The 111,629-nt window shown below is 40.4% G+C and overlaps 3 protein-coding genes and 1 long non-coding RNA gene across 5 annotated transcripts; 2 read left to right on the plus strand and 2 right to left on the minus strand.

Annotated features, from left to right (window-relative positions):
* Window positions 1–19,695: 19,695 nt before the first annotated feature.
* Window positions 19,696–62,867, plus strand: cdk18 (cyclin dependent kinase 18). Its single transcript, XM_034586580.1, has 16 exons — window positions 19,696–19,840; window positions 42,198–42,333; window positions 49,967–50,103; window positions 52,343–52,474; window positions 52,856–52,912; window positions 53,992–54,106; window positions 54,903–54,997; window positions 55,086–55,148; window positions 56,556–56,679; window positions 57,119–57,239; window positions 58,793–58,890; window positions 59,009–59,114; window positions 60,648–60,690; window positions 60,795–60,885; window positions 61,358–61,435; window positions 62,143–62,867. The coding sequence occupies exons 2-16, from the start codon at window positions 42,216–42,218 to the stop codon at window positions 62,175–62,177; spliced, it is 1,413 nt and encodes a 470-aa protein (XP_034442471.1). The 5' UTR covers window positions 19,696–19,840; window positions 42,198–42,215; the 3' UTR covers window positions 62,178–62,867.
* On the minus strand, window positions 61,453–71,055 carry LOC117762117. Its single transcript, XR_004613939.1, has 3 exons — window positions 71,045–71,055; window positions 70,191–70,203; window positions 61,453–61,725 (listed from the first exon to the last, which is right to left on the minus strand). It is a non-coding gene; the product is annotated as an uncharacterized LOC117762117 (long non-coding RNA).
* Window positions 68,612–85,889, plus strand: mfsd4aa (major facilitator superfamily domain containing 4Aa). Its single transcript, XM_034586577.1, has 10 exons — window positions 68,612–68,861; window positions 70,807–71,005; window positions 71,580–71,834; window positions 72,701–72,830; window positions 72,919–73,034; window positions 75,135–75,308; window positions 82,475–82,622; window positions 83,233–83,303; window positions 83,727–83,847; window positions 85,227–85,889. The coding sequence occupies exons 1-10, from the start codon at window positions 68,629–68,631 to the stop codon at window positions 85,277–85,279; spliced, it is 1,500 nt and encodes a 499-aa protein (XP_034442468.1). The 5' UTR covers window positions 68,612–68,628; the 3' UTR covers window positions 85,280–85,889.
* Window positions 85,890–88,455: 2,566 nt separating this feature from the next.
* elk4 (ETS transcription factor ELK4) lies at window positions 88,456–104,860 on the minus strand. Of its 2 annotated transcripts, none has more exons than XM_034586579.1 (5): window positions 104,650–104,860; window positions 98,927–99,141; window positions 95,141–95,899; window positions 93,071–93,310; window positions 88,456–89,753 (listed from the first exon to the last, which is right to left on the minus strand). In XM_034586579.1, the coding sequence occupies exons 2-5, from the start codon at window positions 99,131–99,133 to the stop codon at window positions 89,535–89,537; spliced, it is 1,425 nt and encodes a 474-aa protein (XP_034442470.1). In that variant the 5' UTR covers window positions 99,134–99,141; window positions 104,650–104,860; the 3' UTR covers window positions 88,456–89,534. The 2 variants fall into 2 exon arrangements, with proteins under 2 accessions (XP_034442470.1, XP_034442469.1); XM_034586578.1 differs by having other exon boundaries at window positions 93,071–93,313.
* Window positions 104,861–111,629: the final 6,769 nt, after the last annotated feature.

The raw sequence follows: 111,629 nt of genomic DNA on the forward strand, positions 1-111,629 counted from the left end.
TGTTTTTGTCTATTATTATTTCTGTATAGGGGGTTTAAAGACCAGCATTTACCACAAGGCTCTATACAGTGGTGATGGATTAAACCATACATTTCTTTTATCAATTTGTATTGGAAATCACAGAACAAAGAGAGCGAGGCGCACACCACACAGTGTAGTCTGGCCCTGAGGCCAGTGGAGTTTGAACCAGTGACTATGGAAAGGAAGGGATGAATGGTGATGAAATCAAGAACAGATTTTAATAGCAAGTGCTGTGTGTGGTGATGAAAGAAATAATAGCAGCAGTAGATCAGTGGATAACTCTGATGTGACGTTGGGACAACAGCTTGTGTATGATGACCCTTTATGCAACCATCTGGAAGTATAGGCTTCAGTCATTACTCAGTTGTACATGATTTCTTTTATTCTTCGTATTACCCCTATGTTTAGCAGCCATCTAAAGAGGGTCTTGTTGGCTAGGTAGTATTACACCTTACCCCTTATGATTTTCCCTTTTGCTTTCTTTTCCCATCACCACCTTCCTTCCTGTATGACACGAGAGAATTATGGCACATTTCCATCTACTAGCATTATGCAAATATTCAGAGTTTATTCACTGAAATAAACAGTTGTAGGTTGTTATTTTCCAGAAATTTCCAACCAGACATTACCTACTTCAACATTGGACCTGAAACAAAACAAAATAAAGAGATATTCTTTTGCATGACAGAGAGGTTATAAGAGAAGCACAGGGCAGATACAAGAAAGAAGCACAGAACATTTCTTTATTGTTTGTCTTAGATAAAGTTGAAGAGGGTGTGAGGGGGGATACAGGGGTTAGAGAAGGACTTGAGGGATTTTAAAGGGATTGATTCCCTCATGTACACTGTAGGAAAGAGTCAGTATTTGATGTTCTTCATGGAATATTTAATGAGGTATTTACCTGCTCTTTTTGTTATGTTGTTTTTCTATTTTTTATAGTGTATTAATACAACCACAATTGGAATGAATGGCAATGTTTGTTGATCATGCAATAAGCAGAGTAACTTTCTGCAGTTGAGTGAGCCGTCAGTTGTGAAAACCAGGACAAGTCAGTCACCGCTTGAAATAAGAAGCTTGTCTGTTTGTGGTGTTACGGTACAGGTGCGTCCTCCCTTTTTGGGATGCTCCATGCACCTGTACAGCAACACCTCAAAGAAACAAGCATCAAATTTTGATCGGCGACTGGCTTGACTGATCTTATCAAATGACAGCTCACTTAATTCATACACTCATGACTTTATAGCAGTATGTAACTGCTTGTTACGTTGTCAACATCTGTTGTCTCTCACACTTTGTGGATGTGTTTCCGTTGTGGGCTTTTTCCCTTTGTGTTGTGGCTTTTGCATTTGTGTTTTCCGTTAATGCGCTTGTGGGAGACTTCCCGGCCACTGTGTAGGTATGTATCTGAAACGGCTAACTCCATCATGGCTGTGTGCAGACTTTGATAGCCAGCGTACTCAATGTTACAAGATGTGAACAGATATCTACAATTTGATAATAAGAACAAGGATATGTAACAATTATTGCTATTTATAGGCCAAAATCAAATTTTTCACTTTTTTAGCAAAATACCTTTTGGAAAAGATTGTTTATTCTCATCTTAATAACTATTTGAAATCAATTAGTCTAATATCTATATATCTATATATCATATATACATCACAATAGCACAGAAAAAGTACACAGACTCTAATTAACGATCTGCTCACATGCTCCTGGATCTCAGTGCCAATTTCAACATCAATGAAAATAATATTTAATGGAAAGGTTTAAAACTGTGCCCGGTTTTATAATGGTACCAGATCCTATAGCTGCAGGATAGGCAGTTCTTTGAGTGCATTCGAGTCCCCTCTCTCCATCGGATAGAGAGGGGTATTATGTTTGGAGTACCCCAAGGTTCAATTCTGGGACCACTCTACATGCTCCCACTCACACGTGATATATAGAAACACAAAGTAAATTTCACAGCAGTGCATATCCTATTTTCCCGAAGACCTAGATCTCATGCATTTTCTAACTCCTGGTATTGATGATATATAGAACATTTTACAACTGAACAAAGACAAAACCGAAATGCTTATCTTTAGCGCAGAGACAGAAAATTGCAGCACATTTCTGTTTTCTCTCTAGGGGGCAAAAGTGAAGTCGTGAATCTGGGTGTAGTCATGGTCAGCAAAGTAAATTTTAAGAACAATATCAATCATCACACAAGATCAGCCTCATTTCAAAACAAAGGGACTTTAGAGTCAGTGAAACAATACATTAATAACATGTAGATCACTACACTACTCTAATGGTCTTTTCGCCGCCAAAACCAGCTGCAAAGCAATTACTGTTCATTCAAAAAGCAGCTGAACAGGTTCCCACTGGAACTAAAAAGTCTGAGCACATTACACCTGTTCCCGGATCTCCACATTGGCTCCCTGTTAAAACTAGAATAGATTTTAAATTTCTGCCACTTGTATACAAAATGTATAGAAATGGCCTTGCACCTCAGTATACAAAAAACATGTTAAGTAGATAAAAACCAGGCAAGAGCTCTTTGATCCACAGGCCGGGGTCTTTTAACCAATCCTTGTGTTAACCCTGAAGAAGGGGAAGCTGCCTTTTGTTTTTATTCCTCCAGCAAATCGAACACTGCTAAAGCAGGTTAAAAACAATACTTTTAAAAAACAATACTTTTCACTTGTATGTGCGTACTTGTGTGTGTGTGTGTGTGTGTGTGTGTGTGTGTGTGTGTGTGTGTGTGTGTGTGTGTGAGTGTGCGTGTGCGTGTGTGTGTGTGTGCGTGTGTGTGTGTGTGTGTGTGTGTGTGTGTGTGTATTACAGTAAATCTGATACAGTCACATAATGGGGACTGGTCTTTGCACTATGTAATATTGTGTTGTGTGTATATGTTCTATTTTTGTATTTTCTGCATTTTTCTGTCTTTTTTAAAAAAACGTACGAACACCTGTTGTCAGAGATTAATTTCCAGGACTTGCCCTTCTATGATTGAGTTACAGTTCTATTGCCGCTTTATGTAAAGCACATCATGTTGCCTTGTGTATGAAATGTGCCACAGGAAAAAACTTGAATTGATTTTAGTGCCTGGGGATCCTCTCAAAAAGTGAGAAACTGTTTTTCATTAACAATCTGATCCTGTGCTGCATAGAAAAGATAGAAAATATAAACACTCTAGAGTGTTTGTTAAATCAAAACGGCTGCTGACATTTGGTTTGTATTGGTCCCATCACCTTTAACTGTGTCTCAGAGCTGGCCTAAGGAGTGTGTTGGTGGAATTCTGGAGAGGGGTGGAATGCTACTTTGTACAATTACTAAGTACTGTACTTAAGACTAAATTAGAGGCACTTGTACTATACTCGTATTTCCAATATTTATGGCATTTATGTTACTCTATATAGATAAAAAACCTAATACTTCAAATGTTAGGGGGAAATATTGTACTTTTTAGATCTGACAGCTTTACATAATTACTAGTTACTTGTTACTGTTAATACTTTTGTGACATTGAAACATTGGTCAAACAATGAAATACAATGTTCAATGCTAATCACATGTGTGTATACAAACAAGACAGACACACAGGTATGCAAGCATCAGTAATTGTTCCCTCTGTCCTTACAGTTTCTGAGAATATACGATAAATACTCAGTTTACATTAAGTTATCTGCCCAGAGGGAGGCTTTCTCCCATTCTTGAACCAGGTATAATAACATTTTTCATGTTTTTTTCTCTGGTGCCCACTGTAATGCCATGCTGTCATAGGACTGAGGTGTATTTTTCAAACACAGTGGGAAAATTCGGTGTGAAAACAGTTTCTTTCAAACAGTTCTACTGCATCTGCTGCCTTGTTGGATCAGTGCCTCATGTTCCAGCATGTGCATGCAGGAGCTGTGCAGCCGACAGCACTCTGCTGCTGCTCTTCACTTCTTATTCAGCCTGTTACGTCTGCTAGAGAAGCACCGACTGGATTTGGGAGGACACAGAACGCAGAGAAATCATCAAACCTTCCCTTCTCAGCAAACAGGCTGCGAGGTGCCAGCAGCCTTTTCATGATCTGTTTTCTTCCCACACTTCTGTGTTCAAAGTAAACGTCTTCACAGTGGCTCCAGAGCTGCCTGCAGACGTGCTGCAGGCCCATTTAAAATCGGTGGAGTAAAGACTGCGACTCGTCTCAGTCTGAGAACGCACTCTCACAGGTGAACCCTGACTACCACCCAGTGGCTTAACTACAACATCACATTCCTTGGTGAAGTTCCATCATCACGTTCCTACAATAGACTGCATGCTGCGTTATTGCATCAGTCAGACCTTGAAAACAAGTCTGAAATGGTTTTAGAAATTTAGTTGTTTAGTCTGAGTTTAAAAAAAAAAAAAAAAAGGCCTTACTGTTGTTTACTTCCTTTTGTTATATGCAGGAATATGTTATTTCAATAATCTTCACAAAATATTCTCATCCTTCTTTAAATATTGTGAGTATTAATAATATTCGAAATTTAAGGGGAATATCGGACATTTGGGAAAATAAGTTTATTGGTCTCTTACCTGAATGACTTCTTGGCTTGCACCACTTACTGTATAGCCCAGCACATAAGCCCGGCTGGCTACAGCTGATGATACAGATGTCAGAAATCTTCTCATCTAACTCTCAGAAAGCAGTTAAGTATAGTTCCTGTAGTGTTGTACTTTATTGTTCTTATGAGAAGTTTAAATGTTCTGCTGATGAGGGTTTGTTTTTCTCGACACATAAGAGATCATATAAATTCTATTGAAGCTATCATTTATGTTTATTCTAGAACAAAATCCCTGATGTTAATAACTATGCATATACAATTTATCACAGGGGCTGATTATGTAGATGTGACACAGTCTTACATTAGATGACAAAGCCTTTTGAACTGACCTCATGTGGAGGCTGAAAATACAAAAGTAACTTTTATATAAGAGTTGTTGTTTTAATAAAACACTGTGTTGTGACCACCAAACCCACGTTGCTTATCGTTATCATTTTTTATATCACATTAATCCCACACAACGCCTGGAGCTGAACACCATTGAATACATTTGATGCAACCATGTGGGAGATTCAGAAACAAAGCACCCAACATGTTCAGCAGCTCATGGTCAATTCACAGACTCGTCTCTTTACTTATCCTCAGTCGTTGCTTGAAGTGGCTCGGTCAACTCCTCTTCCTAGAAAAGCATTGAGTGTGTAATTTGTGCTGCTAATAGAGTCACTGGCTGCCTGTTGACCTCCATCAAGGACCTGACCGACACTGGAGCAGTGGAGCACATCACTGCTGACCCTGCATCCACAGATAAACACTCCATTTAAATGGTCCCTTGGCTCCGCAGATCAGAACTCTGCCAATCATTACTGACTTTGTTTACATCTCGATTTTTATTCAGATTCAACGGGCTTTCCGAACTTGTTTCCGGTAGGTAAAAATGAATTAGTAAATTTGAGTTTTAAATGTATCTCAATGCTGATAAAGGTTCCATTTAAAATTGCTTTTAAAGCAACAATCCTCCTTTTAAAAACAGGTCAGGCTCCCCAGCTATTTATATGAAAATTAGACATGGCACATTTGTCTGAGGAAAGTTTGTGTAGTCCTTTAGCAGTGTTGCCTCTAGGATTTCTTTTCGGTGAACACACATTACTCACCGCCTTTCTACGCCTGCTCCTCTGCTCTTTTCTAATCATCACACTTAGAACCGATCTTTATAAAAACCTGCTGAATTAATTTTTATGTTCCTGGATGAACGGGGCGTCGCTTCTTCTGCAACGATGAAGTTAAAACACTGCCTTGCTTCATAATCTGCAGGAAGAACTTCCCTCCTGTCTGCAGTGTGTGCGTGTCTCCTTGTTACTCTTCACACAAACAAAAACGATCACATTATTTAGTTATTAATCAATGGTGTTGGATCATGAATCAGGATGGTTCCGGTCCCTTTAACCCTGATGTCCTGGCTGTGGCGTCACGTGTCTCATAAACTCCAGCACGAATCAAACAGTTTGTGTCCTAATAACTTGTGATTGGTGTTAGTGTTTATTGTTAACGTGTAAAGTGGTCAGCGGGGGTGTGTGGAGGGAGGACATGCTTCAGGGTACTACTGCACAGTACAATCATACCGGGCGGCCATTGCAAAATAAACGACTATTCTCATAAACTGGTTAACATCGGAATGTTGGTATCTGTAAATGTGTCTAATGTTACATGCACTGGTAATGTATGTTGAAATGACATTCCTCACTTGGAGTGATAACAGGATTCCTCACAAATTACATTCGAGTGCATGTATTCTGTAATCTGTACTGAAATACATTTTAAAAGTGACCCTCTAAAAACTGACTTTAGTACAGGCATTAGTTCAGCTACCTGGGGACTCCAACACTTGACTTTATTATTTAGCAGTGGAAGCATTAGTAGATGTGCTTTTTAAAATTATTCGAATAATATTATCACTTTCCACAGCTCAGTAAACAAGACAAACAAAAAAAAAACATGAGAATTTAAAGTTGAAAGAACAGTTTGTGTTCACTCGCTACCACTTGCAATAAGATCCATCATAAACGATGGCTTAAGGCAAACCTGAACTGTGATCACTTCTGATTGGATACATTGCAGGCTGTATTTTGTCCTCTTTTACTCGTGTGTTGTTTACATTTGGTTCTGTATATTGTTGTTTGTGTTGTTTTTGTTTGTTACCTGTGCAGGGACTACAGATTAGCATTCTTGCTAGAATCTGGTACGTTTACATGTTGTTTTCTACACTGATGTTCATTAAAATGCTCTGTCCCTATCAAATAATTAAAACAAATTTAAGATTCTGAATTTTAAATAATTAAACATACTCCTATTACCACATATTTGAATTGTAACTGTTACTAAATACAGTTACAAGTATTTTGTATTTTAAATCTCTAAATTCATCACATGTATTTTAAGGGGAGAAATTATAGGCAAGTGGTATTGACTTTATAACTTGGTGATTAAGGCAACTGTAGTAATTAATTCTCTATTGCACCTATATCTAATGCCCCTCTTACAACATATGCTAATTCCATAAGATTCAGCATCAAAGCAAAAATACATCCACCTAAAGATTAATTCCTCAAGAAATAAAGAACATTGTTGAGTGACGGCCCATTAAGTATTCAACACTCTTTTTTAGGTGCAATCACTTGCATCACACTTGTTTTTTCAGCGACACCTGTTTGTGATTCCCCCCTCCTCACTTTTCCTCTACACTGCACTCACCAGCAAGGGGACAAGTGCAGACAAGTGTGGATGAGTGGAGAGCTGGCAGGAGCTGAGAGCGGAAGCTGAGTGAAAAAACACCCTTAAAAGAGGTGCTGTGGGCGGAGGTTAACTACTATATAGATGCAGGGATGCTGGAGCTTTAAACACATGCAAAAATAGACTTGGCAACACACACATCATGCACTAACACACACACACACTCCAGTGAGTATACGAGATGAAAGATGTAATGGGAAATGGAATTAGCGGTGACTCAGAAGGTGATTAGAAAAGCAAACATTTAATTTGTTGAAAGCTGCAGACGTTTGTCTCCATTTCCCACGACTTGTGTTGTAATTGCCTTCTATTCCATAAAGCCTGTGTGGCACCATAGATAGAATGCATTAATGCATACTGTTGTCAAACTGGTGCTACATCATTGTATTGATTAATCTGGCATAGATGTGAACTGAAAGATTGATTTTGAGGAACAGTAGAATAAAAATAGCCCTGACTGTCCTCACTGAGGACCTGACAAAGAGGTTCAACCTGCACCCTGACAGAGGACTGCCTGAGAGAAGTCTTCACAAGGAATATTCATGATCCATTCTACAAAGAAAAAAGATTTCTAGAAAATCCTTGAAATGTATGAAAGGAACCTTTTATCTTCTAAAACCTTAAATTAATCAATGAATTTTGGAATTTGAGTGTGATGACTCTTTTTTTCAGCGTTCTTGAAAGCAAGATGAAAATGGTTAAAATCCCATGGTACCTTCTCTTATACCAACGGGCGTATTTGATGCCACCTTCATCTTGTATAATTCGTTCTGTAAGTTCAAATAGGAAAACAATTGGTTTTTGTTTAACTTCGGTACAGGAGCGTTTGTTTTATGTCCACATCACTGAGAATTTTGATGACATTTGTATGCACTTGCTCTGTAACTTTTTCACTTCCAGATGTAAAAGAATAGGCTGACTCTGCAGTTCACTGAAGGAGCAGGTCACAAACTCTCGAGTTTTTAAAGCAACACTATGCAACTGTTTCTTAACTTAAAACGGCAGCTTTGAAATGAGTGTGACGGTTCACTGACTTGGAAAATGGAGAATGTTTCCTCTTTCATTCCCACTCTTCACCCTGAATGTCTAATCTTTCTTGGTGGAACTTTGGTGAGCGGGTATGATCTCCTGTGAGAAGTGTGGAACTGACTGATAGTCGCAGCTTCTACTGTCAGAATCAGCTCCAGCAAGTTCAAGAGTGATGCTGAACTGTAGATAATTAAATATCTGAATTTATCTCCATTATTCAGCCAGGAAACTTCTAAACAGATTGTGGTATAGTTGTACAGCGGCAGTTCCTCTGGTTCAGGAAGCCGGGGATCATGGGTAATATCCATGATTTTGTTGTGTTCCAGGTCAATCATCATAGCTCCACTCAAGGAATGTTTTTTTTTCTCCACATGAAAATCCCGGGATTGACGCGGAGCCCCACAGAATGAATCATCACATGTTTCTCCGTAAAAGTTACATAGTGTTCCTTTAAAGCATGTTCACATTGTAACAACAAGAAATATTGTGTCCTCTAGCACAAAATCACAGGTTTTTTTAAATATAAAACATGGAGAAGCTAGATATCTTACACAGGGCAACAAATAACAGCTTTTCACTTTTAATTAAACTGCTGACTATTTTCTACATTACATATCTGGTCTTTAAAAAGTCCCACATGTTTGCTTTTGGCATATTTATTTGTCAGGAAGACAATTGATGGTTACCTGTGTTGTTTTTGACACGACACACATTCCTTTCAATGGTTTAACACACTGTTTCCCCCACAGGTGCCAGTAACACGCAGCACTGCGCCAACAGAAGGGAAGATGAAGACTGCCAGCCAGCACACATGGATGTAAACAAAATGGGTTTTGTTGCTCAGATAGCTCAGATCCATTCAAAGACAGTAGGTTTTGTTTTGATCATTTCTTTTTATTATTTAATGGGCATTCTCGTCATGACAACGGGGCTTCATTTATTTTCTCTGCCTCCCTCACAACACTCTGACTTCATCCCCCTCTATAACTCCCTCACCCTCAAGGTAAATCTGCCTCCTGCCCAGTGTTTATTTCAATCAGTGCTCCCTCCCACCATCAAGCTGCAGCAGACACCTGTCCATGAAGGCCCCGAGTCAAAAGCAGCCCGCCAGAGAACTCCTGCTCCCACCAGTGGATGCTTGGTAATTAGTGCCAGCTCGTCTAATTAATGTCAGATTTCCTGGACGGGTTAAAGCCCTGAAGAAAGCACACAGTCTGTTACTGCTGCACACAAACACTCCAGCCTTCTGTCTGAAGCTGCTCTGCATAAATGCTCTGCAGTGACAAAAGAAAATGAAAAGGAGGGTGCAAATTATTTTCATCCCCATTCTTGTGAACTGAACTTGTAAAGTAGTTACATAACAGCAATACATAAAAATCTTGTGTTTGCAGTGAGTAATCGTCTTTAAGGAGAATCAGCCTTTTGACACTAAAGTGCTCAGCCTGTAAGTTACCTGTTAGTTTAGATGGTCACAAACATGTTCGGGCAGCGCAGTGCTGCGGTGGTTAGCACTGTTGCCTCATAGCAAAGTGGTCACTGGTTTGGCCAGGGTCCTTCTGTGTGGAGTTTGCACCTTCTCCCAGTGTCTGCAGATTGGGGTCAGGTTAATTGGAGACTCTCAATCGACCATAGGTGTGAATGGTGTTTTGTCTCTGTATGTTGGCCCTGCGATTGACTGGCAACCTGTTCAGGGTGTACCCCACCTCCCATCAGCTGGGATTGGTTCCAGCTCCCCCTGCGACTCTCAAAAGATTAACGGTATAGATAATGGATGGATGGATGGATGGATGGAAAAATAAGTTTGTTTCTCATAATGACATAAGTACAAGGCATATGTCACAGTAGCCCAGCTGGAAGAAATTTTGCAATTCCTTGGTGAGGCAAAAGTGCCGTGAAGTTGAAGTGAGAGTTTTCATTGCTTGGTGTATATGAGTGTAGGCGTCTAGATGTATAGTGTTGTGCACCTTTCAGGCCACAAGAGGGCAGGCCTCATTTACATGATACTACTGTATATATGGTTGAGTAGAATTATAGCAACATGCTTCATTATCCTCACCCACATTAAACGCATACCTAGATCGTTCATAGTGACCCACACTTAACACAGGGATCATTACCTAGTTCCTAAATGTATATGTTAGTATTAGCAGGTTTCCAAAGACCTTATTATATTAAGTGCCTTGAGATAATGGATATTAGGGTTTGGCGCTATACAAATACAATTGAATTGAATTGAATTGAAATTGTTTCTGAAACACACAAATGATTGGTCGATGAACTTGCCTGTCACTAACTGCCTGTCTGCACACACCTTGCCCTGGCTGTCACTGCGCATGACCAATAGCCAGAAGCAAGTCATGGAAAAGTCCGCTTCTAGCAGTTGTAAGGCAGTGCATGTTTATGTGCGTAGCTTTGGTGAGAATGCTGTTGAGAGGGGGTGGGATGTATCAGTTGCATATTTTCAAAGTGTATCCTGCTCTTGTTAGCTATTCCAGGATTACCAACCCTAGCCCTAATGCCAGTAATCTCTTAAATACCAAATCTGTGTGTTGTTTTTGGTATTGTTGGATGTCATGACTGTAGCCGTTTCTAGGTCCTACTAACAGAACATAGCTGCCCTTCAACATCATGTATTGTCATTTTTAACAGATGCAAAGAGTAGTGTGTCTTTAATAACTGATAATTATGTGCACGGCTTGTGCTTTCTGACTATGAGAGGGGAGACGTTCTTTATTTAACTCACTTCACTCTAATAACAGAAGTTGTACTTAGGGTGAAAACTCATCTCACCTCATTGTCACTCTGTGTCTCTGGTTGACTGCTGTACCAGCATCCACCTGCTCGTCCGTCTGCTCCCTCCCAACAAGATGTCTGCTCTTTTTGACCTTGTTACGTCTGTGGGTGCTGTTGGGCCTTCAATGTTCAATGTTTGGAGGATTTTGCTCAGAGGTGTGGTTCAAGCCTTCTGACTTCAGATCTGTTTTGAGCAGCCTCCAGTTCTGCTCTCAATCAAGATGATACAATCAAGACTCAGACGTTAAGAGCTGGATCATCCCTTTATTCTGGGCAGCTAACGTCTTTGCCAGCCTGTCAGCTGCTTTGTTTGTGTGACTTCTTGTTAAGAACTATATTCTTTGAGACTATTGTTGTAATTGAATGGCATTTGGAAAACCTTACCTGTGAACTAGACAGCTATTTTCGTTTAATGACTGATTTCGCAAATCTTAGAAGGAAAACTGCCTATAAACACAATATGAGCAGGGGTGCTTTTTTGTTGTTGTTTGGTTTTTGGGGAGATCTCTGAGGGCAGCAGGGAGAAGAGCAGGTTTCCAGGGTGGTTGGGCTGTCTGAGGATCTTCTCAGCCCTTGGCCTGCATCGTCTGTTATGAATGTCTTGCAGGTCGGAGAGGGTCGTTCTGAAAGCGCGCTCGGCTGAACGGATGACTACCCTCTTCAGGGCCAAGAAGTCCTGCTTAGTGCAGCTGCCCGTCCAGGTGGTGCTGCCTCCCTTGGGGTCAGAATATAATTTCTATTAACTACGCAGATTAAAGATTGCCGTTTCGCGTATCCTGCGTCAGTTTGGTGCATTGGTTGTGCACGTCCTCAGAAATTAACATGCAAGATGCAATACCCACTATAAGGGTCGGGGCAGTAGCGAGTCCTTGACAGGGTAGAAATGGCAGAGAGGTTTGAAGACAAGCTGTCTGAATTACCTACATTTTTTCATACAGAATCCATTTAAGTGTTATCTCCTGTTTAGTCATACTCCAAGAACTTATTATATTGCTTAGAAACCTTGTCAGTATGGTCTTCAGCAATAACAACAAAAAAAACTGTTTGCTGCCTGCGTGGCTGTGAGATGCGCTTGCCTCTTTCCATCTGTCTTTCTCTTTTTGCTCAAATCTCAGTCTGTCTGGATTTCACAGGGGCCGACACCACTGCCGTCAAACAGCTTGTTCAGTGTCATCTGCTGACAAACTCAGTGTAATGCAAGTGTTAACACATAATATAACCGTGTACTGCAGTGAATCCAAATCACAGCAGCTTCCTAACTATATATTCACCACTCTTTGTTCTTTCTTTCTTTGCAGCCATCTGTCTGAACCTAGATGCTCAACACTTGTTCTCCTTTCATCCCCGGGTCTCTAAAGCCAGGACTGCATTATTCATTATGAAAATGGACTTGGTACACACACACGCACACACATGCACACACACACAAACACACACACAAATTGGTTTACTGCTCCTTTCAAGTTGAAGGAACAAGAACAAAATTTGACATAAATGGACATTGCGTATCAATAGAACCTTTATCACAGCAGGTAATTTGACTGTGATGCAACTAATAACATTAAGAACCACTACAGGGAATCTACTTCCACGGTGCTGGAATTGTGCAAATGAGCCTTCCTTAATGAAAGTTGTCTCACCTGCACTTTTCCTGCCATGAAAAGTCCAATGGTCTGCTGTGATAAAAAGTCTGTTGGCTCAACTCAACTCAACAAAACAATTCCCCATTTGCATGTTGTTAGTGTTACAGCCCTGACATATCCACGGTGCAGGAGTCAGTGTAATCCCACAAGCCAGCAGCTCACTATGTCAGAGTTAAGAGTAATGTTAGTGGTCGTATGTAGCTATCAGATGCATATTTAAGACCCTTCTTATTTTTTTATACGAATCAGACAGTAACGCTATAAACTCAGCCACACAATGCCTTCTCAATGAATGAATGAATGAATGAATGAATTAATGTTTGTTAGTGACAGTTGTTATTTCAGCTTGAAAATTAGATTAAAACATCGACCTCTATCTGATATCATGGAGCCCCTCATTCACAATAATATGCATTTTGTGTGTTAAAGCTGCCCCCGTCATAGTTAACAGAATACATGTCATACTAGCTAGGAAGGCTTGACATGTGGAGCAGCTGGACTTTGCGAGGCTTTCACCGGAAAAATGCCAGTAGTAGCTGCCTTGTTCAACACTGAGGCTTTCTGTGGGTCAGTAAGTTGTCTCAAAAATATACTGAATCTCCTCTTCACGTGCCTCTCTCGATGCAGGTATGTTTGAGGGAATACTCTGTTGCTGCTGGACAGATGGGCCTGCCTTTTCGTTTTCCTGTGATTCTGGTGTTCACACAGTTTCCAGTCTTTAGAAATGAATTTCCTCTGCACAGAAGCACAAGTGGCAAACAAGAGCAAAGAGAAAACTCCTGTGGGGTAACCTGGCCTACTGGATATTTCCAGGGCTGATGTTGATTGTGGCACACGCACACTGTAGCAAAACAAAGCAGAAACTTGCTATCTCAGCAACATTAAAATGTAGCTATATAGTCTCATACACCAGGCTTGCATGGTAGCCAGTAACTGCTTAGTTTCTATTCTGGTGGTAACTGTTAGTTCACACCATAAACTGTTTATAAAGGTGGAAGACATGACAGCTTCCTAAAATGGTGGGAAGAAGTGGAGAAACATCATCCATCATCACTCAGTTTGATAATGTTTTTACTGTTGGTATCAAGTGAAAAACACACAAACACTTTTAAAATCAGTATTTAAAACAAGGGTTGTTTCTGACAGTTCATTGTAACTCCTAGATAACAGTTTCAATAATCACATCGCGTACAAATACATGACATGTGTTTAGTATCATGTTTAATGAAAATAGTATTTTCTGACATTAAGAGAAATGCTCTTTATCTCACATGAGGCTCTAAAGATAAGGATCTACTAAATAAAAAATCTGTCCTTTTGATCAGATTATTTTAATGTGAGTTCAGCTACGCAGGGTGTTTTGTTTCATGGCAGTAATAAATACAGAGGATGAATGTACAGCTGCTCAAGAAGTAGCCTGGACCTTTACAGCTTTAATCTCACCACAGAAAAGAGCCCCTATTACTGAAGATGTCTGTGCTCCGTGTGTTGGAGTGGTGCAGCTGTTGAGAGAGAGAATGGAGGTCTCGGCAGGGCTGGAAGCCAGGAGGAGGTGTATTTATGCCCCTGCTGAGAGCAGAGCTATTCTGCAGCACTCCATCTCTCAGTCTGAAGGGGGAACTCCTCCATCTGTTTCACTGCAGGCGAAATCTTGTTTGGCTGAATGAGACCGACCCCAGTGATCCTGGCAGCATGAGAGCTTCATGTGATGGAGGGTAGCGTGTGCGTCGGCCCCTGTGTGTGCTGTCTCTGTAGTCTCATAGAGACGGTTGTGTAATAGGTTCCACTGGAAACAACCACATGTACACAAAAGACACGTACTGTGCCTATACAGCAGCAAGGACGTGGGAATACCCTGTTCTTTGCTGTTAATTATTGAAAAGGCTTTTTCATTTATATTTTTCATCCTTTTGTGTATGTGTTTTATCGTGTTAGCAGTGGACAGAGTTTAAAGAAAATGGCTGGTGATAATATATATTCTTCAAATCCTACGAAAAGACAAAAAACATCAATAAATTGATTCTGCTAAGTGCCGTTGTTTAGCTAAAGCCTAAAATATGTTATGCCTGTTTTTCAGATCTCAACTGTTGTTTAGACACAAAACAACAGACTTATGTTGTAGGTAATCTGTCCTGGGCGCCCAGGATTGTGGCCCAAATATTTTATCTTTAGCCCGGAATAATTCTCCACTTAAAAAAATTCATGATTATGTGTTGTGACTAAACCTGAATCCTTTTGACTAAGGGGGGAAAAAATCTACAATCATCAAGAAGTATAAATAGCTAAATTCTCCATCACCCATAAGCTTTGCTGCTGCCTGTGTTGTGGATGAGGAGAGACTGAGGGCCAGAGGAATGGTGAACGGTAAATGGTCTGTATTTAGCGCCTTTCTATTCTTGATGACCACTCAAAGCACTTTACAGCACCGTAAGATGAAGGAGACTCTGGGTTTTCCTTTTCACAAACTGAGATCACGTTAATCCATGTCAGTTACCGTGGTAACTTACCCTGATAATCTAACAACCCTTTCTCCTCCTGCCGAGCAGAGGACGCTGCCTGACATGACCCTTCATTTCATCAGTCGGTCTGTCACTGATCATATCAGAGTAGTTTTAATTTGCACACATTTTTAGAACAGAGTCCCTGTTGTATATTAGTTTGTGACCCATTAGCCATCATTACTAAACATTTAGTTCACAACGTGGCTTCATCCTTAGCTCAAAATAAATCTATACATTATCTTTACATGACAGAGACTTTGGACGTAAAGATAACTGTACGGTTGTCAATCAGTTCCCCTGCATTCAAACATCTACCGAACATTTATCACTGTAATGCACTGCACACTGTACCTGACTCTATGTCGTCTGTCTCATTAGTGACAGCAGACAAAACCAGCACGATATCTAGCACAGAAAATTACAGACCAATACTTTCCAAAGTTTCAGAAGGAATCCTCCGATAGGCTTCAAGCTAACAATCACTCTCCAATCACTTTTGATTTTAAAAATAATCCTAACCCACAGGAAAGATTTATACACCATGTGAAGTTTAGAAGGTAAAACATTGCTCACCCCATGCAACTCTAACCTCAATCTAAAAGTCAATCCTTAAACCTCAAAAAGTCCTCTGAAGTTGTGAGGAACGGCCGTTTATATCAAGTTTAGTTCATTTGTCTTTGAACACAGGTGATGTGACGTTTATCACCTCCATTCCTGCCATTGTGAGGGAGAGAGAGAGAGAGGGAGAGCGAGAGAGAGAGCTCCATGTTTACTCAACAAATAAGAAAACAGTCCCTTGGTGCCGACAGCTCCCAGGTATTTTTTCTGTAATGCTGCATGCTACACTACATCCCTCTGTGTGTGTTAGTGTGTGTGTGTGTGTGTGTGTGTGTGTGTGTGTGTGTTAGTGTGTGTGTGTGTGTGTGTGTGTGTGTGTGTGTGTGTGTGTGTGTGTGTGTGTGTGTGTGAAAGAGAGCGAGAGACTTGCAGTGTACTGAAAGGACATGGACAATGTAATCACACTAAAGAATGTTTTTAGGCTGCTTGATTATGCCCTGTTCACTGTTGTGTATTAACAACGTCTCTGTATGTCTTTGTGTGTGCAGCTGTAGATGCATGTTCTGATGAGAGTTCAAATGATCTAAAACTAGAGTTAAATTAATAATCATCAGTATTAATCATACCCAATGCAAAATGTCACAGCTGTCATGGTGATATCACTCAACCAAGACCACCTGAAAAACACCACTTGTATTGTTGGTGCAGAGCTGAGTAAAGACTGTGATAATATCAGACTTCAGTGTGAGGTTTCCTTATTTACAACTGATTAGTGCTAATATTTAACTATTTGTAAATTTCATGAGATTATCATTATTATCATTATCAAATATGCATTTGTGTGCACCCAAGATATTTTTTGATAAATAGATATTTTTATTTTATGGTATTGGTATTCTCTAAACATTTCCTTCTAATTATATCACATAACATCCCTGAAAAGTCACACACACCCTTTTTTACCAGTGTTATTGGTTTCCTCATCACACAGCTCTCTGCTGCACATTAATGCTGGAGGATAATCTGTACACAGCGTAGATAGAGCACAGCTTAACTCTGCGTTTTTGAGTCTGTAGAAAATCAATCCCTTTGTCAAATGTTTCAAATGGAAATGCAAGTATTTTTACAGATTTCATTCCATTGGAGAAACAGAGGTAGAGTTTGCTCTGCAACATAGTTGGTTGATACCTGTTAAAGTCAGAAGCCGTCCCTCAATCTGGTTCTTTCCAGCTCCGGCTCACTTTCCAGTTGTGACTTGTGATAACATTACCAGAGCATTCTATTTAAAGTTGGGCAATGAGAGCTACGTGAATCGTATGGCAGTCAACTGTCACAGGTTATATTAAACAAAACATTTGAATCCATTTGAATTATCCAGATCAAGATGAAGAGTAAAATCTAGAGAGAGACACAGCTCTGTACTGAACGTTGATAGTGGAACAGGTAACTTAGGTCAGATTTATAGTGATTAGCTATTTGTGCAGCTGTATGTATTATTGCCTCCTGGTCTGTCTGTGTAGTCAGTGTGTGTAGGTGTCTTTAAAGGTTGTATGTACTTATGCTCATCGTGGGGATTCCTGAAAGCTGAACAGATAGAAAAAAAAGGTGACTACAGCTTAGTCTGAGCTTTTACTGGTAACAGAGCAGACACTGCACTCATCTGAACTCATGCTGCATCATGTGTATTGTGTTTGGAAATGCAGCTGTTACCATGTTGGCAGGTCCCTTCCATCAATGTCTGTCTTGATTATTATCTACAGTATGTTCTTGATATTGTTTGGTATTGTTGATGATGTATTCATTAAAATGTTTCGTTGAAGAAGAAGTGTAGAAGAGAGTGAATAGTATAATTTTCAATAACCACAACTGCACAAAAAACTAAATAAAAATACACATGTTTACATATATTTACCCTGTTGTACTGAATATTACTGAGCTACAAGAACTGATTGAGTGAAGTAAAAAAATAAATTAAACCATAGTATTTGGGTAAATATGTTTAACTGCAGAAAATTGCATTATTATTTTCTTTTTTCACTCTGATTGAGCAGCCCCCAGAACTCTGGCTTGCAACCCCTGGGTTGGGGATTAGATTCCTCCTGAGCGTATAGCAGGTTTTTATTTGAATCAGTGCAGCCATATTCAGAAGAACAAAGATGTTTCTAGATCTATTAAAATACTAAATAATACATGGTTTACCAGGATCAGGCGATGATGAGTAATATTCATAATACCAAATACAAAACCTATGGGACTGAGCTAAATGTTCTCTTCAGCATTTTAATACAGCTGAGGCAGATGGCAATGTCATTAGTTTGCAGATATCAGGTCATAAACCAAACTTTGAAATGTCAGGGATCAAAGTTACTACAATTCATCCTCTGGAGACCATGAATTTGTGCGACACAGCTGTGGAGTTATTTTCACTGAACTACAAATGTTAACCACATGGTGCCACTAGAGGAAAAGTCAGAGGAACTCTTAAGTCTGTAGAATTTTTTTTTCTTTGTGAACCATTAATTTTGCAGCTGGAAATGTGAATACTAAAGCAACTAAAGCACAAAAACCCCACAGCAGGTTATCTACAGCCTCACAGCTGAGTAATGGCTTATGACTGATCTATAGAGCATCAATAAAACAACCACTTACATTTAACAGGACCATTAGTTAAAACATCAGAGTTAGAAAGTCCTTTATTTGGACAGAATAAAACTAAACCTTTAGACGGTGTTCACCTGATGTATAGATATATAAATATAACTGATGCTGTTACTTTATGTAACACACCTTTCTATTTGTTTACCGTGATTATACATTACCTCTCTGTTGTCACATTTCTGCCACAACACTCCGACTGTAAGAGCCTCGTCTGTTGTATTAAAATTATTTTCCCAACTCAGTGCGAAAAACCCTGCCTTCAGTTGAGATCACATGTTGTCTGGTCTCAGAACTGTAAGGTTGACCTCACACAGTGTGTTGTACCTGGTGGAGGTGAGAGTTACACAGACAGGCCTAATATATTATATTAAGATATGTTATCATTACAATTTACAGTACATGCTATGAAACACATTTTAAGTGCACTTAAATTCCAGGATATTTAGAGCATACTTTTTTCGAAGACACACAACTCCTTGTGTATTTCACACTGTCAGTAGCCCATCTGTTTATTAATGGTCAAATTGTTGTACTTAATTAGTGTTGATGGAATAACAAACAGGAACACTCATATCGCACCAGGTATAAATACACAGCTAGTGGAGAAATGCTGCACAGCTAATTAAAGGAAACACACACACACACACACACACACACACACACACACACACACACACACACACACACACACACACACACACACACACACAAGTACGCACATACAAGTGAAAAGTATTGTTTTCACCACAAAAAACAGTGGCACTTGAACAGGGCACATGCCCCTTACACATGCAAGAAAAAAAGCACAAACCCACATTAACACACATGCAGGCTTCACACATGCATGCACTCACATGGTTACATCTGCACATGCAGAGTCACAAGGGCTTAAGATGCACAAATGCACACACACAAACAAATGATTTTAGACTCATACACACAAAAACAGTACATAAATTCTTTCACATACACAAATGTACACACATGCCTCCATAGCTCATGCTGGTGTGTGACTGTCAACACCAGAGGCTGACTGAGGAGGAGGAGGTGGAGGAGGACGCAGAGGAGGAGGCTCGCGTTATGCTGCGTGGTGATTGGCTGTTGCCATACCAACGAGGGAGGGCCAAAGTCGGAGACTGGTGGGGGTGGAGCTGCAGGCTGATTATAAAAGCCTTCAGAGCAGCACTCTCTCCTCTCCTGAGCTGTCTCCACAGTGCCTCTGACTCTCTATCTAGTCTTTCCAGTTATCTGGCCAGTGAGGTGGCTCGCAGTGCTCGGCGTGGTGGACGGAGGGAGCGTGGAAGCGTGAGCTGTCAGAAGGACTTGTGGACAGGTTGGTCCATTTCCCACATCTCCCTGCTGAGCCGTCTTTCCATCACTGTGATAGAGCTGCCTGCATCTTGTGGATTAATGTGTGTGTGTGAGTGACACCTGGGAAGGCAAGGTAGCACAGAGGCAGGAGTCTGCTCCCCGGCCGCATCTCCTCCTCATCCAGCCCTCCTGTGTGTGTGTGTGTGTGTGTGGATGACCTCTGCTCCTCTGTAAGTAGCTCTGCTGCAGCCACGTCCATTCACATTTTTCATTAAGTCATATCAACCTCACAGCATGGGTCAGGGGTCAGGGGGGGAAGAGAGAGGGAGAAGTCTGTGTTGCTGTACAGTGGAAGAGATTTGTTCATCATTTCTGTCTCAGGATTCCTCATTAGCTCACTGGCCATCTCTCGGAGTCGTCCTGTGCTCCACTGGGGTCTGCTAATTGGCCACATTATTTGTTACTCCCTTCTGAGGTTCAACTAATGGTGATCTTTATGTGATAGAGAGTATATGACGATTCAAATGATCATATTGCTGTAAACTGCAGAATGAAATTGAGAAAGGACGTGTAATAGTATTTCCCCACTGTGACAAGACCGGCCATTACATAATGTACCGTAAGTACAACAGGTACTGATGTGAGGAAAGATGAGACGACATGATATGAAAAGTTCAAAATGTCCAGAACGGTTGCTTCTGTTTTCTGATCACCAATTCAATAAGAACACGGGGACATGTGAAACCCCCGCTCGCACTCACTCGCTCACTCACCCACCTCTCTGCTCTCTGGTCCGGCTCATGTATTAGTACTCACATGTAAACTGACACTGGAATAGTAGTAATGCAGGAAGGGCCACTCAAATACACACAAGTCCATCCAAAGCACACACAGTACTGTTTACCTATAAGGGCCTCCCGGTGTAATTGGATGTCTGGTCTGATGCGCGTGTGTGTGTGCGTGTGTGTGTGCGTGTGTGTGTGTGTGTGTGTGTGTGTGTGTGTGTGTGTGTGTGTGTGCGTACACAAACCTGGTTCCCTTTTCCATATCACTGTCATGTGTTGATGAATAATGCAGAGATTAGGCTGCTGTAGTGGTAGCACAAATATATGTGAGTGTGAAGTTGGACTTTTGTTAAAAGGTTTGCCTTTACAAAATCAAAACACTGGAATGAAGATTGAATGGTATTGAATGGATTGAATGAACAGTGTTGTTCGTTTGTGTTGCAGACAATGTTAGCATGCTTTGCTAACTAGTTGACGGTCTAAATTAGTATGCTATCTGCTATCATGCCCAAAGCCATGAGTACCAAATCATTTGGTAAAGGTCCAGTGTGTAAAGGCTTTACGGTCATCTGTCGGCAGAATACAATTTTTTAATTTATTATTTTGGAATGAGACGTTTATACGTACATCTGGAGTGATTCTCTTCCATGGAGTCCATCATGTTTCTACAGAAGCCCAGAGCAGACAAAACAAACACTGGCTTAAAATGATTTTACACTCTTGTAAGTGAGGGTAAGGTGAAGGACATTCATGTAGTTGTTATCTGCAACCTCACCACCAGATGCAACTAAATTAAAGAGTTGCTAATCTTAGCAGTTTGACCTCAGACTCAAAACATGACTTGTACTCTAGATTGTATTTTTCTACAGTCAACACCCAAACAGGGCTATATTAGGAAAATGACTTTCTACTACAAATGTTATCGCTCTAGTGTGTAATACAAAAACAATGCTGCTCCTTTGTTTCTGTGTCTTGTATATGGATCATCAGCTGGTGAGGTGCTTTACATGTTTTCCTGGGCCATGTAGCTTTGGGTTTAGTATTTTAGCATGTAGCATTTAGCATTAACCCATTTAAGTGCTTATTCTAACGATTCTTGTTTGTTTTAAAGTCAGCTGGTTATTTTCAACTACTTAGTTAACCTTTTTTTTAGCTAGATAGCTAAATCATCTGCTGGGGTCAAATACAGCTGGAAAAAGAAATGGCAAATAACACAATATGGCAAAGCTGCTTTTAAATACCTCTGTCCGACACATTGTGTCCAAAAAGAAGGAAATTCTTTTGGACATTCCTTCTGCCGCCATTCATATCTAATAACCAAATACACGCTGTGCGCAAATGAAGGTAGCGCACAATGTTGACAATGTAAAAAATTAGGAGATAAATCAAGTAAAATGAAGACAAGATAATAAAATTAGTGCATTTAAGATAGTTCAGTCAGGAACACTTTGTCATGATTTAACCATTTATTGCACAAATGGGAATACAGTTACTCCAGGCGCAGATGGCTCCATTCTTTGGATGTTCCCTGGATTAGCCACGCAACATGCTAAGATTAAACAGGGAACATGTGAAAAAAAAAAAAACTGGTGGGCGTAAGCAGGCAAGATACGTTCTTTCAAGATGAATATCGTTTTACCGAGACCATGTTGGCCTTGGTGCTAAAAGGTGGAGGCTGGGGTGGTGGAGTAGCCCTTATGACGCTGAGCACACGACTCTGTGTCCTGAATGAAATAACGCGATGCTTCATTAGTTACTGGGACAGGCAGCTTGATAAATACAAGTGTGATGACTTTATGTAATAACCTACGTTCATTCAAAACAAGATGATGGAATATACAAAAATGTCACTAATTGTTTCTTTCGTACGGTCCTTTTTCACATTCTGTCCATCTTTGATAGCTTTGCCTCTTTTTGTCAAATCAGTCATAACAAGTAACGCTAGCACAGTCAGCAGAGTCTCTGTATACCTGCCTGTCATGATAATAGTACCATTTTGAACAGTTTCCTCTTTGCCTCTGAAAATGTTACAGTAATTCAGTGTCCATACTAGCAACATGTTTTGCCTTAGCATGCTGCAGCTGAGGCACAATAGTAATGTTTACATAAGCAGCTTATTACAGAGTCCCTGATTTATCACACAGCCCCGGGCCCACTCAGCCATGGCAATGTGAAGATAGAGCCAAGCATATTCAACAATAGCCCTGTCACCGGCGCTAAACACCACTCACAGATGAACAAACACGTTCAACCATTTGGTCAAACACACTAATTGGAAGGCGTTTCACGTTTCAGCAGCCGATCAACTGGCCACTGACATGAAACATTGAGAGGTTAAATTCTTCAACAGGCAAGCATCTTTTGTAAAAAAGAACCCGTCATGTCCATAAAGTGTTCTAGTGCTGGAGCCTGTTACCGAAACAGCACAAAGATCACTTCCATTAGATACGTAGGCTCTGCCATTGCTTTAGTGTCAAAGACATTATAGAGCGGCTACGTGAGCCAATGTAGTTATTTGGATATGGCAGAATTTCTAGATGAAGTCGTCCTCCTCTTGCAATTTTGAGAAAACAACGTACAAAATTGTCAGTTGTATAAGGTTCGGTGTGTTTTCATTGTGATGTTGTTGCCTTCAGCTCTTTACTAACAGCAGAAAAATATTTGAATGTTCATTGGTTAGTATTTTGCCATCAGTCCGTACAGAGTTGAATAAACTGTGATGCCCCAGTACAGTACACACTGATAAATTAGTAACCACAGCAGCTGCTTGTTAACATGCACACAACACACCCAAAATAACACACTAGCACACATCCTGATAGGTAACAGTAAATAAAATTGTGGATGATCGCTCCTTCGCATGACTGTAATTAATAAGATCAATAATTTCATTCGGTCTGAATGAAATGATTGGCAGCCATACCTGTCAGTCACTAACTGATCTGCCTGCCTGGGTGCACCACGCCTTAGCTCGCACCACACACGACTGGAAACTTCACAAAGGCGGACAGACATACAGCACTGAAGCAGAGATGATAGCCAGGAGTCAGCGAGCGAGTCACAGAAAAGTCGGCTTCTATCAGTTAGATGTGCACATTCATGTGTTTTGGAGGTGTAGCATTGACAAGAGAGCTGATGGGTTGGATTTATCAGATACATGTTAAATGTGAAGGATACGTGATTAGTGTAACCTGCTCTTGCTAGCTTTATCACGACTACCAACCCTAGCTTTAAAGATTGTTTTCTTGTTTATATTCAGTGTTCCTCACCAAACCGACCTTCTGAACAAACTTCCTTTCTCTTAAAAATAGGCAAAACCCCTCTTTAATAGTGCATTATTAACACGGATGTTTGCTGGCTCTCAGCCTGCTGATTCTTTGCACCTGACAGTAGACTGTAACACTTCTTTGCACTTTACCAAGGATAGCCATTGATCAGTGAAACAGTGGCAGGAAAATGCACCACGTTATAAACACGAGGATGCTTGGAATAGACTAAAAATGGGCTCGTACTAATATGGTCTTAGCATGGTGCTTGAGGTGGTATCTTCGTAGTCCTTTGAGAAAGCATAATTTAAATATATAACAACATTGCCAAATATCAAATGTCCACTTACTTGGTTTCAGAGCCTTCAACCTTATCTCACATACTACATTTAGAGATTGGAACATCTTTCTCCATGCAGAACTCATAGAGACATAGTATAGCAGAAGAAGTCACAACTGATGCATTCACTATATGACATAGTCAGGTTTCAGCTACAGCACCAGAAAATGGTCAAATTATGTCTTTGTGTGGAAGAGCATCAGCAGCACGCTCCTTCCTGTGCCACTGCTGCTGCCAGGGTCACATTTTTGAACGGAAATAAAATGTTTTTCCTCACTCTCATCCTATACGCTTCGAAAGATTCTCATATGTGGGTGGGTGGTACATTCATAGCCAAGCTATCAAGCTTTTTTAAAATTATCCACACTATCTTAGGCAGCCAATGCTTCATATACTGTAGCATTTTGCAGCCGGCAGGGAACACTGGACCCAAATGTTGTGACAAGCCCTGCCTGGCAGAGCGAAGCTGTATGATGACACCCTGAAGCCCAGGATTTGTTTGTCTGGGCAGGAGGGTGGCCAGCATGCTCACATTTAACTGCCACGCTCAGTGGTGTTTAGGCGCTTTGAATAATTGCTGGCTTCGTTCTCCCCAGTTGTTAGTCAAGTGCTGTAGCTGTGATGGGTTATTATAGACGCCGGCTCGCACACTAACACAGGCAGTACCCACCTTGGGACTTGTATGTGTTTGCTGTGTGTGAGCTGTGTGACGTAAGCTCTGAGTCGGTGCATCTCCTGTCAGGAGTGCGGCCATGAGCCAAAACCTGAGGGAAAAGTCCCAACACATCAGAATAATCCAACATAATGTGATGTGACGAGATCTGACCGATGTAAAGGTATAAAACACAAATGCATTGTTATGCCATTAAACTTAAAAATAAATCATGTGCAACTAATTTAATGGTCATGGTTTGTTTTGTTTAGTGGAAAAGGACATGGTTAACTAGACATACATGTGCAGAGTCAGCCAGTTAGTCTACATCACTGGACTCTTTTCTTTCTTAAAAGAACATTGAGTTGCTGTTAATCTTTGTTTTGATGATCAACTCCTAACCCAATGCCAGTAAAGTATCTGTTTTCTTTTCCCCGGTGTGTCATGTATGACTTCACAAACGCTGTGGCTTAAAGCGTGAGCGGGTCGTCCTCTAACCAGGAGCTCAGCAGTTCGATCCCAGTCTTCCCACACAAGTGTCCCTGTGCAAGATACTGAACCCCAAATTGCCCCTGATGGGTTTGCTGTTCTCATGGAAAAAGTGATGTCCATAGATGCACTGTAGGAATGGGTGTGTGAATGGGTGAATGGCAAAGAAAAATGCTCTGTAATGCACTTTGAGTGTTCATCAAAACTAGAAAAGCGCTATATAAATATAGGCCATATACAAATGTACCAAAGACAGGCGCTCTCTCACCTTGCTGTCTTGCCAAATTAACACGTTCACCTGGGTGTCATGTTTTCATCACTGCCGATCAAAGCCAGAGCTGATAAAGACCTGTTATTTGATGCAGAAGTATATGCTGATTATATCCATTCACATGACAGATGTCAGTGGATGTTAATGAATGTTTGTCCCCTTTTAGTGATTTCAATCACTGATTTATTACAATTGAAAATACCGTTGAAGACTGACGGATTGTACACAGCCATATTCATATGCTATTCTATAATTATCATCCAGATGTGTCTCCTCCACAGCGTGGGAGACAGCCTGAGGTTAACACATTGCATGGAGGCCACTAAAGCACCAACATGGCTGCTGCAATAGGTGGCAGGGTGTTAGCAGGTGGTGTTATCATCAAGAGTAGCACACACACGGTCTGCCTGGTAAGCCCAATACATGCCCTTGGTAAGTCTACTAACATTGACACTAATAGCATTCAGAGTTTGCAGGGAGGGAAGTGAAAATGACACCTCATTAAGATGTGGTTTCTTGCAGCTTTTTGTAAGCTGCAGTATAGAAAGCTCTGGCTCCCTGTCAGCAGGTAGTCTCTCAGTCCAATTCTACACTGTGCCCTTTTGGTCTTGCGCCAGTAATTTCATGTTTTCCGTCACAACAAACAGACGTCCATTAGACTGAGCCTGTCTGAGGATGATAAATGTGTGTGTCATTGCTATCTCCTCCACAGAAAAAAAATATCCCTCCTCTTTCTCTTGTCAGTTCCTGACTCTTCCTCTTTTGTTTCTCTGTTTCTTTCTTCCCTCACTTTACACAAGAACCTTTTTCCTCCACTCCAACCCTTCTTTTCCATGTTCCTAGAGTTAATTTCAAAAATAGTCAGCAGAGACCTAGTCGGGCCTCACATTAACACATCTTAACATCAGCTCCATGGTGACCCTCAGACATCATCATTTAGTTCATGCATGTCACATGTACACAGGCGGTTGGTGCAGTGTCAGGAGTTATGCGGACATTGTACTGGACTGTTGGGCCATTTTGTGGAAAAGAAGTAGCTGAGGCACAAGGCAAATCTTCTGATTTACTGGTGAGTCTACAGTGCAACCCCTCACCTATCGTCACAACCTTGGGTTAGTGACCGAAAGAACAAGGTCGTGAATACAAGAGGTCAAAATTAGGACTCTCCATGGTTGGCTGGGCTCAGCCTCAGATATAGGGTGAGGAGTTCAGATATCCGGAGGTCCTTCATGCTGAAAGGGGACAGTTACTGTGGTTGTTGTAGTTATTTATTTACTTGGTGATTTCTTTAAGCTTTTTTTTTGCTTGGGTGGTTGATAACACATTGTGCTGAGGTGTGACAAACTCAGAAAAGATATTATAAATTGCTTGACACTTTCTTTAATTACATAAAAGCCTTGTTCCTGCAGTTTACCTCAAGATTATTGGGAAAAAAGATACAACAATCAACATTGTGATAATCGTCCAGAGCAATAAAATTATCTTCATAGCATTATAAGCTAATTTGCATCCTTTTTATATCTGATTTACACGAATAAATCAAGTACATGACAATTTCTTAAAAATGGAAGTAAAAAAACTTTAAAATAAATTCCATAAATATTCAAATAATAATTATGTTTGTGGGCTGGCAGTTTTTTTAATGGGCTCCTTAGTGTCCCTAAACACTAATTTCAGTTAAACTAAAACAAATAATATAAAAGGTGATACGTTATCAAAACCGTGATTTTTGTTGTTTTTTGTCATTTAGAACTAGAAAGCGCATCATAAGTGTTACCAGTTAGACTAACTGTGGTTTTTTTTGTGTTATATTCTTAGTTATTATAAATTAAAACGGTATAAATGCCCAAACAAAACAGCCCTAATGACATGAGTGGCCTGTTGCACAAGCCGTGATAACCTGTGATACAACAGGCCAGTTGATGTTGACCCCAGTGGTGTTGTTATTCACTCACGGCCCCTGGATACACTAGGCCCTCTGTTCACACAGGGGCAGAGGGTGACATGTAGACGGCAACAGAAGGGAAGACAGAGGGCTTTATTGTTGCTGTCAATGCTACTGTCAGTTTTGCTTCTAGTGACGTCTTCTTTATGAGAGAAAACATCTATGAAGATGCGAGCTGGATGAGGCCCCAAGGACAATGTGGGATAAACAAAATAAAGAAAAAGACAAGTAAGTCAGTCAGAGAGATGGCAGGCGTGATATATAAACCATATAACAGAGCAAATAAGGGAGCGATTGTTGTCTAGTGAGACCCGAGTCCAAGAAAAGATGGGATGGGAGAAAACAAAAGGTCATTTTAGTGCAGCTTTAGCCCAGTGATAAAGACGACATGAGAATGTGACAATATATTTGTAACCACTCGCCTTGTGTAACATGTCATGAAGATGTCAAGCAACAGAACGCTAGATTTCTCCTACTGAATCACAGGCTCAAGGTTGCTTCACTATCTGTCCAGACCAAATTTTCTCTGAACTTTTCTTCTGCACGGAGAGATGTGTGGCAGAATTGATTACCCCTTTGGGGGTAGGACCACCGTTGGGTTGCTTCTATCTCCTAAAACAAGACTTAAGCCAAGTCTCCTACTCAGTAAAGAAGAAGAGTTTGCAGTTCGTCGATCCCAACTTCCCATCAAGTGAGACAGTGTTGTTTAAGGCAACAAGACTGTTGTTAGAGTGTCTCTCTTCAGGCTCTGTTTAAAGTTCATGTGGATACAATCTGACTGTGAGCTGGATGTGGAATCAACACAGATATGATCAGACTCAGCTAATTCTCTGGTTTCTTGGTTCTTCAGTTTGTACGAATAGTCCTCAAATAAAATACAGTAGAATAAACAAATGACTACTTTCAGAAGACTGATCAATATTTTTCTAAACCAATAACTGATGAAAATCACTTATGTATTAAGTGGAAGGTGTTGCTTGCAGTGACAGACAGAAGGATTATCACTACACTACCTGCCCAACATTAAACAGCTGACTTGGCTGCTAGCATGTGAACACACTGGAGCTTAAAGCAGCTATAAAAGCGATGGAGGAGACCAACATTTTGCTTAAAGTAAATTGACCACAGGACATTTATCAGGTGGCCAGACACAGGACTTCATGTGGCCAAACTAGCAGTTAATAGTTAACAGTTATTAGATATACATTTCATGTTCATCTAATCCTGTAAATACTGCTTTAAAGTTGTGAAACTTTATATCTGAAAACAGAGAAAATGATAATTTCACATCTGTAATAAAGGTGGTATAATTCAGAATTAGTCCAGATCGTAGACTGTTTGGTCAAGATACATGAGGTTTGCATTTTGCATTGGATTTCCCACTACACTGTTGTGTCTCCATTATACAGTGTGTGTCTTATTGTTGTAAGAACTTGGCTGGATAATGGCAGCTAAAATTAGATTAGCTGCATTACAGAATATACACAGCAGCTGTTTAACTAATTCTGTTTAAGCCACTGCGGTTTCTGTGAAGCAGCACTATCACCACCATTCATCTCTTTAGGGGAACATGTGTGTGTGTGTTGTCTGTGTGTACAAGCTTAGCTGTTTTTCAGTCCATATGAACTACTGGAGCAGACAGTGATGTAGCCCCAGGCCCAAGGTCAGTTTTGGAGCATATGACCAATCACACACACATACACAGATAACACAGGTCCGTGAAATGTTTATCAGCTCAATTTTCCATTAAAAAAAATTCTAAAAGTGTATTTTTTCTTGTTTCTGTTTGTAGACTGCCTGTGAAGGTGGGATGAAATCACATCTGATTGGCTAGCAGAGGCTGCTTCATCCAATCATAGCAGTGCACAGATCTCACTGTTGTTTTGAAGGGTCAGTCTTCACTTGACATGCACCATTAGTAGAGACACAAACTCTGAAGGAAGACTGGAAATATACAGCAATTTTCCTTTATTACTCAGGATAAAAAAGTTAAATATCAATCCTATGAAGGCAATGGTGGTATTGTTTGACAGTGTATCCTGCAGATGCAGCTGATTTGCAGATTGAAATAGATAACAAAGTCCGGTTGGTGGCAGTGAGACAATCACTGTAAAGTTGATTAGCTGAGAAGTCCCTGGCCTCCTGACTCACTACTGTGTGTACTTCGTGAAGTCACACAATACACTTTGCAATGGTGAACTATCCTTTTAGATTAGTATAATTATGTATATTATATATACATGGGAATACTTCTTAAGAACAACTAGTCAGAGCTGAAACCTGATGCTGTTCCTGGTCTCTCCCCCTCTCCTCTCCCTCCCCCTATGTCTCTCTCTCTTCTCTCTCCTCTTTTCCGAACATTATTTGTGTTGCATTTATTTCTAATGTTGATGCACTCCTGCTCTGTTCTGAAACTTGAACTCACTGATGCAGCCCCTCTTCTCTGGGTGTGCTTGCATAGTTAAAGTCAGACCATATCTGACATGTCTCATATGTTGCTGAAATGCTGAAAGTAATGGGAGCAGTGTTGCTGCTGTGCAGGACTTTAGTTTGATAAAAAGGTTATGTCAGGAAATCTTTTCTTATCACCAACACTGATGACTTAAGGTGATTATTATTAATTGGACTTCAGTTTCATACTGAAAGATAAGAGCCCAAATTAGAATTATACAAATAAAGTTTAAGTGTGTTTTCTTTCTTGTCCTCCCTGTGTATCTCTCGTCACAGATGATGTTTCTCCAAATGGCAGACAGTTCACCTTTCTCTCATTTATTTTTTGTGTTTATGCCCCCTCCATCCTGACCCTCTCAGAGATCACAGCTTGTGTTGGCAGACTGTGCGGAACAGGAAGCCGCCATACCAGAGTTCACTGGACAAACACGGCATACGGACGAAGCTGTGGTCCCCACTTTAGCTTGCTAATGGTCTGCCATTGACACTGTGCCAGAGCTACTTTTCCGTGGCCTCTCACTTCACGGTCATTCATTCATTCATTCATTCATTCCATTTCTACAAACTGGGTGAGAGCAAAAAATGAAAGAGAGCGTCAGAAATTATTTGCCTGAGGTTTTGAATCTGAGCGTGCGCATGTGTGCACTCATCCCCCAGCGTGAGTCACACTTGTGTATCTCCATGCCTTTTGCTGTATGCCTCATAGGTGGATGTTGCAATGTGTGTCATATTCTCTGAGGGCTGTGTCCACTGACCTGTAGAAAATCTTGAAGCCCATCTATACAAGCCCTGCATCCTTCCCATCAGCTGGCCGACTCTACATGAGTATGCATCAGGGGAGTTGTGCATTTTAATTTAGGGACATGAGACCAATGACATATGGCTTTTTGCTGAATCCAACTAAATCCTTGTCAACCCCACTGATGCAACTATCACTGAGCTGCTCCAGCGGATTGTCACTGGCCAAAAGGACAATATTTTGTTTGCACTGGGCAGGTCATGTTTTTACAGTGATGACCTTTGAGGGGATGGCGACTCAGGAAAAATGGAGGAAGCCAGCTTATTAGCAATTGCTCCATCCACCTTTGTTTGAAGGTATGCGATGCAGAATTTACCTAAAAACATGGACTCATACTCAAGTAACTTCATTATTATGTTGATTTTCTGTGTTCAGGATGTTTCTTGCATCCTTTCGATGGAGGCTGTGTAGCCCCCCAGTCAGAACGTGACTGCATTCACACAGGCGGTGTACCAAAATAAAAAAAATATCCATCCAACCTGGGCAGGAGCCAATCAAAATATACATCAATCCAAAATATACATGTACCAAAAATTAAGCAAACATATATAAAGGTGTATTCGAATAAATGAAAATGCTTTTATTTGTATTTAGTTGTTTATGTACTCAAAGTGTAAAGTAACAGTAAAGACAGACATGATGTCTGGGGCAGCTGCGACTCAGGAGGCAGAGAGGATCGTCCATTAACCAAAAGGTTGGTGGTTCAATCCTGGGCTCCTCCAGTCTGCATTCTGAAGTGTCCTTTGGCAAGATAGTTGTGCTGTATGACTGATGTGTGAACGCTATGTGAATGGGTGAATGTGATTCATACTGTAAAGCACTTTGAGTGGTCAATAAGACTAGAAAACCACTCAAATAAAATACAGTCCATTTAAACAGAATCAAACTCTTTGACTGAGCTTCTCTTGCTTAGTTATTTTCTTGAACAATGTAATTTTCAGTGACTGGACTGAATTTTCTCTCTGAATTTTGTTAATTACACTTTTACACATTTCACTTCAGCCTCTAATGATGCTCAAGTTCAAAATCTCATTCAGGCCTTATTTATCCAGTATATTCATCTGTGGATGTATCACAACCGTACTACATGTACTGCTGTCTATGTGTAATGCTTTTGTGCTCCAACAAACTCTTCTCTCTTGTATCAAAGAGGCTTCCAACAATACACATGCCAAGTGTGAAGCCAATAAGATAGACAGACAGACATATTTTGAGCATGCTAGCGTCGAAAAGAGGAAGAAGTTTGGGGAGCTCTTGTAACAGACTAGTGCAAACATGTTCCATACTTACTTGTGTCAGATCTCCAGTATTTCACCAGCTTGTCCTCTGACTGGTCCTTCGGTCACTACAATTTACAGTGACTTGTGTTCACTGTTACCACAAATGTCAGATTTTCTGTATAAATTGTTTTCTCATAGCCTGCTTTTTGAGTCCATGAAAATGTACATGATGTGGTGAGATTGTGTTCACTTCGATAACAACATCTCATATCTGACTAGGTTTTACGGGCTCTCTGGCCTAATTGAAATTAATGTCATTATTTTTACAGTGACTGATGCATGGGACACAACATTGGAAATGCAGCCATTGTGATTTGTTGGGGCCGTCCAAAGCTGTTACAAATGTTACTAAAATGATTCATTTCAATGTTTTCTAATCTAATCCCTACTTGGGTACATTTTTGTCAAGTTTAGGTACAAAAACTACTTTGCTGATGTTCAGAGACAATCAGTGTCATGATTTAAAACAACAAGTGTCAGTTAAAGGATTTTGCTTCACCAATACCATTGTGATGTCGTGTAATCACTTTAGGGGTTTGAACGAACAACAAATGATCATTTTTGTTGTGAGGACAATCTTTCTAAAAGCCTCAGATCTCCCTAATTACACAGTGGACATGATCTCAGTGTTCTGGCTTGTGGTGCCTGCGGTCAGGTCCACAGCTGCTTCTTTGGCCTTTTACCAGGTCTAAATACCTTCATCTTAGATTTTTTGCTGACAAGGAAGCAATCCTTGCCATAGCACTAATATTCAAAGTAAAGTTATCCACAATACATTATTCAGTGTTGCTGTTTAATTTCAGTAAACACATCAAATGACTTTGTGATCCCATCTGTAATATTGCTCACATGATGCATCACAGTCAACTGACTGTCTCGTTGATTTGTCAGCTAAAATGTATTAGAAATAATTGTTACATCAGAATAAACCTTCATGAAGATGCATGAGATGGAGGAGGGGCAGAGAAAGATGATCAGACATCAAAGAGGAGCAGGAAAAAAAGTGGAGAGGAGAGTGGGCGCCGTGGCAACATGAAGTGTGTTTGTGTCGAGGGAGGATCACAGCTACGGGCAAACTGAGATTTGCTGGCACCTCATCCGAAGCAGTGTGTGTCTGTGTGTGTTTGTGTGTGTCAGACAGTGTCACCCAACTTCCTCCCTTTAACAGAGCCACTCAGTGAGTGATGCCAGAAACTCTGCAAAGATCCAGACCCTAAAAACTGTACCCTTCCCCAAACAGACGTCTGTTGTTTAGAAGATAAATGAAGCACACTGCCAGTCCTGCACACACACACACACACACACACACACACACACACACACACACACACACACACACACACACACACACACACACACACACACACACACACACACACACTGTCCATTTGTCCGTTGCAATAAGGAACTTTGTCACTGACGACACATGCGATTAAGTTGTTAAAGAAGGCAAATGAGGGAGCTCAGTGAATAAAAAGAGACTCCCTGTCAGAGTGGGGCCGTTGTATTTTTCCATGTCCTGTTAAGAAAATATATGGTTCATATTCTATCTCAGTCAAGGCGAGGAGAGAAGAGGGAACAAGTGCAAACGACAGGAAGAGAATATCATGCTGAGGACGCTGTAAATAAGAAGTATTAAACAAGAGATGAGGTGTGGACCCGTGGAGACTCTCTCCTGGGCGAGACACCAGACCTCTCACATCCTCACACTCGGCTGCCTGATCACAAACACTATGCTGTTTTGGCAGAGGGGATCATTTCATTGAAAGCATTTTGAAGAGAAATTATGAAATTAATCTGATATTTAAGATTGCAGAGGCTGATTCTTGAGGAGAATTAGATTTGAGTGGGCAAATCCCGATCATGTGCTCACACTCTGTTGAGGCTGAAGTCTCAATTTTATCAAGCTGTTTGACATCTCAAGAAATTGCTTGGCAGATGTTTTGTCTTAACAAAGTGGAACAAGAGGCACACGCATTCGGACTATAGGGTTTTATCTTTTTCAAAGTAAGTAGACACAAGTTAGTCCACACAACCTGGAAAAAGCTTTTCAAAATCATAAAAAAAATTCTAAATACTATTCCTATTCAAGATATACTTGGCAACCACCTGTGACTATTTAAGATGTATTCTTAGCATTCACATAAAAAAATATTATATAATGATTCATAAAAAGAATAATCATTGATTATTATGTATTATATTCAGTTTTTTAAATCCCACAAGAATCTCACAGACAACCTAACCACAGCATATCATATATTGGCTCAAAAACGAGATTATTTGCAACAGAGTTAAGTTAAGTGGCAACTCATTTAGATAATTTAAGATAAAATAGCTAATGCTGTTATTCGTCTCCATCTGTGGATTATAAAACCCTCCAGGGTTTAATTGTGAAAGTCTTGACAACGGGTCAGGTCAGGATGACCCTTCACTTCCAGGTCAAAGTGAGCATGTGATGCTCTGCTCTCAGTTTGCACAGATTGGGATGGAGATTGCAGGGACTGTGAACTTGTGTTATTGCTGTTGCAAATAAGCAACAAATCAAATCATCTGCTTGACTCATGACTCCCTAACCCTCAGCTCAAACTCTGCTTTTACATCGTGGTGCTTCCACAATGTTCAGCCATGATTTACAGGTTTGGTTACACAACAAAGTGAACAGAGCCAAAGTAGAAGAAAGATTCTGTATCTCTATGGACTAAGCTCAGAGTTATAGGGTTGGTCTGAAGTGTAAACAGGGAGCAATGGGTGGAAATGAAGTTATTTTAGACGTGCGTATGGGCCCTGGACTCTTCCAAGGTTGAGGAAAACACTTTCATGTTAGTATTTGAAACATTTCACTGAATCTTTCATTCAGAGAAACTTTAACCGTGTCACTCAAAGATAAGTAACCTTGAAACTCAACATGAAGTTTATTTGTCAATCTTCTTAACCATCTTTTTGTTTATTGTTCATTGTTTCAGTACCTTTTTTTTGTAAAGAGGAATTATAAGAAACAGTTTTGTCTTTACATTGTCCCATTTGTCATTGATTCATTGTTGGTGAAATTATTCTTTATATGATTAGCACCGACCCTTGGTTTTCAGTCATGGTTGGCTTTATTTGCAACTATTATGTTCTTACTCTGTTTAATCTCAATCTCAAGGCAAAAACAGGTTATACTGGACTGTGCTGTATTCATATGCAGGTCCCTTGCAAATGCAGGATTGTTTAGAGCTAACACTGCGTGTGGTGATCTATATATCGGTCCACTTCAATACAGATCAACAAGCACGGAGCTTTGATAATGGAAATGATGCTTAGTCAGAGGTTCAGTCTGTCACTTTGCTCCAGAGTAAATGTGGTGTAGAAAGTCATGGCCCTTGTATCCTTCTAACCTTGATCCCCTGACTTTTCATCATCTGACAATAATAATAAAAATAAAACTTATCTGAACATGTGCTTTACAAAATTATAGTCTGACGTTCGCAAACAATCCAATTTTTTTCAAACAGCTCTTTGATATGACTGAAGGAGCCTTTCTTTTTATCAGTGTGTCCAAATTGTATCCACTGCTCCCCTTTAACTGAACAGTGAGAACATACCCCTCTTCGAGAAGTACAAGGGGGAGGGGGGATGTCTCACCCTTGACGCACTACATTGATATCAGAGTAAGCTCTTGCCCAATAATGATGTCCCCTTGTTTCTCTCAGGATTGTTTAATGTATATGTGAAGCCATTAAACATTCTAAGCAAGTGGTTGTGATCCCTTTTAAACTCAAGACAGTTTTTTTTTTTGTGAGCTGATTTTGAGAAATCCAACTTTCCTTCAGGCCATGTGCCAGTAGAATGCCAGGTGTAGTGTTGACCACTGGTCAACCACTGAAATGAATGAAATGATCTCTGCCTTGTTGCGGTGCATTCACGGCTTTATTATATGGACTTCCCCTTGCTTTCTCTATGACCTTTGGAATAAAAGACCAGTTATTCTATATACCAGCGCACATACTTTTTATTTTAGATATATATTATAATAGCACATATAATAGTAGTATAATAATAGAGTAACCACCCGTACGGGACGCTCTGAAGTAAAGTGAATGCGCCCGCAACGAGGCAGGGTTGTTGCACAAAAAAATCCAAGAGCAGAGAAGAAATCTGAGAGCAGATGATTCACGAGCGCACAGAAAGCAGCCCGAGTGCGGAGAAGGGCTGAAGCTTGGAGCACAGGAAATCCGTGAGAGCAACAATATATCTGAGTGCAACCACACAGTTTGAGCAGAAGCAGAGCAAATTTAAGTGTAATGCAACTATTTGAATGCAACATGAATGAACATAAATTCAACAAGTCATGCTCTCAAACTGGAAGACCGTGCATTTGAATAAAGATAGGAAAAAAGCTCCATACATCAGCATGATTTTTAGGCTGAGCTTAACGTAGTTTACTTAACTCTAAGTATCTTTATCAATAGAAAAAGTGGATGGAGTGATACATTTGGATATAGTGTTGACTGTGAGTGAAAATTATCCCCAGATACATTTCTATTCCTTTATAAAATGTTTTCCAGAATGGAAATGATCAAGTCACAAGATAGATTTAATGGCACGGCACAGCAATTATTACAGCACTACTCTAAACAAAATCATAAACCCTGACATCATTATCTGAGTGACCCCCATTGACTATAAATAAAGATGGACGACACGTCTTCTCTCCTCCCATTGTACAAAAGTTAAGCCAAAATATCCCAGATATGAGTGCTGCCATCTTGTACATCTTGGTGAAGTCACTTAGAGATAGGGTCTGTGCAGAAGTGATCGAGAAGTGGAGCTGCATTAACAACATCCTGCTGTTACACCTGACCGGCCAATCACAAGGCAGCCCCAGCTGTCAATCATGTCGTTTCACCCTATTTTGCATCAAAGAACTGATACAAATTGTTGATAATGATACATTGATGAAAAATACCTAAAATGGCAGAAACCATCTTTGGGAACAATGTATTGCAAATGCACTCTTTTATTTTGGTCCATTTCCCATCTGCTAAAACGGATGAGGCAGGTTCATGACCTATACTGCAGCCAGCCACAAGGGGGGCAATCAAGAGGATTCAGCCTCAATTAGGGAAGCTGTGTTATCCAGGGGTGGATCCATGCAAGGGAAATGTGATTGTCCCCTGAAGGGCTTCTTTCCTGTCAGTAGTCTTTTTTTTAATAGTAGTCACTCACTAACAATAGAAACAATAGAAATGATAATGTGTTAAGAATTTTTATTTTCTAAGCTTTTTTTTAAGAACACAATGTATTCAATAAAAATGAAAAATATATTCAATAATGTGTTGCTTTGCTCAAAGCTATAGAGCTAGTGATTCCTAGTGAACTAGAATTTAGGAATTGTGCATGTATGTTGGACATACAATTGACCACCACTGGTGTTGTCCATCTTTATATACAGTCATTGATGGAAACACTTAAGAAAAGCTCCTGTACAGCATCAGTTAAAAGCTGCAGGGAAAGAGGTGTGAAGTTAACTTCTCATCACAGAAATAAACACGTCCTCCTCACTGAAAAGATAACAACAGAGCAAACGAGCAAAGGAACACAGCACTGTTATTCAGCTCCTGAGACAAAGAGCTCTTTGTACTGTTTCTTTAAACGCCAACGCCAGTTTGCCTGAGTGGATTATACCTCTTGTTTAGAGCAATTTGTTCTATCGAACTCCTGTATGAAGACGATTGGAGGCGCTTCCTGTTTCACAGTATAGACCTGCAGTACAGTATAGCGTAACCCTGCTGAGACACAGGGGAAGTCAGCCTCCAAAAATAGCACCTCACACATTCTTTCAGGAAAAAAGCATAAGCCACAACCATAAACACATCAGCCCTGCAGCCACCTGCTTCTCTCTCTGCAAAGGAAGACGTCTTTCTCCTCCATCTGTATCTGCTTTGTATCTGATAGCTGATGTTTTTTTTTATTTTTCCTGTGTAATTAATCTGACAGTTAACAATACATGCACTTTGATTGACTTCTATTGCCTTTTGTTTTAATGGTTATTTGGCCACATTATATCATCCAGAATCACTGTGAGAACAACCACAGTGAGCTGGAAGAAAACTCCTGCCTCCCTGCAGTGAATTATTGTGCTAAGATATCATGTGTTTGAAGAAGTAACAGCAGAAAAACTCTGCCTTTACTGTTACTGATGATGAAAATGATAAAGTTGCGACTGAGCCAAAGGTCTTTTTTAGCTCTAGAAATATAAAACGGAGTTGCTGCTTTAGATGCTCACTGGACATGGCTTTGATATTGACAGGTTTGACGATCCTGATTCTAGCAGTGGCTCCTTTGAGCTACCAAGACTTTGATTGATTTCTAAAGGCTCCCCCTGGTTTATAATGAGAAATCCTCCTTTTTTCCCAGCTCTGATCTGGGGATTACTTACTTACTGTCACTTTTTGAGTTGCCTCCTCTCCTCCAGTCATTGTTCAATTTATGGCTGCCACCCACACCTCTCTTCTTCTGAGAAAGCCTCTGTTTTTTCTCTCTTAATTCTGGACTAACTTACACGTTTATACTGTTCAGACTTTAAGTATATGGACAGTGACTCATTTGCTTTGTTTTTCTGGCTCTAAGCTTCAGCACATTCACTTTGATAAAAAATAATTGATCGAGTGCCAAGTATCAGCTTTAATTTGAGCAGGTTTGCATCAGTGTAGGAAGAACTGCCAGCATTCATATCCAGCTTGTTTTAGCTTAATTTCTGAATGGTGGGAGGAAGTGGAGACAAGTCATCCATTTTCATATACCGTCTATTGACTGTAGGAACGTAAACATGAATCATGCTTGGCGTGTCTTTCAGTGGCAGCTTCACACAGGTTCAACATGCTGCAGCACAAGTGAGATAACTGGTGATAGTTGTGCTTAATGAACTCAACTGGCGTCGCTCACTCCACCCTCACAGCCAAATGTTTAGATTGGATTTCCTGTGAGTTTTGACGCATTTGCCTGAATCTGAGCACAGAATGCTCCTGTTTACCTCTTAATTCACACTGCCAGCCTCCGTCAGAAGTATAAATGTCAAGGATAAGAATAAATGACAAGGAACCAACTCCACCTACATCTTAGAGAGCGTTCTTTGCAGTAATAACAAGGTTTTCTTCATCATGCAGATCTTCCACAAGACATGTGTTCCTCAGTCTACCATTTCCTAGATTCTCTGTGTGCACCTGCTTTCTCTCTGATAGATTTTACTTATTTTAGCCTCTTTACCATTTTCTTTACTTCACGTCACCTCTTCACTCCTCATATTGACGGACGAATCCACCTCAATCAAAATGGCGACTTTCAATCTACTCTGCAGCACAGACGCACAAAGAGACATTTGGTAGACAGGTATCTAATTAGTTTTGAGCCTATGCAGCTTGGGTACTGTGTTAAAGGGGCTGTGTCTTATTATTATTGGAAATTGAATGACTGTATTTGTGCCTTATCGTGATTTCACAATCATTGAACCCTCATGAGTGCTGATGTATGGACATTTTCACTATGTAGACATAAAGAATCAGAAATGGAAAACAGCTAAATATCTGGTTCCAGGTGAACGTCTATGCAGCACTTATTCACACATTTCCAGAAGGTCTTTTCCGCTTGCTACAGTTTGATAGACCGTTTTCATCTGCTGTAGTTATGACAAGTTAGCTGTCTAGTATTGAAAGTAGCAAGAAATGAACTGTGACTGCTGTGAGCATGTCAATAGCATGGTACAGCATGAGCACAACAACTCCCTCATTTTGGGTACTTCATAAGTTAGGCTTGTATGAAATTCCTACTGTTTACCATTAAAATACATCAGATATACGGTATATTTCAGCTTTCTTACATCACAACAAAACCACATATCAGAGGAAGGGGGTGCTTACAGGAAACAGGCTGAGCTCCATCTGTGTCATTGTAGTATTCAAGCCACACAGGATTATAAGGCACAACTTATTATTATCCTCTGAACTCTTACAAGGAAAACAAATTGGTGCATTTTTCACTGTGTCCCAAGTTTGCCGCCTACATCAGCGTCCCCTGAGTCCCACACACAAACTCTGATTACCAAAGTGTTAATATTGCAAATGTTTGTCTTACCTCAGAACAGACATTTCTCTCTAAACCAATCTCTGTGTAAAAATACCCAGCAGCATGTAAATAGCAGGTTTTCCACTCTGAGCTAACAGCCAGTTTCCTCTTTGGGGTACTGAACATTTTCCGCCCACCACTTGTGACTGAGCAGCGTAAAGCACAAAAATAACTCCTCATGTTTTTTTCAGTCATTCTGTTTTGTTCTACCCTCCACAATGATGTTTCATGGATTCACTCTGTTTACAACAAGCAGCCTTAGCTGTATATTCAAACATCATTAATGTGCAGACTCTGAATGTGCTTCATGTAGTGGAGAAAATTGGAGTGGATTATTAGATTATAATTAGATTATAGATCTGGTTGCACTCAGTGGGGTTGTAGTCTATTGGTCGACTGGTTGGTTTAAATTTGCTCTTGCCAAATTTTCATTGGTTGAACAACGTTGGACTCTGCCAACCTAATGGAGACTGCTAAATTTCTCAGATTTACCATTTATTGAACCTGTATTCCAAACTAAAGCCGTTTTCAGACATGGACTCCGGAGAGTGTCCTTGCAATTTAGTCTGGACTTTCTCCAGAGTTTTGAAGCATTATCAACACACTGGTTCATGGTGAATCCTACGGAGGATCTCCTGCTGTGTTCTCGCATGAGTTTATTAGGATATTACATAGTGTTCTTACTAGACCGCTTGCCAGAGAAACTCCAGAGAATCTCCAGAGAAAGTCAGAAGCCTCTCTCTCAGACATTTGCATCCTCACATGTAGCCCCTCTGGATAATGTCAGGAGATTATCTGGAGTTCAGTGCAAGTCTGGGAGCAGCTTATTGACACAATGTGTAAAAAGTAATTGCTCTTGCTGCACTTGCTCGGTTTGATGCTTTGTCAACTTTGTGTTTAATACCTCAGGGCTTTAGTGTGAACAGAGCAGAATTGGAGTATTTCACTGTTTTGTTCGGTAATGATTAATTGTGCTTTGTTTATTTATAATTCATTTGGGCTAATGAGGTGACCAGGTAGAGTGCACCCACTGCTCTGTGACCATTGAGATAATCCAGTGATTACACACAGATTTTTTACCCTGCTACCGGTTACATGGTTGACAAGTAGCTATGATTTTAATCAAGCAAGATTTTCTTTAGTTGCCTACAGTTCTAACACTTAGATACTGTGTGTATTTTGAGTAAATTTGTGTGCATTTGTTTGCATGAATTCATGCATGCATGTACATTGCATGTTCCTGATTGTGCTCAGGCAGCCATCTCACCTACAGCAGGCAGTGTGCTCTAACAATACACTGAGAATCCTCTGTGACAGTAATATCTTACTAATATGGCTGTTGAGGCCTAAAAATAAAAGGAGGGAGTCTTGCTGTAATTGAGCCCATGACAGACATCTCTTCTTTCACAATAATGAGCAGAAACACACACACACACACACACACATGCACATGTCCATGCCACTAAAGGAATCGTGGAGACCCCATGACACCAGCCTCTGCACCACACAGAGCAAGGAAAGGGAAGAGAATGAAAAGATGAGTGAAAAATGGAAAATCAGGAAAGTGAAAACGAACTAATAGGGCTGGCTGTGGTTGTGTAACCTACCAAGCAGGGACTATGTTGATCAGCTGCATTCCTGCTGCTTTCTGCCTCATTATCAGATGACTGTCTTTGGTGAAGTTCACAAAAAGATCCCACACACGCTGCACACACCCTGCAAGCAAGGAATGTTTACATAGTTTCTTTGATTGAGGCTGTACTTTATGTTCTGTACACAATAAGATCTATTTCTGGATTGGTTTGCATTGAAAACATCTTCATATCTCTCTATAGTTTTAATGGCACTGCCTTATTGTTCAAATATCGGACCATTAAACTTTTCTTCAAGAGAATCATCCAAGAGTCAGCTGATGTATTGTATGTATTGACGTAGTGGAGGATTGATTGGATATTGTTGGTAAAAGTCATTCTCTATGTTTCTTTCACCCCCCAGGGTCTGCTCCTCAGCACCATGAACAAGATGAAGAACTTTAAGAGACGTTTCTCTCTATCTGTTCCTCGCACCGAGACCATTGAGGAGAATGAATTCACTGAGCAGATCAACCAGCTCAACATTCAGCACACTCAGGGTAAGAACCCCTATATCTACCCTCACTTGAAGTGTCATTCAGCCATATGTGTCAACTTTTTATAACTGCAAAGATCCATCCATCCATCCATCCATACAGGCCTCAGATACGGTACACAGGTCTGCTCACCATCCCCTGCACTACTTTGACAACTTATAGTGACAGAGAATTCAGCATGGCAGCCCCCATCCTCTGGAACTATCTTCTGGAATTCTCCTCTATCACAATACTGATATACACAGGCAAACAACTGTACCCTCTCTAATTTTGTTTGGGTCCCAATAAAAAAGAGTTTTTTTAAATGTAACACCATGTTCAGACAATTCTTCAAAACCCTAAATTGTGGTGAATTACATTTTTGCACAAACAAATGCAAATATTTACTCTTCCCCTAATCCAGGCATTGCTACTACACTAGTTAAGGTTAATGCAACTTAATATTTGTATATCAACATTTGAGCAACTACATATGTGGAATGTGAATGAATCTGCAGCTCCTCTCAACTGTATGAAGCATCTTAGCTCCTTTCAGTAATTGTTTTAGTTTAATGTCTAACAACTCTATTGTATTAAAATACTCTCCCCCTGCTATCTTCAATGTGATTCCAACTGCAGCTAAGTTATTGACTAGCTGCTTGACTTAGTGAAGCATTTAACAGCTACATTGCCAGAGATGGTGGAGACAACAATTTAACTAAAAGGAAATCATCTATGTAATTGTGGCTGGAACTAGAATCTATGCGTGCCTCTTGAATTTATGGCCACATATAATTTATATATATGTGGCCATGCTAACTGTGCACAGCTACTGTTTGATGACTAGCTCTATTCGTTTTGAAAATCTCAACCCATAAGCAATTATTTTCCACCTCCTTCCAAACATAGAATAATCAGATAACCAATACATTTGTCAAGACCAGGAGCAAGTAGAACCCAGCACACGTCAGTGAAAGCTTTAGCATAGAATAGCAGGTTGTATCAACTGCACAATCCTGGTTAACAATAAAGGAAAACATTTTGCCCTTAAAACCAAAATTACTTGTAAGTTTATGATACATCAAAAAATATATGTCCCCAGAATATTATTCTAATATTCTAATATGCTGTACTTGTCAATCCACAAGCCCAACCTCCAAACCCCTATCCAGCTAAATTAGCAGCATATTCCCCCTTACACAGGAATTGGATTCTGTGTTGTCCAAATATAATACGAAGAGATACGGGGCTGTACAAACAAAGTACTAAAACAATTAGCTATAACTGCTATTGTCATAATGTTTTCAAAAGACAAAACATACCGTGACTGTTCAAGTTTCAGCTCATTGTTTAGCTCTTTATCTGGAAACACCACATCAATGTTAAATGAACAACAAAACTGTTGCAAGAAATCCATTATACTGTATCAACCTAAAACGTGATACATCAATGTATTTCACAACTTTCCACTTCCCCCAAATGGAAATAATCAGCGATTGAAGTTTCTGACCGGGTGGCCACATTGGCTGAAGAAAACCTTTTAATAACCTATAAAGCACTGGTTAATTAAACACATTGAAAGTCCTGCACCCTGAGCTCGTCCATTTCCTGGTGTCTTTTGGTCTCAGTGTTAAATGAATAGGTCATGTCTAATAATAGAGCACATACTGAAATCCCATTCTGGGTTTTAATACCAACTACAAAAGCCCTCCTTTCTTCCGTGTCTGTAGCAGACCCCCACAGATTAGCCAGGGTTTTCCCTGCTATGCCTGGTACCGCTGCTGGCGCTCAGTCACAGAGGATCAGCAGGCTTCCAGGGGAAATGAGGGTTATTGTGGGATAAGTGGGGATAGATAAGGAAAAGTAGAGAAATACATTCAGAATGAGCATTTCAAGTGTGTCTGCTTTATTGTGCAGAGTTTGAGTGTAGAGAAGCAATAACAATGATGTAAGCACATTGTGTACACCTTCATGAACATCACTGTGTATTGCTGCCTTTAAATGTAGGTCGTTTGCTGTAAGGTGGGCAATTTTGATACCACTAAAATATGCAAACATGGGTTACCATGCTACTTGAGATGATCAGAGGTTAATGCCAAATCAAGTGCACAAGCACCACAAAGTAACCATGATGTCCTGTAAACAGGTGGCGTTATCCTTACGATAACACTTGAGTTAAGTCATCAGCTTCTAACTAAAGCTCGTGCCTGCTGTGTGAACACAGAGTGCACATCAGTGAGTCTGTAATTCAGCTGCCGGAGAGAGAAGCAGCTGGCTCTGTGGTTTAAAGCCCCCTGAGTACATCTGCCTGCATCACTGTCTGCTCCTGAAGGTCAGGACAGAGGGAACCTTACAGACACAATCACACAATCAGACAGAAAGACGGAGGAAGAGGACAAACAAAGATAAACAACTGAACGAAGACGAAAGAAGACACAGCGACATACAGAGGTTGAACCATCCCTGCAGACATTTCATGTTTATAAAAGGGTTTTCCTTTCACCTCCCTTTACTATCTCCCTCCCTCCATCCTCTCCTGAGGCTGAGGGATTATGTCATGCTCCCTCAGAGTGACACACAACATACAGCTGTGTTTAAATGTAGAGAATGTATTTTTAGTGTAGGTTCCAGAGGATATCATATATGTTAAAAGGAATGGTCACACTGAATGAATAAATAAAGCACTATATTTAACATCAGCGGAATGGTGAATGGAGGAAATACAAGGCACATGGTTGTGGTCTTGGTTATTTGATCAGTAGGATCTGGTAACATTTAGTGGACAGGTTTGTCACACAGCTACAGCATACATCAATATATTTGAACTATTGTGTTTTTTTTTTCAGAAGGACATCAATCTTCCTGAATTTTATCATTAGAAATAAAGACATCAACCAATACACTGTAGTTTAGGCTATACAACAACTTACCTCACTAAGACACCAGGGCTTTGGTAGAGCTGCAGCTCCTGTTTGAGTCAATGGAATTATCTTTTTTGTTTTTGGTTGTCCAGCAGTCCATCCGTTCGTCCATCCCATTCTCATGAACGCGATTTTTCCAGAAAGCTTTGGGAGAATCTCTTCAAGCATACAAACATTCACTTGGACTCAAGGATGACCTGATTAGAATTTGGTGGTCAAAGGTTAAATGTCAAGGTCACTGTGACCTCCCAAAACACTTGATTTGGCACAAAAAACAGATTTGGCACAAATCATCCCTACGATGTCGACTCACAAATTAACTGATTCGATTTTGGTGGTCAAAGGCCTAAGGTCAAGTTGGCTTCATATGAATCTGGAAAACAAATTCATGTAGACAGGAACTGCACTTGTTGGCGGACGTGACAACTGTGGTGCTGTAATTGTAGTTTGATGAGTAAGAAGGAAGAGATAATAATTTTTCGGTGATTCTGAATAATGAGCTGTAATCAATCTATTCATATGTTTAAGTGACATTTGAGTGTTTCCTTATACAATTGTTTTGATGCTGAATATGAGTAGATGTAGTTTATTCATTGTGCCCATGTTGTATAAATGCCTTCAAGCGGTTGGTCAGTGGTCAGTGCATGATAACCATGAATAGATGAGGTTATGTCCATAACTGTGCTTACAAATCTTATTAAATATACAGGTCAGGATCATGAGTTTAAGTTCTTCAGTCTTATCAGATTATTGGAATCTCTGATATTGTTCAAAATAATAGCAGCTGGATCAAGCTGACGAACACAAAGTTCCAATCAGTCCCAGCTCATTTGAGAACAGTGAAACCATTAGCATCCCCTCAGGATGCTTGTACGCACAAAATGCACATATACAATTTCATTGTACTGTTAGTCTCGTCAGATATATTGCATTTCTCTCGAGTCATATAATACTCCAAAAGTAACTGTATGTGTGTGTGTGTGTGTGTGTGTGTGTGTGTGTGTGTGTGTGTGTGTGTGTGTGTGTGTGTGTGTGTGTGTGTGTGTGTCCTGAGGGGTAGCCACAACTCACTGCATGACTAACCTCTAATATTTCACATTGGACAAAATCCCACTGTTCACTTTCTGTATATTTAGTCCATTTAGAGCTGTTGTGTTGAACGTGCTAATGTAGTGTTGAGAGTGATCACTGAGCCACTGTGACACACCACCGCTCTGATGAGAGCTTTGTCTGGATCAGAGTCGAAAACCAATCTGCTGCAAGAAATTAATCATAGGAATAACAAATAAGGGATGGATGGATGGATGAATAGACAGATAGATAGATTTAAATCTGTTCTATGTAATAGTGGTTGCTTTTTACCTGATTACTCACGTCATCAGATGTCTTTAAATTAAACTCTCTCACACACACACACACACACACACACACACACACACACACGCACGCACGCACGCACGCACGCACGCACGCACGCACACACACACACACACACGGTCACAAAGCCTTTATTAGCAAGATGTTGTGATTTACTTATTGTGGTTATGTTGATTGGCTGTTGTCCAAAGTGAACTGCCAAACAAATTGCTTCTATAGGAATAGAAGTTAAATTTAGTCCGGCTTTCCAATGGTGAAGAGTTCATGGCCACACTGGCAAAGAAATCCAGTCCGGCATTTATCTACTGGGACCGATCTGCATCCCAGATGTCAAGCACACAAAGAGAGCCAGTAAAAAGACTGGCAGGGCTGCTAGAAACTTTCATAACCCTATTGCTTTTTTTTTTATGAACCCCTGACCTACCATCATGATGGTGCACTGGTAGGCCTATTTGTCCTGGTTGTCCCAGGGCCTTTGTCCCTTTTGCGAATATTTGTAATAGCTAATTAGTTAACATTCAGTTACCATTGTCTCATTTGTGTGCCTGGTACTGGTAATGATTTGTCCATAAACATTTGTCTTACTTTCTAAATTACCAAGATATGCGGTAGGTGTAGTAGCAGGAGAGTTGCAAATATTGCTTTCTCTAGCTGGTGGTCCGACTCTGGGAAACAGTTGCATCCTCTTTAGGTGTTTGAAGCCTTTAAATCTACCTTTCTCATCATTCTATTTCTTTTCCCTTCATCTTCCTCACCTCAGCCTTGTGTCACTACCTGACTCCACTTCCTGTTGCTTTAATCTCAAATTAAAAGCCCTCTGCAGAGACCGGTTATTGCAATTTAATGACATTTCAGCGCTGGTGATACGTGTGTGTTTGCAGTAAAAACACTGCATAGCATACAGTGAGTTTATCAGCGCTGCCTAATGCTGTGGAAACAACACTGATGAGAGCTTGAGTGAACTAAAATAGTTTTGTCAATCACAAGCATACATGACATCATTACTTACATTACGTGACTAACTTCACCCATTGATGATTTCAAAATATTGATGGATGTGATATTTACGACAACCCCCATTTATCACTTTTACTCACATTTTTTTCAAAAAGAGTGCAAAACCATGAACAGAAATCTCTATAGCACCACTATATAAAAACCCATCAGTATCTTTAAACATAAAGGTTATCCTAGATTTAACCAAACCTGAGAACTACACCTATAGATGAAAACAAAAATTGTATAACCATCATTTGTCACACTAGCAACTAAAATGGCTCCAAGGATGCTAATATCATTCAACCTGTTGGAAAATCTGATCGCCACTTTGGTACAGACTGAAACAACTCAAAACCCATTGGTTATGTTTTCATTAAATTTGGCACAGACATGGTCCCCATGAATCCGACTAGTTTTGGTGATCCTTCATCGAGCGCATCATACGGTTAACATTTGTGATTTTGAGTGAAATGTCTCTGCAACTATCTGATTGATTGTTGTTAAATCTGGTTCAGACATTCACGTTCACTCAACAATGACATGTGATAACGTCGGACATCTTAACTCTTGCTCAAGTACCAGTTTCAAGTCAAATTTTGAAATGGTCTGATACTGTTTTTTATGACCAAATTATGCCGATCAGTACTTTTTATACTTCGTGTGGAGTGCTAAGTAGAAAATATTAGCATGCGGACATGAACGTAAATGTGAGTATCCCTGTGAATATAAAAAGGATCTTAAACTCAGTGTGGATGTTAATTCTAAAGCTTACTCCCCAACAGATTTTCTTGGTTATTTAATTAATGCAGCCATTCTCTTTCTCTCTCTCTCTCGCTCACTGTAATCACAATTTCAGATGGAAACGCTACAAAAACATCATGTGGCGCACCATATTGGATTGTCCTTTTCCTAACAAGATCTGTAGCAGGCATCCATCCATATCTCACAGCAATCAGGAACAGTGTCACAGTGTGCGGCGTGCATGTGTGTGTGTTCTCACATCAGTGTCGCCTTCACTGACCCTAATTAGCATCGGGAGATCAAAGAAGCGCTGTAGCTGTGATATTCAAATGACTAGCAAACAGGTTGTCATTTCATCCCTCCAGCCCATTTAGACTATCAATCTGACACAAAGTGGCCTGTCAGGAGCCGTTCTGCCTTGTTAAACTCATCCAAGAGTTTTCAAATTGTCAAGCTCTGCAGAGAACAACCTGTGCCCCCATATGTCTGTCTACTACTGTATTTCATTCACCTGTCTTTATATGAATGTATTGTGTGTTTGTTTAAGTGATGCAACACGACTGAATTTCCAAAGAGAGAGGCCATAGGCCAAGGAGAAAAATTGATTTATCTGTGTATTCATTTGTGTGTGTGTGTGTGTGTGTGTGTGTGTGTGTGTGTGTGTGTCGAGGGGGAGGCTTTAAAGAGATATACAGTGTGTGACTCAGGGTCTGCATCCCTTGTCAGCCCTTGTCCCCATGGAAACAAGGAGTTAAAGTGCTTAATGCTTCAACCCAGGAGGGACTGGTTATAACACACACACATCGGGAAGCTGCCAATAAAATAGAGACACATGTCCACTTAACACCCCACGCCTGCCGTACCGATGAGGCGGCCAACACTCGCCACTGAAACTGGAGATCAAACTGTGGCTAAAATCTCACAGCAGGGTAGCTCTCAAAAGACACCGAGCGGGCATCAAACACGCTGTATGACGAGGATCAAAGTCCATTCTTCGTGTAAATTTTGTGGTTGTGATGAGGGGATAAGTCAGTAACAGCATTTGTTGTCTAATAAGTTTTGGAAAGACACTTATCTGCTTTCTTATCAAGAGCAATGTGAGAACATTGATACCACTCTTATGTCTGCAAAGCTGGAATCTGCAGCTCCTTAACTTAAAAGGAAAATGAAAATGTACACATTGTCTACTCACCACTATGCCGATGGAGGGGTTGGGGTTAGGGGTAAACAGAGTTGCAGCCAAATCCAAATGGTGACTGATTCTTCAAACTGAAAAAGAAAACATAAAATGCCTCTATTGTGCTCCTGTGGTTTCATCCAAGCAACCGTAAACCCCGACATTTAAATTTGACTCAGGACGCTTTCATTTACACCGTGTTTTTAGCCTTAAGGTTCACTGTGATCCATGCGGCTCCAGAGGAGGATTTTAGAGGACATTCAGGGTAAAAACATGGTGTAAATCATGCCGTTTTGAATGAATCATATGCGATGGTGAATGGTGTTCCAACCCCACCAGAATATACTCGGATGAGCACTGCAGGTGTTCTGTGTCGTTCCCACACCATTGACTTTTCCTTCACCACCCATCTGTTCATCTACTGATTTGTTTTCTTGGTCAGGTCTGACTCCAGACAGACTGGGTCCTCCTTCTCATGATGCCAGTCCCATGAGCCCTGAACCCACCACACCAGGAGCTCAGTCTCCCTCCGAACTCCACTACAACAGCAAGGCCCAGCACAGACGTTTCTCCATGGAGGTGAGTAGCATGGTCTCTCAGAGCAGCTGTGGGAGAGCACAGGTTAATATAAAGGCAAGTGTTCACTTTGGTGTGTTGTCACGTTGTAGTCACACACTGCCAAGCTTTTCTTACACAGACATTTCTGTGCTGCCGATTAAGCACTTGCAGGAAAGCGTACAGTCCATGTGCACATTAAAAGTATTTCATATTAGTCTGACATTGTGTGAACAGGGACACAGGTAGTTTGTTCTCCTGTTTAAACTCTTCCCCAGGAGCCATTTCTCTATTTCCACCAGCTTGATGAGATGAGTCACCTCAGAGGCTTTTTACTTTCTCCCCAGCACTATCATTTTTTGTAGGAAATGTGAGAGTTCACAGTTCCACCTTTTCAGAAAATGTCCCTGTGGAGCTTGTGTGATTCACTCTCAATCTTTCTCATACCCCGCACAACTCGTACCAGACATGCAGAGGCTATGCCAGGGAGAGAGGAGCACTCAGACAAAAATAATGGTGTGACAGTGAGAGGGCTGCGAGCTGAACAGTGTGGATTGACGTGTGTAGGTATTTGTGAAAAAAGGGTTTATAACAAATGGCAAATTGTGGTTGATTAATGCTTCATAGATCACTCAGCCAATGATAATGACAACATGGTTAACAGGGTGTGAAAATTCCTCTTAGCTACCTGTTAGCTAATTCAACAGGGCAAACATTACGGAGCATTCAGACCAAAAGCTATTGACACTTATTATTTACAATTACAAGCCTCGATTTGTCCTGTTATTGAAACGGGAGATCACCTTGTTAACTGATGACTTCTTAACATTTAAAGGGCCTGCACACACCCACATTCTGTAGGTTATGACTGGCTGTGACATGTAATTCTCAGCACACCTCCACTCACCTTCAACAACAGCGGAGATCCAAACAGTTGAAACAACTAAAAACAAAAGGGAATGTTTGCTGGACCTACAGCACTGCAGGACTTAGTTTATCGATTGACTCACTCTCTAATAAGCCGTCACTATGATGGCAGACATGATGGCACAGTTAAGCAAGTTTTTCAGGAAAATGTAATCAATTTACTTACTGGCTGAATTTAAAAGTAAACAGTGACTAACTTATGCCGTGTGGAGAATGATAGGTATAATAGAGTGTTTTAAAATTAGTATATTGATGTCGATAAGAAGATATTAGGTTAAAATTGAAGGTTAAAAATGTAAATAGGATTTGTTGGAATTCATTTTTTCTTCCTTAAGTAAAATCAAGCTCATTCTCTGTTGTTTGTGTCAAGCCAATGTCAGGAATAAACATATCACGGACCTCTCTCAAGAGTGTGTGTGAGTAATATGATGTTTATTGGCAGTAATGTCATTACTGATATGGAGATGAGAATCACAACCTGATTGTGAAAAAATGAATAACATTACTGTAACATCAGGCCCAAAGAAGGGGTTCCTGATGACGAGAATCAGGTCTGCAGTGGTTTATGTTAGTAAGTGGCGAATGCATGGATCCTGGTCTGGAGCAGCAGCTCTTTTTCAGAAGGCTGTTTGTTAGACTGTCTGTATCTGATGATTCAGAAAAAGCCTTGATGAGTGATTCATTCATGCTATATGGAGAGTAGCTGCCTCTCCAGACCCCTTAGTCCTCTTTGTGCAGCTTCAGTGTTGATGATTATGAACCATGAAGAATACTATGTTTACAACACATACACCTTTCATTAAAAGTGCCCAACTAACATGCACAGAAATAATCAGTTACACTGGTCTATATTGTTAGCTAACATAACATTAGGCCATAGCAGTTTAACATGGTGCAAAATGAGCAGATGACCTGGTTGTAGTCTGTTGTTTTCTAGTTTCTTAAAACCACAATAATGCCTCAAAGAGTGAGCTAATTTCTGCACATAGATTATTTATGTACAAGTCACCTAAGTAAGCAAGGAATTCAAGATAATTTAAGGTTAGCTTACTGTAACTAGCTCACTGTAGCTTAGGCCATATGAAATGAGGTTAGAATAGTAGATTGGCTAAATCAATGATGTTACTAACGTCCATCCATCCATTATCTACACCACTCGTCCTTTGAGGATCACAGGTGGGCTGGAGCCAATCCCATCTGAGATTGGGTGAGACTAAAAAGGACCTTGGACAGATGAAAAGTCCATGTTCATAATGGTTGAAATAAAATGTATCTCTGTGTCCAGAACAGACAGACAGGAGTAATATATGTTGTGAACTCTGCTGTCTTCCTCCAGGATGTCAGTAAGCGCATGTCCCTGCCCATGGACATCCGCCTGCCTCCAGAGTTTCTGCAGAAACTGCAGCTGGAGAGTGAAAACTCACCGCTCTGCAAACCTCTCAGTCGCACGTCTCGACGCGCTTCACTGGTTAGTGCTTTACATTACTACACATTATCTCTCTATCTGTCCATCCACGATATCAGCCTATGAACTGTTGAACCTTGACAAGGGTCACGGACCACTGTAATATATGTTTTATTGATTGCTCTCATAAATCTCATTCAGTAACCCTGTTGGCTTGTTTCTATTTGAGAGATTCCTCTTCAGCCAGTGAATGTCTCAGTTCAGAGTATATTTCTTCTTTGTGAGTTTTCCTATCTTGTCAAAGGTCCCTTATTTTCTTTGATATTTTCTCCAGTTCACCATTCAAAAGCAATGTACTTGAATTAAGTCTGCAAATGTATTCTAAGGTGCAGTCAAAGGACTAAATAGTGAAAGACTAATTTGGCTCTTTCTTTTTTCCTCTAGTCTGATATAGGCTTTGGGAAACTGGAGACATACGTGAAGCTCGGCAAATTGGGTGAGGTACGTCTCTCCCAATTACTCACACATTCACCTTTTAACAACTTCCAGGCTCTACGTCCAGTGAGGAATTAAAGCGTCACCATAACACCCACCGCTGCTGACACTCAGCAGTTACTCTAGTTGAGGTGAACTTTATCCAACAGAAATAAACCATCTCTCAGATGTATTACGTCGACCGCACTGACCACAAGTTGTGTGTGAGTTTTCATTATACTCATCAGACAGGCTGTGAGTCAAATCTCTCGGGGCATGCAGGAGCCTTTCAAAACCGGGAACAACACAGTAGCTTTGTTTATATGCCTGAACAAGTCAAACTACAGTACCCACATGTCCAGCTTTCTGCTGTAGCTCCTGCAACCCAACAAAGAGGACAGTATTAAATCTGCATTTACACCATGTGCTTGGATGTGTTGCTCCCTGCAGGGTCGCAATGTTTGGAGCCCCACTGGATGAACAGGGCATTTAAGTTGTGTGACATACATGATTTGCTTTCATACAAAACCCTTCATGTGAGAATTATTGTTGCCTTGAGGAGTCTAGAATGATTAGTGACGGAATCTGCTTGAACCCAGTCACGAGGCTCAGCAGCTGATAACAGAAGAAATAACCCATTTCAGCCAGTAATTCATCCACAATTATTAGAATATCCACAATCATTTATCATGTGTAAATGAAGCATAATCATGAGAAAGAACATCTGATCCTGATGAAATTCATATGTATTTAAACATTAGTTTAAATCAACGGCCGTTTAAAATGCTTGCATGACATTTAAGTCATGCAAGCTAATTAAAGTAGTGTGATGCTGCTTGTGGGTGATATCGTTGGTTAAAACTTCTAACCTGATTCAGTCAGCTGCAATTAATTATGTGGTAAGCTTTTGTTTATGTGCTACTTTAAAGATGATGATGAGAAAGTAAACAGGCAGCGACGATAAACAGATTCCAGTCACATTAACTTCATTATTCTGTTGCTATTAATAGCAAAAGGCTTATCTGCAAGAGTTCTTTCATATATAGTGTTATCAGAATGTCACCTAGAGATGTATTGTGTGTGTGTGTGTGTGTGTGTGTGTTTAGGGGACGTACGCCACAGTGTTCAAAGGGCGAAGCAAATTAACAGAGAACTTGGTGGCGTTGAAGGAGATTCGACTGGAGCACGAGGAGGGAGCACCATGCACGGCTATCAGAGAGGGTACACACATGTCAACTCACTCACTCTCGCACACACACACACACACACACACACACACACACACACACACACACACACACACACACACACAAACACTCAAATTTTCCGTCAAGGTTGAGGGCCACGTGTCCTGCCCTCCAGTAGATAATAATTCTGTTTTACGACCAACCAATACAAGAAGGAACTGACTTGACTACAATTCTCAGAACTTGTCTTTCACGAAACTCAATTTTAATACATTTCATTTAAAAGAACATACATGGTGGTTTGAGATTTTGAGCAAGATCATCAAACTACTGGATAGGTTATCACAAAACTTGGTGGAAGGATGCAGTCTGGGAAGAACCCATCATGGTGTGGATTGGAATAAATGTACAAATTACAGATTTCTTTTGAAAAATTTTCTTTTTTATCCACATTGTGAGATTGATGTTTTTTGACATTTTGACATTGACATTTTCACTGATTTCACAGGGATTAATTCATGGATTTGAATAAAAAATCTGGAATATTTCTGAGTGTTTGCAATTTGTGCAGCTTGATTTAATTTTAGAGGACCATTGGGCCTTGGTGGAGATATATGCACTACAGAGTTTAAACTACATTTCCTGTTCTGAGGACCTCACACTTTTGTTCCTGACAACTGACACTGAAACAAATGTTGAACCTTAAATCATGGCTAAGCTATTGTTCAAGCAGCTTTGAGGTGTTGAGAGATTGTTTTGTTGTAGTTTTGTTGTAGTTTTGTTTTGTTGTTTTACTGGTTTTACATTGTCTCCTTTCTTTGTCCGTACAGTGTCTCTACTGAAGAACCTGAAGCACGCCAACATCGTCACGCTGCATGACATCATCCACACGGACCGCTGCCTCACGCTGGTGTTTGAGTATCTTGTAAGTGCCGAAAGTGTTGACCTCAAATACGAAAGTGGAATATAGATATGAATATGAAGGTGAATACTGTAAGTACTTTGTCTTCCAGGACAGTGACCTTAAACAGTACTTGGACAACTGCGGGAATCTCATGAGCATGAACAACGTCAAGGTGAGCTGCACGCCAGGAAGTGACTCGTCCGCAGCTGCATCAGATGTCAGCCACACCACCAACCACACACCTAAGACAGACAGGGACATGTACCGGGTTACATCTGTGCTGACACATGCACCACATGATTCATTAGTAACTGAGTGTGAAAAATAAATAATTGGCGAGCTTGGAAAAAGCCAGAGGGTCTTCGACCAAGCTCTGAAGGTATTTTCAGACTGTTCAGACTCTCTTCTAACCATCATGGATTAAAGGAATACTCAGTCTACTGCAAAATAAAGAACATTTTCATCAGTTTAATCACTTAAAAATGTTATAATAAAAAAAAATATATATACTTATTTTATGTTAACAACATCTGCCAATACAACAGTTTGAGCAAAAGAGTTCGTTATTTCGGGCCAGCATCTTTGTTTGGGTTTAAAAAAAAGTGCATCTTTGGAAATAGGTTGAAAATCTTTTTTGTAGCACAAAAGGAGGATTTTTTTTTCACATTGATGGTTAGAGGAGTCTTTTAGGATTCTGAAAAGACTTTTTACAAAAGCAGAAAGTCTCAGGTATGTGAGGCAGAGCCAGTATTACCTTTTTATTCTAAGATTTTGTTGAATTTCTGCACTTATCCCCTAAAAAAGACAAGATAATCTTTTCCTTTGTCCCACAATGGGGAAATTTGCCAAACATCAAGGCTGTGTATCCTCAGAGGACGGCTCAGCTGCTGAAGTATAAAAGTACCTTGTCTATTATGAGAATGTGAATATGTTTAGTTAGGGTCAGGCCCTCAGGGAACAGGATGGTTTATAGGGATGTGGGCAGACATTCTGTTGATTTCTCTAAAGGGTGATAAAGGTCATATGTCACATTTTTACTCCCAACTAACGTGGCCACATTAGTTTAAAAATAATCCATTAATGGCAGATTTAGATATGGGCAACATGGGCAGAGGTTGACCGCACGTCTCTCTGCTGGAAGCCTGAGGAAACAAATAAATGATATAAGTCAGTCTGGCATCAGCAACCAATGCAAATTATTTCATGATTTTATATTATGATATTAATGATGAGGTCAGGATTCAGTTGTCCAGTTTAGTGTGTGTGTTTCTTGTTTGACGTGCAATGGTATCATAATGAGCTTCTCTTTTAATAAGTGTGTTGCTCTATTTGTGTGATATAGGATTTGTGCAATTTACTTTATTTTATTTTTATGTGTATTCTAGAATTGTTTTTAATCTTTCTACCTAATTTTTGACTTTTTTTTTTATGTATGATTGTATGTATTTTGGGGAATTCATGGTTGTTATGGATATGGGGTCATCCAAGTTGCCCTACAAGCTAGAACCACCATTGTATTCCATTATAAACATGTAGAAAGGATGAGGTCTAAGTTTTGATCTTCACTGTCTCCCTGCAGATCTTCATGTTCCAGCTGATGCGTGGTCTGTCCTACTGCCACAAGAGGAAAATCCTCCACAGAGACCTGAAGCCTCAGAACCTGCTCATCAACGAAAAGGGCGAGCTCAAACTGGCTGACTTCGGTATTAAAAAAGCAAACTTTTACACTCCGGCACAATCACTTTCCAATTCTATTTTACTCTCATTTCTTAAGTCTTCATCATTTTAGCACCTTTGCTTCCTGTATCCTAGCAACTATGCCCCTCTCTCTGTTTTACTGGAAGTGGTTAGACAAGCCCACTGGAGGTCCATTACTCTTTTTCAATATTTTTATCTCAACACAGCAAATAAGCAGATAGAGGGACTATTCCAATATTTTTATTCAGTGATCTGTCGGACGCTCTATGACAATACAATGTGTAGATGTCTGAAGATGATATGAGGATATTACTGCTCTGATTCACTATATTAGACTTAATGCATCTTAATCTTTGTCAAATTGTCAAAATTAAGGTTTGTAAATGTAGTCTGATGAAATCCCATCTGCTGTCACTCAGGTCTCACAACCTTGTTTGTTGTCAGGTCTGGCCAGGGCCAAGTCCGTCCCCACTAAGACCTACTCCAATGAGGTGGTCACTCTGTGGTACAGGCCCCCTGACGTGCTCCTGGGCTCGACAGAATACTCCACACCCATCGACATGTGGTGAGTAGGACATTGATTATTAGTTGTCTAAGTTGCATTTGACCCCCTTGGTTTACTAGACCAGACATAAGCTGTGTCTCAATTCAGAATCTAAATGGCCCACGAATGAGGTGGTCTTCGAGGTAGACCATGAAGGAAGAACAAAAAAGAGATGGTCCGATCTACAGAGGCTTTCCATGGATACAACCAGAATGTTTGAAGGCCCCTTGTTTTTATTTAACCTGTGTACAGTTTAATCAATATTTGTGTTATATATATATATATATATATATATATATATATATACCAATATCCTTAGCTACTCAGAAGGTGGGAAAAACAACACCATGTGGGTGCAAAGTAACAACAAATAAAAACTGGCCACACACTCACATTGGTGTTTTAGTTTTGTTTAAGTATTAAATGATGGATAAATTCACAAAATAATTTTTTTGTAATATATTTTCATGTATTTATTTTACTTAGCAATTTTGTATTCAAAACTTATTATTTCAAGCATAGTACAACCAAGACATGAATCTTGGAGTATAAGGCCAATCTGGATCAGGTAACGGTAAATGAATTGTACTTATAGAGCACTTTTATGCTACAAGTCGCATTCACACACACATTCATACAGTGCTTCTTTATGCAGTACATTTTCTATCACCCGCCATTCACACACTGTCAGGGGAAATTTGGGGTTCAGTGTCTTGCCGAAGGACACTGTGGAATAAAGACTGGAGGAGCTGGGAATTGAACCACCGACCTACTGTGGACAACCCCCTCCACCTTCCAAGTCCTGTTGATTACTTAATCACACGTGTAAAAAAGGTTAATATGTTTATATTGTGTGAGTGAGGTGGTTGCTGCACACAGCAGCAGCAGAGAAGCCAAAACGACAATCAAATGAAAAAATCTTAATGTGACATGAGGGAGATCAGTTTGTTTAGGCATTGATCCTAATGCTGCTAATATCAAATCTGAAAATGTGATTAACTATTATTAGTATAGATGCTTGAGGCCCCGATCCACCCACCATTAATATGTCTGCTCACACGTGTCATGTGGCCTTAACCTGTATTTGATCTGAACAGAGCTGACATGCTTCAGTCTTTAGGGCAACACAGAGCACATGGGGTCCTCAACACGCTCGTGCTAGCCCTGGCTCCGTGTGATACTGTTACCTTGTGATCTAGATGGATACCTAACAGCGTGAGGATAGTCCAGGCTTTCTATGAATCCTGCACATCTATTTCAATCTCCCAGATGAGTCACTGTCACACAATGGAGAGTAATTCGTCTGAGTTCACCTTCCATGTGTGTGCGTTTGCCCAGCCGCAGTTTGCCATGGAGAGACGACTGTATCTCTCTAACAACACGACAGGCTTTTATGAGTTCACATATCGTCTCATCAGACAACAGGACACCTCTTCAACACACCATCCTAGATGGAAAAAAAGACCCACTCACACCATACGTGTTTGCACTTATGATTAGCACACTTTGAGGTGTGTGTTTATTGAACAGGGCCTCACCAACAACATGACTTTATCTTCTCTGTCCTCTTCCAGGGGAGTGGGCTGTATCATGTATGAGATGGCGACAGGTCGTCCCATGTTTCCTGGTGCCACTGTGAAGGAGGAGCTACATCTCGTTTTTAGACTCATAGGTAACAGAGCATCAGAATATAACAGCATCTTTTCAGGCCAGATAAAAAGTAGTATATGATGTGACAGTGTCCTGTGTGAGAAGATGACTGCATGGTTCCTTTACTCCTTTTCTTCCAGGCACTCCAACAGAAGACACTTGGCCTGGTATCAGCAGTAATGATGAGTTTCGGTCCTACCTCTTTCCTCAGTACAGACCTCAAGCTCTCATCAACCACGTACCCAGGTATCACAACATGTCTCTGTCTGTTCCGATGAGTGGTGACAGAAGAGACAAAAGACAAGATGAACTGTTTGCAGCCATGCCAGCTGGCCTAAGAGGCTGAACTACACTGTGCTAGTTTCACTTAAATGCTATTGGCATGCTAACGTGCTCACACTGACAGTGTTAACATACCGATGTACAAGGTGAATGTTCACCACCTTATTTTAGCATATTAGCCAGCCTGCTCAAAGTGAAGTGAAGTGAAGTTGTGTATTTGTCCCAAACACAAGTTCAGGCTCGGTCCAGAAGTAAAGGATATGAAGATTAATGTCAAAAGGACAAAATAAATTATTTGTATGAAGCAGAATTTAATACCAGGGCCTGCTAGATTTGAAACGTGAGGTTTAACTCAGAGTTTTAGCCTTGTGGTAAATCACCATGGTAACTTATGTTGAACTGCTAGTTTGAGTTTGAGAATAGAGATAGATAGAATAGAGAGAAACCTCTCAACGACCGAACTACTGACCAATCAGGTCATCGGTACCATAGTCATCAATCTACAGGATTCTGACAGGGACAGAAGAGTTAAGGCTACATTAAAGAAACAACAAACGTCAGCAGATTTCAGTGTAATTGTTTTGCTGGTCCAGACCTTTCATGTGTTCCCTCTGGTGTTTATTTACATTTCACTTTGTTGAAAGCGACTTGTGTTAGTTGCTTTTACCGACTCCACAGCCAGATATCAGCATGTCAATCAATCAATCATCAATCAAATTGTATTTGTATAGCCCATATTCACAGATTACAATTTGTCTCATAGGGCTAAACAAGGTGCGACATTTGTTCTCTTATCATAAGAACATCAAGAACTTTATTTGTGGTTCTGACAATGTTGCTCAGAAAAAGTCCACCTCTGTCACATGAACGTGCTCATAGCTGGATAAAAAACCCCAGAGTTGACTGAGATGGTTGATAACCAGCTTCGTATTCCAGGTTATCAGAGTAGCCTGGGTAGTTGAACTCGCTTTGTACAGGCCCCAGGTCTGTGCTGCCAAATGGCTTCATCTACTTACATTAACAAATTGTTTTCAACTTAGTCTATGATCTTAGAAACTGATAACAAAACTCCAGGTGGCTTAACAAATGGCAGAAGCAGAACTGTAAAAAATGCTAAAACTGACACACATTTCCCATCTTATGTTAACACAACTGAAGACTGAACTCTGAGCGATGCTATTTCTATTTTTGCTGTCATATTACTTGTAATGTGTTTTTATGTTTTGGTGAGCTAAAGATAATACACTGATGGATAATAACGTTTTATACTATTCTATTGCAGCACTGGGATTAGTATTATCTGCCCTATGTTACATTTAGCTTAGCAATAAAAATGTATTATTGCCTACATAACTAAACCTTATTTTCTCATACACACATAACACGCATTAATATATTTATCCCCTCATTATTTTGTTTTATTACCAGTATGAAAGTAACTCTCCTCTGAACAGTCATAATATGTGCAAACTGAGCTCTTTTCTTTGTCTCCACCAGGCTGGACACGGAGGGGATTGACCTGCTGTCTGCTCTGCTGCTGGTATGAGACAAAAGCACGATGACATACACACACCGGGATTGAGTCAGACCTGAGCAGGGATCTCACAGTTGGTCTAATCAGCTGCTTTTGTGTTTTGATTGCAGTACAACACGAGGAGCAGAATGTCCTCTGAAGCTGCTCTGCGACACCCCTACTTCCTGACTCTGGGGGATAACATACACAATTTGGCAGACAGTAAGACACACACACACATACATACACTGTACACACACTATAAAGGCCTCATAGGTGTAATTTAGATCCACAGGTCTCGGTAACTCGGCTGTGAACAGAAAAAAAAGTTCTGATAAACAAAGTTGAAACCGTTTTAAACATCCTGAAACAAAATGCACAGAAGGATTTGACAGAACATTTTAACATGTTAAACGTTTTAAAAAGGTTAGTGCTAAACAATGTGAGACTTTACATCTGAAGAAAATGTTGACCAACTTCTTTAGGTGTTTTGTTGAAGATGCCCATTAGTATTAACAAGCTAAAACAAGTTGTCAAAGATGAAACCAGTGGTTTTGAAATTTTTTCGCTTCTGGCAAATTATTTGGGGTTAAAGAAAAAACGTCTGGGTCTAGAGCCCCGGATGCCCAAGACAGGCGACACGCTGGGCTACTCACAGATTTGATCAGTGCTCCTCTCCTCCTCTTTGTTTTAGCTGGCTCAGTGTTTTCCCTCAGAGAGGTGCAGCTCCAGAAGGACCCAGGCCACCGCAGCTCTGTGTTTCAGCCTTTAAGTAAGTGACCTCCACAAGTGACATGATATGAATTCACTATAAGCTGATTACAAATCATAGTTACAGGCAGCCAAACATTTTGTTCGCATAGTGGGCCATTCGGATAATTATATTATGATGTTAAAATAGTTCTGCACATCTTAGACCTGTAAATAAAAAATATTTGTTTTTACCTTATATTCTCGTAATGTCTTGTTTTGTAAACACATTAGACTGACAACGTATTTATTGATAACTATGGGATGGATTATCTCTTACACTGTGAGTTTCCTGAATTATTTGTAATGAAACTCGTTGTGTTTTACTCTTGACCACAACATCAGAAATGCTAAACTGTCTGCAGACGTACTTTGCTAATTAGCAATGCTTTGCAAGAAGCCGGCATGCTGAGTTTGTTTATTGTGACACAAATTAAATACTAGAACGATGAGTCTCACAGGAACTGAAAAGACTAATAACCAAGGGGTTGTCTTAATATTCAAGCCAATTACTGTCTAGTCTAGTATACACTCTGAAGCTAATTTAATTTAAAGTCTCACTATGACTTTATATTCACCTGAGTATCACCAAGAAGCATCAAGTTAATTTAGGTTAAAGGGTGATGCATTCAGGGAAAAGATGGAGTTGTTGCTTCCCTGTCTATAGACTATAGACTGTGAATAATTACAAGTGTAGAATAAGTGTGTCCTCACTTTGTCTCTCCTCAGCTCGAGGAAAGAACCGAAGACAAAGCATCTTCTAGAGGACACACAGAGGAGGACGAGAGACGCACATTAAAGAGGAGCAGCCTTTACAGACCACAGCACTAAGGCCAACACAGCTCCTCACATTCACAAGCATGCCTCAGTTACACACACGCACATGCACGTACACACAAACTCATATGTGCACTCACTCATTTCCATGGCAGCTGACTGTGGAGACACACAGGGTCTCTGCAAATAACTAACTTGTACTGCACTTGAAATGACTGAGCTGAGACACACACACATTTGCATACATTTGCACAATCAGCTACAAACATGCCATTTCTCAGTGGCAGTAGAGACAGCAGAGATTTAAGTATCTTGCTGACACACACACATTTCAAGGAAAAAACTGTCCACTAAATATAACTTCTTCACATAGGACTAACATGTATCATTTCTGTTCAGCACACACCCGGTGTTCTGGCCATCCACGGTAGCGACCACATCTGGAACATGTAAAGAAGTATTGCCTGAACACCACTGGGATAAACAAACAGGAGGGTTGTGATGCGAATGGAAGTTGCTTCAGTTTTGTGTAAAATCTACTGAGGTCACTTTCTTTTCAAATAGTTTTGTCCTAATTATGTTTAGGCTTATCTCTACACCAAAAAACACAAAGATGTAGCTCAAAGGTACACTCTCTGATTTTTGATTTAGCATCCAATGTTTAGCATACATTTGATATTTGTGCGCCCCCAAATTAATGTATCTAAATTAACTTTTATGTTTTATTCATTAACTTTACAGATTTGCTTTATGTACATTTTATTTATTTTTTTGTCTAAAAAAGGGTTTCAAAGCCTTTTCTGTAAGAACAAGAGTAATTCTGTTAGGGACATTATTATTATTATTATTATTATTATTATTTTTGGCCCGAACTTTGTCAAATGGAAAATGCTTTAATTAGTTAGCTTATACAGAATTAGCTTAAAACATGCTGTCACTTATAGAAAATGGTCCCTGTAGCTATAGCCCTGGGTGCTATTAGACACTTGCTAAATAACAAACTCAGAGTGTGTACTTTTAAAAAGGATTCACACATTAACAGGCAATTTAAGCAAAACGTTCCAACCTCAAAAAGAAACCACAGGAGAGATTCAACCTTGTATAGCTAATCCAAAATGTGTGGGGAAAGTAACGATGGTTAGCTACCTGAATATGTAAGCTAGCTCATAATCTGACGTCATTTAAGCTAAATCCGATTTATCTGTGATGAATTAAATATGTCCGGTTCAGAAGATCCCCCAGTATGGCAGCTCATGTGGCTCAGGTGTCATGTGACCTGACAGCCTTGAAATACACAAATAATCTGGACATTGAAATCGTAGCATCACACTGTTCATCTGACTCCATTATGAATATAAAGCAGATTTGCCTTGCTACAGCGACTCCATGTTTCAGCGCATCGTGGGGTTTTGTTCCATGCAGTGTTAACAGCTGACTTTCACTTCAGTTCTTGAAGTTGCCTTAGTAAACTGTGCATGATATCTTGGCTTGTGAAGAATCTCTATTTGATCTAGTGCATCCAGTGTGTTAGGAGGCATTTGCTCTGTGTCTGTAAATAACTCATTGCGAGTGTATGTATTTCTTAGTCTCCTATTTGCACAAACCAGAAGTGTCCTCTGAAGCCTGCTCCCTTTCCTTAGTGTCTTTCTTACCCACTGTGGTTTGAAAATATGACCCCATATTGTACGAAACCCCATTAAGCCCAGAGGTTAAATCCTATGCCCTTGATAATGAAGTGATCTTCAGTAAGAAAAGTGATGGGGGCATGTTGCTGAGCTACACTTAATCTTTCCTAACTCTGTTTCCATCTCCTGACTCCGCGTCCAGCGCTGCTGAGTTCCTGCAGACAAGGGGATGCTGAGGGGAGGGGTTCCAGTGCCAATGACACGGTTAGGGTTGGGGCCACATTAATGACCTGTGGGGTGTGATCAAGGTTGTCTGTTAAATTAACTGTGCAATATGAAAGAGATGTAGACAGTTTGTGTGGAGCGCAACAGTGGCTTCCTATCACCATTATACTTCCAGTCACTAAGTTGTTCTGTGCTTTGATATCGGCAGACCTATTGATAAGAAGTTGCATATAAAAACGTCACCATAATTTATTTACTTATTTCTCGATTTTAAATTACGTGGACCAAATATTTTTTTTATAATTTGGTTTAGTAAGATAAATGGTGACAGACTGTTTCCTTTGTAAATAACGATGATTCCATCCTCAGTATGTATGAGACATGCTGCTTAGAGGCTCCAGAGATGTTAAGTGAGGAACAACAGGACTTGATGTAGATTTTAGAAGACATGTTGCCTTTCATCTTCCTTAATTGTGACTGGTTTGTGGGCAGTATGTCTGAAACAAACTCATTCATTACTGTTGTGTCATATAACATCATCTGAAAAGTGTTTACAGCTTTCTTAAGAGCCACATTTGTGGTGGGTAATAAGTCTGCTGTCACAGAGACGGGCTAAATGAGGTAATTACATGGAGATAATGGAGGACAGGCTCTCCTCAAAGGTCATGGTGCTGCACTTGAAAAAAAGAAAAGAAGTTGTGTGAAGAATGAGAAAACAGAGCTTGAGAGAGGGAACCGTTTTTTTCAGATTATCAGTTTAAGAAAATAACCAAAATTATTTGAGACGGCGTAAAATAATCCTATGAGAACTAAGAATGAAGCATACTGAACCCGTCCGAAATATTAAACCACTGTTGGATTTTACGCACATTGAAAACTGTTGAGGTGATTGTGGAGGGCCAACTCTTGACCAGACATTGCAGATGGTTTAGAAAAGGAGTGGACTAACTAGAGCAAGAGAGGGCAGATGGATGGTTCAAGACTCCTTCCAAGGCAGTTGAAGATCCATTTATACCTTTATTTATGAGACTGTAAACACACTTACAAGACTGCCCTTTGACATGAAGTGTCTAAAAGGGCCGGGTTATTAGGAACAAATATTATATTTATAAATATTTTTTTCTATAACCTATTATCTGATCACATCAGAGGCCAAAAGGGTTCAAAGTTTTGGTGAATGACCGCAGAACAAACATGGGATGATAACATGAACAGCATTGATAGAGGCAAGGTGTGATGAATGGTTGAAGTATGGAGATAACACACATTTGCAGACTGCTTCTACTTGACAGTCTCTCCTCCTAGGAGTGCTGTGGACATATGAGTGCAACTCTATTATCAGTCTCTCACATCAAGAAATAGTTGAGAGAATTAAAACAAGATAGCTGGAAAGAGAAGTTCCAACCCTGCTAACGTTCCCACCTTCACACTTGACCACTTACTAAAATTAGTGTGTGTAAATGTTGGACCATGGGTTTTCGGGAAAAATTGTGGAAAGGTGTGGGAGAGGAGGTTTCAGACACTGTTCATTAAGACCTTCTGATAAAGCATCCTTGCAACTTTCACATCCTGGTAACTTGGCCCAGAGAGTCCATGTGCTTCCGTGAAAGTGCTTATCAGCTCGTCCGACAATATTGGAAACCCCCTCACCCGCACCTTTCCAAAAACAGAATTGGGCTGGTTACATCCAACAGTTTCCTGAAACAAAAGACGATCTGACAAGCAACTCACTCAACTTGTATTTCTGTTGGAGCGGTCAACCGACTGCACTGTTGTGAAAGCCTTGAGCCTTTGAGTAGAGACTACAAATGTTTGGCTGCTTCTAACCCTGGGCTCCACAAATGTGCATATATACAAAACTCTGCAATTACAGGATTTCAAACCTGACACATGCCTCCAAAAATTCCAAACATTTTGGTCTGCCGACTGATGTATTGCTAGTGATGATTTGTACTCCTGACCCTATCACTTCTTCCAAAACATAGCTGTACTAAAAGTAAGAGTTTCAACTAAGAACCACCACATCCTGCTTCCCCTGCTTTAGTCTTCTAGAGAACCCTGCCTGTGTACTGCCTTGGAGACTTCCACAGTTCCCAAGAGTAGAATGCAGGTAATGCAAGTGTGTACACATTAATTGTTAAGGACAGTGTACACGCACAGAGGAGATGCACAAACTATCCCAAGAGCTTGATAACTATTACATGTCTCAAGGACAATGGTACGAACGACCCTATAAGGTTTGATTCCTTGACTCTCAACCGTCCCTCTGAACTGAGGAAGCCTTTTAGATTAGAGGCAAAACGTCTTTAAGAAATGTGCAGCAGGTTGACAGCAGTCGGCTTTGATTAGGCATTCCAGGATTATGTGTTTAACAAATTGTAAAGAGGTTACCAAGCAGGAGCTAATTAATGATATTTGAGATTGTTCAGGCAAGCCAGCGATAGAGAAGCTAATAATCAGGAGCCCCTTTTACACATCCTTGTTAAGGCAGAAATGTTCCACCTTTTATCTGGAAGTGAAGGTTGTCACTGAATGTAATCTGTGTAAAGCAGAGAGCCAGCATTCTGGGAACATGTCCTCTGATTACAGAACACAAGCATGCTATCTAAACCAGGGTGGCAGTATGTCGGCTTTATTTGGTTCAGTGTAAGCAAGCATGTAGTGAGGGGTCTTTTTAACAGCAATATAGTGGGATCTTTGTACCAAAGGGGCAAGGAAGTTGTTGGTTTGAGCCTCAACAGGAGGGTGTGTTCAGGGGCCTTAAACCAAGCGCTGAACCCCAAAAGCAATCCAGCGGCATGTGCAGGTCGGGGGGGTGTTATTGTTATGTTTGTTTGAGTGAGGAGACAAATTCCAATAAAAGTTAAATGGTTGCTGAAAGTTTTCCTACCTCTAAACGTGAATGACGCTGACGGAAGAATAATGTTGTGACCCTCCAACCCTCTGATCACCTGTTAGTCAGCTCAAGTAAAGGTGATGGCAACAAGAAGAGGGGAATTCAGGGCAAAGCTCCAGGGACTTCAGAGGGACGCTCTGTGGATGTTACACTTCCGAACCTCCCCTTCCTTCCCTCAGTGGCAGAAGTATTACTTTGTGTTATAGTTGTGGTAAACGAAGCTATTTTAAATACTGTAATGACAAAGAAATAATATATATGTATTTTAACAGCTGTTTTCATCTTTCTCAGTGAGTTTTATGCTGTAATAAAAAAAAACAAGAGAACCCTGTATTTAAAATGAAATAAAAAAACAGATTATGTCTAAATGTTTTATAAAAGAAAAGTTTAGATTTTGTATGAGATGTGATATTTTGTGTGATTTGTCTACACTGTTCTAAAATGAGAAATTGAATGTACTGTGACTGCCAACAGGCATAAAATTGATTAAATAATTGATTAATTAATCAATATATAAGCTATTAAAACTCTGGAACACTCACCTGTTCAAAGTCTTCTTCTTTCATAGTTCCTTTTAACATTATGACATGATATGATATACTCGTTGAAGGATACAGTGCAAATGCAAATGTACAATAACTTGGGTCAACAGAAGATGGTGCTATTTGACAACTGCATTTTAATCACCAGACGTCGTTTGAGTTCAGCTTGCGTTTATTGTTAAAAGATAGAGACTTGTTCCCACAACTGCTACAACCCAAGTAACTCAACTGAATTTACTTCATTCCATTTTATTGCAAGGTTTTATTTTCAAAAGATAATCAATACATATAATCGTTTCTGTATTTCCTGTAACTATTAATTCAAATTAATTAAGTAAATAAAATACAAACCATAAATAAATAAATAAATAAAGCTATCATGAATGAAACTTTTTGATGACTACATATGATGATAAATAAATAAGAGTGCTGGGAAAGGGAACAAGATCACAAGGATTTTGTACATGGTCTTCAATACAGAAATATCTTTTTTAATGTTAAAATATATATAATATTCTCTATATCAAAATGTTCCTGTGAAAATGTATGAGACAAATGAAAACAGAATAATGGTAGAAGACAAATTGGTTGGGTGCTGTAAACACTGTAAAGTGTTCAGGCCTGTGAAAATGACTGGCAATTGTACAATATAGTAATTGTTTTTTGTATAAATAACTACATTATAACATACAATCCCCACTGTGTTTAATAAGCAAAAAATAAATATTAAGTAACCTGGTAATCTTATGTTATAAAAACATAAAGACTCCCTGTTGATATGACAGTGAATGTGATGTTCAAAAACACAGATTGATTTGTAAATGTATCTTATGTCAGGTGCTCATGTTACTGTCCTAAACCAAACGTCCTTTTTGTGTGCAAGCTGTTTCCAGCAACATTTCAAGTTATTATTATTATTATTATTATTATACATATTTATTTGTCTGTATTGTCCCATCACATCTCTCAGAGAGAAACAGACGCCAGTCCGAAGCAGGGCGGGACCTTGGGGACATCAACCAATCAGCGCCACGTCCGCGTCAACAGGAGATAACCGGCACGACTGCTTACTTTCACCGCTGATACTTTCCCTTGGTCCCAGTGTAGATGCGTGGTCGCGAGGCGGTGTGCAGCTCCTCTCAGGACCAACATGAAGCTGCTGGACGAGCACATCTGCTCGCTGTTCAAGCGTCACTGGAGGCAGACCCTCACCTACTGGAGCGTGTTCTTCAGCTTCGGCCTGTGCATCGCCTTCCTGGGACCCACCATCCTGGACCTGAGGTGTCAGACCCAGTCCACCCTGCAGCAGATCACCTGGGTCTTCTTCTCCCAGCAGCTCTTCCTGCTGGTGGGCTCCAGCGTGGGGGGACTCTTCAAGAAAACGTGAGTGTGGTTGGGGAGAAGTGGTGGGAGTGATCAGCACCGTGTTGTTTTCTGTCATAAAGTCATGGTGAACATGGCAAAAGGTACAAAAGGAAACAAATTCAAAACAACACTAGCAGAATTACTTGTGTTTCTGTGTTTATACCTGAGTAGGGTTGTCATGATACTAGAATTTAGAAACTAGAAACTCGATACGATACCCAGGAAAATACTCGATACCATTTTCGATACCATAGGGGAAAAATGACAATAAATTAAGAGGCATACACACTTTTTAATAAAGATTAGAACAATACAAACAATAACATCAACACCAATGTTTCTGTTGCTGGTTGACTTTTCTCAGCTTCTATAGGGGACTTTAAGAGAAACGTAACACTTTTCAGACACAAACAATTTTGTTATCCTGTTAAATTAACACTTTCTATCAATGTTACAGGGCAGGACTAATAACGTTTTCTGTCCAGCTCCCACATTAAACTGCTAGCTTAATGATAACTTAACAGATAGCTAATGTGGCTATCGACTAATTGCAAAGAGTTAAACGGCTAATGATAACGAGTGCCAGCGGCAGGTTAACGTTTGTAATAACTGTTAAATACTTCATTGTTGTTGAAACAGGAGCTACTGACCTCTCAACCAGGGTGTTGGTATTCAAGGCCGTTTGCCTCGTATACAAAATTAGCTTTTTTAACTTGTCAAATAAAACTGGTCGCGAAGACCCTTTAGTATCGGTTAGTATCTGAGTTCAAATTGTAGTGTACCCTCAAGCTGTGTCAGATTTGCCTCCATTCATGACATCAAGGTCATGTCCTCACAAATATTTCTGTGAATTTAATTCAATTTGATCTTGAATGCCTTGAGTCGACAGTCCTGCCTTTGAGGCTGACGAGTTTAAGTGGCTGGTAAAGTGAACGGATGTTGAACATTTCATTGACCACATCGTTCATCATTGAGACTGAATTCTTGATTTGACTGGCAAATGTGTAAAAGTACAGACGGTTGTTCCCGGTCTGTGCTGAACCTCACACTGAGCAGCCACTCAACCGCGACTCAACCGTGACCTGAGATGTAAATGTGAGTGTGTGAGGTGGATGGGGACATGATTAGAGCGCTGTTTAAAAAAAACTCTATTTCACAGAAGGGTTGATGCTTTCTTCTTCGTATATCATATTCAACTCCCGGGTAAAATCTTAGTAAGCACCCCCAACACAGGGGTCACAGCAGGTTTCTTCTTCTTCTTCTTCTTCTTCTTCTTCTTCTTCTTCTTCTTCTTCATTTTGACCGTCTAGACGCTGACGAAACAGTTTTTCTGTGCAATGCAGTGACCAGAATTAAACTTCTGGTTGTTGGCGCGTAAATATCCATGAACGTTTATGTACCTATTGTTTTTTAAATCTTGGGAAAGAACTTTGGTAAAGACAGCAAGGAGGGAGAGCACCTCAGTTTGTGACACTGGACATGACCACTGGGGAAACTACAGAAAGGTTACACAACATTGAAAACATTACATAAAACCTCAGCGTTCATCATGTTCACATGCTTACGGTGGATTTTGATCCTGTGATGATTACTGACTAATCTGTATTACAAGCCTTCATCACAGGCTGAACAGTCGTGTGAACAAACTAAAAGTTATGTAGGACAAGGTTAAAGTTGGAAAGTTGGCAGGAAAGAATGGGGAATACAAGGTGAAGATAACGTGTCTATACTGGGTAAATAAAAGTTAGAGTAGCAGCAGAGCATCAAGGTGACTTTACTGCAATAACAAGAAAAAGCCTGAAATCACTCTGGCCTGGGCTGAGTCACTTTAATAAAACAAGGTTAGAATATGATGACTATGGGGTCATTTAAATAGAAATACTATATATTTGCACTGAGTCTGTTGTTCGTCTCTATAGACTGAACATGAAGATTAAAGCTGTGGCTCTTGTATCTTCTCCAGACTGCTGTCCTCCCTGGCCGCTCTCTTGTCCTCCACGCTCATCATCTCGCTCGTGTTTGCCATCATACCATTATGTCACCACGTGGTGCTGTTGGCCATCACCATGGCGCTTGCTGGCAAAGCCATGGGGGTGATTGACACCATCGCCAACCGGCAGCTGGTGAAGCTGTATCAGAAGGACTCGGCCGTCTTCCTGCAGGTCAGAGGAGGAGGGGGAGGGGAGAGGACGGGTGTGAACGTCTGTGTGTTTGGGTCCGTTCTGGGTTTATTTTCATGAGTTGAGGCTGAAGGTGGCATGGTGACTGTATTGTATTCGGACCAATACAAAATTAAGCCCTTGTGCACACACAATGTAAATATACCACTAGAATTATGACAGCAGGGACGAGCAGTGCAACATAACATAAAATACTTAAAAACATTTAAGTTATTCGTTCTTCAATATAACAATGACTAGCAAGCCTCAACACACATCTTATAACTTAGTCACATACATCTTAAATTAGACACTTACTTGTGCTGATGCCACACCAAATGGGGTGAATAGGAGTGAGAAGATGTTAAGGGAACTCTCGCCCTCCAAGTTAAATCCACTGATGCTTTGCCTCTGTGTACAGATCATATTTTGCTCAACCATTTCTTCACATGATAATGCATGGTTACCTTTTATATCATGACCTCGAAAAATAGGAAGAATTTAACAGTAACTGTGGAATGTGCAAACGTTTGGGCAGCCAAAGTCAATACTTGGATCTTGGCGTCTCTTTCCACAGGCTTTGCATTTCTTCATAGGCCTGGGAGCACTGGTCAGTCCCCTGGTGGCTGATCCGTTCCTGGCAGATGACAGCTGTGTTCTTGCGGCCAACTGGACTGCCAACTCGTCCTCCTCGTCGGACCTACAGCACCTCCGCAGCAGCCTCTCCGGCCATGCAACGACACTGCACAACATCTCCCAGTACCCTCTGTACACTGAGGGTGTCGTCGTCACCAGGGTGTCCTATGCTTTCTGGATCATGGCTCTTATCAATGTGAGTTCAGGACACTAATACATGAGACACATGAGTGATGTTGACCAGGACTTATATAAGATGCACACTAGTGTGTTGGATTCTTTCTAAAATATTGACTCAATGGTCTACTGCTTTTTAATAGGACGATGACAGCGACTTTTGTTGAGCCGGTTGAAACCGTGTGATTTGCCTAAGAGGAAAGATAACACACAAAGCCCAGAGTCTCTTCTACCAGGGCTGTCAGTTTTTCCCAAAATCTACTTTGAACAACAAATTTGAGATGACATACAATTCGTTTGGATATAGTCAAATACCTCACACACGCAATCAGACAAGGTTGAACACTTGACCATGCTCCATTCATCTGTGGTGCCTCCTCTGCTGCTGCAGGTGAACAGGTGAACACACAGAGTTTTTATGAGGCAGTTAAATGTTATAGAGAGGACAAACAGTCTCACCTTGGATCATTATTTTTCCATCTACAGTGTAGAGTGCCTCTACTTCTCTCACCCGTGCACTCTTTAAGGCACAGGCAAATTAAAACTGTGATGAATGAACTAAATGTTGATCTTGGAAAACTTGCTGAAGTCAAATGCTGAAGAACGTGAAGAATCTTGTCAGTGAGCTCTTTTCACCATGATGCTTTGCAGTTGTACAGCAACATGCTATGTACTGGTTCTACGGTAGGCATTTGTTGATTATACAGTAATAATGCTATAAAAACAACAGAAACCTGTTACAGTTGCCGAGCTGTGTTGTTCTTTTTGAACTGGAGCTGCTCCAAGCAGAGAGCAAGATGAGACCACAGGGACTACAGGAATCAACTGACAGGAAGTGTTGACTGTTCAGTTAGTCAACAAGAGGTTCTTTGTGTGTTCTGCCAGCTCCCTGTCCCTGCAGTAGTGCTCGCTCTCATGTACCACGAGAGATTGCTGCCGTGCTTCAACAACAGTCCACGTCTGCTGGATAAGGACTCGCTGTCTGACACGAGTCCCACCCAGGACAGTGGCCAAGGTAATGGATGGATGTATTTGTGTGTGTGTGCTTGTCACCAAACTATTCAAATGATGTGACAAATCTCTTTGTATCCCTATTCCTCCAGGAGACGTGAGCTGGTTTGGTTGCTGCAACCCTGCTAAACTCCGGGGCCGCCCTGCTACTTTCTTCATCCTACATGCTCTAGGCGGAGCCATCCTCTTCATCACCGATGGGATCATAGTCAGTCTTCACGCCAACATTACACACATTGGATATTCAACACATAAAACCTCTGTGCCAGGATGTCACAAACTGTGAGGCTGCAGGGGGATGCATGAGAACTGTGAGACATGAGGACAAAACAATGGGAAGGTTACTGTAGCTAGATTAGATTAGATTAGATTAGATAGAACTTTATTTATCCACACATCGGGGAAATTCCCTTGTTACAGCAGGAAGGACAGAATGAGGCAGACAAGAGAATAAAGAAATATAAAAAGGTCAATAGAATAAAAATAAAGAATTAAATGGTTAAAATAAAACAATTAAAAATTAAAAAATAAATTAAATTAAAAAGTAGGAACATTCTACACACAGGATGATTTGTACGACACACAGGATGAATAGTACCTGGCAAGTAAAGAATCTTTTGTACATAAGAGTGAGACGGTTGTACATAAAATAAACAAGTGTGCAAACAGTTTCTTCCTCTTAAAAGTAGTGCAAAATAGTACAACAAATTGTGCAAAAGAAAAAACTGTGCAAGATATTGTAACTCAACATGACCAAAGCAGCAATTATTTAACATTCAGGATGGTGTTGTACAGTCTAACAGCAGTGGGAATGAAGGACCGTGGGTGGAGCAGTCTGCTGCTGAAAGAGCTGCTAAGGGCCCCCACGGTATGATGTAGGGGAGACAGGTGTTGTCCATGATTGAATTCAACTTTGCTAGCGTCCTCCTCTCACCCACCTCCTTAGTGGGATCAAGAGGGCAGTCCAAGACCGAGCTGGCTCTCTTAACCAGTTTATTTAGTCTTTTCCTGTCCCTCTCAGTGCATCGACAACCCCAGAATACATTGGCATAGAACACTGAGGATGCCACCACAGTGTCATAAAAGGTCCTTAATAGTGTCCTGCACACTCCGAAGGACCTCAGTTTCCTGGCTCTATGGCTGTGTCATCAGAGAATGTCTGGATATGACAGCTGTCTGTGTTGTGTCCGAAGTCCGATGTATATATGGTGAACAGGAAAGGAGAAAGCACTGTTCCTTGAGGGGCTCCTGTGCTGCAAACTACTACATCCGACACACAGTCGCAAAGCCTCACATACTGTGGTCTGTCGGTGAGGTAGTTGATGGTCCATGCAGCCAGGTGGCAGTCCACTCCAGCACCTTCCAGCTTTTCCCTGAGCAGTGATGGATTGGGTTGAAAGCACTGGAGAAGTCAAAGAACATGACTCTCACAGTGCTCCCGGTGTTCTCCAGGTGCTCAGGGGATCTGTGAAGGCACACCAATTCCTGGCCGATACGCAAACTGTAGGGGGTCCAGCTCAGTGCTCACCAGAGGGCATAGGTGCTGGAGTATAATCCTTTCCATGGTCTTCATCCGGTGAGAGGTCAAGGCTACCGGCCTGAAGTGGGGGGGAAGCTGTATGCATCCTTGGCATTTGCATACAGTAAATCCAGTGTTTTATGGTCCCTGGTTTGGCATTTAACATACTGGGTGAGGGTGGGGAGAGTGGAAGAGAGGAAAGCATGGTTGAAATCTCCAGAGATGAGGAGGAGGGATTGAGGGTGCGATGTCTGCAGCTGTGACACTACAGTGTGTAGAAGCTTGCAGGCTGCTGCAGCATCGGCCGACGGGGGGATGAAAAAAGCAATAGCAGCTTGATGTCTCTAGTGCAGCGCTGCTCTTTAACTATAGTCGCTTAGATAAGACTAAATGTTACAGTTTGTGGCAGAAATAACACTTTTAAAGTCATAACTCAGTCTGACCATTTTCCCATGTGAACTCCAGACAATGTCCTGAGAATTAAGTCGAGACATTGTCTGGAGTTGGCCTTTCACACACATTGCACACAACAGGTGATTGTCCATCAGTTCCATTCTCATCTGCAGGAAATACTGCATTTGGTTGAGGCACAGAGTCGTGTTTGGGTGAAGCTTGAAAAAGGCAGGACATGACACAAAATGATTGCTGCAGAATTTATACTTTTGTTTACGTTAAACAACAGTCTGTTGCTATTCTTTGAGTTTTCCTGATGATTGACCATCATTTTCTCTCATGTTAAACATTTTGTTGACCTCTCTGAATAAATGATCTGTGTTTCTTGGCATGCAGGGCTCATACGCTGGTTTCATCTACACCTACGCCATCTCCCCTCCTCTCCTGATGGGCCATAAGACTGCTGGCTATCTGAACAGTGTATTTTGGGCCTCCATCACAGCAGGAAGACTGGCTTTCATCTACCTGTCCTACAAATACACAGCACCCAAGCTGCTCACCTTCAGTCTGGTATGAATGCACATCGAAAAGACAAATCCAACTTAAAATCAAGACTGGAAATTACAGTCCAGTGAGGAAAAAGATCAACAGGCAGACATCAAACATAACTCAAACTATTAAAATAAACATACTAAAATATTTTAGCTTTCTAGGAATGCGCATTAACAAAAATAGATTGCAATTCTGAGATATTGTTTTCTAAGTACAGTAAGTATATAGTGTTGTATATTTAAGCAGCAGTGATGTTGAAGATGATGAAGGAATCTCCGCGGACACTGTTCTTGCTTGTATAATAAGGTTTATTACACAGAAGTTACAGGTCAGGACAGGTACCTAGGTATACCCGGAGACGTTCTCAGCCAATGCAGAAGTCTGCCTCCCCGGTGTCGGACAAGCATTCATATAGGGAAATTGTGTACGCCCAATTAACCAATCAGTCAAGTAACAAATTAACCAATTAACACATCAGCCAATTAATCAATTAATCAATTAATCAATCAACAAATCAATCAAGCACTCAACCGATCAATCAATCAACCAACTAACAAATTAATCAATTCATTCATTCATTCATGTATTAAAACCATTAATTCACCACAGCCAATAATAAAAATGAAATTGATTTGCCAACTCCAAAGGAATCAAAAGCTCATTAATGTAATAGCACAACCCAAAGTCCGCTTATAATATAACAGTCACAATAGTGAATCTCCAACACAGCTCAGATCAGAATAAACCACGCACAAACAATACAACTCACATCTGCAACTGACAGCATTGTTTAGACCAAACAATCATATTCCATTCATTAATTAAATGCATTAACTGGTCAGTCCGTTGCCAAGCCTTTTATTTATTTATTTATTTATTTATTTTTGGGATAAACTGTACCGGCCTTGATCAGACTGGAGACAGGAGCTGCACACACAGACGGCAGCAAGCCTCAATCTGTGTGATGCACCGGCCTCAATTCCCACTCACCATAAATGGATAAGGGAAAAGAAACAGGCAACGATTTAGTATCTTATGAACCCATTAGGTCCTTTTAACAGCATCATAAGCAATTCAGTATGATTTGCACACATTTGCACACGTTATCTGCCAGCACTTAGGTCAACAGATGTTTTTCTCCTTTAAATACCAGTTATAATCCCATACCATGCATCATCAATATATAATTTAGTTTATTTCACTCTAATAATATCTTTAAAGTTCTCAATAGTTTATTATTTATTCACGGCTGTATTAATAACTCGACAGTCCTTTCGCAAACCAATATATCTGTATGACTCTCTGCCTGCACACAGCACATGTGTCAGTCCCAGTGAGGAAACACAGATATGTTATTCTTATTTATACCAGCCCGTAGTGTAGATGTGGACACTCTTGATACCAGCATATTTGCATTCTCTAGTCAATGCAACCAATTTCCTCTCGTTATCACCTTAAAACTAAATTCTAACTATCTCTCCTTCTATCAAAATTATCATTATCCAGTATTTAAAGTCCAAAATGTCAAATTAAACTCAATTTGTTCCCAAATTAAACCCCTAAACAAGCATTGTAGAATTTAATGAAAACCAAATGAAACAAAAAAGTTCAAGCGGTTAAAGAATTTTTAGAACTACAAACATATCCAATCTAGCTGAATCAAACAAACAATATTATTTCCTAATACTGTCTGCACAATCTCGCTGTCCCACAAACAAACAAACAAACTGTCTTTTTTAGCTTAAACTAAACCCCATTAAAGAATTGGTTTTAAAAACTTTGTGACTCTGCCCCTGCGTCTCACAAGAGGGTGTTAATCACAGAGGTTTCTTTCTGAATTCTTACACACATGCGGTCTTTCTCTCAGGGGAGCCGAGGAGAGATCCGAAGAAAAACTCTTTTTTCATACACGAGAGAGAGAGAGAGCGAGCCTGTCACACACACACACACACCAGTGCGGCACATGGGGAAGGTGGGGGCGAGTGGAGGGAGGGAAAGGGAGACTCACATGATTTATTACGTCCTCTGGAAGAGGCTCATTGTTTTATTTGATACAGAAAACAAAATATCTTTCCTTATAGCTATCAAATTTCCCGTTCTCAACTACAACCTATATATGTTTATTCAATCATAAAATCTTTTTTATTAACCTAAACCACATAGACCAACCCCTGCTGCAGTTTGTCACACACAGCTGGACATTAATGACCACGTTTCACACACACACCAGGATACGGCTGGGAGGTGGCTCCCTGTTCACAAACGCACACACATTGCCACAAGACACAATGAAAAACACTGCAAATTCAACCCAAAAACACAAACAGCACTCATCTTAAATTCCCCAAAACAACTCATTCATACCATACATTCATATAGCATGCTTTTTGCCGCGCTCTTTTCTCTCTTATTCTCCTAAATTTGATGCTACCTTATGAGATGTAGATATTCGATGAGAGGCTGCATCAGACACTGTTCGTCAACAAATGTTCAGAGTGGGAACATACAATCGAATTTTTAATTCTACAATCTCCAGTTATTAAACTGACCTGTGGTGATGTTCCAGGATTTATGGCCCATTCTAACACCTCCTCCCTGAGGGCTTTTTCTATCCAAATTCTGCGGCGTCTTTCCCTGATCATCTCTTTGATCCTATTTCTCTCTCATTACTCTGTCCCTTATCACTGTTTACATTTATTTATTCAAATTTCCCTGGATCCAGGTCTGTCCCAATTTTCTCTTTTTAACTCAATTCCTGACTATGCCAAAGCCAACTGTCACGCAGTGACTAATATACACATGTCTTACCGTTAAGAAGTTGAGGGCCCAATCTTCATTAATCTCGCATGATGTTATTTAGCTCACCTTATCGTTACAATGAAGCTATTCTACACTATTTCTTGTATTTATCTTATTTCCTTTCTTCACTTTTTTATCTTCTCTATAATAATCCCCCCTTTTTGCGTTGTGCACTACGCAAATAAAATCAAATTTAGCACGGAGCTTCACTTCAAACATCAACACAACATGACCTGTCCATAAAAAAGAAGAGGTTCTTTACGGTGTGACCAGACAGCAGACACACAACAGCCTCAATGAACGAACCAGCGTCCAGTCAAGTGAGAAATGCTCACCGTGTGTGAAGGTGTTGGAGATGCCGCAGGCCACAGCACGTCCAGAGTTCGTGACGCCAAGTTTGTTGTATATTTAAGCAGCAGTGATGTTGAAGATGATGATGAAGGAATCTCCGCGGACACCATTCTTGCTTGTATAATAAGGTTTATTACACAGAAGTTACAGGTCAGGACAGGTACCTAGGTATACCCGGAGACGTTCTCAGCCAATGCAGAAGTCTGCCTCCCACTGACCCAGTGTACGTAACTGGTCACATGATTTACATTTTCAAGGGCACATTTAATCTTCAAAAAATGTTGGCACCATTTTGCTATGGTTTCTGGGCTAAAATATATATATTAACTCTCCTGACACTGTCAGATACAGGCTAGTTAACTGTGGTTAAAGTTTTTATGTAAAAGAACTCGTTTGACTGATTATTATATTATTTTATTAAGCTCTATGGCACAATTAGATCACTGAAGCATTTGTGTAAGCAGCAGGTGGAGCTAGAGCAAAATACATTTTAAACAGTTTTATAAACAGGGACATTAGATATATTACGAGAGCTTGTTTTTCTCTTTGATTTGTGTTGAGATATTGGATCATTAAAGAATTTGAGAGCTTAAAAGCTTTTAACAACTCAGACATTTGAAAAATCTAAATCGCTTTTTCAGAAGTAGAAAATGTTCGAAACCACTGGTTTAGTCTGAAACAATTTGTTTTAATAGATTGTTATTTTATCTATTGTCTATTTAAAAGTAAACTTAAGTAAAGCTGTCAAATAATAAATAAGTATTTGAGATTTACAGTTTTTGTGACATTGTGTAGTGTAAACTCCACCAGCCTGCAGAAGAGAAGTAATCACATATCTCTTGCGGCACAGGGATGAACTGGATGTTCTTCTTCCTAGTTCTTCTTAATTAGGCAACAAAATTACATTACATTACAGTTCATTTAGCTGACGCTTTTATCCAAAGCATGAGGGTACCAACCCAGAACAACAAGAATCAAGAAAGTACAATTTCTTCAAGAAAGCCAAACTACAAAGTGCTATAAGTAAGTGCCATTTAAGTGCTACTAAATTGTTAGTTTAAACTTTTATTCAAGGTATAGTCGGAATAGATGTGTTTTTAGTTTGCAGCGGAAGATGTGTAGACTTTCTGCTGTCCTGATGTCAATGGGGAGCTTATTCCACCATTTAGGAGCCAGGACAGCAAACAGTCGTGATTTTGTTGAGTGTTTAGCTCGCAGTGAGGGAGCAACAAGCCGATTGGCAGATGCAGAGAGGAGTGAACGGGCTGGGGTGTAACGTCTGACCATGTCCTGGATGTAGACTGGACCCGATCCGTTCACAGCACGGTGCGCAAGTACTAGTGTTTTGAAACGGATGTGGGCAGCCACTGGTAACCAGTGAAGGGAGCGGAGGAGCGGAGTAGTGTGAGTGAATTTAGGTTAAAGACCAGTCGAGCTGCTGCATTCTGGATGAGCTGCAGAGGTCGGATGGCACTAGCAGGTAGACCTGCCAGGAGGGAGTTACAATAGTCTAGGCGTGAGATGACCAGAGCCTGGACCAGAACCTGCACCGCCTTCTGAGTGAGAAGGGGACGTATTCTCCTGATGTTGTGCAGCATGAATCTACAGGAACGTGGTGTTGCAGTAATGTTGGCAGTAAGGGAGAGTTGACTGTCGAGTGTCACACCCAGGTTCCTAGCAGTCTGGGTGGGGGTTAACACGGAGTTGTCAAAGGTAATAGTCAGGTCGTGGGTGGGAGAGCCTTTCCCTGGAAGGAAAAGTAGTTCAGTCTTGTCGAGGTTAATTTTCAGGTGGTGTGCAGACATCCACTGAGAGATGTCAGTCAGACAGGGAGAGATTCGTGCTGCTACCTGTGTTTCAGATTGGGGAAAAGAGAGGATTAGTTGGGTGTCATCAGCATAGCTATGGTAGGAAAAGCCATGTGAGTGAATGACAGAGCTGAGAGAGTTGGTGTACAGAGAGAAGAGGAGGGGACCCAGGACGGAACCTTGAGGGACCCCAGTAGTGAGAGGACAAGGTTCAGACACAGATCCTCTCCAAGTTACCCGGTAAGTGCGGCTGTTGAGGTAGAATGTGAGCAGGGAGAGAGCAGAGCCTGAGACACCCAGGTCCTGAAGGGAGGAAATAAGGATCTGGTGCTTCACTGTGTCAAATGCAGCAGGAAGGTCTAGAAGGATGAGGACAGACAAGAGAGAGACTGCTCAAGCAGTGTGAAGTTGCTCAGTGACAGCAAGGAGGGCAGTCTCCGTTGAGTGGCCTGCCTTGAAACCAGACTGGTGAGGATCAAGAAGGTTGTTATGGTGAAGATAGGAGGAGAGTTGATTAACGATAGCTAAAGATAGCTTGTTTATTTCATTGATTAGTTTATTATTACAATATCAAGCAACCATCCAGCAGCTCATGTCTTTCGTAACTGAATTTCTGTTTGCTGAAGTAGAAGGGGGTGTAAGCTCATGGACACATTGCCGATCGGACCTTAGTGAAAGGTCAAAGTGACATTAGAGAAGCCCCGTAAAGTTTGTGGAAAGTTGTTTTTTGAAATGTCTTTTTTAATTTTAGTAGATGTTGAAATGCTTTTCATCTAATAGCCACCACATAACATGGCGGCCTGTAGCTGCAAAAGACAGCAAGGGCAACACTCCTGTTTCAACAACCTCAAGAGTAAACAAAACCTTTATAAACAAATATATTATCAAGGACAGTTCTCCTTGCAAATACCACGTTGCTCCTTCTGCTGTGGTTACAACCAAACAAGAGGGAGGGGAACACAGGTGCACTTCATCTTTGTCTCTCTCATGTTGCTGTTAGGTACAATGAGTACAAAGTAGGGCAAAGTGCTTTATTTGTATCCGAACAGTATTTCAGATGAAATACAGTACGTAGCTCCCCTGTCTTCTGAAATGTTTGCAAAAATGTTTTTGTAATTGGGCCTGTGTAATCTCCATATCCACAGTTTTCATTCCTAAATGCTGTAGCTCAGTTGGGGGAGGGTTATACTGAAGATCTAAAGGTTCTTGGTTTAATCCCGGGTTTTGGCAGCCGATAATTGTTTTTCTAGGGCTTCTAGACAATAACAGTTGGGGACCATTTGTGGTTGAGTTACCTACATGTGTTCACAATGGATCTCTTAAGACCCCAGTCTGACTGTGGTAAAAAGACAGTGCTTGGTCATCACCCATTGCCAACCCCCTCCCCACACACACACTGTGAAAGAGCACAAAGTCTGGCTCCTGCTTTTGGGAGCTTGTGGGTTCAGATAACTAGTACACATAGTAATTCAGTTCTTGTGATATTGTTCAAAGTTTTTGTATAATCGTTGCTAAAGCAGTTTCTGTGTTGTGCACTGCATAGCCTCCTTACCTGTGGATTAGCCTCCTGAAATAGTTCAGTTTCGAGTTCGTTAGCCTAAAGATCTAAAGGTCCCTGGTCCATTCCTGGGTTTCCACAGCCAATCAGATGTCTTTTTAAATTCCAAGCGATACTAACATTTCAGAAGTGCTTTTAAGTTTAGTGATATATTTTCCTAAAAAGTTCCTGTGTTTTGCACAGTGTCGCCTCAGTTCAGTTGGGAAAGTGGAAGGACCCTGATTCAACCCTGGGTTTTGATAGCTGAGGAGCTCTCCTTGACATATGACCATGTTCTCTGGGGTTGTGAGTATTCAAACAGAATGTCAAAAAACTTACCTAAACTTACTAAAATATTGATGGGCACTGTGTAGTCTCCATAACTACAGGTTAGCATGCCAAAATAGTTCAGTTGGTTGAACATTACCCTCCCATGGTTAAACTCCAGGTTTCAGCAGATGCTAGACTGTGATTCAACCTGAAGTTATTCTGTCTTTCTGATCTTTGAATGCTCTCTGCATTCACGTGGATTTCCTCAGACCCCATAGCACAGGTATCTTAGGGAAACTCACCTTCCCCTCTTCATCTTTTTGGTGACACAATGAACTCAGGTTTTGGCAGATTTTGTTTACTCAGTCTTTTTGTTCATGGTCATTGGCTCACTCTCGGTCTGTCTGTTCATCTTGCAGGTGGGAGTCATACTGGTGCAGTGCCTGTTGATGATCTTCTACACAAGCTGTGTGTTTCTCTTCATCGGTACTTGTGTGTTGGGACTGTGCATAAGCAGCGTGTTTCCCTCCATGCTTGCTTTTATAGAGGACATAATGGACTACAAAGGTAAAAAAGAACACATACACAAGTTCTGACACACAACATAACACCCAACATCAGTATCAATGATGCCCTAGAAACCTCTAAAGGAAGGTGCCCAGGAGGCATCCTGACTGGATGCCTGGAGCAGAGTCTGAACTCCACAGCCCAACTCTGAGGCTGAGCCCAGCCACCCAGAGAAAACTAACTCCGGCTGCTTTTATTTGCAACCTCGTTCTTTCAGTCACTCCCCAGAGCTCGTGACCACATGTGAGGGTCAGAACGTAAATGAACCGGTTAATTCAAGGCTTCTTCACTGTTAAGATTCGGTACAGTTCCTGCATCACTAGTGACGCTGCGCGGACCCGCCTGTCCATCTCGCACGCCATCGTCCCCTCAGTCGTGAAAAAGACCCTAAGATACTTAAACTCCTTCACTTGGGGCATCAACTCACCCCAATCCATCATCTGATTATTGATTTTGACTACATTACACTTTTATGTATTTGAGTATTATTTAATTTTTTTAAATATGCAATTATTTTTAAATTTATTTTAACATTTATGTTGTATTTACTTATTATTTACCGGTGAATACGTTGTTTTCAGTCCTCTATAACACTTTGTGTCTCTCCCAGGTTGTGTCACAACTGTCCTGGTGACCAGCGCCAGCACAGGAGAGATGATGCTGCAGTTGATCGTAGGATCGGTAAGAAGTCTCTCAGGACTCTGTGTGAACACGTCCTATTGTTCACAGTAACGATGACATTCAACACAGTGCTTCCTCATTACTTTGGAACAGATTTTTATGCCACTAATGCATATTTGATAACAATAAATAGAGTGTATGGAAAGCCTGGTGTGGACCTCATTGTAAAGTTGTTTCAGCAGTAATCAGAACAATGATGCACTGCCATGAGAAACCTATATTCTGTAGCCACATTGCTCTTTACAGTTAATTGTTTGAGATTAAAACCCCACTCTCTGTATGTGTGTGTGTGTGTGTGTGTGTGTGTGTGTGTGTGTGTGTGTGTGTGTGTGTGTGTGTGTGTGTGTGTGTGTGTGTGTGTGTGTGTGTGTGTGTGTGTGTGTGTGTGTGTGTGTGTGTGTGTGTGTGTCCCTCTCACTTCAGATGATCCAAAGTCACGGCAGCTACGCTTTCCTGTTGTGTGGTACAATATCCTCCTTCATCGGCTTCTGCCTTTTCATGCTGCTCATCTATGTCCGTTCCATCTACAGAAACTGCAGCGCAGGTAAACACACACCTGACGACTGAAACTCCGACAACTCTCTGGACTTTGTTTGAGAATACAATTCCAAAAAAAGAGTAAAGGCTCATTTAGAGTTTTAAACATTTAATTTTTTCTGAAATGTTGTGATCATGACCATGAAGGTTGTCCAGTTAGGAGAACGTTGAACTGAAGCTCTTTGATCCTCAGTAACATTTCGGTAGCAGAGTGCTGCTAGGTCATGTTCGTCAATGTGGACACTGTGTACGAACACCACACACATATACTGCAAATCATCTTATCATCCCAACAGTCAAATTTCCAAAATAGAAGTTAAGATTAAGAAAAAATATTGCCACAAATGCTCAATAGAAGCACATACCACTGCCAAAGTTCCTTTGAATGATGAAGGCGCTCCAAAATATGCTTGATTTTCTTCATCAAGATCCATGAATTATACCTTGGGAACTCAGTGCAAATATCAAAAAAGCTCCCTGTGTCGCAATGTTAAAGACAGTGAAAGAAAATTCCTTAATTACGTCTTTATTCGGATATGTGCCAAAAGTTATTCTGTTCTTCCCTGACACATGTTCCATCCTTACGTTTCAAGAAAATCTGTAAAGTAGTCTTTGCGTACACCTCTTAAAAGACAAACAGATAAACAACAATGAAAATAATCTCCATGGCAAAGGTACTAACACCACTTGTGTGTGATGGAGGTCACAGAGACACGATCATTATGCTGAGGGGTGGCAATGAGGTTGACATTGATGGGGTCAGAAAATAGTTATTCAAATGTTTTAAAGGAGGAAGTCTGATTTCTTTGGGAGAACATGTTTTTTTTTTAAAGCTAACCTTCTCTTGTGAGACTTATTTTATAAAAAAAACAGGCACCAAAAATAGTTTATCCAAAGCTAAAGCTTAAATGTGCATCATGATGTGGCTTCATACATGGTCAAATAATAACCATATGATCATCTTTTCAGAATGTAGATGGTTTGAATACACTATCATAAGTTGACAAAACTGCTCCCAGGACATTTAAAGCTTCACACTAGCAGGAAAACCTTTTTAAAAATCCATAGATAACAGAACAAAAGCTGCCAAACTAATATGTCCATACTGGATTCATGAAAAACACAGTCATGGTGTTGTGATAATACAGCTGTACATACCTCTGATCCAAAGTGACTGCTTCTTCTTATTTGTTATCGGACCACCTAGCAGTCACTGTGTCCTGGTGCTGACTGTAGGTTTAGACAGGTCAGAATGTGCATGGCTAAGACCGGGCGTAGTTGGGTTGGTGCAACCAACCTCAGGATGTTTGGCTTGTGGTTGAACTACATCAGCAGCAGCCTGCATGATGTCAGTATTCAAATAATCAACACTGTTTTTTCTCTCAGAATCATCTGCAAACATGAACATGAAAGAGAAGCCACAGACAGAAGGCTCTTGATCTGAGGCTCCGTCAGGGACCAGGGGACACGGTGTGGACAACAGAGAGGAAGAACAGTCTCAGGGAAACTGGCATCCCCTCTTTTTTTCCTCCTGAGCCAAGATGCAGAGCTGCAGCCTGTCCTCCTCCAGCTCAACACTTTTGAAACTAGAGACAGAGACTTCTACTTTCAAGCCTGATGATCAAAAAGCAGCTCTATTAATGTGCAATAGCTGAATTCACTTTAATGATGATTAACTTTTCAGCGTGAATGAAATGTGGAGGTTAACGTGTTCTTACTGTTAAAACATGACTTGTGTCAGTCTGTGTTAGCAGCAGTGTTGTGGGTTCTTGGTGGTGAACTGGAGCAGTCACTTTATTTATTATAATGCCATTTCATAATTATGTAATTTATACCTTATGACGCCAAATCATTCATCTAAATAATGAATGTACATCTTACGATATGATCGAAAATTTTGTTTTGATCTATATAAGCTTCAGGTTGTGTCTGGAGTCCTATGGGATGCAGAGAAACCTAAAAAAATATGCATTGTTGTACCAGGAATTAGATCATTTTTTGACTTACCTTACCTTACTTATCATATGATTGAGAATCATTTTCTGATCAATATAATTATAATATTTCTTTTAAAAAAGTTTTTTTTTTCTTTTTCTTTTTTTACTTGACCAATCTGCTCCAAATATTAATCATGTGTAAATACTCTCCAATGTTTGATGAAAACCTGTCTGCAGTCTTGTGTGTACACACACACACACACACACACACACACAGTGTACAGGGTAATGACACAATGGAGATGTGGTCAGTTTGAGATCTTTTATTACTGGTCTCACTTATCTCTTCCATTATAAACACTTCCTCTTAACCTGTCACACATCAATACGCCACTTAAGACAAGTAGCTTGTAAACATTTGAAAAAAGCTTCAAACAAATAGAGAACTGGACAAAACAAAGCGAGAACAATGTCATTTCTTTTTTTTAAAACAAGATTTTACAATTCAAGATAAGCTGAAGGAAAAATATCATCAGAAAATACAAACAAACAAATATGCTCATGACACGTCTTGATGGGGGAAACTTTTAAATGGGCTTCATGGGTTATTTTCCCTCTATTTTATAGTAGGGTTGCAGGGTTAGGGTTAGGGTTACTCTAACCCTAACCCTAACCCTGCAATATAAGCGACCAAATCTATCGGGCTCAAATGTAAATTCAAATAAATAAATATTGTACTGCCAAATTACAATGAAGGTGAAGTAAACTACATGATATGTGCTGTAGAATATTAGATTGAACTCTTGTTTTGTGGTATAAAATACTAAGTGCATAACTGTATCCTCCCTTCGGGAAAATATACATTTCTCAATAAGCAAACGTCAACAACATGTCATTAAATCTGAGTCATAGAAAAGCCACAGAATCCAATACTACAGGAACCCCCACATTTTTAAGTGCAAACGTTTCATCACAACATCTGCATGTACAATATCAACACTATATCAAAACACATCACATATAAAAACATGGATTTAGATTTCTCCCCATAAGGCTTTGATTTCCTTTAATAAAAAAAAAAATAGCCAACACCACCACGGGGCCACGGCTGCCCACCTCCACAAGAGGATAACAACATATTGAAAAACACATGCACAGAGAGAACATTAAATCAGAGACACCAAAATAGCAGACTTCTACCTATCTGGCCATTACAAAAATAGAAATTAATCTTAAAATTCTATTGGTGTTACAGGAAAATAAAAGATTACACAAAAATGATATAGGTTTTTACCCTATATATATATATTTATATATTTTCTGAGTAGATCTGTTATCACAAAGATTCAGAAGCAGGTTGGATAGAGACATGGTTGCCAACTCTTAAAATTTGGCCAGGTTCAGTTTTACGTGCTGTGCATATTAACCCACGCTGCCGTCTGTATGTCGAGTGAGGCAACCTTAAAACATTGCAGCACACGCAATGTAGCGGTGAACTCACCAGACTCAACATCCCCGTGAAGTTTTATTTCAAACTTCCTCTGGCCTCTGGTTTGGTATACTCAAAGATATGGCATAAAAACAAACAGGAGCGCTGTCGTTTACCGTTAAATCTGTACTCCGTCCACTTTGGGGAGGGAAACTTGAGCTTGGCTGTGGTAAGGCACCATGTATCATTGATGGACGGCAGGTTGGGGGGAGGATAATGTCTGTAGGTTAAGTAAAAGTGAGCAAAGTCCCCCCCCAAAAGATTCATTGGTCATCCATCCCTGGGTTAGAAAGTGACACTTGGGTAAACACACTCACTCGTGTGTTATATGTTTCGTGTAAACAAGCGTAATGTACAATATCCATGTTTAATAGCATAGAAAGTTGGGATCTACCTCGTGAGTCTGTGTCTCAGAGTTATGGCTTCAAAGTCGTGTAGAAAACAGGTGCAGACCTTTCATGGCTGATCATCTCGACGAGAAAGATTTAGGGGACAGGAAGGTGCTTGAAAGTTCTATAACATTTCTACATCCTCGTGATTAAAGGTCAATGTATTTCAGATTCGCTAAAGTGAAAGAGTCCAGCTACTAAGATGAGGAGGTTCAGTCTGGGTTTCAGTAGCTGCACTGAAACGGCAAGCAATAAAACGTCAAAGCTCGTTAATTTAAAAGAATAAAGGAAACTGACCTGTGGATAATGAACAAGGTTCAAAGGTCTGCTGTGATTTTGATTCACGAGGAACAATTTTTTCTGCTGTCACTTCCAGAATAGACATGTAGGTAAAATACACTGAGCATGCTTTACCACAAATTAGATAAGAAGGTCGAAACCTCTCTCTCATGTCTGTCTATACTGTAAGTAGCTATATAGCTGGAGACAGCATGTTGTTTTTTTCAATTGGGATTTTGTAAATATTAGGATTTGTAGCTGCCAGGCAACATCCGGGACAGTCACCGTCCCTTTGCCTCCCAATAAAAAGTGGTGTTTTTACATTTTTGTATTAAAACACACAAATAATAGTGTTTATTGGTGAGCTGAAGAGGTTTTGTTACTCTCAGACTAAGCTAAACTAGTCATTTACCTATTTCCAGCTTTTGTGCTAGGCTAAGTTAAGGAAGCTACATGTTTCCTGGTCAAACATGATAGCTGTGAATCAATCCTCTCATTTAACTCTCAACTGTATTCTTCAACATGTCAAACTACTGTATTCTTAGAAAATTTGCCATTTCAATACGTTTTTTTTTTTTCATAACTTGAAACTGTCATCTCTACCATGATAAGTGAATTATGTCTGCCTTTACCAATTAATGGTTAAGTTAAAAAGGCAACATCAGAGCAGTAAGACGTACAGGGTTTGTGAGTTTCTAATTGCAGAGTCGATGCTCAGAAAGGGTTATGGCTTCACTTTGTGTCATTGAAAGCTTTCTGGCTGGAGGCAGACCAGGCCACACTGGCTTTCAGGGCTATTCTACTGTATACACACACTAGAACAGTTACATAGAGGCGTGATTCAAGGTTCAGCTTGGACTATGGCCACACGTCACAATAAGACAGTCAAGGTAAAAGTCCTGTTGGATATGGCTATAACAATGCAGAGCAGCTGAAGGCAAGGCTTGACACTGAAGTTCAGGTTGAAGATTAAAGAGCTTTAGTTTCACATGCCAGGTACATGAGTATAAGGACAGTGCAACAAAAAGGAGCAGAGTGTCAGCAGAGGAGAAAATTGGTTGGGAACCGATAACAGAAAAACCAAAGAGCTTTTTTCGTGGCAGTAACTGTTGCACAAGATAAGAAGGGAGCTCTAAAGGAAAGGTTGAGATATCTGCAATTTTACTGGTCTTGTGTGTCCAAGAGTGAAGCAGCTTGTGGCTGACGAGGGTCCGATCCACATGCACACAGTTGCCATGGAAATTCCTCCCGCCTTTGAACTGGTGTGACTGAGGATCTCAAAAAGCCAGACAAAAATACTATGTAAGTGCTTACAGAGCAGCGGCGTCAGTGTGTGAGTGCAGTATGGCATCCTCAGGCTGTAAATGCTAAATGCTATGAACGTGTTACCTTCATCCATCAAACCTGGACTCCTCAGCTCCTCCCTCCACACAGCAGATTGTAGTGAACTTTAAAGCACCAGTGTGAGGGGGAAGGTCATGACGGAGCTCCCACATTAGTGTCCTGGATGTGGGAGCAGGAGATGGAGCTCTGGAGTGGTGGGTTTGGGAGAGTTTGACTGTCTGGGTCCAAACATGGTGATGCTATGGGCGGTTGAACTCTATGTCTTTTGAGGGTCTGGTGAAATGGGGCCAGGCGTGTTGGTCCCATCTGTGCTGAGTACAGGGATCTGGAACTGGGAGGTGAGGACCGACGGAAACTGGAACAGGTGTCCTCCCTGGCGCCGTGTGGCTGGGCTGAGTGGAGCGACAGGACTGAGCGTGCTCCAGAAGTGGATGTTGGACAGCAGAGGACTGGGAGTCAGCAACAGTGTGGGAGTCTGAGGAGGAAGACATACAAGACAGACTCATGTCACTTTCATTACAATGTGAACAATGAAGCAGCCATGGCTGATACTGGCTAATTTGATCTATTTACATATAGAAGTGCAGCGCCAATTCTTAAGCTGCCTTTTTGGAATGTTCGCCTTTTTGTTCATAGTTCTGTGAAGCTCGACTCAACACACGGAACCCCAAACTGAAGTATCAGTGTCTGTTGTCATGAACGCTGTTGTCGTGTTAGACAATTTCAATTACTGTGTTGCGTCCCTACCACTGCTGCTACAGAGAACTGCTCGCCTGTTTATTCAAGGTTTATTAAGATGGTAAATATCGTGTGTACACAAGTGTAAAGCAAATAGGATAATTGGTTCTCAAGATATGTGAGTCACACACAGAAAAATATTAGTAGATAAATATTGTACCGCCTTTTAACGACAATAACTAATGAGAAATTGCGATAGAGAGATGTCTCCATTACCAGTAGTAGTTTTTCCACCAGACGGCACAGACATTGACATTTGCTTAAGTATCGTCTACATATTGTTAATACATTTTACTTGGTAACTATAGGCCACAAAAAGGCACGTGTGCCAATGATGGCACGCGGCGCCATAATCATTGGCACACTTATTAAAGAAATGTTCAAAGGTTTTGCCGTCACGCAGCCTGAATTATTTAGCTTGATTGATGTTAACACCTCCCAGCCACTAGGTGCCAGTAATGCGCCATAGGCTGGATGCCAAGAGCCATTAAATAATAATAAGAAGAAGCCTCCCAGCCGGCGCTGCTCGCATTTCCCCACATGAATCCCCGTGAAGTGCAGCCGTTCAGGTATATTGGTGATGGCATGCCCGCTAGCTAAAAACTGAAGGCATGGGCATTTCAGCCCTCATGGGCAGAAGACTAAGGCTTTGGTTTTCATAAAGACCGTGCTGTGTGCACGTTTGAAAATGTTGTTGGCCGAACGTCCAGTGTTAAGCGCCACTTTGAGACAAAGCACGAAAGAAGTTCCAAAGATCAGGCAGACAAGGGAGAATCGATCAATCGTGCAGTGTCCAGGTATGAGAAGCCAACTCTCTCAAAGTCTTTGAAGCAAGCTTTTGCAATTCTGAATATGAGTGTGGTTGGTGGGGTTAATGACAAACTTATTATTGCAATCATAATGAGATAAACATGTTTCTTTAAAGTGTTGTTCTATATATAGCCAATATGGATGGAATAAAATGACATGTCTGTTGGAAACATGAATGTGGTTCAATAATAAAACTTAATATAAAAAAATGTTACATTGGCACTTATTGTCAAAAAGGTTGCCTGCAGTAAACCATTCAGAGTTTAGGGAATAGGGTAATCTTTGCAGATAACAAACTAGAAGTGCAAGTCCATACATCTTGTTTGAAAGATCACATTAATTCACATGCTCTATGACCTCTACCAGTGACGGAGGAACCTTTTGCAGCTTAGAGTGGTTTCTGAAGACCACAAATTATATGGATCCACATAACTATCCCTTCTATTAGCAATGTTAGTTACATCCTTTTGGCAATTTTCTGATGATGTGCTACTTTAATTTAAACAGATAGGAACATCAATCACTACTCGATAATGAACAGACCATTCCACCTGTATGAAGCAACTGTAAAAAACAACCTGTGAAGAACAGGATACTATACATATGAGAATGTACTTCTAAACAATGGCCCCCACAGCTTGTTTAAGAACATATTTTATTTTAATGACACATTACATGCACATTTTACACACACACACACACACACACACACACGTGATCAGTAGAACAAATTATATCACACGCCTTTGAGTAAATATTTAGTTTACTTACCTGTCACATTTATTGCACTAGGTCTATAATCACTTATTGACATGTATTTTTCAGATTTCAGTGGAATCGTAAAACACAGTGTCACTAACTCTGGATAATTAGTCTTTTTATTCATTTGTTTTTGGTTTGTGAATGAAGGGTTGGGTCAAATTTTAAGATACTGAACACAACAGTAATTTACACGCTAGTAAAAACCTTTAACTACATAAATTTGTATTGATAATCAAGAAACTGCTTTCAGTCAGTCTCTAACGGAGAGAGAGAAATCAGAGTGGAACTCCTGGCTGTCTGAGCTGTGGATCCCATGACCGAAGCTGAACTACTGCAAAGAGACAGAATAATATACTCTCGGAATCTGCAGATCTAATAGACATTTGTACAGTAGCTAACAGTCATGTGGTCTATAAACAGCATCAGCAGGATTAAATTAAGCACAACAAAACTAGTCCAAACAGCCTAGCATCAAACGATAAATGCAGCTCTGCTGCCACCTACTGGTCACAAACATTAAATGCTGTTCTCTCTGCAAAACCAGTTCTTGCCTGTTATTTAATCGGCTATTGATGTTTGTCTGCAGCTGTGTTTTCTATTTACTTACAGTCTAAGTTTATAGTAAGTAAGAGGTCTAACTGCTTCACCACAATACATTGAGATGCACATAATTGCATGGTAAACAGTCACGATACGATAGTATCAGTTCAGCAGTTAACACTGAGCTTTGTTAGATGAAGAAATAATTATATATGTACAGCACATGCAACCCCAATTTTTATTTTTAAATAAATACTCAAAATATTTTTACTTTTGTTGTTTTAAAAATTTTGAATAATGCAGCATTACACAGGGGACATTTTTGAGCTCTCTCTTCTTTGATGACTGTGCTGCTTCCATAGGGATGCAGGACGTTACATTGCAGTGAGTCACAGTCAGGACTGCAGATGATATGTTATGCTTCTCACAAATTATTCAGGCTACAGCCGGTGCTCTGTGAAATGGATGCTGCCATGTTGTTGACAGAAAAAGTGTTTACATACTGTGGCAGGAAGAAATTGGGTCATTTGATTGTCTCACTAGCATCAAGCTACATGCTTTCAGCTACAGAATTATATACACATAACACATTTCGTTTATCATCATGTTCAATCTAGTTCAGACAGGTTTCGTGGCGCTGTTATTCTATCCCTAATGAGCCTGAAAACAAATGCTCACTAAATCAGCATTTCAATCTTTTGTCAAGTTCGTTCATATTCGTGTGAGTTTTCACAATTACTTTTCTGCTGTTGCTTTCAAGTGCTGTCTTGACACACATCACTCTTGCAAACTGGTATCATGAGATGTTTTAATCTGTTAAACATACTGATCACTTTACTCAACTGTCCAACCACTTCATTTTGTTGCTGCTGTGTTTGGTTAATGTTGTGTGGCCTGAAGTAAAATTATCTTCACAACCTCAGGAGAAAAGACCCCACTCACCTGTAGCATTGCTGGTGTGAGAGATGCAGTAGGTAGTGAGGGGCTGCAGAGGTTCATGGGGGAGAAGTCGGACGTGGTGACCAGCAGAGCAGGTGGGCTGATCTGCAGGATTTTCGGCGGCTTGCGTGTCTTTCCTAAACTCTGAGTGCTGAATGTGGTAGAGCTGCTCACTGAGGATGAACTGGTTTCAGCATCCACAAAACTGATCTCATCTCCAGACAGAGCGGTGCCGCTGTCCACCTGCTGGACACAGTGAGACACTTGTCATACTCTAAAATATCTGTGGATATACATTAGCAAAGCATGTGCTTTAGGCAGTGTACACATTTTATAAGTAGAAAACAGTAAGCCATAATAGTTTAGATTTTAATCTAGAACACACACAAGAATGATCCCCTGGACTAATGTTAAAAATTGTGTTAGAACAGAAATTTGATTGATTCATTTTGTTGTTCTCCTTGAGTGAAGTTAATAGTGAAATCTATTTTATTTTCCATTTATTTCTTCTGTGTTAGTGGTTTCGGGTGGGGTGCTGTATGACTACAAGAACAAAATTGCATAGTTTAGCAACTATTTATCTGTTAATATTGTCTTGCTCAGTGTGTGGATGGGTTTTTTGTTTTTATTGCTTTTATTCTGTAAAGCACTTTGTGTTACATTGTATGAAAAGTGCTAAACTTGACTCCTTGAATGACAAAGGTTTGTGTGTCGTGATGAACCTTAACAGAATCATCACTTGACTGCAGTTACCATCAATTCTTTATAACATTTTAGAGTCTTTTCATTATTTAATTTTTTACATAACTTTAATATTTTACTGATCACTTTCACTGTTCTGTGTTGTTGTAATCATAAACAGATTCTGTTTGTAAATCTGCAGAATCTGTGGGCAAGAGACAAGATTATGGGGCAGGAATCCTTCTGGTTTCTGTTTCTAGTTTGAACAATCACATCTGAGCAGGTTATTGTTGCCCACAGGTAAACTGTCTGTGTTGAGAGCAAAAGAGGTGGAACACATTGACCAAAATGTATCGCTATTTACTTTTTTTTAAATCTGCAATTATATGCAAATAGGTGGTAATAAAGATAAGCCAAAATGTTGTTTTGAACTAAAAGTATTGTTTTTGTAAAGAAAGGTTTAACTGATAAAAGAAACTAGTCAAACAGTAAACAGTGTGCGGCAGTGGAAGACAGAGTCTGGTCCGCTGTCTGTCTATCTGCTGTCTACACTAAAAGCCCCCAAATATTGGCTGTTGCTCACAGAGGCTAATTCTTCATCAGACGAATAACCAATGGGCTCCAGAATTGATGCTGTTGTAACCCAGTCACCTTAAGAATGGACCTGTTGCTCATTGTGAGATGCTTTAATGCTCACCATAGATGTGGCTATCGGAGTTACTATAGCCTGTCAGCTACCGTCATCTCCAACCTCTCTGATCATTCCCCACACTAATCAACAAGGTATTTCTGCCTGCAGATCTACTACGCTACTACGTTATTTGGGCTCCATTCTGAGTTAGCTCACACTCACAGTGAAAGTCAGTGAGATCACATTTTTCATCATTCTGATGTTTTATGTGAACATCAATTGAAGCTCCTGACCTGTATCTGCATAATTTTATACACTGAAGTGCTGCCACATGATTGACTAGTTGGTGAGTAATTTTTACACAGGAGCTGGTGGAGACCAACAAAGAGCTAAAAGGTGAGTCAATAAAAAGTTCATAATGACTCGGTGTGTTGTTTGTTGCTGTTGATCCAAAGTGGGAAAATCATTGATGGTGATTTACAGACTTAGCTATTATTTATTGAAAGTTTATTTGGCTTCATCATTCATGTATGGGTGCGTTTAGATTTAACTGACATCGGCTTTGAAAGGTAAGGATCATCAGATTCAAATATCAAAAGTTGCTCAAATCTGATTGGTGCATGAAATTCAAACCAGTGAAGCAGAGCGCACAAAGAACTTTTAAAACTTTTGGAGTTGGAACATATAAGAAGCTGACAGAGAAAATAATGTTGCAGGGACAATTAATTAATTGTGTGTGATGTGTTTGTATGTATATTTGCCTTCTCCTTTGCCTGAGCGTCTCTCAGCTCTGCCGCCTTAGCATTTCTGTGCTGAGATGATCCAGACTCGATGTCGCTGTCAATCACCAGTTCCTGAGAGGAGTCAGGCACTAAGCTTGGGGATGGGCTGGCTGACGTCAGTTCTGATAAGCTGAACGTTGATTCTGATGGGCGGATGTGTTCAAATAAGAAGACAGAATGGTGGGGCAGGGAGGAGTGTGTGCTGATTTCTTCAAACTTCCGGGGCGGAGCTTGCAGAGGATTGAAGTGGTTGGACACAATGGTTGGCTCTATGGCAACCTGAGGAGGCGATGCTAGTGCTGGTTTCGAAGGGGTGTTTCCAAACTTGATGACAGACGGCAAAGCAGTTGGCTGTTGTGGCTGGCTCTGGGCTGTGGCAGTGAGACCCCTCTTGTCTGCCATCTTCTCTGCTGGGTTCTCCATTTTGATGGACTTGAAGAGCTGGCGTCCATTTTGTAGCGAGTTGAGTGTGAAGGACGTGTACAGGCCTGAGTGGATGTAGTCGTTACGGTTTGACTGCTTGGTGCTTGAGCCCAGAGCCCCTGTGCTACCTCCTTCCTTGCCTCCATCACCAGACTCACCCTCCTGTAGGATGCTGTCCCTTCTTGTTAAGGGTGGAATGCCCCCACCACCCACATCCCCACCATCTGTTCGGGTAGCCACATCTCCTTTCAGGATTTCAGGATAGGACACAAAGCGATAGACAAACTTCTGACCATTCACCTTCTTTATGATGTTCTGTAAGACACAGAAAACGCATGTCAGAATGTATTTTATGTTATATTATATGTTTATCTGCAGTTAAGATTGTAATTCTACTCGGTATAAAGCATTAGAGCAACAAAACGAATGCTGTGCTTTTACCTTTAAGACAACTTGCTAAAGAGGAAATTATGCTATGAATTTTGCTGCCCAGATGGAGATCTTTGAATGTCTATCAGTCCGATATGGTTGTGAAAATGATATGGTTGCGATTTTGACCCTTGGTTTGACACCGTTGCCAACCACTGTTGTAGTTTATCCAAGGACGTAGAAGAAGACTAGGAAGTTAGACTGTCGCACCAAATTCTGTACTTCATTTTCTTGGGCAATTTACAATGCATATGCCAACTGTGAATCCAATAAGATGAACTGTTCTCCAGATATGCATTCTAAATACAGACAGACAGACGTTTGTGGAATTAGTAGGTAGAAATAAAAAAAACTACATCACTTAAAGAATGATATGAAAGCAAGCACACGGCGAGGACAGAAACAAGACTTTCCCTCATGTAGTATGGTTTTACCCAAGAGGCACTAGAAGTAAAATAGAAAAGGGGAGACCACAGAAAAGCCTTACGGATGGGACAACTCTGTCCTTCCTGTCTGTACCAAACCAGCAGCCACTAATACTGCAGCCACACATACCAAAGCAGCCCTGCCCAGAACGCCCACAGGGTTAGGCAGTGCTTCTGCCAAACCACAAGCAGACTGAGAGACAGACAGCACTCTCCCTCTCTACACATGTCACTCAGCAATGGACCTTTACCATTCTGGTTGTTTGTGGGAATGACAATGTAGAGCACAGGCAACAGTTGACTAATGGTTGGATATTTCCTTTATTTACCTCAAGGTACATTTGTATTAGAGGCAGGTCTTTCTAATTCCCTCTGTTTGATGAGTATAATTGGTCATATTAGTATAACACCTCCTTTTGTTCAGCTACCATTTGCCCCATTAGTTACTGCATTACGCTGTCAATATAAACAACACTTCCTTTAATTTTTTCAATTAAAAAGCCCTCAAGCATTTCATTGGATATACACCCTTAACTTAGGGCTTCTATTGTGAAACAATGTACATTACTAAAAGTTAGCTGAGACATTATCATCCATCTAGAGCAGTGGTCACCAACCTTTCGAGCCCAAGATCACTTTTTAATTCCAAAGGTAAGCCGAGATCTACTACCCTGATATCTTCCAAAAAAAACCCTTAGGAGGGTCATAATTATAATTTTTTGCAATTTCTGTTAAACGCTGAATGTACAAGAAATAAATATACACAAAGAGGCTGTTGTGTAACTTTTTCTATTCAATGCACAATATTCAAATTAATATCATTTCATATTTACAGTGCACAATATGGAGCTTCTCAGTTGCACAACATGTTCTGCAGAGGAGCTGCTACTGCAGCACAATGTTTTTACATATAGGCTTTGATTTTAATATGGCCCCAAATATGATTATTGCCCTGTATGAAAGAAGTCCCTTGTACGCAAATAAATACCAGTACTACACAGTATGAAGCTGTGCATCTTCCACTCCTGCAAATATTTCACAATAAAAAAAACTTTTTAAACAAGGGAATGGATTCCATCAACAGAAACGCTGGAGTGCTTTTATTTTGAAAAAGCATACAGAAAGTGTTGCAACTATTTGTTTGTGACATAAATTCATCAGATAAACATTAAAACTCAGGTGAAAGATCATTTTCTCTGTTTATTCTGCTGTGAACCACAATGTTTATTTGTTTATGACACAAATGTATTTACAACACTTTCCGAACCCGTTTCAAAGTAAAAGCACTCCAGCATTTCACCTTCTGAATCCACTCATTTGTTCCAACGGGGCTTTGATTGTTATCGACAGACCGAAAGATGCGCGTCTTCATACCGTAGAGTCCTGACATTTAATTTAGTACATAAACCAACTTGTTCTTGAAGGAAATGCAGGCGATAAACCTGCAACTCCACCGCCAGTAGCGGACACAGCGCGTGTGAAAAACAGACAACCGTCACACAGCTGATCTGCGGCGCGACGACAGCCAGTGAGTCCAGAGAGTTGGGGGATCGACAGTGAAGACTGCGAGATCGACCTGTAGTTTGCGATCGACGAGTTGGCGACCACTGATCTAGACACTTCACCCACCCCTCCATCGGCATAGTTGTGAGTAGATAGAGTAAATTTTTATATTTGTGTGAACTATTCATTTAAGTGTTAAATATAGGAGGGTTATATTACTGAAATCATAGATTGATATTTTTTTCTTTTTTCTTTTCATACACATTATGTGCCCACCCTAAAACAGGCTTACAAGACAGTTATTTATAAAAAGAAAAACTACAAGAAATAAAGAAACGGCAGCTTCAATAACAATACTAAACAAATAAACTTTTAAAGACTTTTCCCCCAAGATTTAGAAACAATGGTAGCCAACTAATGAGCAATTATCTTGCATCATCAGTGCACCAGAACATTTCTGGATTTTGAACCAGCATTGCATGTAATTTTTTTATACTTAACTCATAATAAGAAGGGCAATAAAGAAGAAACTGATTCATTCTCAACCTCTCTTAATTCACACAACCTGTTTTTAAATCTTCCCACCTCTAGGACCAGTGGAAAGCCTTTTGAATCCTCAAAAAGTTTGTAAAATAAGATTCATTGCCATAGAAATGTGGTAGAAAGTAGAAATGTAAATAGTGCTTAACTGCCGCAGGCACACTACAGACATAGCTTTTCCACCTTGTTTTTTTCCTGGCCTGTATATGAGGGCCAGCCTTTATTTGTTTGTGACGGCCGCGCCCCTGGCAGAGACCCAGCTGTTAATTGGCTACCAGCTTTTATTTTAGGATATGTAGTATAGTGGCGATAGTAAAGGAACTGTTCTAGTTACCTGACAGAAGAAATCTAAAGACCAAAAGACTGAGCTGCCACATCAAATACAAGGCAGCTGCTTTCAGGAAACTAGAACCACTGCAGAAGAGAGGAGTTGATGTGTGTTTACCTTGTCGTAGTAGTATCTGAGGGCCCTGCTCAGTTTGTCATAGTTCATGTTGGGCTTGTTTTTTCGAGCACCCCACAGCCGGGCAACCTCCTCCGCCTGCCGCAGCTTGAACTCCCCTTCCTCATTGGTCCAGCAGATGAGTTGGTCATTACTGGAATCCAATAGGAGCTGGAGTAGGAACTGCCACAGGGTGACAGAGTTGTCCATGTCTCTCACTTTGAAAGAGGAGAAAAATCATTAGGCTCATAAACCAAGAAATTGCTGCTCACAGCACAACAATATTGAATTACAAAAGCTTCTGGGAAATATATCAGCCTTATATCAGCACACTGCAATGAGTCATCTAAGTTCATTCTGACAATTAAGTTATGATGAAATGTTGCAATTTAGTCCTTTTTTTACCACTTTGCTCTGATTTGCCTACTTTGATCAGTCAACCAAAGAACGGGTGACAGCTCCAACACCGAGCATGTGCATAAACAGTAACACGCAGATAGATGATAAATGTAGGCATCAGTCTTATTATCATTCTGCTATATAGATTACAAAGAGGGCTATATTTTACCTTCAGGACCAATGCAAAGAATATTTAGTCATCTTTACCATTATTTTTAAAAAGCAAAAAAAAACAACCTACTCAAACCATTGGAAACATAGTTTGAACCGAAATTGGGTGTAATTGCTGTAAATGGTTATTTAATAGCCGTGGAATAAGAGGCTGTTTAACAAGACCAGGTGCACCATCTATTATAAAAATAGTTGCCTCACATGTTTCCCACATTTCAGGGTGAAAATGTCACCATACATCCTGTTGAATAAACTATAGAGTGGTTTTATTAACAGCTGGATGAAGCCAAACACCTTCCATGCCTTTCCCTTCAGGGAAAAATTCTGATGCCTAAAGTGTTAAGTAAATTTCCACCTTCTTTGTCCCATGGTAAGCCAGAGTGTGCAGAAAAGAATAGGGATCTTGTCCACACAGTTCAGGGTGAGTATAGCAGCATAACGGCTTAAGTGTGACCCTATTATGGTTCGATCCATGACCACCTATAGACATGATGTCCCTTTGTTCACATTAAGTCAATAGTTCAGAAATAAGAAAATTACACTAAGTAAAGTCATTCACACATTAGGCAAGGACTGTAAAGCTGACATACAGTACCAGTATCATGTAGTGTTACAATCACAATTAGAACTAAACTAGTTATATTAAAGAAAAAATTGCAAAATTAAATTCACTTTTAAAATTGCTGTTTACAGCATCTAAAATGTGGGTATTTTCTGGTTGTCTTCAGTGATAATAAAGCGAATGTCATTGTGTTAAGAGTTCGTCTGACAATAAAAGGCATTTTAAGCGCGTCATCATGGTCTTTGGTAAATTGTGATGGGCTTTTTTATTATTATGTGACATTCCATGATGTATTAGTCAACAAAGAAAATAATTGGTAGAGTAATCAATACAATTGTTTGTTGAAGCCCTAATCACATTTTTTCCTAACTACTGTAATAAGATGACTGCGGCTCCTACAAATGTCACATCCAACATAATAATAGATATTACAACCCAAACATAAGTTTACAGGCCTAAAGGAGCTATTATTGTACACAGTGTCGCTGTCTGTCAGTCTTTGTCTAAAACCCTGACAAGAAAACACCTCCACACAAATCATGGTAAATCATTTTTTAGAGGTGCTTTCATTATGCTTCAGTAACAGTAAACCATATTTTGGTGTTCTGTCATTTGCTTGTGGGTTGCTGACAACACAATGACTTGTGAGCAAAGTAGTTCAAAAGAAGCTGACTTTTTCTTACGCCTGTGTTTGACTGTATTGTTTTTTCAGCTAAGGTACAAGGCCACATCTGGCACTTTCTTTGATGCTGTTGAGGGGCTCTGCTGCAGTCTTTGCAGCTTTTCCACCATGACATCCTACGCACAGATTAAAGGCCATGCACACTGGAGGTACACCCACACAGGTGTTTTCACTTTGGAGTAGACCTCCACTCAGCTCTTTGTGGGCTCGTACAGAAGCTGTTTCATTGACATCTGCCTCATTTATTTGCTGGACCAGTCAGAAGTGGAAAAACATTAAATTCTTCAAGCATTTGTTTTGTGAGCTCTGCAAACTCCCAGGGTTATTACACCCAGCTTCAATCTGAAATGAAAAGCATTAGAGTGGCAATGCATACCTCTGCCCTGCGTACACCCCAATCAGGCAATGCTAACTTTTATGTATTGTAATAACTAATGCAGTGCCTGTTCTAAACCTGCGTGTGTGGAATGGGCTGCTTGCTCGGGCTGTGATGATGCTGGTTGCAGTTTTATATCAGAAACTGCAGAAGTGACCTGCAGTAATTGAGCCACGGCAAATAAAGACTAACTGCTGGACTTTGTCTACAGAACCCTGAAGCTGCACCAACGCTGCTGCTGGTCCTGGTGCTCTATTTTAACTGGTGATTATATTAACTGGTGATATACATTCCACTCTCTGTGCTCCACATGTTGTCGGTCGCAGATTCATAATTTTCATAAAGTGCCTGTGTCTGAAGTGCGTTGAATACTGAAGGTCTCGCTGAAAAAACATCAACAAAAATACAGTTAATGTCTGTCCGTGTCAATATCACCTTTAAACAACAACATGAATCATATGGGTACAAAATAAATTTAGTATATAATACTACAACAGGATGCGAAACGACGTGACTAAGTGGTATCATTGCCTAGGCTGACGACAATCTGTTGACGCCACCGAGCCGCTGCAAACCCACTGTGCGCTTTACCTGAAAGAACCTTTCAGGAACCTTTTTAACTCTGTCAGCTGTATAACACCTGATGTCACCAGTCATATGAAAACATCCTTCACATTAACAAGGTGGAAGCTCATGCAGTGTTTTTGTGAGTACAGTTAAGCTTTCATGTATCCTCCTCTCACTGCTGGTTAAAGTCAGTAGACGTGAGTTTAAAAGAAGACATGGTTGATGATGAGCAGGGTTCAGTCATCTGAGAATGAAAACAACCCAACCGCTGATCAGAAAACGGTTTAGATTTGACTACATTACATTACATTTTCATTTAGCTGATGCTTTTATCCAAAGCGACTACAATTTATTTTGAGTAGTTTCTGTAATGCAAGTACTATTTATCTCTCTGTAATCAACAGATGATCTAACTGAACTGTGTCGAGTGTGTTGTCAACAGGACACAAATGTGTAACGACGCAAATCTTGAACACTACCCTAACGTCTTCATTGTTGAATAACGTGCAGTCATCATTTACTTCAATTGTACTGGATTTGGCTGCAACGCTGTTTACCCCTGAATCTCCAAAAGTGTTTTGTGGACTCAAACACCACACCCACACATAATAAGTGGATTTAAATTTGTAGGTGAACTATCCCTTTTACAGTGTTGGTAACTCTTGAAGGTCAAACTAAACTTGTAAATATTACATGCCCTCCTGCCTGTGTCACCTCAGCGGGTGATTAATGAAAGGGTCACATAATTACATGGTGTTCAGAAGGAAAGTGACAGGCTCCTCTTTTCACCAGATAAAAAAAGATGATAGATGGGAGTGTTCATGCTGTGATTGACAATGAGAGTGAGCACATAAGTGAGGGCAGGGAAAGCTTTTTTATAATGTAGGTGGATATTATAGAATCATCATCCACAGCATGACTATATGTATCTTAAAGAGTAGAGCTGAGAACAGCTTCAGCCCTCCTTGTCCTGCTGTGTCTCTGCAGCCTGTAGCTGTAGAGTAGGTAAAGGAGGAAACATACTTCCCCTCAGAGGTGCTCAGATCTGGTGGTGTTTCATAATTGTGAGATCATTGGGGCTTGGTGTGATTGGAAATTGTTTTTACCCGTGCCAATATAATATCTTTATTTCTCTACCAATAATGATGATGTATCCATCCCTGATTCGTCACTATCACATTCCCTTTGCCAGAGGAAAACAAACGGCATCAGCCTCGACTACCACTGGTGAATGCAACATGGGGAACAGATTACAATCACTGCTGACCTTGTTGTCTTTGCCAACAGTTGTTGAGCAGTTCTGCCTTTGATAATACTACAGCTGCCTACATGTGCAGGAAGAGATCATTCAAGCAAAGAGCAACAATTTACAGATATGTGAACAAGGAATCTGACCAGAAATTAAATGTAATTTTCAATACTTAAAACCAACAATGTACAGAAGTCTGATACACAGCACTAGAAATCACTGCCTCTGTAGTTGTGTCGTGTCCCTTACACCTGTCTTGTTCTTGAAAGGAGGAAAAAAGAAAGTGGACTTCTTACGAAACACCTTCATGAAATACCACTTCCAAGCCAAGAGTTCCACAAAGACAACTCAGACCTAATTTAACAAGACTCATTTGAGCTCAAATAACAGCATATCACCAAGATGGTAAGTGCAGATAAATACTGCAATTAACAACTAAGACAGAGACGCAATGGAGACATGTTTTTTGCAGCATTTCCCTGAGGGAACTGTTAAGCACTCTGATGTGGTAAGTTAATGTCAAGGTATCAATTTAAAGGGATTGAACCAAATACACAGCGGCTGGATGCACTTCAAACATGAAGATTTACAATCAGGAATGACACACCTTGTGGTTGCACCATTCTTCCAGGTAGAGTGTCGGTTACACTTTCCCTTTAGGCCACTGTGGTTGTCAGCTGCCAGTGCGCTTGTAGCTTTGCACTGTGACAGAAAACTGTCATGCAGCAGCTTGAAGACTTGTTATGACCCGAGCTGTCCAACGACACCATCATCATCTATGTAGGGCTGCCTCCCACATGGCAGAGGTTCTGCTGAGGTGTCTTATGCTCCGGATCAGTCTCAATAACACATTCACATACAATGCAATTGTGGAAATGGGGTTGTTTGCGCACCATGTTTCCACAACAACTCTCATATGGGACACAAAGCTTGCCTAAATTTCCCTCGGGATCAATAAAGTCTCTATCCCTTCCCTTTCACACTCCGGTTATTAAGCTACTCACATGTTGCATTAAAGCCTCAAAAGTTGTTGTCAGCAAGACACACACACACACACACACACACACAATTCCTGGTTCAACTACTCTGTTTTCAATTGTTTGTCCCCTCTATGCTACAGACTGTGATTCCCTGTCAGAATGTGTGTGTGTGTGTGTGTGTGTGTAAGCTTCTTATGAGGAAGAGTAAATCTGCTCCGACCTGCTGGGTTGAAGACACACCCCCCACACACACAAACACACAATCTGTCCTAATCATGTTAAAACCAGTGATATGGAGGGAAAATAGGACAGTGTGAGATCTGCTGCCAGGGGGGGGGGGGAGATTACCGATGGATGTTATATAACGCCTGACATTAGCAAACCTTATCTATGGAGCGATGAGATAACGTCAGCTCGGTCACATCAGTCATGAATTATTCAAGCACTATAAACTCTCAGGCTGGAGAGACAGGTTTGAACTATCTGTTAACCAGTTTCTCTCACACACACACACACACACACACACAGATATAAAAAGACCACTTGTTGATGGATAATGTTAGTTTCGGTATCGTCGGCATGTGTCCACAGCCATTTCCCGGTTGTTGACAGTGAGTCCGGGTGGAGCTGAAGTGTGTCCGTCTGTGTGACAGTCGACAAACAAATCAGCGCAGCAACATTATGAGCCCCTGTAAGTTAGCGCTCCGCTAGCTTCACTTTAGCTTGTGTGCTAACAGTACCTCGCTCGTAGAGCCCGCAGGATTTCCAAGTCGTCGAGCCGCGTCCAGATATTCCCCAAACATGTCTGAAAAGCCTGTTACTCCGCCATAGCGCAGGAAACAACTTTCTAACCGAGTGTCAAGCAAATACCTGAACGTGAAATACATTTAACTGGCTTTGGCTCGAGCCGACGATATATCCTCTGTACAGGAAATTATGTTGCGTTCATTGATCCTCGTACATTTCAAATTGGACGACTGTGTCGCCTACAAGTGCGATACAGTATTATGTCATATATGACATAATTAGGCATATGTGGTTTTGTGAGTTGGTAGCTGTTGCTGTATTGTTATCGTTATTATTATTATAAATATTAGAAGAAAGAGTACAATATTGTTTCTGCTGGTACTACTACTACTTTTGATAATGAAAAAAAAGAGTAATAATAATAGTAACAATAATAATAATAAACTGACAACTCAGATAATGTATAGTATTTAATCATATTTTGAACAATATATTGATAGTAATACTGTCATAGTCTATTCAAGCAATATACTTAACATCCACTGTTTTGTTGGATGATGTAGTTGGCATTATCTTTGACAGTAAACATTACACCTCAGAAACTCTTGTAACACCACTCAGTTGTATATGTTTTCAAAATTCCGATTCTCCCCACAGCCCTAAACGCGTCATTAAACTCACATTGAGGTCACTTCCTGTCTTGTGTCGCTGGTTGTCAGATTTTTCATGTTGTTTGACTTCAGTGAGGATTTGCTTTACTAAAATAAAAATAAAAACAAACAAACGTGTGACGTCTCCAACTTGTAGGAGTGTACTGTGTATTTCTCCAGTGAAGTCTTGTGGTTTATAACGTGTTACTACAACATCTGAGCGTCCAGTTTAAATGTAAATCAATACTGTGATTTTACCGTCCATCAGCAGATCAAACCCAATTTAACAAAACTGTTTGACTGAAAGTACAATTTATTAGAGTCTATTTTTACTTTGACAACTGTGCGAATTCATAAGTTACTTAAGTTAATAAAAGATGAGTGGATACAATTTCCTGTAATTTGATTTGGTGTCAATATTAAATAGGGAGCTTCTTACCTAATTTAATACAGTTAATATGAAAATCATGTTGGGGACTGAGATCACAGGATATTTATTTCTGCCTCACTCGGTTTATGATTTTTAACCTACCCCTGCATGCACTGGGCACAAGAAGGCTATGTCTATCACATACATAAACTGCATACCCATTTTAATTAGAAGTATTTCATGGAAAACCGAAATTCATCTAGCAAGCTTTCTCTGTTTTATATTGACCTGTATTATCTGGCTGCAGTCACATGATTCAAACAACTCTAACAATTTGATTGAATTAATGACTATTTTAAAAAGACGATTTGATTCACTAAACTGTAAACAGCTTTATGAATGAATTGTATCAAGACAAACGGGCAGCAGAGACCCACTCTAACACTGGACAAAGACATAAATAAATAAACACAACACCCACTAAGATCGGACTTTTATCTTCCGGCACTGATGTAAACATGCAAAGTGCAGGGACTTGACATTTGTTACCCCCTTCTAACAGAAGGGAAAACCTGTCCACTTGAACTTGGGTAAATCATGTTTAATAAACCTGTATGTATGCAATATTTTTTGTGTAAAATGGTTTAGACTCACTTTTTAAATAAATGTATTTGCTCCCAGCATCACAGGATCAACTTCTCAAATCTACCATTAGTCTTTAAAGGACTGTATAATGTTGCCCCTTATTACATTTCTGATTCTTTCACTAAGTGACATCTCTTTTTATAGTCTTTGCAAGTAGCTCAATAAAAGTACACAATTCTTACAGCATTATAAACACAATTTTACTGATTTCCCTTTGAGACAGAGAGTTATTAGCAAAATAGAAAATTGTCTTCTCTTTCTCAGTTGCCATTGAATGTACAGGTGCATCTCAATGAATTAGAATATCATGGAAAAGTCCATTTATTTCGATAATTCAATTCAAAAAGTGAAACTCATATTATATAGATTCATTACACACAGACTGAAATATTTCAAGAATCAAGAATCAAGATACCTTTATTGGTCCCACACACATGCACACACTACATGCAAATGGGGGAAATTTGTCCTCTGCTTTTGACCCATCCGTGTGAACACAGTAGGGCACAACACACACAATGAACACACAGAGCAGTGGGCAGCCATGGACAGCGCCCAGGGAGCAGATGTTGGGGGAGTAAGGTGCCTTGCTCAGGGGCACTTAGACAGTGGGGTAGGGAGAGTCCTTTCGGACTTGAACAGATCCAGGTGTTGTCCATATCCAGCTATGTTTTTTTGTCAGTCCGTGGCCTCAAACCAGCAACCTTCCAGTCTGATGTCCGTTATTTTCTGCCACTAGTCCACCGCCTCTGTTCAAGTGTTTATTTCTTTTAATTTTGATGATTATGGCTTACAGCTAATGAAAACCCCAAATTCAGTATCTCAGAAAATTAGAATATTACATGAGACCAATAAAACAAAGGATTTTTAATACAAAAATGTCAGCCTAATGAAAAGTATGTTCATATATATATGCACTCAATACTTGGTCGGGCTCCTTTTGCATGAATTACTGCATCCATGCGGCGTGGCATGGAGGCGATCAGCCTGTGGCACTGCTGAGGTGTTATGGAAGCCCAGGTTGCTTTGATAGCGGCCTTCAGCCCGTCTGCATTGTTGGGTCTGGTGTCTCTTATCTTCCTCTTGACAATACCCCATAGATTCTCTATGGGGTTCAGGTCAGGTGAGTTTGCTGGCCAATCAAGCACAGTGATACCATGGTCATTAAACCAGGTACTTTTGGCAGTGTGGGCCGGTGCCAAGTCCTGCTGGAAAATGAAATCAGCATCTCCATAAACCTCGTCAGCAGAAGGAAGCATGAAGTGCTCTAAAATTTCCTGGTAGACGGCTGCGTTGACTTTGGACTTGATAAAACACAGTGGACCAACACCAGCAGATGACATGGCTCCCCAAATCATCACTGACTGTGGAAACTTCCCACTGGACGTCAAGCAACTTGGATTCTGTGCCTCTCCACTCTTCCTCCAGACTCTGGGACCTTGATTTCCAAATGAAATGCAAAATTTACTTTCATCTGAAAAGAGGTCTTTGGACCACTGAGCAACAGTCCATGCCTGCAGTCCACGTTGTCTCTGGTTCAGGAGTGGCTTGACACGAGGAATCTAACAGTTGTAGCCCATGTCCTGGATACGTCAGTGCGTGGTGGCTCTTGATGCACTGACCCCAGCCTCAGTCCACTCCTTGTGAATCTCCCCCAAATTCTTGAATGGCCGTTGCTTCACAATCCTCTCAAGGCTGCGGTTATCCCTGTTGCTTGTGCACCTTTTTCTACCACACTTTTTCCTTCCACTCAACTTTCTATGAATATGCTTGGATACAGCACTCTGTGAACAGCCAGCGTCTTTAGCAATGACCTTTTGTGGCTTACCCTCCTTGTGGAGGGTGTCAATGACTGTCTTCTGGACAACTGTCAAGTCAGCAGTCTTCCCCATGATTGTGTATCCTACTGAACCAGACTTAGAGACCATTTAAAGGCTCAGGAAACATTTGCAGGTGTTTTCAGTTAATTAGCTGATTAGAGTGGGACATCGTGAGTCTACAATATTGAACTTTTTCACAATATTCTAATTTTCTGAGATACTGAATTTTGGGTTTTCATTAGCTGTAAGCCATAATAATTAAAAGAAGTAAACGCTTGAAATATTTCACTCTGTGTGTAATGAATCTATATGATATATGAGTTTCACTTTTTGAATTTAATTATCGAAATAAACGAACTTTTCCATGATATTCTAATTTATTGAGATGCACCTGCATGTTTCAGATTCACCACCAAGTGGCAGCATATCATAGCAATGTCACACCATCAACTGACTCACAGCAAACTTCAGTCCAACTTGTACACATCCATTGGGGTGAACATAAAGTAACACTTTTATCTGCATTCAGTAGCATCCAATCAGAGCATAGTGTGTGTCCTATATGATTCTGACATGCAGCTAAACAACATTAGGACAATTCAGCTCTCACTGTGATGCAGTGACAGACCAGAGGGTCTTAATAGAGTTTTATATATATATATATATATATATATATATATATAGTGATGGTACTGCATTGATTTACTGACTGAGTGAGTCATCACAGCTGAGGAATATTCTACTATGGATTTAAACTTTGTCCAGGTTTGTCATGTGTTTACATTTTACATAGATGTACTGTGCATTTTTGTCCATAATTATTTTGCCCTTTTTATTTTTCCAATTTCACAAAAAATAACTGATATAAAAATGAACAATTTAATAGCATAATTTGATGTTTTCCGAAGGCAGTAGAAGACTGTTTTTATGGCTTATTTGTATCACTTCATGAGATAGTTCTCACTGACATACACATCATTCGGACTAGAGCTGCAACCATTAGTTGATTAGACTGGTGGCTGGTTGCAGTAAAGGTTATAATATGTCAGTGGATGGGACGTGGACCAAACTAAAAACATATAGTATATCACATAATTTTTCACAAAAGTTTCTGTCATTTAAAGTAGTTCTTATCACACTGATGTATGTTCAACTGTTCATTTTTCTAGAAAGTTTGGTTTTAATTAGTTATTCGTTGGTATAAAAACCAGGTGAAAAGTCATGATTGACAGCTGAGACAAACTCAGGATTGGTCAAACAAGCTTATTGGTACCTTGATACTGTGACATCTTTGATGCAAGATGGCAGCGTTCTGGTATGTTTTAGCTTCATTTCTGGATTGTGGGTGCAAGTGGAGATGCTTTGTCCAACTTAATACAACATATATGATCTAATACTTATACTTACAGTATATCGAAACTACAGCTCTAACTTGACTTCAACCAACTTCTGTTTACATATCTGTCTGTCTGATGTTTTGCAGAGCTGAGAGGAACTGAAGAGAGCAAATCGACTAGGTTTATCAAAACAAGGATTCTCTTTCAAATAATTTTTTTTATCCATTACTAATGTGAAAGTACTGATCAGTGCATATTTAAACCTTTCTCAGGCAGCTTTTCTTTTTCTTATGTGAAAACAGTTTCCAATAGGCCACAGGAAAAATGGAAAGATGGAAAGGAACTAAATGAGGGAGGGAGTAAACATCTTATGAATTCTTAAAATAAGTTTGTCATTGGTCATTGGCGAAGTAAGTGCTTTAAGTTATCCATCAAAAGAGTATTTTAAAAACTTTCTTTAGAAGAAAGATGTTTTGTCACAGTTAATCATTAGCATGAATCTGCAGCTTTTTAAAGGTAGCATTGTTCTTATTTTAAGACAGTACAAGGCTTGTCCTACAGTAACCTCTAGTCACAATTGTTGGTCAGTTTCTCTAATTACATTACAGCCTGCAGCCATATATAATTTTTGAAAGGAAACCCCCTTTCTGTGCAATGATTCTGGCCTATTTCTTTTGATGCAGGCCCCGGATACAGTTTATGAATTAAAAACTGCACATCAGGAATCAGATGAGCAGCCTTTTCACACTGCGTTATCCCAGAGTAGCGATAGTGTTAAAGGGCAGAACAGGGAAGGAGACAACTGATTTGAAGCTGGTCCCGGCTTCCTCGGGGGGCTCCCACCTCAGCCAAACATGACTGGAAAGCATCAACAGCCAGAAATTCCAGCCTGATACGCACAGAGCTAAAGCTGCAGCTTCCTCCGCTGACTATTGAACAAAGAGATGTTACTGCAGTCGTCAGATCAGCGTTCGAAAGCCTTCAGCATGTATTTATCCAGAGCCTCAGTGGAACAGCCTTGATGTGGTTATCCTGCCACCCACTCTGTGCTGTAATCTCTGCTGCTGCTCACTGCAGGAATTTCAGATTGGTGTCATTTCACTGAGACAGTCACTGGGCAAATTAGTAGAGAGGCTTTAATGAGAGCAGGCGGGTAACTGGTCTGCCATGAAAACAAGGTTCATATGTGTTCTATAAAAGCTTTATCCTGATTGTTGTTGTCCATCATTTTGCTGATTTATCACATATTTGATTGAGAATATTTTTAATGCCACTACAAGGGAGCATCATTTTTAAAGGCTGCAATTATCAATACGTCTACAAGAACGACAGGTCAGATGACTACATGCAATGTAAAAGACGCCGCTCGAGTCATCTGACGCTGCACTTCCCCTCAGGTCGGACAAGCCTCTTTTAGCTCATCGTTGTGGTTTTACAGCCCATAAATCTTCTGCTGTGATTCATCAATCTCATTGAGTGTATGGGAGTGTACAAACACCAAACAACAGAGAGTCGGCAGCTGCTGTAGCTTGAGAACAGTCCTTAGTGGCTAAAGAGCATGTATACTTCACAGTAGCTGTTAAAAACCAATACTGGGCTCAGCTGTTGCCTCATCAGGGACATGAGTCCAAATATATGTTAGAAATACTCAATGATGTTGCGTCGCTCCATTAACTTAATGTGTAAAAAAGGAAACGTTTACAAGTCACATTCACTTTCTATGGCCATATGTAAAAATGTAAGACTATGAACCACACTCAAATAAATGTTGTGAAGTAAACAGTGCAATATAAGGTGTTAAAGTGTAAAGTCACACAGAGAAAAATTAGCATTCATTTGTAGTTCCGATTCTGCCCAGCTTAGTCCACTGCTCAAAAAAACCCACCAACACCAACTAGCACCTGGTGATTGTCTGCAGTGGGAATGGAACTGCATTCTCTCCAGGGTCAAATGACTCTACAGTAGACAGAGTTCTTTTTTATCAGCTTCAACTCCGATCGGCAGAGATGGAAACATGAACACACTGATTTGGCAGGACAGCTAGGTGAGAGAGGGCCTCAGTTGTCAGTGCGCTTGTGATGTCAAAAATGACCCACAGAGGGAAAAAAACACATAGTAGCACTCTCCTCTACTGACAATGGGAAAGGAGAC

This window comes from Hippoglossus hippoglossus, chromosome 5, assembly GCF_009819705.1.
Source record: "Hippoglossus hippoglossus isolate fHipHip1 chromosome 5, fHipHip1.pri, whole genome shotgun sequence".
In the NCBI taxonomy this organism is placed as follows: domain Eukaryota; kingdom Metazoa; phylum Chordata; class Actinopteri; order Pleuronectiformes; family Pleuronectidae; genus Hippoglossus; species Hippoglossus hippoglossus.

What these genes read in the sequence shown, in the direction of transcription:
- cdk18 (XM_034586580.1), top strand. Translation starts at nt 42,216, where the DNA reads ATGAACAAGATGAAGAACTTTAAGAGACGTTTCTCTCTATCTGTTCCT. An exon ending in CGTCTCGACGCGCTTCACTG is followed by an intron (nt 52,475 to 52,855) that starts GTTAGTGCTTTA and finishes TTTTTCCTCTAG; the next exon opens with TCTGATATAGGCTTTGGGAA. An exon ending in GCTCAAACTGGCTGACTTCG is followed by an intron (nt 56,680 to 57,118) that starts GTATTAAAAAAG and finishes GTTTGTTGTCAG; the next exon opens with GTCTGGCCAGGGCCAAGTCC.
- elk4 (XM_034586578.1), bottom strand. Translation starts at nt 99,133, where the DNA reads ATGGACAACTCTGTCACCCTGTGGCAGTTCCTACTCCAGCTCCTATTG. An exon ending in TCAGATACTACTACGACAAG is followed by an intron (nt 95,900 to 98,926) that starts GTAAACACACAT and finishes TGTGTCTTACAG; the next exon opens with AACATCATAAAGAAGGTGAA. An exon ending in TCACACCAGCAATGCTACAG is followed by an intron (nt 89,754 to 93,070) that starts GTGAGTGGGGTC and finishes CTTCCTCCTCAG; the next exon opens with ACTCCCACACTGTTGCTGAC.
- mfsd4aa (XM_034586577.1), top strand. Translation starts at nt 68,629, where the DNA reads ATGAAGCTGCTGGACGAGCACATCTGCTCGCTGTTCAAGCGTCACTGG. An exon ending in GGATCATGGCTCTTATCAAT is followed by an intron (nt 71,835 to 72,700) that starts GTGAGTTCAGGA and finishes GTGTTCTGCCAG; the next exon opens with CTCCCTGTCCCTGCAGTAGT. An exon ending in CTACAGAAACTGCAGCGCAG is followed by an intron (nt 83,848 to 85,226) that starts GTAAACACACAC and finishes TTTTTCTCTCAG; the next exon opens with AATCATCTGCAAACATGAAC.